At 42.5% G+C, this 144,179-nt stretch overlaps 3 protein-coding genes across 6 annotated transcripts; all 3 read right to left on the bottom strand.

The window, feature by feature from the left end:
* Positions 1–20,756: 20,756 nt before the first annotated feature.
* LOC115106236 (uncharacterized) lies at positions 20,757–23,793 on the bottom strand. Of its 2 annotated transcripts, none has more exons than XM_029628800.2 (3): positions 23,615–23,793; positions 21,840–22,587; positions 20,757–21,620 (listed from the first exon to the last, which is right to left on the bottom strand). In XM_029628800.2, the coding sequence occupies exons 2-3, from the start codon at positions 22,468–22,470 to the stop codon at positions 21,598–21,600; spliced, it is 654 nt and encodes a 217-aa protein (XP_029484660.2). In that variant the 5' UTR covers positions 22,471–22,587; positions 23,615–23,793; the 3' UTR covers positions 20,757–21,597. The 2 variants fall into 2 exon arrangements, with proteins under 2 accessions (XP_029484660.2, XP_029484659.2); XM_029628799.2 differs by having other exon boundaries at positions 20,757–21,616.
* An 11,507-nt stretch (positions 23,794–35,300) lies between these two features.
* Positions 35,301–58,245, bottom strand: LOC115106839 (transmembrane protein 272-like). The gene is made up of 5 exons (XM_029629980.2): positions 58,064–58,245; positions 46,922–47,005; positions 46,440–46,490; positions 46,113–46,322; positions 35,301–36,157 (listed from the first exon to the last, which is right to left on the bottom strand). Exons 2-5 carry the CDS (start codon positions 46,983–46,985, stop codon positions 35,949–35,951), a joined length of 534 nt encoding a protein of 177 aa, XP_029485840.1. The 5' UTR covers positions 46,986–47,005; positions 58,064–58,245; the 3' UTR covers positions 35,301–35,948.
* Positions 58,246–65,632: 7,387 nt separating this feature from the next.
* LOC115106838 (transcription initiation factor TFIID subunit 6-like) lies at positions 65,633–128,190 on the bottom strand. Of its 3 annotated transcripts, XR_010460715.1 has the most exons (17): positions 128,002–128,190; positions 121,936–122,797; positions 105,008–105,168; positions 104,721–104,807; positions 102,780–102,933; positions 102,499–102,555; positions 100,297–100,413; positions 97,735–97,856; positions 88,797–88,874; positions 73,035–73,136; positions 72,600–72,782; positions 72,359–72,433; positions 70,531–70,656; positions 70,057–70,230; positions 69,641–69,832; positions 68,286–68,492; positions 67,805–67,892 (listed from the first exon to the last, which is right to left on the bottom strand). XR_010460715.1 is itself a non-coding variant. In XM_029629976.2 (16 exons), the coding sequence occupies exons 3-16, from the start codon at positions 105,161–105,163 to the stop codon at positions 67,680–67,682; spliced, it is 1,836 nt and encodes a 611-aa protein (XP_029485836.2). In that variant the 5' UTR covers positions 105,164–105,168; positions 121,936–122,797; positions 128,002–128,190; the 3' UTR covers positions 65,633–67,679. The 3 variants fall into 3 exon arrangements, 2 of the variants coding, with proteins under 2 accessions (XP_029485836.2, XP_029485837.2); XM_029629976.2 differs by lacking the exon at positions 68,286–68,492 and having other exon boundaries at positions 65,633–67,892; XM_029629977.2 differs by lacking the exons at positions 68,286–68,492; positions 121,936–122,797 and having other exon boundaries at positions 65,633–67,892.
* Between the last annotated feature and the right edge of the window lie 15,989 nt (positions 128,191–144,179).

The raw sequence follows: 144,179 nt of genomic DNA, 5'->3' as shown, positions 1-144,179 counted from the left end.
GCAGAGTGTCCAGATGTGAAACGGGGCTCCATCCGTAGCAGGGGACTGCCCCTCTGGGACCCAGGGGATGAAGGCAGGGATATGGGGGACAAGGAAGCGGGAACGGGGAATATAGTCCGTGGCTCGAGGGAAACACACGGTGACACAGGGAGGGAGACAGGGGGAGTGGGCTATCTGGAGCCTTATCTGCGGCACCTGGGGGTTGGTGCCTGGAGAATGTCATTGCCAGATAGGGGAATTGTGGGGGACCCTGGGGTTTGGGGAGAAGAGGCTCCTCTGTATGGGCTAACCTGTCCTGGTGCAGTGCCACCTTTCTACCCCTGGGAGGAAGCTGCACCCAGTAAACAACCTCCTCTACCCTCTCCAGGACGCTGCAGGGTCCCACCCAGTGACTGTCCAACTTGGGGCATCTGCCTTTCTTTCTCAGGGGGCTGTAGACCCAGATCAGCTTCCCAGCCACAAAGTGCCTTCCCCGGGTGTGCACGTCATAGTTCCTCTTCTGCCTCACACCTGCATTCACAAGCTGCTCTCTGGCAAAGGTGTGGGCTATCTCCAGGCGGTCCTGGAGTCTCCGGGCATACTCTGGCCCCGGGGGAACATGAGGGCTCTCCAGGGACCGACCAAACGCCATCTCCGCAGGGGTGCGGATCTCTCTCCACAGCATGAGGAGGGCAGGCATGCAGGAGTTGGAGTCTTGGTTAGCGGAGCGGCATGCCATGAGGGCCATAGGCAGGTGTTTGGCAGAGACGATGGCCAGCTGCTTTCCAAGTGTTTTGTTGAAGCACTCCACAAGGCCATCACTTTGAGGATGGAGAGGAGTAGTGCGGGTCTTGTGCATACCCAGCATCTCACATATGGTGGCGAACACACGGGACTCAAAGTTTCTGCCTTGGTCGCTGTGGATGGACTCTGCAGCTCCAAACCTGCTGAACATCCCTGCTGTCAGGGCGTCAACGATGGTCTCTGCCTAATGGTCAGGCAGAGCATAGGCCTCGGGCCATTTTGTAAAATAGTCCATGGCCGTGAGCACCCAGCGGTTTCCACTGTCTGTGGTGGGGAACGGCCCAACTATATCTACTCCCACCCTCTCCATGGGAGCCCCCACTGGGAGCTGTTGGAGCTGAGCATGAGAGCGGCCTGGGGGGCCCTTTCTCGCTGTGCAGTTGTCACAGCGGCAGCAAAAGTCCTCCACATCCCTCTGTGCTGCCCCCAGTAAAAGCCCTGACGGAGGCGGCGGGGTATTTTTTTGACCACCAAAGTGTCCAGTCCCCACCCCCCCCATGAGTACTCTGGAGCACAGCCTCCCGCAATGCTTTTGGGACCACCACCTGCCACCTCTCCTGTCCCGTAGCTGACTCCTTCCATTCCCGCTGTAGCACGCCATCAGCCAGCCGCAGTCTCTCAAGCATTGACCACAACCCTTTGGTCGCGAGTGAGAGCGCTGTCACCTCTTCCCATGGTGGCCTCACCTGCGCCTCCACCCGCTGTAGCACTGGCTGTAGGTCTGTGTCCCGTCCCTGCTGCTGCCCCCATTCAGCCACGTCGACAGTCTGCAGCTCACAGCAGACAGGCCCGCTCTTCCGACACACTGTGGCACAGACCCCCTCCTCTGCACACAGCGCTCTCTCCCGTCCCTCTCTCCGCTCACAGTGGCGGCAGCCGTCTGCGGTACAGGGCCGGGACAGGGACATGGCGTCGGCGTTGGAGTGGCATGCCCCTGCCCTCTGCACCACTGTGAAGTCATACGGCTGAAGCTAAAGTGGAGAACACAGTTTTGTCTCTGGCCTCTGGGGAGAGGGGCACCTAACAGTAGTCACTGCAGAGGTCTAGTGAGGAGAACCAGGAGGACCCCCTAACCAGGTCCAGTGACTCATCCATACGTGGTATGGGGTATGAGTCCTTCCTGGTTACCTCATTCAGCCGCCTGTAGTCCGCACAGAACCTCAGCTTGCCCCCCTTCTTAGGAACCATGACGACTGGCGCCGCCCAGGGGTTGTCTGAGGGCTCTATGAAGTCTGCCGCCTCCTGGCGTGTCAGCGGGACATCACCTGTGTCAATCTCATGCTGCACCAAATGAGTCTGACCCACCTCTTCCTCACTCAGCGCAAAGCTGTCTCTGAATTCAAACAGCAACTGCCACAACCGTTCCTGCTGCTCGGGGTCAAGACCAACACAGTTCCTCCCCCATATCTCCCTCACTGCAGTCAGTGTCCTCTCCTCTCCCATCTGGGGTAACTGGGCTGGGGTGGCGCGGCCAGGGCTCAAGGAGGGATGTGTCGTGGAGGTAGCTGGGGGAATGTAACACACAGCCGTAGGTGACAGGGAGGCTGGGGAAAAGTCACACACAGATGTGGGGGAAGGGGGCAGCCATTAGTCTCTGCTGCTTTAACTGTTGGAGTAAAGAGTTTGTTGGGTTGTGTGAATGTGACATTGGGGGGGGGGGGGGGCATGGTGACTTCCGGCCCTCCCTGGAAGCTCAGTGTGCCCCCATTTAGGGGGCACAGCCGCCACCCACACAGGATGACGCACAGTCCTGCCCCCTACTGTCAGAGTCATTATTCCCTTTCATGGGTTCCAGCTCACCTGTGACTGCAGAGCTGCACAGTTGTGGGTTCACACTGAGTCCAACCTGGGAGTCCAACCTGGCACAATATCCGGCCTCACCAGGGTTACTGTAGACCCAGTGTCCACCAGAGCAGAACAGGGCACCCCCTCCACAGTGACAGGGACATGACAAAAGTCCCCAACACAGGTCCAGCCTACCACAACAACAGGCTCCATCAGCTTGCCCTCGTCTGCTTCTGGGGGAAGCGGAGCCTTGCTTCTCCGTCTGTGCCGGTGGGCTCCTCCTGAAGATGATGGTGGTTGGGAAAGAGAGCCAGGGGTCCAGGTCTATGCGGACCCCAAGCCATTTCCCTGAGCTCTGGGGGACATGGGGCAATCCCGGTGCAGATGGCCTTGCTGGCTACAACCCCAGCAGACTGTGGGACCAGGGCGTGTGTTTCGTGCCGCCTGTAGTGACACAGCACAAATGATTTCTGTCATTTCAGCCACCCATATGCAGGCTTTTCCAGCTCTGGGCTGCTCGGCCCCCGCACAGAGGGTCTGTCTCCCTGCACCACCACTAAAGCCCCAGCTGAAGCCCCAGCCCATACCAGCTCCCTCTCCAAAGCCATTTCCAAGGCTATCTGCAATGACTCAGGATGAACCAGCTGGGTCTGTATGCGCAGCTCTGCTCTGTAGGAGAGAGCGCCTTTATGAACTGGTCCCATGCTAGCTCGCTCTGCACGGAGGGGGGCATGTGAGCATATGCCTGCTGAGAGAGGCTCTCAATTTCATTAGCTAGCAACCGTAGAGGCTCTCCAGGCTGCCTGCATCTATTACTCAGTTCTAAGCGCAGCAACCCGGGCTGTACACACTGTCCATAGCGCCTGCTCAGTGCTCCCACTAAAGCACCATAATCACGTCTGTCCTCGGGGCTAATCAATATCAAACAGGCCAGAGCATCATCTGTGAGGCATAAAGCCAACTGCAGTGCCCTATCTTCATTCGACTACCCCTAAAATAAGCTAACAGTTCAACTGAGCATGAGAATCTTCCCAATCCACCCAAAAATTGTAGTCAACAGGGACTCAATTCTTTTGAAGTCGACTCCCCACCACTACCTGTGAGATTGAGAGTCTGACTAGTAGCAGCTTTGTTTTCTCTTCCCTAGCAGTTGAAACTCAAACATTGAAAAACAACGTCGCTTGTGAACAAAACAATGTAAATAGCCAAGAAACACAAGGACCAAGTCTCCCTCCAGTAGTCTTTAGTTTCAAGTAAATTAGACCAACTTCTATTCCTGTGCGCAGCCCTTCCAAAAATGTATCTTTCACTCAAATCTTCATTGTCAGGTACTGTTACGATATACGGCCTATGGTTATTGTATTTTTCACTATGGTGCTTTAGCACAATATTCCATCTGCTGACACAAAATTTGCCTTCTACTCAGTACAACACAACCCAGGAGAGGCCTATTGCAAGCACTGGATTGGAGCCATCAGAGCCTGTCTGCTGTGGGAGGACAACAGAAAATTCTGAATGGACATTATTAAAACAGAATTAAAATTTTTGTAATGCCCAATCGGGACTTTTGCAAATTGTTCAAATAAATAATTGTGTGGAGAACGCCCTATAGTTAAAAAAATTAATTATGAATATAGGGTTTCGGTGGTTCGACCCCCGTTACATTTTATATCATTGTGATTAACAGCAACCTATTACAGTTCGTAACATAACATTGTTGACACATTGTGGCAGCTCAAATTATGTGGTTGAAGATGGAATAGTGCAGGGCTCTCAACCTTGTTCCTGGAGAGCTACTGTCTTGTAGGTTCACTCCAACCCTAATCTAGTGCACCTGATTTTAATAATTACCTGCTTAATAAGTTAATCAGGTTAGTTACAATTGAGGTTGGATTGAAAACCTACAGGAGGGCAGCTCTCCAGGAACAAGGTTGGAGAGCTTTGGACTAATGGATCTAGTTCTTAGATCAATGCATTTGAAATTCGATAAGTCACTACGAAGGTGCAGTTCCTAGAAGTGGAGCTGTCACTTAATGCAATGGATGGGAAGCCTTATTTCATGTAGTTGTAATTAAATTATGTCTGAAGTTAATTTGTTCTTAATGTAGGACATTAAATGATCCGATTTGGATGAGTTGGCAGCAGTACTTCAGTCAATATCAGCAAAGGATATTGGTTATTAGTTAGTGTCAGTAAAGTGTTGTTTTTATAACACTGGGACAAACAATATGGACTGTGTAATTTAATATTTAAGATCATTAAGTGAACAGTAACAGCCAATATGGAAATACAGTGCATTTGGAAAGTATTCAAACCCCTTGACTTTTTCCACATTTTGTTACATTAGAGCCTTATTCTAAAATGTATTAAATAAATAATGTAGCGTCATACTGTTGATAAAAGGATATTAGAAGGGTGAGCCGGTTAAGGATCGATTCAGACCAGGTGTTAAAATTGTACGACAAGCGACAGTTTATTTCAGAGGGAGAATATCTGGTACACGTAAATACGGCTCTTCCGTTAGTTCGTGTTGGAACAGCAGGCAGAGAGAGCGTAAACAGTCAGCACAGCCCTTATATACGTCACAGAAAGTAGGTTGACCCTAGGAAGATCGGATCTCCGGATTGGTTCAGCTGGTTGTAGTCTGTAGTCTTCCGCCATTGGCTCAGTTGTCTGTCCGTCACTCTAGAATCCCGCCGTCACACAATGTTCAGCTAAAGGGGAATCTGGTGTGTGTGCGAGAGTTATCCTGTAGGGGGCCCCACATCCTTTACTGTGAGTATATGTTGCTATGTGTTGTCTCAGTTATAACAATGCAATAGCAGTATGCTGGTCACTTACATAAGAAATAGCACTTCCTAACAATACCCAAGAAGACTCGATGGTGTAATCGCTGCCAAAGGCGCTTCAGCAAAGTACTGAGTAAAGGGTCATAAATGTAATATTTCCCTCTTTTTACATTTGCAAAAATGGCAACCTGTTTTTGCTTTGTCATTATGGGGTATTGTGTGTAGATTGATGAGGGGGAAATTATTGTATTAATTTTTGAACAAGGCTGTAACGTAATAAAATGTGAAAAAGTCAAGGGGTCTGTATACATTCCAAATGCACTGTACAAACAATACATATGTAAGTAGATAAATTATTAAATGTTGATGTGGCAGTTACATTTTCAAACACTCAATTGCTACTGTAGTTTAGTGCTACTAGATACAATTATGTATCGTAATAATATGTTTTTATGCAACACCGAAATGTGGGGATTTCACAATACCGGAGGTCATGAATTCCCTAAAGGCATTGTAGGTGCTATGAAGAGGGAGCCTTAGTGTCACAACACACGTCTTTGACTCTGGGTACCATTTATTCTGCTGCCCAGTGAGACGCCCTCGCGCTGTATGGAGGAATTCGATGGTCGGGGTGTCCTCAAACCCAAGGGGTGGCACCACCGTTGCCCCAGTAGCAAACTCCAACACCATCGCCACTGTTAGAGGAGGACATTCTCCATCTGAGGAGTATACAGTAAAACATTTCAAATTCACATTTAAATCACAAAATGGAATAATATACAGTTACCGATAAACTGGAACAATTTACTATTTTACCTTTTACCTCAGCCAGCCAGTTGAACCAGTGGCAGATGGTGTCGTTCTCCAAACACCGCCGGTTGCCGCCAGGTATGGAATGGGTTACTTTAAACATGTCCCACAGGTCCCTGGCAGTGGGAGGCTTTATGGAGTCCACAAAAAGTGCTCGGAAGCTGTCCGGGTGGTTCCCCAATGCCTCGAGCAGCCCAAGAGAGTTGAGACCATATTTGAACCTGTCATGGTTTAGAGATATATAAACATATATGTAAAAATATATGTATATTCAAAATAAGTGTTAAGGACAATATAGTGATGTGTATTGATTTAGGGGGGTGGACTGATTAAAAATACTTATGTTAGAGGAGGGAATGACAAGTACTTCTGTCATGAGAATTTCTATCCCAATGTTCTAACTGAATTATTTTATAACTCCATCTGTATCCTAGAGGTTGTAAGGCTCTAAGTTTTAAGAAACAGAGTCCCAGCATGCAAATGATCAGTTCTTTATTCAGATAGCGCTATGTCTTCAAAATGAGAACAGTCTTTTTATAGCACACACACAAATGAACTCACATCAGTAGAAACTCCACCTCGCTTTAGGTGGGCTGTATTTTTCCACAGTTCACATACATTGTTTATCACACTTCTGCAAAATGTTTCATTATCTTCTGCAAGCCGTTTCTAGCAGTTGCTCTCCTTCCTAGGGTGGGGAGGCCTCTTTCCAGTTATTAGTTTCACCGTTGTCACAAGTCGTCTGTCAACAGTTCAGTTGTCCTTTGTTGTCTCATATTGTGAAATAGTAACACAATGGTCTTAAAATGTCTAGTCACACACATTATTGGATTACGACTAACACATTTCATACAATTATATGGTTTCAGGGTGGAATACTTTAGTCTTAAACATAGAAATTATTCTATCAACTTCACAGATTTATGACAGAGTTGACTTACTGCTCCAAGGCCACAAGCATGCTCCCTTGGACAAATTGTTGAGCCACCAAGTCAACCACACCATCTCTGTCCTCCATTTTCTTGACAACAATCCTTTTAGCCCCAGTAGGCTCAGCCAGTCTACCGATTCCTCCAAATGTGTTATTCACCTCTGATAGGTCCTCTGCTTTTTTGATCTAGAATTTTTTTTAAATATATGACAGGTAATTGAAATTTTTAAACACAGCAAAAGAAACCATACATGTAAAAAATGATTATCTATTATTTCCTATTGATGTTAGGGAGGACATCAAACTTTTTCAAATGTGCTCTCAGAGTAGTGTGGCTCACCTCCTCCAAACTGAGTCGAGGTGCAGGCTTCCCACACACTGCTGCGAAGAGTCGCTCAGAGAAGAAGTGTGGCCCAAACCCTCCATGGACCACACACACACTGATCATTTTCCCAATAGTTCCATACAGGCCCTCGTGATGCTAAAAATACAATTTCAATTGTGTTCCAGCTTTGTTACCCCTATGATATATCGCCCTGGACAGAGCACCTGAAAAAGCCTCTTCAGTAATTGTTTGACTGCTTTTACATGAAAATCAGACCTTAATACGGGTAAAAAAGAAGGCTTACCATGAACATCAAGGGACAGCCGTTTCACTCCTTCCGGACCCTCGAAGATGGCCGAGTACCTGATGTCCCCCTTGGTCAACTGCCCCCTCCGCCTTGGACTCAACGTCCACAAAGGCAACGTCCATCTTAGCCCCATTAAAGTTTTTGCATTGAAATGCATACAAGCTACTGTTTAGACGTTGTCCCTGTGGACATTTATTATGTTGGCGATGGGTCAGTGGTTCTGGTCCACTCTGCTCCAGAGCGTACGTAAAATGGCACTTATGTCCATTCTAGAGGGGAGAGGGGGGGTGTCGTGTCTTTGGCTATGCCGGATTAATTGCTATGACATGCTATTCTATGAAATAATTTCTCCGTAATTAATATCACCTGATTGAGCTAAATGTAATTAACTAGAGAGTCAGGCACCATGAAAGAATATTTATAGAGCTGTTATCTTCCGAAAAAACTCTTAAAGATTTAGTAATATTTTACATCAAGAGCAGTCAACATTAATCGTCATCTTACTTCAGTCTCATAATCTGAAAGTTGTAAATTATTGGTTATCTGCAAGAATCCTGGCTAAAAAGTTTAATCAGCAATACAAAATTGGGTTTAATTATTTATTTACTAAATACCTAACTAATCACACAGAATTACATATACAAAGAATGAATTATACCTGGGTAATTCTTTACGTCATAGGAAAACGTCACTAGCGGGCGGAACAGATATGACTGCTTGTTACACAAAGGAAAAGGGGCGGGGTTTGAGTGAAAGATCAGGAGACTGGGGAACAAAGGGAAGAAGCTATGCTATCGTAAATACAAGATCTTATGCATTCTAAATTACCGCCCATTTGGAAAATGAAAATGCAATAAATATTTACTCTGAGCTGCGCTTCAGTAGGTTGGTGGTAGATGGAAGACCGTGTTGCCAAACCGAGTCCTTTGACCTTCGAAGAATGTCTCTGGTGGTTACTTGAATAAGTTGTAGTAACGTTGTTGTGTGGTAGATGGGATACTCTGTCTGTTCCTTCCTAACCTGCGTTTTCAGATGCGGTTACTGACAGGCCTGCTGCTGAGAAGATGTGGGTAGAACTGTTTCCGAAGTTGGATGTTAATGTCTTATGGAAACATTTATACTTACCTGGGAATAAATTGGAAAATAATGATTTTAAAATAAGACAAAATTGTATATTCACAAAAGTAGTGTTGCATCACAATAATAAAGAAATAAAAAGCTAATGCGATATATATGGTAGTGTACCGGAAAATTGATTACACTTATTTGTAGAATGTGAGGAATTAAAATATTTTTTAGGAAAGTAAAGGAAATGACAAGTAAAAATTGGGGGAGTGTTTATTCGGAAAAGTATGTGTGGGAGGAATTGGTTTTATTTGGTGTGTGTGATGAATGAGAGACGGTTAATGTGTATTTGTTGAATGTTGTTTTGAGGTTGTTAGGTATGCTATTCTTTGTGGGAGAAATTATACGTATTTTGAGGGTAAGGGTGTGGAGTATTTTATAGCATCGTTTAAGAAGCACATATATATGTTTTATTGTTATAGAATGGAACATTTTGATTTTGATTAAGCTTTTGTTGATGGGAGTGGGTTAATTGCAAGGGTGGATGGTGGAGAATCACATAATTTTTGAAAGCATTGTTTTGTTATTTTATTTTATAGTTGATAACCTGTTTCTTTTTGTGAGTGGAATTTATGTCTTAGTCTTGACTGTATTTGTCTTCGTTCTTTCTTTTCTTTTTTTCTTTGAGTTCTTTGATTTGATAGGGGGTGAATTGTTCACCTGCCTATGCTAGTCTAGAGTTGTGTATTGTTCATTCTATAGATATTGTAATTGAATAATTTTTATAAAAAAAATATTTTTAAAAAATACGCCTGATTTCCTCTGATCTCGGAGGCTAAGCAGGGTCAGGTCTGGTTAGTACTTGGGTGGGAGACAGCTTGGGAATACCAGGTGCTGTAATCTTTTGCCCAGTCGAGTATACTCTTCTATACACAAAAATGATATAATGGCGATTTTAAAATGGAATGGCTAACCCACTTCCTCAAAAGTTTTTGAGTTACTGTAACAGTTCTCGTCCTCCTCTTCTGAGGAGGAGTAGGAAGGATCGGAGGACCAATGCGCAGCGTGGTAAGTGTTCATGATATTTATTATAACTCAGAACACTAAAATACAAAAACAACAAGAGAACGAAATGAAACCGAAACAGTTATGTCGGGTACAGATACGAAACAGAAAATAATGAGACAACGAACGACACCTGCCTCTGATTGAGAACCATACCAGGCCAAACACATAAACACAACCTAGAAAAACGAACATAGACTGCCCACTCCCTGACCATACTAAAACAAAGACAAAACAAAGGAACTAAGGTCAGAACGTGACAGTTACATAAACTTCAAATAATCAATCCAAGTCTTCTTCCGTGGCTTATGGCCACTTACCTGAATATGCCCGATCTCGACACATTATTCCATTTCTGTTAGTCACATGTCTGTGGAACTTGTTCAAATGTTAAAATTGCTGAAAATAAACGCACTTGACAGTGAGAGGACGTTTATTTATTTGCTGAGTTCATATACATGTACATCCCCACAAGGTGGGTGAGGGATTACATAGTGGTGATACAACATAACACTATCCTTCATCGTCGTGTTTCTATATATATAAGGCTGTGTAAAACTCAAATTAAGGAAAAAGAAAAGTACAAATGAAGAAGCAGCCAAAAAGAGACCCCTCTGACGACTGTGTGGGACTTGCATTCCTTACAGCAACACTACAGATCTAGAGGGGTCCCAGCCACGACGTGTTTCTGCCTTACTCGGCTTCAGCAGGTAGCAGGGAGAAAATATGGAAAAAAATTCAGAAAAGTGTAAAAAGTTGCACAAATTTGGTACTAGGGGTTAACTGTTCTCTACTGTATAATGTGTATATATACAGTCGGAAGTTTACATACACCTTAGCCAAACACATTTAAACTGTTTTTCACAATTCCTGACATGTAATTCACTGTCTTAGATCAGTTAGGATCACCACTTTATTGTAAGAATGTGAAATGTCAGAATAATACTAGAGAATGCTTTTTTTCAGCTTGTATTTCTTTCAACACATTCCCAGTGTGTCAGAAGTGTACATACACTCAATTTGTTTTCGGTAGCATTGCCTTTAAATTGTTTAACTTGGGTCAAACGTTTTGTGTAGCCTTCCACAAGCTTCCCAATAAGTTGGGTGACTTTTTGCACATTCCTACTGACAGAGGTGGTGTAACTGAGTCAGGTTTGAAGGCCTCCTTGCTCGCACACACTTTTTCAGTTCTGCCCACAGAACTATAGGATTGAGGTCAGGGCCTTTTCTCATTTTTGTCTGTCATAGTTGAAGTGTACCTATGATGAAAATTACAGGCCTCTCTCATCTTTTTAAGTGGGAGAACTTGTACAATTGGTGGCTGACTAAATACTTTTTTGCCCCACTGTAATTGTCCTCCTCATAATGCCATCTACTTTGTGAAGTTCACCAGTCCCTCCTGCAGCAAAGCACCCCCACAACATGATGCTGCCACCCCCGTGCTTCACGGTTGGGATGGTGTTCTTCATCTTGCAAGCATCCCCCTTTTTCCTCCAAGCATAAAAATGGTAATTATGGCCAAACAGTTCTATTTTTGTTTCATCAGACTAGAGGACATTTCTCCAAAAGGTACGATCTTTGTCCCCATGTGCAGTTGCATACCGTGTATAGCTTTTTTATGGCGGTTTTGAAGCAGTGGCTTCTTCCTTGCTGAGCGGCCTTTCAGGTTATGTCGATATAGGACTTGTTTTACTGTGGATATAGATACTTTTGTACCTGTATCCTCCAGTATCTTCACAAGGTCCTTTACAAACAACAGTACGCAAGTATAAACACCATGGGAACACGCAGCCGTAATACCTCTCAGGAGGGAGACGCGTTCTGTCTCCTAGAACAACACAGATGAGCATACTTTGGTGCGAAAAGTGCAAATCAACCACAGAACAACAGCACAGATGAACGTGGTACCTTCAGGCATTTGGAAATTTCTCCCAAGGATGAGCCAGACTTGTGGAGGTCTACAAAAAAAATTTCTGAGGTCTTGGCTGATTTCTTTTGATTTTCCCATGATGTCAAGCAAAGAGGCACTGGGTTTGAAAGTAGGCCTTGAAATATATCCACAGGCACACCTCCAATTGAATCAACTAATGTCAATAAGCCTATCAGAAGCTTCTATATCCATGACATTTTCTGGAATTTTCCAAGCTGTTTAAAACGCACAGACAACTTAGTGTATGTAAACTTCTGACCCACTGGAATTGTGATACTGTGAATTATAAGTGGAATAATCTGTCTGTAAACAATTGGTGGAAAAATGACTTGTGTCATGCACAAAGTAGATGTCCTAACAGACTTGCCAAAACTATAGTTTGTTAACAGGAAATGTGTGGAGTGGTTGAAAATGAGTTTTAATGACTCTAACCTAAGTGTATGTAAACTTCCGACTTCCAACTGTATGTGTGTACCCTCACGCCAACCCTAACCCCAACCCTACTGACGGACTGACCCTAACGCCCAGCCATCTCACCCCAGGGCCTTTTTATTACAGGTGGGCAACCAAGGGGTCTACATCTCTGGCCCATGCGTCAATGCCGTGGAGTGCACCTCCCTAATCCCCCCTCCGGTTTCCACATGACAGAGATGGAAGTGGATCAACCGACTCCACAACTAACAAAGAACCTAACCCTAACCCGGGTTCGCCTCCCACCCCTAACCTTAACCCGGGTTCGCATCCCACCCCTAACCTTAACCCGGGTTCGCATCCCACCCCTAACCGTAACCCTTACCCGGGTTCGCATCCTAACCTTAACCCTTAGCCTAACCTGGGTTTTCATCCCACTCCCACCCCTATCCTTAACCCCCTCCCCTAACCTGGGTTCGCATCCCACTCCTAACCCAGGTTCGCATCCCGCTCCCAACCTTAACCCTTCCTCCTCATCATCCCATCAACAGAAAATGTTCATCCCCTTGGTATCAACATTTTCACATAGAGTCAGACCCCTACATCACCAATAAAACACAACTTCTCCATAGCACAACAGGTTTACCCACCCCTTCAACCTTACAGAATCATTTCAGCATTCAGGAAAAGTACTCACTCAGGCAAAGTTCAGTAACATACCACCACAACCCCCCAAACCTCATACCACCCACTACAGACAGAGAAAATGAATCTCCAATCCCAACAGTGACACCTCTGCCCCGATCACAGATAGCCTCTCCCTCAGCACCTCCAATGTTATCTATATTATCACCTGTACACTATGAAATAAACACTATCGGTCAAACAAAACATACAATAGAAACCTGGTTGAAACAACATCTGCACAACATCAAACAAGCATAATTACAGACAGTACTGGTTAATCACTTTCAAGATCACCCCATCACAAACCTCAGTGTATCAGGTCTGCAGGCTGGTCCTGGGTGGACCGGGAGACAGCGAGGGGCAGCAGAATGCAATTGGAGTTTTAAAAACCATTACACCGGAGGGTTTAAATGAGAAACAGGGATAGGGCATTGAGGAGGGGTTGGAGGGATTTAACCTTTTTAGTTATAATACTACAACAACAAAAAATTAAGAAAGAAAGGTGGTTTGATGGATAATGTGTAGGTTTCTCTGTTAAGACTCACTCAGTACCATCTTTGTTTTATTGATGATCCTATGCTCCCATCTAGCAGCTCTTTGAAGATACTGCATTCGAATAACATTTTATTGAGACATTGGAGGGGCACATAGGAAAAGGCCTGTGCACCTATAAAAACAAGTTTATTTTAACCCTGCCAAATATAAAACCTAACCCTCACCCCACCCCTATCCTAACCCTACATGGACTTAAAATGGCATCAGATCTAACTTGTGGATTCCCAAACAAACAAAAACCTAACCCCACCCCTATCCTAACCCCACCCCTATCCTAACCCTAACCTCACCCTTACCCCAACCCTAACCCCCACCCTACATGGACTTAAAATGAACGTATGACCAAGGATGAAGACTCCTAAAACCAACGCACCCCATAACCAACTCTACTAAAGTGGGCAATTGGAGGGTTCTCCAACCTGGGCGGATATGTGCCAGGACCCCTCGACTCCCCCATTCGACAAGCGGAGTGCAACCCTCCCCCCGGTCTCTGCATCAGCTTGAAGGCATCAGATCAACCTTGTGGATTCCCTAACAAACAACCAACCTAACCATGGCCAGACACCTGGGTGTTGGGCGTCGGGGGGCCTGGACACAGTCAGCCCAGGCACCTTATCTATATCTACAACAGAGATCTACACTACAAAAGACCCGACACAGCACTTCTAGAACTCCAACCAATACACAAAACTGGACAGAAAACAACGGCTTCCACAACTAAAGGCAAGATCACACTTCACACCAAAGGACAAAACAAACAAGACCCCCTACACCAATGGAGACCACAACAAAAAGAGACCATCACCAACGGATACCACCAACACGACACCCACCTCACCTACACTCCACCAACACATAGGAAACACAACCACATTAATAAGTACCCCCACATTTGCAACGCGATGGCTTTGGCACCTGGATGGACGACTGGCGATGGACACATTAAAGGGAGAGGAGAGAAAAGAGAGGCTCAACAACAAAGACCTCCTTGAAACAGGACATCTCATCTACAAAACTTCATGAACACCACCTGACCCATACAGGTATGTATTATCCTCACCTCCTATGTGCCAACCCCAGGTAAGTATTCCCTCTAGCATGGGTAGCACCACCAACGGATGGACAACTCAGGATAAAAGAGACCACTGTCCCCAACACCAGAGCAGAGCTACTACCACACAACCAGAGGAGCTGTAGCACAACACAACATGTTTCTAAAACTCACACCTACCTAAGAGGATCCACCTCCTACTTGAACTCAGCACGGCACTTCACTGCTACCGCTAGAATGGAAAGCTATGGAATTGACACTACTACCCAACTCCAATAACAGTGGAAAAATAGAAAAACACCTGGGAGGACCAAAACACCAGACTGGTGACAATCTTAAGGGAGTAATCTTCATCATCCTATAGCCCCGGGATTCGGACCAACACCTCTGAGAAGCTTAGGCCTTCAACACGCTGATATAGCCCACCGCTCTCCACCGGTATAATGAATACCAATGGGAAACCGATAACACAGCACAACTACCTGAACTTCAACCACAGTGGAGAAAGAGTAAAACACCTCCCAGGAAGGAAACAATGGGTGGACTACAACCCCACACGGGTAGCCTTCATCCTATTATAGCCTCAGAATTTTGTCCCACACAGACAAGGAGCAAAGACCAACCTAACAACAGCCCACCGCTCTCCTCCACTACAATGGAAGCCTATGGAGAATCGATAACACAGACACCCAACTTCAAAGGTAAGTATGAACCACTTTAACACCTCTAAACAGGACCCCCTAACAGGAGCACCTACCCAGGAAGGTGGACATCTGCCCTAAACACCCCTTGGACCCTGGGAAGGCCCACACTCAATATGGAACGGAACCTACTACAATCAGTGCTAACCGCTCCCAACACCCCATACCAGGCAATGGGAGAGAGAGAAAAGACAGCTAACTACTCATCTTCATTCGCTTGCTATGACCACAAAACACCTCAGAAAGATCTCTACAGGGGCTGGCTCCAACTCCCCAAGTGTACACCCTTGTGTCTGACTCCTCCTGGACCTGCCACCATCAGAAAATCAATATGGCACTTAAAACCAGAGAGGATGAGCCTAACGCGCCTTGATGCTAACACACAGGTCTATGGCAGAACAAAGGTCAAGACTACCATCTTTGGAGGACCAGTTGAAGGACTTCTACACCACCTAGGAACCTCATCAATGACTCTTTCTAATCCCACAGACTTCGACTCTTAATTCCAATATGTCCTGGACCCCTCACCCACCCACAGCGGAAACGGCTCCCCAAAAGAAAAAGGTCACCGGGCCCAATGCAATTCTCCATTGTAATCAATGGAGCTAACTCTCTATCCCAGACCACTTGACCTCTAGATGACATGGACATCCCATGCAGGCCACTACAGGTACTGCGATCTGATTGGACGAAACAGCCATACCCCTCACATGCACAATGCATGCTCTCATCATGCTCCAATGAGAAGCCTCGACACCTGCTGGATCACACCCCCTTTCTCTATAAAAGAAGGGCATCATCTCAGGCTCAGCACCATTTGGTTGAAGCACTTCAAGGAGACAACTTCATCCAGATACCAGCAAAGAGCAAGAGTCCCACTGTAGAAGATTCGCCACACTACGGCTAGATCTACCAGACCTCCACTCCCAACAATCTGAGCTACTAGACCCTGGCCTTCACCGACTAGATCTTCCAGATCTCCACCCCCACTAACACTACACCTGCACCACACACACCTTTTTCCAGTCCGGAACGGGTAGCTCCTTAGTACCGACTAGGTGCACCTTTTTGCACACTTTTCACTTCCTTTTCCTCCCTGTCACCTGAAGAAGCCCAGCAGGCAGAAATGCGTTGTGGCTGGGACCCTCCTAGATCCGTTGTGCAGCTGTAAGGAAGGCAGGATCCGCAACGGACTTCGGGAGGGCCTCTTTTTGGCTACTTTCTTCTTAATTTGTACTTCATTCTCTCCTTAATTTGAGTTTTACACAGCTCCCACACACACTACACAAAACGCCGATGGACGAGACCCAAAGGACTTCACTCCAGCAACCTCAACACCCAACATGAAGAACACAGACACCCCCACAACTACGGCAGACCTCCAACAATGCTACGAGGGACAACCAGAGGCCCCACGCGGCCCACAACTATCCTTCCTACCCCCCACATCCTACAAGGGACGGCGCACCGAAGGGCCACCCGAAAACATTTTCTGGGGGGCAACCCCGTCACACCACCCGAACGTCATATCTTCGACGAACAGAACAATCTTCAAACACCTCTCCAGACCGATCTACTTATCACAGGAAGATGGAACCAGCACTACAACGCCACCACCACACTCATGGACCACCTGAGACCACTTGACTCCAACAGTCCGATATCACTACCAGATCTTCGGATGGCAGGAGCAAAACTAAGGGACTACAGGACACACTCTCCAACCGACCCTCTGAGACCACCAATAAGAGACCCATCACCCACAGAGGGACCAGGCCTACACAAATCTCCACCTCCGTTCAACACACCACCCAGCAGAGGACACACCCATCCAGCAGAACACCACCGCTCTCCACGAGACTGACCCAGCCCAGACACCTCCCGTCTGAGACACCACGACTACTACACAGGCCATTGGTCCCCCCTTGGTACAGCAAGATATCACCACCACAATACATCCTACAGCAGGCACTCCCACTACACAGGGAGGCAGAGCAGACCAACAGAACAGGACCGAACAGCTCCTGCACCTCCACGTAGCACCTCCAACCCAGAGGACCACCACCACACAGAGAAGATTGAACACCACCACGCCCTGGGACCTCCTCCACGCTACACAACAGCTTCCAGGGAATCAAGAAATCCACCTACCTCCAGAGAAACACCTCCCAAGCGGCAAACTGATCCACCTCTGACTCAACACCACCACAGCGACACCTCTGGAACAGAGGCTACGCCCCACACCGGCAGCAGCTTCAGCCACGACGCCGAGGCCATCACTTCTACTATGGGTACCATGGACTACTCACCAGTGCCCAGACATCTCCTCCTCCTCTTCCCTAACATCATTCCAGTGGCCCATCTCTCCTCTCCACACCCGTAGAACTACCAAACAACAATCCAGAGAGACCCCACCACATGGGACCTCCACCCTCTTCCACCCCAGTATCAAGACAACATCTAAACTCATCACAGCGAGACACCACCTGGAAGCAACCAGCGAACACATCTCCAGAGGCCCTCTACCACCTGGCTACCAGACCAAGACAAGGCAACTGATAGCCCTCTTTACCCCATCTAGAGCATCACATCCTCAACGAACTAACCACCACCACGCAATGGCTCAGAAGGAACCATGATATCCCGGAGAGACACTAGAGGAACGAAACAGAACACACCCACCACATCCTCTCTGACAACACCAACTGGACAGAGGCCTGGTACCTTGGCAGCAGATGGGCAGAAGAACTCCTCCAAAGACCTCCACCACTACCTCTTCTGGAGAGCCTGCGGAACTCCCTCCCTTACCTTCAAGGACCGCTACTAGAGGACGCAAGAGAACCCACAAGACCAACAGGGCCTCTACACCATCTCCAGATCCTAACAGAACCAAACCCTATGACAGAGAGGACCTAAACACTCCTCCAACCTTCGGTCCCTTGGCCCCCCAAGTGCGCTGAGCCTCCCTAGCAAATCAGGCCCATCCAAATCCTAACACCAAAGTGTGAAAACCACGGTAAACCGGTAATCATCTAAATATGCCTGGACACTTGGCTAATCAGCAGGAGAATATGGTTCCACCCTTATCCTAACCCTAACCTCACCCTTACCCCAACCCTACCCCCCACCCACTCTATCCCCGAACTGGACTTAAAATGGAAGAAAGACCAAGGATGAAGACACCTAAACAAACACACCCCAAAAATGCGGAGTGCACCCCGGTCTCTGCATTAGCTTGAAGGCACCAGATCAACCTTGTGGATACCTTATAAACAAAAACCTAACCCTAACGGACGTTATTATTTGGTCCCCAGAGCATTTTGCTTTTCTAGTTAGAGCCTAATGTTGGCAGTGTTGGCACTTTGTTCATTGTTGTTTAGCTAGCTAACATTAGCTGGCTGGCTCGTTAGCTAATGTTACGTGACGTGACGTGTGTACAACACCCGTTGAATACACACGTCTGCAAAAAAGCGTAATGAAATTGTTGCCAACAGAGCTGGTTAGGCTGTTTTCATGTTATCCAGAGGTTAACAAATCATCAGACAGAGCGTCAAGTGTGCGCTCCGAGAGCGAAACGAGATGGGTGGGGCTAAAGCTGAACGATGCTGAATGGGTGTAGACAAAGAAGATTTTCTCAAAAGTGACTTTACAAGTTGATCAAATTTCAAAGCAGAATTACTTTCCCATTGTTCCTCAAATGCAGTGTATGATATACCATGTTGTAGTTCTAAGTATCTACTTTTATCCAATGTAAAAAACACCATTTCACATTTTGCTACATAAGACCGAATCCAGATGGTGCATCACAATTAATGCATGTAATGCTTTTATTATAAAAGTGCATTTTTATGGTGAAAATGATCTCCCCCAAACTTGAATCTCATGCCCTGCTTATGTATGGCAGTTAGGCTCTATACCCCTTTTAAAGTGGATTAATGTTCTTAATAACCTCTAGTGACTCCCCATCCCGCATGAGGGAGCGTAATCATCGACTGACACTAATTAGCATAACGCAACGGACATAAATATTCCTAGAAAATATTCCTATTCATGAAAATCACAAGTGAAATATATTGAGACACAGCTTAGCCTTTTGTTAATAACCCTGCCATCTCAGATTGTCAAAATATGCTTTACAGCCAAAGCTAGACAAGCATTTGTGTAAGTTTATCGATAGCCTAGCATAGCATTTTGTCCAGCTAGCAGCAGGTAACTTGGTCACGGAAATCAGAAAAGCAATCAAATTAAATCGTTTACCTTTGATCAGTTTTGGATGTTTTCACTCACGAGACTCCCAGTTAGATAGCCAATGTTCCTTTTTTCCAAAAATATTATTTTTGTAGGCGAAATAGCTCTGTTTGTTCTTCACGTTTGGCTGAGAAATCGCCCGGAAATTGCAGTCATGAAAACGCCGAAAAATATTCCAAATTAGCTCCATAATATCGACAGAAACATGCCAAACGTTGTCTAAAATCAATCCTCAAGGTGTTTTTCAAATATCTATTCAATAATATATCCACCGGGACAATTGATTTTTCAGTAGGACCGATTGGAATAATGGCTACCTCTGTATTTTACGCGAGAATCACTCTTAGAGCATCAGGTGACCACTTGCGCAGTGTAGCCACTTATGGGTATTCTTCAACATAAATGCGTAAAACTACGTCACAATGCTGTAGACACCTTGGGGATTACGGAGAAAAAGTAATCTGGTTGATAGCCCATTCACTGCTCAATAGGGACGCATTGGAACGCAGCGCTTTCAAAACATGAGGCACTTCCGGATTGGATTTTTCTCAGGCAATATCAGTTCTGTTATACACACATTCAATATTTTTACAGTTTTGGAAACTTTAGAGTGTTTTCTATCCTAATCTGTCAATTATATGCATATTCTAGCATCTTGTCCTGACAAAATATCCCGTTTACTACGGGAACGTTATTTTTACAAAAATTAAAATACTGCCCCCTAGTCACAAAAGGTTTTAATTTTAAGAAGATATTTGGCCTCTTTTAGTAACACTTTTTTGGTTACTACATTATTCCATATATGTTATTTCAATGTCTTCACTATTATTCTACAATGTAGAAAAAATAAAGAAAAACGCTTGAATGATGAGTAGGTGTGTCCAAACTTTTGACTGGTGCAGTATACAAAATAATATATGTGTTGAAATCTGTTTAGAGAAGCGGACTAATAGCTGTAAGAGCAATCCATTTTCTGAACAGGGTGTTGTGCCTAATAAACTGTTCGGTGAGTGTCTATTGTAGTAGTGAAGTAAACCTGCTCACCTTTTAAACTAGTAAAATACTTGACAAAACGGAGCTGTAAATGAGACAAAGAATCAGAAACCGAATCACTTAGTAAATGTATTGTTTTCTCATGCACTTTCAACTCTGTGAAAGAACATTCTGTGAAAGTTATTTTTCTAAGAACCAAAGGAGAACCTTTAGGGAACGTTACAGGAACGTTCTGTGCTAGCTGGGAATGACCTTTATATCAAATCAAATTTGGAGTCACGCAATGACATGTGTGGTCCTCCCACTACGACTCGGGAAAGCATTATTAGGCTGCAGTTTATTAGGCTACAGATGAAATAAATGATGATGAACTGCACAGGATGGTGAAAGTGCAAAGTGATGAGCTTGATGCTCCTTTGCAATAAATATTGAGGGTCTTATGCTGGTGACACGATGATTGATGCTTGGCTGCTGTTTGATAAATAAAAATAATCTCGCTATTTTGTCCATAGTAATCTCATCATGTAGGCTATATGCGTACTGTATTATGCGAGCTGTTGGCTAATGTGAACGTGCCAATACCAGAGTGGGCACACTCACTACATAAGTCCATTTTCTTGGTAACAAAGCCATCAGTAGAGTTGAAAATGCAATGGAAACCCATTTAACTTGGCCGGGGTAGGCCGTCATTGTAAATAAGAATTTGTTCTTAAGTTCTTAACTGACTTGCCTAGTTAAATAACATAAAAAATTCAAACCAAGCCAAAATAGTGCTCAGGCGTAAACACAATGACCCTGTTGGTGGTGATAAAGGGGTGCTCTGTGGCATGTGGGACTTTTGAGTCACACCCTTAGCTTTATTCAAGTCCATAATAAGAATCCTTTTGGCAGCAGTCTCTCATGACAGACACACAGTGCAGCTGGCCAGCACACACACAAAATGTAGTTCTGGGCTCTAAGCTTAGTTTGGCCGTGGTCCATTCTTCAATACTGGTGGGTACTGCAGGAGCTAGTGAGGCTCTGCTAGGCCCAACAGATTATCAGTTGGCAGAGAGAGTCAAAGTCAAATATCAAATGGTTGACTGTGTGCTGTCATTGGTGGTGGTGCTGCCTGTCCTCTCCTTCCTCATCGCTCTGAGAGGACACAGAGTAGCCACACCCCTACTCCTCCTCCAGCGACCTGTCTTCACAAACAGACAAACAGGACCGGTAGCAACACCAAGTCACACACTCGCAAATTGAACAATAAATTGCTTTATTGAAGCCTCTGTAGAACTCAAAGGGACACATTCATTTTCAAATCAATTCAAATATATTTAAAAGGCCTTGACACAAACTTGCCACAAACAACATCAATTTCAATCACCAGGTAGCCTACAGAATAGTAATAACAAAACACTCACCTGTCCTTAGAGATCCTGATAGAGCAGAGGAGGTATTAGTATGAAGGCTTGGGATGACTGACAGTCCATCCACCTCTGATGATCCCTCCCCTTTCTCCATGTGATTGGTCTCGCTACCCTGCCCCTGCCAATCACTAAGAGCCGTTTGAAAGCTCCTTGCCAGACAAGCGGTGATGTCCTTAGCTCTCTCAGCACTGGTGCACCAGAATATCTTGCACTGTAACTGCAGTTGCTGGCCTTGCTGCTTACAGATGTACAGGAACACATTGGGGTGCTTGGAGTCGGCCGCGCAGAACGCAATGTCTCTCAGATAGGTCTTAGCGAGCTGTCTCCCCGTGGCAATCTCCTTCACCTCTATGTAACGCCGCCGCAACACCAGAGCGTGCTCCTTGCACAGTTTCTCAGGGGCCCCCGGGGCCCACTGCTGGAGCAGCAGGCTTATGGCCCCCTGGGCCTGCTCCAGATCCAGGGAGTAGATTTTCTCAGTGCCCAGGTAGAGCACCTTGTAGAGGGGATCCCCGTGGGAGAGGGTAGCGGTGCGGTTGGGCCGGAGGTGGAACCGGCGGCAGAACACAGCGGGAGACTTCCTCAGAGTCTGGATGAGCTGGAAGGAGGGGTTACTCTGAGACATGGCTAGAGGTCAAAGGTCAGTACCAGGGTGCGTTCAGACTTCAGAACCTTTGGTTGTTGTTATTCTCCCAGAAGCCTCTCTTATTAAACCCGGTAGAAAGTTATTCACTCATTGCACCTGGGGGTAAAGAATTTAAGTTAGAAAAAATATGAATTGCTTGAGGGAAAAAGTTGTAGTTACGAGTAGCTTAAAGGGTCGGATTCCCGGATACAGATCAAGGTAAATCCTGGACCAAAAAGCAATTTCAATGGAGAGCGTTTTTAGGCTTTTACTGAACATAATCTGTGTCCAGGAATCTGGCCCAAAATGTTATTTTATTGTTTTAGCGGAATGAAGATACGATATCTTCAGTACATCATGTACTTCCTCCCTTTCTTTTCTTAACTTACATTAATGATGGCTTTCAATGTAAGTTCCTCAGTTCAAACTGACAACTATGGTGCTACACCTCCACACTTTGGGAGGCTTTGGCTGGATGTTGTACATTTGATTATCTCAAACAAACATGAATGTACAGTATATTCATACAGTTGCACTATTTCAGCCATCTTTTAGGTCTATGTATTTACATCAGCAAAACTATGTGGAAATAATTAAAGAATACGATCAATCTTGGAAGTACTGCAATACAATTATCAACTTCTAGGGTTTTAAAAAGAAAACAATAACACTGCAAGAGGCTCAATATTGGACAAGTAAAAATTGCATTTTTAAATATATTGTCTTTATAACTGTGGACCTATATATGGCTATTTGCCTTAACTTCATGCATTTGGTATAATTTATTATCATTTTTCCAAAACAGTAGAGTAGTGGCTATACAGTCCCATTTCACTAGCTCATTCTCTGCTCCTATGAGGTTTCTCTGCATGGTTCAAATTCGAAACCAGCCCCCATGCTGCCGCCGCCACAAAATCCTTATCTGGACTTTCTGGTGGTGTCCAGCAAGAGTGTTTAAGTGTGATTGTAGAAGCGCAAAATGAGCCAAACAAGATCAATATGCCATATGTATAATGGCTAAAGCCATATTGAAGTAAGAGGTACAAATGTTAAACAAACGACTCAAAATGTTTCACAAATTTATACAGATCTATTGGTTTATTTCAGCATTTCCCTTACTTTGTGTCGCACTCCTGTCACTTACCTTACAATGTGTTTTTTTTTAAGTAGCCTACTTTCGTTGTATTCGAAAGAATGTCATAAAGTCCATTAACTTTGCAATAATTCTTCACAGTAAAATATATATTCTTGTCTGCATGTTTTTGTTGAGAAAGGGCTGCATCTGTGTGACCGTGAAGCTCTCCTACAGCGGTAGATAAGTTATGTGAAGGGGCCACTTGATCGTGTGAGAGAGAAGGGGAGAAGGGGGCGGGAGGTAAGACAACCTCTATGTAGTGCAAAAAAATTCTGAAGTATTTACTTTTATATGGGAAATAATACACACTGACCCTTGCTGGTATCAGTTTTATAATTGACCTATAGTATCTGTATGCATGTAATTACTGTTTTCCCCAAATCAGCAAAGGCTATAATAATGTTTATAATGAGTTTCTAAAATAGGTTCCCACTAAATGCACTACAGTCATTCAGAAAGTATTCAGACAACTTGACTTTTTGTCACGGCTGGCTGAAGGACTGGACCAAAGTGCAGCATGGTAAGCGTACATTTTCTCTTTATTAAAAAATGACGCCAACAAAACGAAGAACAAAATCCAAACCGTGATGCTTTGGGCTATGTGCCCTGAACAAAGACGAAGTTCATTTCCCACAAAACAGGAGGGGGAAAAGGGTACCTAAGTATGGTTCTCAATCAGAGACAACGATAGACAGCTGCCTCTGATTGAGAACCACACCTGGCCAAAGACATAGACTGAGCTCCAGAGTTCCTCTGTGGAGATGGCAGAACCTTCCAGAAGGAGAACTATCTCTGCCGCACTCCACCAATCAGGCTTTTATATTAGAGTGGCCAGACCGAAGCCACTCCTCAGTAAAAGGCACATAACAGCCAGCTTTGAGTAAAAAAATAAAAAATTATATGCTAGTGGTTGTATTCATTTGGGATTTACCGCATCCCACAACTGTCCCAGACCATGTTTGGAATATTTATTTCTCGCACAGAATAGAATAGATTGATTGACCTTTGCACTATGGGGGATAATAGATTGACATAGGCTAATGCTTTTGCTGTTCATTAGGCCTACACATATTGTTGGCTGACGAAAAGTAAATGTGGACAGTTCTTCCAATATCTTCAATAGGCACCTCGGAATTGGATAAGGGTGGGCGCAGTTGCGTCCCCGATGTGTCTGTCTTCACTTGTAGCCTGTAAGAAAGACCCGATCACGTGATGGAGAACACAGTGCTCAGGGAGAAACACCTGCATTGCTTGCTGTTTGGGGTTTTAGGCTGCGTTTCTGTACAGCACTTTGCGATATCAGCTGATGTAAGAAGGGCTATATAAATACATTTGATTTGATTTGACAGCGGCCACTGGCCGCAAAAGGCATGGATTTGTTTAGGGTGCATTACGGCGACACAAAGGGGATGCTGCTGTGAAATTCTAGGTATTATCAAGTGCTTGTCAAATTGTGAATGAGTGACTAATGTAGTGTGTACAGCCTGCGCAAAAAAACAAAGTAGAGCTCATGCCTTTCAAGCAACTTTTTTTTAAATAATCATTAGTCGCATCATGCAGCCTTGCAATGTATTAAAAATCTAACATATAGCCCAGCGTTTGTAGAACAACTAAAGTTGCATTAATCATTTTAAATTAAGCATAAAGGAATATCTATTTCTTTGTTAACCGCTCAACACGCACGCCCTCAAATTGTTTGGAGAAAATGTCCTTTTATATTTTATTCAGCTTTGTTCAATTGTATTCTTCATACTATAAAATAATGCCACAGAATGCCAGGAGATGCTAAATGTGTTTATGTTAATTAACGGTCAATGAGACCGACAGTTATTACCGGCTGATGAAATGTCATGAATGCCACAGCTCTAGACACTACCGTTTTGCTGTAGAATTTGTGATTTTTTTATACATTAGTTTATACTGGATTATGTGTCATTTTGTTAGTGATGTTCCAACATTCCCTCCTTCTGCCAATATCAGTAATTTTGAAGTCTTGGAAGACTTAAAAAACATTCCTTTTTATTCTATGAGTTTTATTTGAGAACGTTCACCGCTACCTTCATACAACCAAAAGAGAACATTCAAAGAACATTAATTAAATGTTTGGATGGAAACCTGGTTTGCCATTCAAACTGTTTTATTGTAGCAATATTATGATACATTTCACATGTGGCCTTGAGAGGGATATATTGAGTTGAATACACATTCATTCACACACTTTCATTACATATAAAATGTTTGATTTGGAGTTACAGTGGCTTGCATTAGTATTCACCCCCCTTGGCATTTTTTCCTATTTTGTTGCCTTACAACCCAGAATTAAAATAGATTTTTGGAAGGTTTGTATCATTAGATTTACAAAACATGCCTACCACTTTGACGATGCAAAATATTTGTTTATTGTGAAACTGTAACTTGAGCGTGCATAACAATTCACCTTCCCCAAAGTCAATACTTTGTAGTCACCTTTTGCAGCAATTACAGCTGCACGTCTCTTGGGGTATGTCTCTATAAGCTTGACACATCTAGCCACTGGGATTGTTGCCCATTATTCAAGGCAAAACTGCTCCAACTCCTTCATGTTGGATGAGTTCTGCAGGTTTACAGCAATTGGATACCACAGATTCTCAATTGGATTGAGGTCTGGGCTTTGACTAGGCCATTCCAATAAATTTAAATGTTTACCCTTAAACCACTCGAGTGTTGCTTTAGCAGTATGCTTCGGGTCATTGTCCTGCTGGAAGGTGAACCTCCGTCCCAGTCTCAAATCTCTGGAAGACTGAAACAGGTTTCCCTCAGGAATTTCCCTGTATTTAGAGCCATCCATCATTCCCTCAGTTCTGACCAGTTTCCCAGTCCCTGCCGATGAAAAACATCCCCACAGCATGATGCTGCCACCACCCTGCTTCACTGTGGGGATGGCGTTTTTGGGGTGATGAGAGGTGTTGGATTTGCACCAGAAAAAGCTATTTCCTTGATTACCAAAAAAACTCAATTTTAGTCTCATCAGAGTACCTTCTTCCATGTGTTTGGGGAGTCTCCCACATGCCCTTTGGCAAACACAAAACATGTTTGCTTATTTATTTATTTAAGCAATTACTTTTTTTCTGGCCACTCTTCCATGAAGCCCAGCTTTGTGTAGTGTACAGCTTAAAGTGGTCCTTTGGACAGATACTCTAATCTCCGCTGTGGAGCTTTGCAGCTCCTTCGGGGTTATCTTGGGTTTCTTTGTTGCCTCTCTGTGTCACATCTGCTCCAGCTATGCCCTCTGGTGTTCATCCGGTGTTTTCTTGACCTGCAGTTACTCCCCCTGTACACTCTCTCTCTCCCTCTCTGTGTGGTTATGTGGTTGGAGACAGGTGTGCTGGAGTCAGAGCAGATCCCTACCAGCTGAAACTCGTTCCATAATCAAGACCTCTACAAATACTCAGTCCTGCCGCTTCCACTCTGCCAGATCGTAATCTCTGCTCAGTCAGTTCATGATTCTAGCCATTTATGACTATTCAAGATCCTGTTACTCTGCTGTGCCTGTTTCCCTGCCTGACACCGTTTATCCTCTCATTGCAGTTACCGCTCTGTCTCTGGCTCCACATCTCACCACCCAACTACCTTGCTCTGGATTATACTTACCACCACTACCTTGGATTCCCCCTCAGGACCTGTTACCCTGTTCAACTCAGCTAACTCCAACCTCAGTCTCCACATCTGTTTTTTCTGCAAATCATCCGAGCTTCCCCGGATCTGCACTCCATATCTCCCTGTGTAACAATAAATATTTTGCAGACTCCACTACTCTTCACCAAATTCTTGTTGGTCAAGGTGCCATTCTTGAGCAACATGACCAAGCCCTAAAAGCCCTGCTGGAGAAAATCAACTAGTTTTCATGGAGCCTGTCTGACCTACAGGTCCGAACCTCCCCCAGAGTTCACAACCAGTCTCAAGTCCCTCTTCTCCGTCCTGGGAGCCTTTTGTTTACCGACTCCTGAGCGCTATGATGGTAATCTTGGCACTTGCAGAGCCTTTCTTGTGCAATGTTCACTAGTATTTGAGCAACAGCCCTACTCTTTTGCAAGTGAACGAGCCAAGATTTATTTTTTGATTGGCTGCCTTCGTGGAGCAGCGATTTTCTGGGCCACTGCAGTGTGGGAGAGACACCTATCTGCTTCTCCTACGGTGGATTCACAGATGAGGAAGGTCTTCGACCACCCAGACTGTGGAAAGGATGCCGCTAAACAACTTCGGTCCCTTCGTCAAGGCTCCCAGAGTGTGGCTGAAATGGCATGTGAGTTCCGCACCCTCGCCGCAGAGAGCGGCTGGAATGACGAGGCCCTTCACGGAACATTCCGGAACGCACTCACTGACACCCTCAAAGACGAGTTGGTGTCCAGAGAGGAGCCTGATGGACTTGACAAACTAATTTCTCTCACTATTCGCATTGACAACAGTCTCCGTGAGTGTTGGAGGAAGAGGGGAGGTAGGGTTGCATGTCCCATAACATCTGCTTGAGTGCCTTGCTCTCCTTCTCCGACTGCATCACATCTCCAGGCAGGTTCTAATCCTGAATCCATGCAGCTCGGCCGGACCCGTCTATCTCCAGAGGAGAGGCAGCGGCGTATCAGTACTAGGAGCTGTCTATATTGTGGCCAGGTTGGTCACTTGGTCTCCACTTGTTCCCTGTGTCCAGCAAAAGAAGGGGCTCGGCAGTAGTGGGGATATACTGTTGAGCCAAATCACCTGCCCATCATCTCCCAGACCTGGTTCTGGGTCATCCATGGTTATTAAAGCTATACAATCCACAGATTGACTGGACCACCGGAAGGGTAACTACTTGGAGTACATTTTGAAATTATAATTGTCTACATTCTGCCCTTCCTCCTGCCCTGTCTCCATTCTAGAACCCCCAGACCTGTCTTCTGTTCCTCCAGAATATCAGAGTCTAGCTCCTGTATTCAGTAAGCACCACATCCCATCGCTGCCGCCTCATCGGCCGTATGACTGTGCTATTGAGCTTCAGCCTGGAGCTTCTCTCCCTAGTAGCAGGTTGTATAACCTCTCTCGCCCCGAGAAAGATGCCATGGAAGAATACATCCAGGACTCCCTGGCTGCAGGACATGTCAGGCCTTCTTCCTCTCAGGTAGGGGCTGGTGTTTTCTTTGTAAAGAAAAAGGATGGGTCACTGAGGCCGTGCATAGACTTCCGTGGGCTGAATAATATCACTGTGAAGAACAAGTATCCCTTGCCACTCATCAGTTCTGCTTTTGCCCCCCTCCATGGTGCCACAGTGTTTACTAAACTCGACCTACGGAATGCCTACCACCTTGTCCGCATCAGAGAGGGAGTGGAAAACTACATTCAACACACCACTTGGACACTGAGTATTTGGTCATGCCTTTTGGGCTCACTAACGCTCCTGCTGTTTTCCAGAGCCTGGTTAATGACGTTCTGAGGGATGTGATTGGACGCTTCATTTTTTGTGTATGTAGAAGAAAAACCTGTCCTACATCCAGATTGCCAAACGTCTAAACTCCCGGTAAGCCAGGTGGGCATTGCTCTTTGCGAGATTCAACTATACACCCTCTTCTGCCAGTTCACCGCCGACAACACAAGTTCCGAGCCAGAGACCATTGTGCCATCCATCTGCATCGTTGCCACCTTCTCCTGGGAGATTGAGGCTCAGCAGAACCAACCTGACCTAGGTAATGGTCCTAGAAAGGCTCTGTTTGTTACAGATTCAGTTCGCTCTGAAGTTCTTCAGTGGGCCCATTCTACTCACATCACCTGTCACCCTGATATGAACCGGACTCTCACCTTCCTGCGTCAGCGATTTTGGTGGCCCACTATGGAGAGAGATGTCCGGGAGTTCGTCTCAGCCTGCTCAGTCTGTGTACGGAACAAAACCTCCACTAAACCCACTTCCGGTCTGCTTCACCCTCTTCCCATACCCAGTCGCCCCTGGTCACACGTAGCTCTGGACTTCGTCACTGGCCATCCCCCGTCTAACGGTAACTCAGTCATACTCACCATTATCGACAGATTCTCCAAAGCGGCTCACTTCATTCCCCTCTCCAAGCATCCGTCCTCCAGGGAGACTGCGGACCTGCTGGTATCACATGTGTTTTGGCTGCATGACATTCCCACTGACAATGTTTCTGACAGGGGACCCCAGTTTACATCCCAGGTATGGAGATACTTCTGTTCAGCTCTTGGTATCAATGTCAGTCTTTCTTCTGGATATCACCCCCAGGCCAACAGCCAGACCGAACGGGCCAACCAGGAGATGGAGACTGCCCTATGCTGCATGACTTCGTCTAACCGTTCCTCCTGGAGTGCTCAGCTACCCTGGCTGGAATATGCCCACAAAACCCTCACCAATGCCTCGTCAGAGCACACTCGAAGTTTGATATACCTGTGTTAACAACCCCCCTTTTGTTCCCCATCCAAGAGGTCGAGGTGGCGGTTCTCTCAGTCCATGAGCACATGCGCCGTTGTCATCACACCTGGAGGAGGGCCCGGGCTTCCGTGCCTCCGCCAAGACCCAGTCTCAAGCCAACCGTTGCCGTGCCTCAGCTCTAGTCTACACTGCAGGCCAAAAGGTATGGCTCTCGTCGAAGGACTTGCCTTTGAAGGTGGCTTCCAGGAAACTTTCCCCCCGATTCATTGGTTCCTTTGAGATGTATCATGTCATTAACCCCTCTGCAGTGCACCTGAAACTCCCAGTCTCTCTCAAGATCCACCAAACCTTACATTTATCCCTGATTAACCTCTCTTGGGTAGGGGGCAGTATTTTCACGTCCAGATGAAAAGCATGCCCAAAGTAAACTGCCTGTTACTCAGGCCCAGAAGCTAGGATATGCATATAATTGGTAGATTTGGATAGAAAAGTTTCTAAAACTGTTACATTTATTTCTGTGAGTATAACAGAACTGATATGGCAGGCAAAACCCTAAGGACAAACCATCCCCCAAAAAAACATTCAGTCTACCACTGTTTTCAATGGCTGTCACTTTTATTATAAGGCAAAATCCTCCCAGATTGCAGTTCCTAGGGTTTCCACTAGATGTCAACAGTCTTTAGAAAGAGTTTCAGGCTGGTTTTTGGAAAAATGAGCCAGAAATTGTAGTTTTTCTAGGTGGCTCCCATTTTGGCTGTAGTGTTTCCAAGCGTGTGGAAGAGAGCGCGTTCTTTGGTATTTTTCTCCGGTAAAGACCATAACGATTCTCCGTCTTAAATTGTATAGTTTATTTACGTATTAGGGTACCTGAGGTTTGATTATAAACGTTGTTTGACCTGTTTGGAAAAGTTCATTAGTAACGTTTGGGATTCATTTTGTATGCATTTTGATGGAGGGAAACTGGGTGGATTATTGACTGAAGCATGCCAGCTAAACTGAGTTTTTATGGATATAAAGGACATTATCGAACAAAATGACCATTTGTGATGTATCTTGGACCTTTTGGAGTGCCAACAGAAGAAGATCATCAAAGGAAAGGCATTTATTATATCGCTATTTCTGACTTTTGTGGCGCACCTGCCTGGTTGAAATATGTTTTCATGCTTTTGTATGTGGGGCGCTGTCCTCAGATAATCGCATGGTGTGCTTTCGCCCTAAAGCCTTTTTGAAATCTGACACAGCGGCTGGATTAACAAGAAGTTAAGCTTTATTTTGATGTATTACACTTGTGATTTTATGAAAGGTAAATATTTATCATTCTGTCTGTAGTCTGAATTTCGTGCTCTGCAATTTCACAGGATGTTGGCCAGGTAGGACGCTACCGTAAGAAGTTAAATCTGTCAGGTCCAGTCCCCTGTCTCCTCCTGCAGCAGCTCCTCCACCCCCTTGGATCATCGATGACCATCCTGCCTATAATGTTCGGCGGCTTCTGGACATGCGCCGTTGGGGTCGCGGCTGGACTGGGAACCCAGCCCAGCAGCGCTTGATGGCGCCCTTACAGGGGGGGTGCCACACCCCCCCTGGCCCGTGCTGGGTGCCACACCCTCTACTGCTCATCCTGTGGCTCCTTGACCTGCCACCACTCCCCCAGTGTGTGTGTGTGTGTAGATCCCCACTAGCTGCAACCTGTTCCATAATCAATACCAACAAATACTCAGCCCGGCCCAGCCCTGTCTCCAGTCCAACGTCTCGTCAGTCCTGCTACTCTGTCCTGGATCCCCCACTCTACTGCTCCCTTGGATTCCCCTCTGGACCTGCTTACCCTGTCCCAACACGTCTCGCTCGTGCCTCAGCACCTGTTTTCCTGCAACCCGCCTGAGCTTCCATTGGCCTGCACTACATCTTTCCCCTGTGTTTCAATAAATACCTTGGTTACCTCATCCGAGTCTCCTCGTCTGCGTCTGCTCTTGGGTTCACCTGTTCCGCTCCGTGTAACACCGTGTAACACCGTAAGGCAATCAAACAGGCAAAACGTCAGTATAGAGAAAAAGTGGAGTCGCAATTCAACGGCTCAGACACGATACGTATGTGGCAGGGTCTACAGACAATCACGGACTGCAAAAGGAAAACCAGCCACATCACGGACATCGACGTCTTGCTTCCGGACAAGCTCAACACCTTCTTCGCCCGCTTTGAGGATAACACAGTGCCACCGACGAGGCCCGCTACCAAGGACTGTGGGCTCTCTGACGTCAGCTACAAAGAAGAAGACATATAAGTGTGATTTTAAGCAGCCCAGACGGCATCCCTAGCCGCGTCTTCAGAGCATCTGCAGACCAGCTGGCTGGTGTGTTTATGGACATATTCAATCTCTCCCTATCCCAGTCTCCTGTCACAACATGCTTCAAGATGGTCACCATTGTTCCTGTACCCAAGAAAGCAAAGGTAGCACTCACTTCTGTCATCATGAAGTGTTTTGAGAGACTAGTCAACGATCATATCACCTCTACCTTAACTGACACCATAGACCCATTTCAATTGGCTTACCGCCACAATAGATCCACAGACGATGCCATCACACTGCACACTGCCCTATCCCATCTGGACAAGAGGAATACTTATGTAAGAATGCTGTTCATTGAATATAGCTCAGCATTCAACACCATAGTACCCTCCAAGCTCATCATTAAGCTTGAGGCCCTGGGTCTTCACCCCGTCCTGTGCAACTGGGTCCTGGACTTCCTGACGGGCCGCCCCTAGGTGGTGAAGGTAGGAAACAACACCTCCACTTCGCTGATCCTCAACACTGGGGCCCCACAAGGGTGAATGCTCAGCCCCCTCCTGTACTCCTTGCTCACCCATGACTGGTTGGCCATGCACGCCTCCAACTCAATCATCAAGTTTGCAGACGACACAACAGTAGTAGGCCTGATTACCAACAATGACGAGACAGCCTACAGGGTGAGGGCTCTGGGAGTGTGGTGCCAGGGAAATAACATCTCACTCAACATCAACAAAGCAGATGATTGTGGACTTCAGGAAACCGCAGAGGGAGCATCCCCCTATACACATCAACGAGACCACAGTGGAGAAGGTGGAAAGCTTCAAGTTCCTCGACATACACCGCCTGGTATGGCAACTGCACCGCCCACATAAGCAGGGTTCTCCAACGCATCACTGGGGGCAAACTACCTGCCCTCCAGGACATCTATAGCACCCGATGTCACAGGAAGGCTAAAAGATGATTTAAGGACAACAACCATCCGAGCCACTACCTGTTCATCCCGCTATCATCCAGAAGGCAAGGTCAGTACAGGTGCATCAAAGCTGGGACAGAGACTGAAAAGCAGTTTCATCTGACTGTTAAATAGCCATCACAACCTCTCACATTAGAGGCTGCTGCCTATATACATAGACTTGAAATCACTGGCCACTTTAACCTGTTGCTCCTACCCTCTACTTTTTTGAACATTTTGTTAAAAATCGCGCAACATTTCAGCGCCCTGCTACTCATGCCAGGAATATAGTACGTTCATATGGTTAGAATGTGTGGATAGGAAACCCTCGGACGTTTTTAAAACTGGTTAAATCACGACTGTGGCTATAACATAACGTGCGTTACATCGGAAAGCGCAGGAAAACCTGATCACAGAAAATGGAAATAAATATCCTTGCGCCACTTCCAGCAATTGTTAACAGTGAGCCGAATTATATAAGACCGAGCATTCAACTCCCACAGCATCCCCATGTTGTCTATAGTCTTGTGAATTGAATCATCTTTGATTCTTGGTTGAACCGAAACAGGGGCACCACTTACCTCCGGTCTCCGCCCAGATCATTCCGGAAGAGCTCTCTCGTGAAATTTTTTCCAAGACGACAGCTAATGATTTTTACATCGCCTAAGGATGGTTTTTATCGCTTATTAACGTTTACTAATACCTAAAGTAGCATTACAAACGTATTTCGAAGTGTTTTGTGAAAGTTTATCGTCTACTTTTTGAATTTTAAAAAATGACGTTACGTTGTGAAATCGCTGTTTTTTTTGTTTATCACAGTCTACATATAACGATATCTTGGCTTTATATGGCCCGATTTAATCGAAATAAAGACCCAATAGTGTTTATGGGACATCTAGGAGTGCCAACAAAGAAGATGGTGAAAGGTAATGACTGTTTTCTATTTTATTGTGCGGTTTGTGTAACGCCGAAATGCTAATTATTTTGTTTACGTCCCCTGCTGTGCTTTTCTGTTGTAGTGTATTGGTGCATGCTATCAGATAATAGCTTCTCATGCTGTCGCCGAAAAGCATTTTAAAAATCTGACTTGTTGCCTGGATTCACAACGAGTGTAGCTTTAATTTGATACCCTGCATGTGTATTTTAATGAACTTTTGAGTTTTAACTAATACTATTAGCATTTAGCGTAGCGCATTTGCATTTCCAGAGCTCTAGTTGGGACGCAAGCGTCCCAAGTAGAAGCAAGAGGTTAATAATGTTTACATATTTTGCTCTACTCATCTCATATGTATATACTGTATTCTATCTTAGTCTATGCCGCTCTGACACTGCTAGACCCAAATATTTATATATTCTTAATTACATTACTTTACTTAGATTTGTGTGTATTGTTGTGAAATGGTTAGATATTATAGTTGGAGCTAGAAACACAAGCATTTCGCTACATCTGCTAAACACGTGCGGGTGACCAATAAAATGTGATTTGAAGAGTGTGCAAAGCTGTCAAGGCAAAGGGTGGTTACTTTGAAGAATCTCAAATCTAAAATATATTTTTATTTGTTTAACACTTTTTTGGTTACTACATGATTCCATATGTGTTATTTCATAGTTTTGATATCTTCCCTATTATTCTACAATGTAGAAAATAGTAAAAAACCCTTGAATGAGTAGGTGTGTCCAATCTTTTGACTGGTACTATACATCTAATATTCTAACGTAAGCTGTGTATGACCTGCAATTACTAGAGCGGTTGAATATGTTTATTTGCTAAAAGTGTGATTTTATATTGTTGAACAAATGACATGCATGATATATTAAATCTACTACTCAGTCAACAAATGTTTCTGTTAATCAACACACAAAATCATTACGTTACACAGGAAAACAACTTGCGTCGCAAACATTTCTTTCAAATAGACTATTTTTCCTCAGAATGAAAAGGCAGAGGCACATCCAGACACATCTTATTTTAGCACACTGAGAAAGACAACTGTCACTTTATTCTCAGTACATTACGCCCACGGGGTGAAATTCTCCTCTCGACAGTCATATTCATGTGGAGGCGCCATTACATTATGGATTACATTTATTTATGCTGGAATATACAGAGTAAAGAATAGACCAGAAAGAGATTACAGAAAGATTAGCGTTTAACAATGTACATTTGGTAATATGAAGCAGATTATTTGACACACATACAGACAGGTTGTGAGTACAAAAGGTTAGAAGGCATGGTAGTATGGATAATAATTTTTCACAATGCTAGTGCAGTGTGTGTTGAACCCTCCTTGAGCACCAGGACCTGAATAGGACCACTCCCCACCCAACAGAGGTGTATTCAATGACATTTAATGTTCAAAACAGTGCATATAGAAATTCAAGGAATTAAACAAATGCTTCCGTGTCAAACATGACACACAATCCAACTGTCTGTTCTACAAAATATATCTGAATGTTCCGAAACACAACTCCCTCCTGAACAGAGCCCTGATCCCCATGCCCTCCCCACCCAATAGACCTGGGTTCAAATAGGAATGTTTTCTTGAAATACTTTTCAGTGTTTGATTTAGCAGACTGGAGTGCCAGATGGGTAGGGGTTGTACTTCTGGGACCATTCCATTGGTTCCAATGTGTCAGGCAAGCTCAATTAAGCACAACTAAAGCATTTGCAAGAAAACAAATATTTGAACCCAGATATGCACCCTTCGCCTCCCCCTCAGACGTCGGCATTGTTCGAGCCGAGCCCCCTTCCACCACACAGACACATGCAGACAAGCACACAGCAGCCCCCAACCATGAGCATGCCCAGAAAGATATATACCAGGGTGGTGGTCCAGAAGGCAAACAGATACAGGGTTTTGTTGCAGTGGAGAGCGTCTTCTTCATTATAGTTTGCAGGGAATATAGAGTAGATCCACACGTTGCCTGGAGATAGAGATAGAAGGGTGGGTGAAGAAATAGAAGGGAAGGCTGATAACCCTTTTGAATACATTATGGGCTGGTTTTGTGGGTTCCTGGGCACAAGTCCTTGACTAGAAAAACATGCTTAAAAAGAGAGTCTTCATTGAGAGTGCTTCTTAGTCCAGGGAGGAGACTGGCCCTATATGTTCAGATTTTGTCAAACAACAACATACTCTGATCTCTGCTAGTTTAATCCTCCAAAATCTTTATGTAGCTGTCACAGGTGTACCAAATGCCCTTAATTACTCTGCATGCTTCTACCGATGTGCTATTGCTTGAATCATTGAGTAATGCGATTAACTCCCTATTTGTCCCTGCCCCTTTATAACATTTGCGTTAAGGATCTGATTAAAGTTCATGTGCTTTCCTTGCACTGAAACCTGTTTTTGTTTGATTTAATTATGTTACTTGTTATATCCTCCCTCCATTTTGTTTGCTAAGCAAAAGATAACTTTGTTAATGGAAGCCGAAATTGGAAGAGAAATAAATTAACTTGTGAACCGATACCGGCTTCTGATTTTCCTGTCTTGTATTTCCACTCAAATCCATTCTCAAAGAACCTGTGTTGCCTGTGATAGAACTGTTATTCACAGTTGGTGGTCTATGGTCTTGGGCCCGATTCCGACCTGAATTAAGCATGCAAAAATGGAATGGAATTCTGTTTTTTAATACAATTCTCTCTGTTTTCTGACCTGGTGCTTAAGCATAAGAATAGCGTACTATTCAGACACTATTCATTTGGGGTTGAGGTTGAATAAATGAAGGTGTGGAGGTGTCTACAGCTACACAATATTCTGACCTTGACCTAATTCCCGCCACAATTTTATTTATTTAACTTTTAACTAGGGAAGTCAGTTAAGAACAAATTCTTATTTACAATGATGGCCTAGGAACAGTGGGTTAACTGCCTTGTTCAGGGGCGGAATTACAGATTTTTACCTTGTCAGCTCGGGGATTCGATCCAGCAACCTTTCGGTTACTGGGCCAATGCTCTAGCCACTAGGCTACCTGCCACCCCAAAAGCTTTAAGCTTAAGGAAACCATGGAAAAAGCATCTAATGTATTTTTCCAGATATAAATAACACCATTCTCCATCCACTGTATTGATAAGAGCTAGGTAAATTAGTAATCCACTTGGAAGGGAATTGTATACAAGACACCTTTTAAAGATATATTTTACATTATAATCGCTGGAGACAAATGTGAAACCAGACATATGGAGCAAACAGAAGCTTATCATTTTGAAGAATTTTAATTGTATGGTTCTCTTCAGTTGGTATAGCCTACATTACCATTCCATTTAATTACATTGTTTCGTTTACCTTCATTTGATTCCTCTGTAAACGCCTCCACGGCCTTCACGAGGATCATTAGTAACAGTTGATAATACACATGACCAAAAGTATGTGGACACCTTCTCGTTAAACATCTCATTCCAAAATCATGGGCATTAATATGGATTTGGTCCCCCTTTGCTGCTATAGCAGCCTCCACTCTTTTGGGAAGACTTGATGTTGGAACATTGCTGCGGGGACTTGCTTCCATTCATTTGGTTACTACATGATTCCATATGTGTTGTTTTATAGTTTTGATGTTTTCACTATTATTCTACAACGTAGATAATAGTAAAAAAAAGAAAAACCTTTGAATGAGTAGGTGTTCTAAAACTTTGGACCGGTAGTGTATGTCCGAGTGAATGGACTGCTTATCCTTCAACATCACGCTGTGTGTGACTGCTGTCTTTCCATCGGCCCTATGCAGTTGTGTAGTGGTGCATACTAAAGGTTTGCACACAAAAAAAATCCCAAACGGCCTGCCCAGCGAAGGAAAGGCCCCATGGGTGAAAATTATATGTTTTACCATGGTTTTTATTAGTTTTCCACACTTTCTTAATAGAAAAACAAACATGTGATCTTCTAAGTCCACAACAATGCTTAAAACACTTAGGATTTAGGAGGTCTGAGAAAAATATAAATTAATATATATATTCTTTTTTGGGGGGGTATTGTGGAGTATTTTTGTAATATTAATAATGTATTATTTTTCTGTTTTTGCTCAATCTGATTGGGTGGGTCTGGCTCCCTAGTGGGTAGGCTTGTGTCCACCCAGGCCTACCCATGCCTACACCCCGAATGCAAACAGGGCATAATGACTGAATTGTTGCTTTGTGCTTTACAAACAAATGCACTCTCCTACATAAGTGCGCCTGGTATTACCATTGCTGTCCTTTTCAGCATCACAAACCTGTAACACACTGAAGCCCTAGTTCCAATAGGTTCACCAGTTTGCAAACATGTCTATAATAGATATAAAGACTGCAGGTATTAATGTTTTAAGAAAGGAGTGTGTATATTTGGCCTGGCAAAGCGGTTTTATGAGCTTACAGAATGGAAGCAAATAATTATGAGTTTTTTACTCCGCTGCTCTAATTATGAGTCCTCACTGTCCGAGACAGTCAACACTGAGTACAAATGTATCCGACACCGAGACCACATTGACACCGGTATCAAGTACTACAACACTGCCAAAAGGAAAGGTGTGCATAGGAAAGGCATACATTCCTAAATCGGGATCGGGCTCTTAAAGCATATCAACAATGGGCAATTCCACAAAATATTCTAACAAGCCTTTCATGACACAAGCACACAGTACCGTAACCAAGTTACAGCCAAGCAATCAAAATAAAACAGCTACTCTAGTAGTGTATATGTTCAGCCCTCTGACTGTTTGAGGTTGTGGACAGGTGTCTTTTATACTGATAACAAGTTCAAACAGGTGCCATTAACACAGGTAACGAGTGGAGGACAGAGGAACCTCTTAAAGATCTGGTCTGTGAGAGCCAGAAATCTTGCTTGTTTGTAGGTGACCAAATACTTATTTTCCACCATAATTTGCAAATAAATTCATTAAAAATCCTACAATGTGATTTTCTGGATTTTCTTTTCTAATTTTGTCTGGCATAGTTGAAGTGTACCTATGATGAAAATTACAGGCCTCTCTCATCTTTTTAAGTGGGAGAACTTGCACAATTGGTGGCTGACTAAATACTTTTTTACCCCACTGTAATTGTCCTCCTCATAATGCCATCTACTTTGTGAAGTGCACCAGTGTCCCACTGTATGTGCTGCATGATGTGACTTTAGGCTACTGATGATTTGAGAAAGTAAAAGAAAAATCTTACACTCTGTTCCTAGCCTCAGTCTGCACAGGCTGTTATGTCATCAAGTGATCATATTTTTACCAATCACTATTCTCAATTTAATCTTGTCTTTACTAATATGTCAAATGAGTGTAGATTTAGAATGGCCCATTATCAAATGGGCAGGGACATGGACAGGGCCAGGGGGTAAAAATACATGTCATCCGTATGCACTTGAATAGTGAAGTCCACTTTCCCTCCAGTTGGTTTTCCACTCATGTGGGGTAGGCTACTCCAGTTATTTCAGTCCACACATCAACCACTGTTTGAGGAGCATGCAGTCTCTCTCTGCGCGACAGGCAATATTCAGCCCAAACTCTGTATGCCATGGGCTCTCTGACAATGTTCCTGCAGCTACCCAGTATTTCATTTAGGAAACCATACCAGCTCTACTGGCAGTACTGCTACTACCAGCAGTACTACACCTGCACCTGTCAACGACACAAGTTGTTCTGCTTCCACGAGCACATCCAATGCTAGCATCAGTAATTCTACATTTGTTGTTAGCCCAGCTAGCATGGACACTGACAGTTGTGAATCTGATGCAGCCGAAGAGCAACTGCCCCCTGACCCGGGAAAGCACCGAACAACAGACGTTGGACCATCGAAGAGGCGCCAATATGATGAGAACTACATTGATTTGGGCTTCACTTATATTGGGAGTAGTGCCTTTCCTCAGCCACAGTGAGTTATATGAAACCTTCATTCTTGCACAGACTTTGAGAAATAAGCTACGGGAGTATTTTGTGGAAGAACCAAGACGCTTTCGAGTAGTAAGAATTGTATAAAAGCAACAGATACCATTAATAAGAAGTGGCTAGAAGCGTCTTATATGGTCAGCTACCGAGTGCCTAGGACAGGCAAGCCCCATACTATTGTGGAGGACTTCATTCTTCCTGCTGCTGCGGATATGGCTGGTACAATGCAGGGGGAAAAGGCAAAAAAATATATACAGACAATGCCTTCATCAAACAACACTGTTTCATGATAAATGGCAGGAGATGTTTGGAAATAATTACTGCTTTGCATACAAGCCAGTGAATTCTATGCATTACTGCTGGATGAGTCAACAGACATGGCGGGCCTGGCACAGCTCCTGGTATATGTCGATTAACATTTATGGGGGGTCAATTAAGGAAGACATCCTCTTCTGGAAACCAGGACAACAGGAGAGGATATTTTTTAAGTACTGGACAGCTTTGTGACATCAAATGAACTTTGGTGGTCAAGATGTGTTGGTATCTGTACTGATGGCGCAAAAGCCATGACAGGGAGACATAGTGGAGTGGTAGCGCGCGTGCAAGCAGTTGCTCCCAACTCCACTTGGGTACACTGCAGCATCCACCGAGAGGCTCTTGCTGCCAAGGTAACGCCTGACAGCTTGAAAATCGTTAACACTATGAAAATGGTTAACTATGCAAGGCCCCTGAATTCTTATGTATTTTCTGCGCTATGCAATTATATGGGCAGCGAACATGTAACGCTTTTGCTGGTTATCAAGGGGCAAAGTATTGACGAGCCTAAAGTTTTCTTTACTGACCATAATTTTCACTTATCTGACCGCTTTCATGATGACGAGTTTCGCACACAACTGGCCTATCTGGGTGATGTTTTTTCTCGCCTAATAATCTGAATCTAGGATTATAGGGACTCTTCAGCTATATTCAATGTGCGGGACTAAATTGAGGCTATGATTAAGAAGTTGGAGCTCTTCTCTGTCTGCATTAACAAGGACAACACAGGTCTTTCCATCATTGTATGATTTTTTGTATCCTAATGAAATCAAGCTTACGGACAAATGTCAAATGTGATATAGTGAAGCACCTGAGTGAGTTGGGTGCGCAATTAAGCAGGTCATTTTCCAAAACGGATGACACAAACAACTGAATTCATTATCCCTTTCATGCCCTGCCTCCAGTCCATTTATCGATATCTGAACAAGAGTGCTTCATATTATTATTTGTGCCCTGGTCTTATAAGAGCTCTTTATCACTTCCCATGAGCCGGGTTGTGAGACAAACTCACACTCATTCTTATGTTTAATAAATGTATCGTATAGTATGTGTGTGGCAGGCTTACAATGATGGCAAAAAAAAGTAGAGTACGCTGAACCTGGTGCTATAGAGGGGGTACGCAGCTGGAGGTTGAATGTTTGAAGGGGTACGGGACTATAAAAACTTTGGGAACCACTGGGCTAGAACAATTATGTACCAAAGATATCATAAATTATGTTTTGAAATGCATGCGTAATATGCAGTAGGCTTTTTTGCATAACAGCACACTCATTATTTTAATTCCGTTTTTTTGTATAGCTTGGGCTCATATAAAGGCCTATGCGCATGCATAAGCTCTAATATACATATGGGTGTTTTGAATTAATCATCACCTGAGAAAGTGCTGTCCATTTTGTTGTGTTTGGCTTTGAAACAATATCCACAATATCCACGTTTTCCACTCAGTTTAAACCTGTTGATCTTCTCTCTTCAAATTCATTACACAGGACCTGATGGAGGGACAATAGAGCTCCGAGTACCAGGCCATTAGTGACCTGATGGAGGGACAATAGAGCCCTGAGTACCAGCCCATTAGGACCTGATGGAGGGACAATAGAGCCCTGAGTATCAGGCCTTTAGGACCTGATGATCGTTACCAAGTTTGGTAGTACCAACTCATGTCCAGAGTGCATAAGAGGAGATTACCGTGACTCAATGGTCACGTGGAATTTTACTGCAGTCAAGACTGCCGATGTGTCGGTAATATGGCAAGGGAGAGGGTCAGAGTCCAGGATTGGAGCCTCCCAGTTACCTCATTGATCCTCAGAGGCTTGTGACTTGGAATACTTGGTCCTTGTCACGTTCTGACCATAGTTCTGTTATTTTATTCTTTGTTTTAGTATGGTCAGGGTGTGAGTTGGTGTGGGCAGTCTGTTTGTTTTTCTATGTTGGTTTTTGTGTTCGGCCTAGTATGGTTCTCAATCAGAGGCAGGTGTCGTTAGTTGTCTCTGATTGAGAATCATACTTAGGTAGCCTGGGTTTTACTTTTAGTTTGTGGGTGTTTGTTTCCGTGTGTGTTGGGCCACACGGTACTGTTTCGGTTTTCGTTTTGTTCACATCATTTATTGTTTTGAATTTCAGTGTTCAGTTCGTTTCAATTAAAAATCCATCATGAATACTTACCACGCTGCGCTTTGGTCCGATCCTTACTCCTCCTCAGATGAAGAGGAGGAAAACCCTTACAGTCCTTCCTTGGAAAGTATTTATTTATTTTTGCACGTTCTGTTGTGTTACAGCCTTATTCTAAAATGGATTTTTTCAAATCAAATCAACACATAATACCCCATATTGACAAAGTGAAAACGGGTTTTTAGAAATTTTTGCAAAGTTATTCAAAATAAAAAACAAATACTTTATCTACATAAAGTACCAGTCAAAAGTTTGGACACACCTACTTTTACTATTTTCTACATTGTAGAATAATAGTGAAGACATAAAAACTATGCATTCCAGGTGACTACCTCATGAAATTCTGCAGCATTGAAGGTCCCAAGGACACAGTGGCCTCCATCATTCTTCTTTTTTTTACCCCCTTTTCTCCCCAATTTCGTGGTATCCAATTGTTTTGGTAGCTACTATCTTGTCTCATCGCAACAACTCCGTACTGGCTCGGGAGAGACGAAGGTTGAAAGGCATGCGGAAGCCAGGAAACACCTGGCAACCTTGGTTAGTGCGCACAGAGCCCGGACTTGAACACGATCGAACATCGTTGGAGAGACCTGAAAATAACTGTGCAGTGACGGTCCCCAGCCCAGACAGAACTTGAGAGGATCTGTCGAGAAGAATGGGAGAAACTCCCCAAATACAGGTGTGCCAAGCTTGTAGCTTTATACGCAAGAAATCTCAAGGCTGTAATCACTGCCAAACAAAGTCCTGAGTAAAGGGTCTGAATATTTACGTAAATGTGATATTTCAGATTTTCTTCATCTGTTTTTGCTTTGGAAAGGAAAAGGCTTATCTCAAATGGACAGATTTTTAATCCCATCTCAAACCACACCTCGAAACCAACTCCCGTTTGAATTCAGTCAGAGAGGAAGAGGCAAGCGAGAGGATTTACTCCACCTAAAAATCTGTCTGTGTGAGATGAGACCTTTTCTGTATGGAGATCTATGAGAGAGTCAGGCTTATTTGATCAGATAGAAGTTTAATAATGTTTAGGCTGTTACCAATGTTACCACATCGTGATATAAGTGGATGCACCAGGTATTCCGGCAACTATCTGCCCCCTCACTGCCCCCCTGCCTTCAATCATTGAGGACATGTATTTTCATTGTTAGAGTGGTCACGCGACTTTCTTGTCAATATAATAGATACTTTTTTACTCAGTCATGGCCGCTAGCATTTCTTAACTTATTGGTGACAGGGGGGCAGTATTGAGTAGCTTGGATGAATAAGGTGCCCAGAGTAAACTGTCTGCTACTCTGTCCCAGATGCTAATATATGCATATTATTAGTAGTATTGGATAGAAAACAATCTGAAGTTTCTAAAACTGTTTGAATGATGTCTGTGAGTATAACAGAACTCATATGGCAGGCGAAAACCTGAGACAAATCCAACCAGGAAGTGGGAAATATAATGCTTGTCGTTTTTTAACCCAGCCCCTATTGTAGATACAGTGGGATATTGGTTATGTTGCACTTCCTACGGCTTCCACTAGATGTCAACAGTCTTTAGAACGTTGTTTGAGGCTTCTACTGTGAAGTGGGACCGAATGAGAAAGGAATGAGTCAGAGGTCTGCCAGCAGTCACATGCATTTTACATGAGAGGTATCTCCCGTTCCTTTGCTTTTCTGAAGACAAAGGAATTCTCCGGTTGGAAAATTACTGAAGATGTATGTTAAAAACATCCTAAAGATTGATTCCATACATTGTTTGACAAGTTTCTACGGGCTGTAACGGAACTTTTTGAACTTTTCGTCCGAAGTTCGGCTGGACCTGAACGCGCTTTTGAATTTGTTTACCAAACGCCCTAACAAAAGAAGCTATTTGGACATAATCGAACAAAACAAACATTTATTGTGGAACTGCGATTCCTGGGAGTGCATTCTGATGAAGATCAAAGGTAAGTGTTGAATACCCAATATGGAGGATATCTTTTTGACTGCTTTGTTGTCTGAACCGCTGTTCTCAGGTTATTGCATGGTTTGCTTTTTCCGTAAAGTTATTTTGAAATCTGACACAGCGGTTGCATTAACCTTTTTGGAATAGGGGGCAGCATTTTCACTTTTGGATGAATAACGTGCCCAGAGTGAACTGCCTACTACTCTGTCCCAGATGCTAATATATGCATATTATTATTAGTATTGGATAGAAAACACTCGGAAGTTTCTAAAACTGTTTGAATGATTTGAATGACGTCTGTGGGTATAACAGAACTCATATGGCAGGTGAAAACCTGAGAAAAATCCAACCAGGAAGTGGGAAATCTGAGGTTTGTAGTTTTTCAAAGCTTGGCCTACCGAATACACCGTGTCTATGGAGTCAAGTTGCACTTCCTACGGCTTCCACTAGATGTCAACCGTCTTTGGAAACTGGTTTGAGGATTCTACTATAAAGGAGGGGCTCATGAGACCTGTTTGAGTCAGTGGTCTGGCAGAGTGTCTCAGGCTCGGGATGCGCGCTCCCGACAGAGTTAGCTCTCGTTCCAGTGCTTTTCTTCAGACATAGGAATTCTCCGGTTGGAACATTATTGATGTTTTATGTTAAAAACATCCTAAAGATTGATTCCATACATCGTTTAATTTGTTTCTACAACCTGTAACGGAACTTTTAGAGTTTTTGTCTGGACGAAGTGCTTGCGCCTCATGAAGATGGATTACTGGGCTGAACACGCTAACAACAAGTGGCTATTTGGATATAAATTATGGAACTAATCAGTGAAGGTAAGTGAATATTTATAGTGTTATTTCTAACTTCTGTTGACTCCAAAATGGCGGATATTTCTTTGGCTGGATTGGGCTTTGAGCGCCGTTCTCAGATTATGCTTTTTCCGTAAAGTTTTTTTGAAATCTGACACAGCGGTTGCATTAAGGAGAAGTCTATCTTTAATTATGTGAATAACACTTGTATATTTTATCAGTGTTTATTATGAGTATTTCTGCAAAATCACCGGATGTTTTGGAATCAAAACATTACTGCACGTAACGCGCCAATGTAAACTGAGATTTTGGGATATAAATATGCACATTATTGAACAAAACATACATGTATTGTATGACATGAAGTCCTATGAGTGTCATCTGATGAAGATCATCAAAGGTTAGTGATTAATTTTATCTCTATTTGTGCTTTTTGTGACTCCTCTCTTTGACTGGAAAAATGGCTGTGGTGACCTAACATAATAGTTTGTGGTGCCTTCGCTGTAAAGCATTTTTTAAATCAGACACTGTGGCTGTGTTAACGAGAATTCTATCTTTAAAATGGTGTAAAATACTTTAATTTTAATTATGAGATTTTTGTTGTTTTGAATTTGGCGCCCTGCACTTTCACTGGCTGTTGGCGAGGTGGGACACTTACCGTCCCACATATCCCAGAGAGGTTAATGAACCAAATCTAAAACAACGCCAAATCAGTAAGTGCAATAGCCCTTTAAGTACCTACAACTTCCCTTTTTACATCTCACTGTTGTTCACAACATTTACAACCACTCTCATGATCTTTTCTCACCTGCTATGAACCAGCAGAAGAGGAATAGTGACACTAGAGAGTTCCAGGCGGTACAAAGGCTGCTGAGAGGGCTCTGCTGCTCCCCCTCATCCTGCTCCCTGGTGCAGGGTAGGCAGGACAGGACAGCCAGGGCCAGGGCAAAAACCCCCGTCACCACCAGGTAGATGGGGATATAGCGCTGCTGGGGGCAGTTCTCCAGGAACATACCACCTGGTAGGGAGAAGAAGGTGTATGTGTGTCAGAAAGTAGGCTAAACAAATGTGTAACTAACATTACATCTGCGTGTGATAATAAAAATAATTGTAATTAATAGTATATGATACATACCTATTGCGATCTGGGCGACTGGCAAGGCAGTCATGATGAGTTTGGATATGACTGAAGGCACAGAGGATCACGGCAGACAATCACAAGTTATCTTTCAATGTTTCTGCATCCATGATGATGTGGCAAGTTACAATTAGCTTTTTGAAAGGCCTATATCTTGAAAACTTGAATCCTGACATGCAAAACATTTTGGAACTGTACTTACTGTGGATTAATGAAAAAATACCAAAAATATAGTTTTTTTGTGTATTATTCCTTTCAGTGGTGTACAGTGGCTAGCCACTTATCAACAAGCTACCTCAAAACACCAGGCAGAGAAAATAAGACTACAGTTGCATCAGATAAAACATGTGGTCACATATAATGGCACAGAGGAACTATGAAAAAAACTGCTAACACCCACACACATACATTCACACATAAGACAACAGAAAAACACAGTTTAAAAACACGGCTTGAAAACTGTATGTAGGGTAGCATACCAAGCACAGGAGTACTTGGTTTGGGCGCTTGGCGCATGTTCTGCAGTAGAGTCCCGTCTTCCATTTCTGCTGATACTCACTGATCTGCAGAGTGAGGCAGACAGTGAGCTGTTAGAGTCTAGAGTTCATCATAATCATCATCATTTAACTGTGCGACTGTGGATGGATACATGTCAACCGGGTCGTGTTCATTTGGCACCAAACAGAAGAAAACAAGGAGGAACTACCAGGGGTGTATTCATTAGTTGGATAGTGTTGAAAAACGTTTTGCAACATAAATAATTTACTCCAGACGCTCTTCAACATGATGTAAAAGCTGCTGGGTTCATAAACGGAAGTTGTAGTGTATTTTAATTTTATGGTTTCCACGCGTTGCCATTTGACATGAGCTGCACATCTATGAATGACAAATTCTTCCATGCTCTAAAGTGGAGTGAAGTCCACATGGTTCCTTCCAACTTCTTGCAGACACTTTTTTTAAGAGAGACATGACTGAACTACAACTTCCATTTAAGAACAAAATGTAACTCAAAGTTTGGAGCAGTGGAGGCTGCTGAGGGGAAGACGGCTCATAATAATGGCTGGAACGGAGCAAATGGAATGGCATCAAACACATGGAGACCATGTGTTTAATGTATTTGATACCATTCCACCTATTCAGCTCCAGCCATTACCTCAAACCCGTCCACCTAAATTAAGGTGCCACCAACCTGCTTTGGTTTGGAGTAAAAGGTTTCCGTTGCAAAATGTTTTGCAACAGAACCCGACTAATAAATACACCCCTGGACTCATTCAAAAAGAAACACTTGTTTTCGTTTCCATTGCAAAACATTTTGTTACGGTGTGCCCTAACGAACAAGACCTAGGTCACCAAACAAGTAAACCTCAGATGCAGTTCAGAAATTACAGAAAGTAGCATACAAAAGCTAAATTTAATTGAATGAACTTGAAATATATAGGTCTATGAAGCCTACACTGTATTTATATTTAAATAGGCTTAAAGTGTGACCAATTTGGTCGCATATGCTGACCAAATATTTTGCCATGTGACTTGCAGTTTATTTTGGGAGCACGATATGACTCCCCCCCTCCCAAAAAAATCCTCTAAAAATGTCAATGTGTTACAATATTTCGCCGCAACACTCTTCTCTACACTGCTCAAACAAGACAGGCTGCTGCACCCAAGTGTTTTGATCTATGTCCAATTGCAATATTTGGTTGAAGAATTGCAATTAAGAGTTTTTGCCCGGGTTTCCCAAAAGCATTTTATGGCTAGGTTCATCATTAGAACCTTTGTAGGAGCATCATTAAATCTCTGCGTTGTTCCCCAAAACGATTTATATTAATGTTGCACTTGAAAACGCTCGTAATCTAACACCTGCCTTAGACCACTCATAGAACAGCTAAGTGTGTCGTTAGATGATTTTTGTGCCCTTACTCGTCACTTTATACACCCTGCTAAACTTAGAATCACATGGTTTATCTGTCTCTCCAGCGGCAGATTGGTCATCTGGCAATTCTGGAAAATGCCAGATGGGCTGGACCATTTTTTAGTTCGGTGGGCTGGTTGAAATTGACACACAAAAATATTTATTTATATACAAATGGGTCTGTTAAGTTTCTCATTTTAGATTTTTATGCAATTTCTCTGTTATACTAATCGATGATGATTATTTGGCTGATCAAATAATTAGCAGCCCTACCCCCTGTTTTCTGATAGGCTGAGGTGAGGTCACGCAAACTCACATTCAAATTCAAATGCGGCATCCGCAAAGATTCCTGCTCCGACTCATCAATTACAGCCAAGTTCATGGATCGTAAAAAAATTGAAAATGTGCCTATAAACTTAGAAAGAGCACATTCTACATTGTCACCTCACTTAAAACGTGCCATTTTTTTGGCAGCTAAAACCACGATTTGGTCAAACAGTAAAGTGCATTAACTTCAACTTCATGCCCTGCCCCGTGACTGTTTCACTGGGGCCGGATGCTTTAATGAGCAAGCCCCCCCCCTAATTCTTGTAAGACAAGTGGAGATAAAATGTAAGATTAATCTCTTGTGAAGTTTACTGACTTTACTTACAAAAGTTTTTTTATAAGACAGACAAATATTGGATAACATATGTGAAAAGTCCAGACTGCACTTAATAGGTACTAAATTAGCCTACCTCTTAAAAATATTTATTTGTATTAATTTTCAAATGTTCAAAACTTACAAATTGACATTTCTTCTGTAAAATTGGAACAACAGTGATTTATGGTGAAAAAGACAGAATAGCAGTCTTCTCATACAATATTTGGAAACAAATGATCTGAAGTATACATATACTGTACACTATAAACTATAATTTTATGAAAAGTTAGTATTGATAATTTAAAAATATTTATTTATTGCCATTTGCATTCTGTATAGATATGGCATAGGGTTTCACACAAGTCTGTTAAAATCCATTTAGACAGTTTTATTTAGAAATTCTTTAGTAAGTAATACTTAGTCTACTTGTCTATTTTTAATAATGATTTAAATCAAATATGGGGGGGGAATGGTTTTGCACATGTCAGCATTAATATCCACACTATGAAGAGATTTGATACAAAGTCCCTCTTTTTAACTCACCTGCATATCCATTTTTTTCTTTATTTGTTGTTCCTTTCCCATACATACAAGTTGTTTTTAATTCTTTAAAAAATATATATAATATTGGAGTGGAATATAAATAATAACATTGGAATATAACATTTAATAACAATAAATGAACTAGCTCAGTGTAAAATTGATGTGGGAACTCTCTGCTATTGTACAATTCTAATTTGTACCTCTAATTCACAAATAAAGCTATCCCCAGTCAAATTGGAGCACAACTAATGAGCCCACCTCCTGCACTGCTTACACCTAATCCAGTCCCCACCTGTGACTGAAAACAGGGGTGGAGATGCCAATTGAAAAGCTCTCTCTTAAAAACATAGATATCTAGCTATATAACATAACATGCTCTGTAAAATAGCTAAAAGGCTATAAAGTTACATTAACTGTAAAGATATCAGTCACCAGTAGGAACATTTACAGCATTTATGTATTTTACCTCAGACGATCCTGTAGTAAGGTTGCTAGCTAGTACACCTAGCAACTTAATCTTGCTAACTAGCATTTACTGCTAGTGAAGTTGCTAGCTAGCAAGTTAGCATGAAGTAGCACTAACTGGGCTAGTCGTTGTCTAAATGACAGGTAGAAATAAAATCATTAGCATAAAGGGGTAACTAGCCCCCAGGGGGGAGGGGCGAGTTGCCCCCAACACACTCATCCAACTTAATACTACTTCATTAAAAAATGAACCAAATGTTTCTCTTTAAACGAGTTAATTATTTATTGTAAGGCTTTCCTACTTGTATATTTAAAATATATATATAGATCTAACTTAATTGGAATATATCTACAACTTTTTCTAAATGTTTTAAAAATAGATCAAGTTACCACAAAATGATTTTGTTGAAATATCTCAAAAAGTGTGATGACACGGAGGACATTTTTTGTTACCCCGGGGGGCTAATTACCCCCTACTACCCTAATTAACACTTGGGGTAGTTGTTGATTCAAAAGAACAAATGTGAAAGGCACTAATTTGCAATATAGCATAAATTGTTAGCTTGGCTTTTATAATCTATAAGGCTTAAGCAGACAGACAGAACAAGAAGAAGCACAGAGTAACAGCAGAGAAGATGCAGAGACAGACAGCATAACAGGGAGGCAAACACAATGGCTAGAGTAGAGGCAAAGTTATAGTGGTGAGTTTAATCTGCAGTGGTATTTTTACATCATGTATTTGTTTTAAGCATGAGCTGGTAAAAAAGAGGAGGACCATGTCTCACCAGTACTGGTACAAAAATAGTTGAGAAATGCTGTACTGTACTGCAAATGGTGTGTCAGCAGTATTGCCTGTGTCTTAGTAGCGTGTGTGTGGAAATGGTGTGTGTATAGTTGGGGGATGCCGATAACTTCAGAACAAAGTTGACTACAACTACAAAGTTGCCAATGTCTTTGCAGTTGATACAAACAAACAGAGATGACTGCATTAAAATATAAACAGTAGGCTATAGGCCAATTTCAATCAAGTTAGTTATATTTTGCTACTTGTAGGCTACTGTCTGTAATTTGTCTCAATGTACACTGAACAAAAATATAAACGCAACATGCAAAAATGTCAAAGATTTCACTGAGTTACAGTTCATATAAGATAATCAGTCAATTTAAATAAATTCATTAGGCTATAATCTATGGATTTCACAAGACTGGGAATACAGATATGCATCTGATGGTCACAGATACCTTAAAAATAAAGGTAGGAGCGTGGATCAGAAAACCAGTCAGTATCTGGTGTGACCACCATTTGACTCAAGCAGGACGACACATCTCCTTCGCATAGAGTTGATCAGGCTATTGATTGTGGCCTGTGGAATGTTGTCCCACTCCTCTTCAATGGCTGTGCGAAGTTCCTGGATATTGGTGGGAACTGGTACACGCTGTTGTACCCGTCGATCCAGAGCATCCCTAACATGCTCAATGGGTGACATGTCGGGTGAGTTTGCTGGCCTTGGAAGAACTGGGACATTTTCAGTTTGCGACATGGGGCCGTGCATTATCATGCTGAAACATGAGGTAATGGCGGCGGATGAATGGCATGACAATGGGCCTCAGGATCTCATCACGGTATCTCTGTGCATTCAAATTGCAATCGATAAAATGCAATTGTGTTTGTTGTCTGTAGCCTATGCCTGCCCATACCATAACCCCACCATGGGGCACTCTGTTTTACAATATTGACATCAGCAAACTGCTCGCCCACATGACACCATACACACTACGCATTCTGCCATCTGCTCGGTACAGTTGAAACTGGGATTCATCTGTGAAGAACACACTTTTCCAGCATGCCAGTGGCCATTGAAGGTGAGCATTTTCCCACTGAAGTCGGCTACGATGGCGAACTGCAGTCAGGTCAAGACGCTGGTGAGGATGACGAGCATGCAGATGAGCTTCCCTGAGACGGTTTCTGACAGTTTGTGCAGACAATCTTTGATTGTGCAAACCCATAGTTTCATCAGATGTCCGGTGGCTAGTCTCAGACGATCCCGCAGGTGAAGAAGCCGGATGTGGAGGTCCTGGGCTGGCGTTGTTACACATGGTATGTGGTTGTGTGGTTGGACGTACTGTCAAATTCTCTAAAACGACGTTGGAGGTGGCTTATGGTAGAGAAAATAACATTAAATTATCTGCCAAAAGCTCTGGTGGACATTCCTGCAGTCAGCATGCCAATTGCACGCTCCCTCAACTTGAGGGGAATTGTGTTGTTTGACAAAACTGCACATTTCAGAGTGGCCATTTATTGTCCCCAGCACAAGGTGCACCCGTGTAATGATCATGAGGTTAACCTGCATGGCTACCACAGCATTCTGCAGCGATACGCCAGTATATCAAACTTCTTGATATACTACACCTGTCAGGTGGATGTATTATCTTAGCAAAGGAGAAATGCTCACTAACAGGAATGTAAGCAAATTTGTGCACAACATTATAGAGAAATAAGCTTTTTGTGCATATGGAACATTTTTGGGATCTTTTATTTGAGCTCATGAAATATGGGAACCACACTTTACATTTTGGGTTTATATTTTTGTTCAGTATATAGTACCAGTCAAAAGTTCGGACACACCTACTCATTGAAGGGTTTTTCTTTATTTTTACTATTTTCTACATTTTCGAATAATAGTGAAGACATCAAAAATATGAAATAACACATATGCAATCATGTAGTAACCAACAAAGTGTGAAACAAATATTTGAGATTCTTCAAAGTAGCCAGCCTATGCCTTGATGACAGCTTTGCACACTCTTGGCATTCTCTCAACCAGCTTCATCACCTAGGATGCATTTTAATTAACCTCTTGGGGCTAGGGGGCAGAATTTTCACTTTTGGATAAATAGCGTGCCCAATTTCAACTTCCTGCTACTCATGCCAAGAATATAAGATATGCATATTATTCATAGATTTGGATAGAAAACACTCTGAAGTTTCTAAAACTGTTTTAATCATGTCTGTGAGTATAACACAACTTATGTAGCAGGCAAAACCCCGAGGACTAACTGTTCAGAAAAAAAATGTTTTCCCTCTCTCTGTTCCCTGATTTGTCATTGCCCAGGGATATTTCTTAGGAACCTGTTTTCAGTTCCTACCGCTTACACTGGATGTCACCAGTCTTTGGAATTTGGTTGAGGTTATTCCTCTGTGCAATGAAGAAGTAGGCCTAAACTAGGAACTGGGTACACTGTTGAGAGTTGCGCAAGACGTAAAAAGTATCGCTGGTTTGTTTTCATTCCTGTATTGAACACAGAAAGACCAGTCTACAATTTGATCGATTATTTAAAAATACCTAAAGTTGTATTACAAAAGTAGTTCGAAATATTTTGGCAAAGTTTATAGGCAACTTTTGAAATATTTTGTAGTGGCATTGCGTTTTTTGTAAGCTGTTTTTTCTGGATCAAACTTGACATTTTGGATATATATGGACGAAATTAATCGAACAAAAGGACCAATTGTGATGTTTATGGGACATATTGGAGTGCCAACAAAGAAGATTGTCAAAGGTAATGCATGTTTTATATTTTATTTCAGCGTTTTGTGTAGCGCCTGCAGGGTTGAAATATGCTAACCCCTTTGTTTACTGCTGGTGCATATGGTGCAGGCTATCAGATAATAGCTTATTATGCTTTCGCCGAAAAGCATTTTAAAAATCTGACATGTTGGCTGGATGCACAACGAGTGTAGCTTTAATTGAGTATCTTACATGTGTGATTTAATGAAAGTTTGAATTTTATAGTATTTTATTTGAATCTGGCGCTCTGCATTCTCCCTGGCAATTGGCCAGTTGAGGCATTTGCGTCCCGCCTATCCCTAACAGGTGTGCCTTATTAAAAGTTAATTTGTGGAATTTCTTTCCATCTCAAAGCGTTTGAGCCAATCAGTTGTGTTGTGACAAGGTAGGGGCGGTCAGCCCTATTTGGTAAAAGACCAATTCCATATTATGGCAAGAACAGCTCAAATAAGCACAGAGAAACGATAGTCCATCATTATTTTAAGACATGAAGGTGAGCCAATCTTGAAAGTTTCTTCAAGTACAGTCGCAAAAACCATCAAGCGCTATGATGAAACTGGCTCTTATGAGGACCACCACAGGAAAGGAAGACCCAGAGTTATCTCTGCTGCAGAGGATAAGTTCATTAGAGTAACCAGCCTTAGGAAATGCAGCCCAAATAAATGCTTCACAGTGTTCAAGTAACAAACATATCTCAACATCAACTGTTCAGAGGAGACTGTGTGAAGCAGGCCTTCGTGGTCGAATTGCTGCAAAGAAACCACTACTAAAGGACACCAATAAGAAAAACAGACTGGGCCAAGAAACACAAGCAATGGACATTAGACCTGTGGAAATCTGTCCTTTGGTCTGATAAGTCCAAATTTTAGATTTTTGGTTCCAACTGCCGTCTTTGTGAGACACAGAGTAGGTGAACGGATGTTCTCCGCATGTGTGGTTCCCACCGTGAAGCATGGAGGAGGAGGTGTGATGGTGTAGGGTGCTTTGCTGGTGACACTGACTGTGATTTATTTAGAATTCAAGGCACACTTAACCTGCATGGCTACCACAGCATTCTGCAGCAATACGCCATCCCATCTGGTTTGCGCTTAGTTCCACTATCATTTGTTTTTCAACAGGACAATGACCCAACACACGTCCAGGCTGTGTAAGGGCCATTTGACCAAGAAGGAGAGTGATGGAGTGCTGCATCAGATGACCTGGCCTCCACAATTACCCGACCTCAACCCAATTGAGATGGTTTGGGATGAGTTGGTCCGCAGAGTGAAGGAAAAGCAGCCAACAAGTGCTCAGCATATGTGGAAACTCCTTCAAGACTTTTGGAAAAGCATTCCAGGTGAAGCTGGTTGAGAGAATGCCAAGAGTGTGCACAGCTGTCATCAAGGCAAAGAATCTCTAATATAAAATATATCTTATATCTTTTTTTAATTTTTTTAATTACACTGTTTTCTCCCCAATTTCGTGGTATCCAATTGGTAGTTACAGTCTTGTCTCATCGCTGCAACTCCCGTACGGACTCGGGAGAGGTGAAGGTCGAGAGCTGTGCGTCCCCCGAAACACAGCCCAACCAAGCCGCACTGCTTCTTGACACAATGCCCACTTAACCCAGAAGCCAGCTGCACCAATGTGTCGGAGGAAACACCGTGCACCTGGCTACCGTGTCAGCATTCACGGCGCCTGACCCGCCACAGGTGTCACTAGTGCACAATGGGACAAGAACATCCCTGCCGGCCAAACCCTTCCCTAACCCGGACGACACTGGGCCAATTGTGCGCCGCCCCATGGGTCTCCCGGTCGCAGCCGGCTGCGACAGAGCCTGGATTTGAACCCAGAATCTCTAGTGGCACACTGCGCCACACGGGAGGCCATATAAAATACATTTTGATTTGTTTAACACTTTTTTGCTTAATACATGATTCCATATGTGTTATTTCATAGTTTTGTCATCCTACAATGTAGAAAATAGTAAAAATAAAGAAAACCCCTTGAATGAGTAGGTGTGTCCAATCCTTTGACTGGTACTGCATTTCATGATGTGTAGCCTGATCCGAAAGCAGCTCTCCCTTACTTTCGAGCCTATCAGAATCAACACATGCTCCAACGACGCAATTAGCAACCGTTCTCTCTGCTTGGTGTAATTGTTACATATTCGACTGTTGTCGGAAAGATGCATCGTTAAAACACTTGTCAGCATGAATTCCATCACTATCAGGAAACAGGTGTGGTGATACTGATGATTTGTCGGCACAGATGGTTTGTTTAGGATACATAGCAGGTTAGGATAATTAACTTGACAGGTTAGGATAACGTGGTGGGTTAGATTTAATTAACGTGGCAGGTTAGTAGAACTAACGCAGCAAGTTAGGTGAATTAATGTAGCAGGTGAGGAGAATGAGTTTAAGGTTAGGGGTTAAGGTTTGGCTAAAAGACATTTGATTCAAAAATGTTGTCGGAGGCGCCATATGGATGGTGCAATGCAATTGCGTAGTCAAATTGAGCTCTGTACTACAACGCCGTGCACCTCTCAAATGCTGAAACAATGCAGAGGGCTCCGTAAAGCTTATTTTATTTTATTTAACTAGGCAAGTCGGTTATTAAGAACAAATTCTTATTTATGATTGGTTGACATGATTGGTTGACGGTAGGTGAGGGTGGGAGGTCCTGTATAACACAAACACACTTCCTTGACAGCTTCCTTCGCAACAGCTCTCTGATGCACCGCGAAGTATGAATGTCCTTACTTCTGCAGTGGCCATATCACCATTAATGCTGCACGGCCAATGCAGACATTGGATTCACCATGCAGAGCCTTTTAGCTTCAATGCTAGTTGCCAACAACTGTTGTTCCTGAAGCAACCACTAGATGTAGCTGTCGACCTACTCCATCGAGCCACAGCGGCAGAAACTTAAACAAAGCATCTGTGGTGACAAATCATCGGTATCATAACACCGGGCCCTGTTCTGTTTGACCACAAGGGAAAACTCTGGGAACAAATGGCCTAACACATGCTGCATGGACAGAACCCCTGTTAACCCAATTAGCTAGTAAATCTGAAAAGGCATGACTCCACATCTGAGGCTAACAATGCAGCAGTCAGCCTCATAGTAAAAGCCAAGGATATCTGGTTTAAGCCTGCACGAGTTCAGTGGCTGAGCCTTGTGCTGCTCTAAGAGGGTAAGAATGTCTCTGAGTAAAGAGTAGTAGAATAAGTACTAGAACAGGGTCGTATAACATAATTTATTGAACCTTTATTTAACTGGGCCAGTCGGTTAAGAACAAATTCTTATTTTCAATTATGGCCTAGGAACAGTGGGTTAACTGCCTTGTTCAGGGGCAGAATGAAAGATTTTTACCTTGTCAGCTCAGGGATTCGATCTACCAACCTTTCAGGTTACTGGCCCAGGTTACTGGCCCAACGCTCTAAACACTAGGCTACCTGCCGCCCCAAAGAGGAGAATGTATGGAGAAACTTCTTCGAATGGCCCTGAAATTAGAATTTTCTGACGAGGGCTTCAGTTTAAGATTTCAACCACATTCCATAATCCAACATTATGTGGCCTCCAAGGCCATAATCCATTTTTTGTATATATAGGTGTGTGTGTGTTAATATCATAGCTGTGGTTGGTTGATTCCCACATTCTCCAAACGAAGCTACAAGTAGTTTTAACTTTAGATCAAGCTCTGGATCAAGTTTTACACAGAATCCAGATCTTGCTGTGAAATTGGCACTCCTCCAGCAGAGGATTACAATCTCACATCACCAATCACATGCTTTTTGCATTTCCTTTAGTCTTGTGAAATAGAGCAGCCACTCACTCACCATTTGACTAATATTTTGTAGTTAAGGCTACAAAATTATGGATATGGTGATGGCCTTAAATTGGCCTAACACAATGTATTTGTTAAGGATTGATATTATTTACAATATTGATCAAATCAAACATAAAATCAAATTAACAGTCAGTAAACTATCTGTGAACAATATTACAAATGTATCACTTGCTGTTACAACATTATCCCCCTACAAACCATCCTGATATCGCAAACTTACATTCTGTTTCGCTTCAGGAACGTGTAGCGTAACAGAATGCAAACTCGCGAGAACAGGGTGGTTCGTACGACGCTAACAACAGGTGAGGCACACCTGGAAAAACCTGTACTTATCGGGTGTTATGAATGGGGACTTTCGATTTATTTTACAAACGCTACATTGTTGCTTGACATTCCAGGCAAATAAAGGTGCGCTTTTCTGCCGCAATTATTAAACAGAGTAGGCCTACCAGTTGCTGACCATAATCTGGGGTCTATTCATTCTGCGAAACAGTTGCAAAACGTTTTGCAACTAAAACCAATACGTTTATATTGGACGGTAGGTACTCCCCGTTCCGTTCGCTTCCATTTAAGAACAGTTTTGCAACAGAATTGGCGGAATGAATACACCCATAGTATTTTCTTAGTTCGCAGAGTTTACAGTATCCGAAAATAATATTTTACCTGTCGGTCGTAGTTGTGACAGTGTACAAATCACCAGTTAATGCGATGGTGTCATAAAAGTAGAGACCGATGAATGTAGATTAGAGGCTAAATGAAAGTTAAGACAAAAAGTAGACTGAGAAGATTCAGCAAATTCAATTCCGTAAACTTCCTCCCTCTTTCTCCGTTGCTCTGCTGGGGTGGGGTGGAGTGGAGTGACAGAGGGAGGGAGGGACCATCCCAGCAGCTGAACATACCGAAACCCCGCACAGTGATATGAACGAGCTAGAGGATCAAAACAGCAATGTATCATGGGAAAATTGTGACCAACCGATCTATAAATATTAATGAGTAATAATGTATTATGAAAGATGATTTGTCGATCAGTCAGTCGGCTATTCCCTGCAGTCGTTTTGATGTTCTCGAACACGGCCAATGGGCGTAAACCGAAAGTAGCTGACTGTAGACGGAAGTCGAAGGGAGAGGTAGGTCTACACATGCACGGACAGCAAGTCTGACAACTTCTGCTGTTTCGAGGGAACGTGACAGTAGCTAGGTTTTTCATCCAACTGACGACTGATTTTCATGCAAATATTCAAAAATATGCATAAAGAAAATATGCGCATTTTACCACCAGTGGTGTGTTTTTACCAGACGGACCAAAACGGAGTTTTCATGTTGGCCTAACGAATACAAATCTAAAGTTCAATGTGTTTCCATCGCATTTTCATAGTAGTAGTTTTTTCACAAAAACTGTTGCATTAAATAGCAAATGTGTCTACTCTAGCCAACAGCTCACAGATACAATGCCAGTTAAAGGTCAGATAAATAGTTTTAAATAAAGGTTAAATAAAAAATAAAATAGTATACATTATGAGATTATTATGGATAAATGCAATAACACTTTTATTTGTCAAATGGTAGTCAAGCATCAATCATCATGTCACCAGAATAAGACCCTCAATATGTATTAAAAGGAGCATCAAGCTCATCAACTTGCAATTGCTCCTTTCCAATAAATATCGAGGCTCTTATTCTTTTGACATGATGATTGATGCCATTTGACAAATAAAAGTGTTATTGCTCTTATCCATAATAATCTCATAATGTAGACTATTTTTTACAACCCTGTGAGAATTATGTATTTCTTGCAGTGAAAGTATACAACAAATGTTCATTTTGTCTCAGGAACAGACTATAAATACAGTGCCTTGCGAAAGTATTCGGCCCCCTTGAACCTTGCGACCTTTTGCCACATTTCAGGCTTCAAACATAAAGATATAAAACTGTATTTTTTTGTGAAGAATCAACAACAAGTGGGACACAATCATGAAGTGGAACGACATTTATTGGATATTTCCAACTTTTTTAACAAATCAAAAACTGAAAAATTGGGTGTGCAAAATTATTCAGCCCCTTTACTTTCAGTGCAGCAAACTCTCTCCAGAAGTTCAGTGAGGATCTCTGAATGATCCAATGTTGACCTAAATGACTAATGATGATAAATACAATCCACCTGTGTGTAATCAAGTCTCCGTATTAATGCACCTGCACTGTGATAGTCTCAGAGGTCCGTTAAAAGCGCAGAGAGCATCATGAAGAACAAGGTACACACCAGGCAGGTCCGAGATACTGTTGTGAAGAAGTTTAAAGCCGGATTTGGATACAAAAAGATTTCCCAAGCTTTAAACATCCCAAAGAGCACTGTGCAAGCGATAATATTGAAATGGAAGGAGTATCAGACCACTGCAAATCTACCAAGACCTGGCCGTCCCTCTAAACTTTCAGCTCATACAAGGAGAAGACTGATCAGAGATGCAGCCAAGAGGCCCATGATCACTCTGGATGAACTGCAGAGATCTACAGCTGAGGTGGGAGACTCTGTCCATAGGACAACAATCAGTCGTATATTGCACAAATCTGGCCTTTATGGAAGAGTGGCAAGAAGAATGCCATTTCTTAAAGATATCCATAAAAAGTGTTGTTTAAAGTTTGCCACAAGCCACCTGGGAGACACACCAAACATGTGGAAGAAGGTGCTCTGGTCAGATGAAACCAAAATTGAACTTTTTGGCAACAATGCAAAACGTTATGTTTGGCGTAAAAGCAACACAGCTCATCAACCTGAACACACCATCCCCACTGTCAAACATGGTGGTGGCAGCATCATGGTTTGGGCCTGCTTTTCTTCAGCAGGGACAGGGAAGATGGTTAAAATTGATGGGAAGATGGATGGAGCCAAATACAGGACCATTCTGGAAGAAAACCTGATGGAGTCTGCAAAAGACCTGAGACTGGGACGGAGATTTGTCTTCCAACAAGACAATGATCCAAAACATAAAGCAAAATCTACAATGGAATGGTTCAAAAATAAACATATCCAGGTGTTAGAATGGCCAAGTCAAAGTCCAGACCTGAATCCAATCGAGAATCTGTGGAAAGAACTGAAAACTGCTGTTCACAAATGCTCTCCATCCAACCTCACTGAGCTCGAGCTGTTTTGCAAGGAGGAATGGGAAAAAAATTCAGTCTCTCGATGTGCAAAACTGATAGAGACATACCCCAAGCGACTTACAGCTGTAATCGCAGCAAAAGGTGGCGCTACAAAGTATTAACTTAAGGGGGCTGAATAATTTTGCACGCCCAATTTTTCAGTTTTTGATTTGTTAAAAAAGTTTGAAATATCCAATAAATGTCGTTCCACTTCATGATTGTGTCCCACTTGTTGTTGATTCTTCACAAAAAAATACAGTTTTATATCTTTATGTTTGAAGCCTGAAATGTGGCAAAAGGTCGCAAAGTTCAAGGGGGCCGAATACTTTCGCAAGGCACTGTATATAATATTTATACACACATATATATATATATATATATATTTTTTTTTTGTCAGCATCTCTTGAGAAAATGTGAATGAGTATCATTGACACTGTTATGTAAGCAGACAGTATTTCAACCACATAAAATATGCATCCAAGACCAACTGAAATCTTATCAGAATCATGTTTCTTCATTTTCTCAGCTTTTCATTTCCTTAAAACAGGTCAAACTGATGACATTTGGACATTTTGCACAGGACCAATCTTTTCACTGTTTTGGAGTTATTGCATTTTCTCCCCGGTTCCTAAACGAAACCAACAACTGTACCTGTGTTAGATTACTCAGGCATTAATTATATCAATGTATTTAGTCTTCTGGTGCAACAAGTTATGACAGAAGAGAAGCTGCATGTATCAAGCTATAGTTGACAAACAAATGGCCTACCAAATGTTGGAAATCAGGTGAGAAAGTAGCCAGTAGTAAATTATAGTAAATTATTTATAGTGGGCAAAATTATGGTGGATCGAACAGGTTGTCTACTTTATGAAGTGATTTGTTTGACAATCAGATGAAAACATCATCACACAACACCCATGATATGTGAAACTGAGCCTGAACAGACTGCAAAAACATCAGCAAAAACAACATTAAATGGGATAAGATGTTTACATGCCATTAGATCAGCATATCCCAGGCCTCTTATCCGGGTTTCTCATAACCAAGATACAAGATTTTTTATCTGGTTATTGTAAACGGGATATGATGTTTATATGCATTAACTCAAAAACAGAATACTTGAGTAGCCTATCCCCAATCATAAGGGGATAATGGTGTGCATGTGCACGTGGTCAGTGTGGAAGTACCACACAACAAATCATCGCGTGACTCCAAGTTTACTTCTATGTGGTGGTTAATATATCAATATTTGCACATCAAGGTGTTTCCACAACCATTTCTCGCAGAATTAAATTTACCTACACAAAAAGATCCCACCATTGTCCAACGAACAAATGATCTTTCAGCCTTTATACAATTGTACCGAAACTACGTTTCCATTACAGCTGTAATAACTTACTTTTATATGATATGACTTTACTTGCATAAAAATTGTGGATGGAAATGTGGTTTCTAACCAGCTTTCCATCCAACATTTTTATGCGAGTAAAGTAAAACAATTAGGCAATTAGGCTAGACAAGGTGAGATCTTTTTTTGTTGGTATAAACACTTTTATGCACAAATATTGATTTTGACAAATATCAATATACACTGCTCAAAAAAATAAAGGGAACGCTAAAATAACACATCCTAGATCTGAATGAATGAAATATTCTCATTAAATAATTTTTTCTTTACATAGTTGAATGTGCTGACAACAAAATCACACAAAAATGATCAATGGAAATCAAAAGTATCAACCCATGGAGGTCTGGATTTGGAGTCACACTCAAAATTAAAGTGGAAAACCACACTACAGGTTGATCCAACTTTGATGTAATGTCCTTAAAACAAGTCAAAATGAGGCTCAGTAGTGTGTGTGGCCTCCACGTGCCTGTATGACCTCCCTTCAACGCCTGGGCATGCTCCTGATGAGGTGGCGGATGGTCTCCTGAGGGATCTCCTCCCAGACCTGGACTAAAGCATCCGCCAACTCCTGGACAGTCTGTGGTGCAACGTGGCGTTGGTGGATAGAGCGAGACATAATGTCCCAGATGTGCTCAATTGGAGGTCTGGGGAACGGGCGGGTCTGGGGAACGGGCGGGCCAGTCTATAGCATCAATGCCTTCCTCTTGCAGGAACTGCTGACACACTCCAGCCACATGAGGTCTAGCATTGTCTTGCATTAGGAGGAACCCAGGGCCAACCGCACCAGCATATGGTCTCACAAGGGGTCTGAGGATCTCATCTCGGTACCTAATGGCAGTCAGGCTACCTCTGGCAAGCACATGGAGGAAAGAAGAAAAGAAATGCCACCCCAAGAAGAAAAGAAATGCCACCCCAATCTAGACGATTCTGTGCTTCCAACTTTGTGGCAACAGTTTGGGGAAGGCCCTTTCCTGTTTCAACATGACAATGCCCCCATGCAAAAAGCGAGGTCCATACAGAAATGGTTTGTCAAGATCGGTGTGGAAGAACTCAACCCCATCGAACACCTTGGGGACCCAGGTCTAATCGCCCAACATCAGTGCCCGACCTCACTAATTCTCGTGGTTGAATGGAAGCAAGTCCCCGCAGCAATATTCTAGTGGAAAGCTTTCCCAGAAGAGTGGAGGCTGTTATAGTAGCAAAGTGGGACCAACTCTATATTAATGCCCACTTTTGTGTATACAGTGGGGCAAAAAAGTATTTAGTCAGCCACCAATTGTGCAAGTTCTCCCACTTAAAAAGATGAGAGAGGCCTGTAATTTTCATCATAGGTACACTTCAACTATGACAGAAAATGAGAAAAAAAAATCAGAAAATCACATTGGAGGATGTTTAATGAATTTATTTGCAAATGATGGTGGAAAATAAGTATTTGGTCAATAACAAAAGTTTATCTCAATACTTTGTTATATACCCTTTTTTGGCAATGACAGAGATCAAACGTTTTCTGTAAGTCTTCACAAGGTTTTCACACACTGTTTCTGGTATTTTGGCCCATTCGTCCATGTAGATCTCCTCTAGAGCAGTGATGTTTTGGAGCTGTTGCTGGGCAACACAGACTTTCAACTCCCTCCAAAGATTTTCTATGGGATTGAGATCTGGAGACTGGCTAGGCCACTCCAGGACCTTGAAATGCTTCTTAAGCAGCCACTCCTTCGTTGCCCGGGTGGTGTGTTTGGGATCATTGTCATGCTGAAAGACCCAGCCACGTTTCATCTTCAATGCCCTTGCTGATGGAAGGAGTTTTTCACAAAAAAATCTCACTATACATGGCCCCATTCATTCTTTCCTTTACACGGATCAGTCGTGCTGGTCCCTTTGCAGAAAAACAGCCCAAAAGCGTGATGTTTCCACCCCCATGCTTCACAGTAGGTATGGTGTTCTTTGGATGCAACTCAGCATTATTTGTCCTCCAAACACGACCAGTTGAGTTTTTACCAAAAGGTTCTATTTTGGTTTCATCTGACCATATGACATTCTCCCAATCTTCTTCTGGATCATCCAAATGCTCTCTAGCAAACTTCAGATGGGCCTTGACATGTACTGGCTTAAGCAGGGGGACACGTCTGGCACTGCAGGATTTGAGTCCCTGGCGGCGTAGTGTGTTACTGATGGTAGGCTTTGTTACTTTGGTCCCAGCTCTCTGCAGGTCATTCACTAGGTCCCCCTGTGTGGTTCTGGGATTTTTGCTCACCGTTCTTGTGATCATTTTGACTCCACGGGGTGAGATATTGCGTGGAGCCCCAGATCGAGGGAGATTATCAGTGGTCTTGTATGTCTTCCATTTGCTAATAATTGCTCCCACAGTTGAGTTCTTCAAACCAAGCTGGTTACCTTTTGCAGATTCAGTCTTCCCAGCCTGGTGCAGGTCTACAATTTTGTTTCTGGTGTCCTTTGACAGCTCTTGGCTTGGCCATAGTGGAGTTTGGAGTGTGACTGTTTGAGGTTGTGGACAGGTGTCTTTTATACTGATAACAAGTTCAAACAGGTGCCATTAATACAGGTAACGAGTGGAAGACAGAGGAGCCTATTAAAGAATAAGATACAGGTCTGTGAGAGCCAGAAATCTTGCTTGTTTGTAGGTGACCAAATACTTATTTTCCACCATAATTTGCAAATAAATGCATTCAAAATCCTACAATGTGATTTTCTGGATTTTTTTTTCTCATTTTGTCTGTCATAATTGAAGTGTACCTATGATAAAAAGATGAGAGGCCTGTAATTTTCAAGTGGGAGAACTTGCACAATTGTTGGCTGACTAAATACTTGTTTGCCCCACTGTAACTAGTTAGAAACTTGAAGAAATGTGCACTAGTCTAGTATTGACATAGTGTAACAAGCTGTCAATGGTGATTTTGAATAGGCAAACAGTAAATGTGTCAGGGTTTATGTAGGAAATGAAAAGGGATTAGGAGCAATTCAGCAGTGACAACACTACCCACACAAATTCAATAGAGATTGAGTAGGCATAAACAGTAAGGTGTAGGCATTACGTAGTAATTCAATAGTGAACATGTAGGAATTTTTTTGGTATGTGAAGGTTTTAAGACAGGCCTGGGCAACTCCAGTCCTCAGGGGCTTGATTGGTGTCTTTATTGGTGACTTTTTCCCCAGCCCCAATAATCAACTACTCATAATCTTCAGTTAACAGTGCAATTAGTTTAAATCACCAGTAGGTTTGTATAAATCTTGTGTAGTAGTGATTAAGTAGTACTCTTTCATGAGGGCGGGCGTTAGGACTAAATAATATTAGTGGAGGAACCCGCACTAACGCCCTGGATCAGAGCTAGGGCAGGCACACCTCTGCATGCTACTCATCAATAGAAGTGATGCTGCAGGACTGACATGTTACGTCTTCCAACATCAACTCAGACAACGGCTCCTTGTCAAGAATGACATCATAACTGAAGTAGTTCAACAGAACTTATGTACGGCAAATGTTTTTGGCACCATTCCTTTCCCAACTCTTCCATTTGAGGGTCAGCAAAATAGCCTGCTACTGAATTATTTCCCATGAATGCAAGAATCTAGGCTTTTAGGCTACCAGTGTTTGTGCTACTGCGATCATCAGCTGTTAACCATATCATTGCCCTCTTATAAATGGAAAAAAACAAAGCAGTCGCCATAGAATCATTACAACATCAGTTTTATTATAGGGTGTAAAAAAGGAACATGAAATCAATTAGAATGTTGGTTGAACCATTATAAATGCCCACACAACTTTTAGGCGAGTGTGACTATATGTACAATAAGAAAAAGAGATGCTATTCGTGCACTTTACTGCATGCACCCATCCATTCCTCACTACCCATCATATTTTCACATACAGTGGCAAGAAAAAGTATGTGAACCCTTTGGAATTACCTGGATTTCTGCAAAATTGGTCATCAAATTTGATCTGATCTTCATCTAAGTCACAACTGACAAATACAGTGTGCTTAAACTAATAACACACACATTATTGTATTTTTCTTGTCTATATTGAATACATAATTTAAACATTCACAGTGTAGGTTGGAAAAAGTATGTGACTAATGACTTCTCCAAAAGCTAATTGGAGTCAGGTAACCTGTAGTCCAATCAATGAGACAAGATTGGAGATGTTGGTTAGAGCTGCCTTGCCCTATAAAAAACAATCACAAAATTTGAGTTTGCTATTAATAAGCACTGCCTGTTGTGAACCATACATCGAACAAAAGAGATTTCAGAAGACCTACGATTAAGAATTGTTCACTTGCATAAAGCTGGAAAGGGTTACAAAAGTATCTCTAAAAGACTCGATGTTCATCAGTCCATGGTAAGACGTTGTTGAAAAAAGTTCTGCACTGTTGCTACTCTCCCTAGGATTTGCCGTCCTGCAAAGATGACTGCAAGAGCACAGCGCAGAATGCTCAATGAGGTTAAGAAGAATCCTAGTGTCAGCTAAAGACTTACAGAAATCTCTGGAACATGCTAACATCTCTGTTGACGAGTCTACGAAACGTAAAACACTAAACAAGAATAGTGTTCAGGGGAAGACACCACAGAAAAACCCATTGCTGCACATCTGAAGTTTGCAAAAGTGCACCTGGATGTTCCACAGCGCTACTGGCAAAATATTCTGTGGACAGATTAAACTACAGTTTAGTTGTTTGGAAGGAACACAACACTATGTATGGAGAAATAAAGGCAAAGCACACTAACATAAAAACCTCATATCCCAACTGTAAAGTATGGTGGAGGGAGCATCATGGTTTGGAGCTGCTTTGCTGCCTCAGGGCCTGGACAGCTTGCTATCATCGACGGAAAAATGGATTCCCAAGTTTAGCCTAACATTCTTCTGCAAAATGTCTTTATCTATCCGCCAACTGAAGCTCTGCAGAAGTTGGGTGATGTAACAGGACAACGACCCAAAACACAGAAGTAAATCAACAACAGAATGGCTTCAAGAGTGGCCCAGTCATTGTCCTGACCTTAACCTGATTTAGATAGTGTGGCATGACCTCAAGAGAGCAGTTCACACCAGACATCCCAAGAATATTGCTGAACTGAAACAGTTTTGTAAAGAGGAATGGTCCAAAATTCCTCCTGACCGTTGTGCTGGTCTGATCAGCAACTATAGAAAATCTTTAGTTGAGGTTATTGTTGCCAAAGGAGGTTCAACCAGTTATTAAATCCAAGAGTTACTTTTTACACGCTGGTCTGTGAATGTTTACACGGTGTGTTCAATAAATACATGAAAACGCATAATTGTTTGTGTGTTAGTTTAAGCAGAACATGTTTGTCTATTGTTGTGACCTAGATGAAGATCAGATAAAATTTTATGACCAATTTATGCAGAAATCCAGGTATTTCCAAAGGGTTCACATACTTTTACTTGCCACATCCCCCGTTTTCTGACAATTCCTTTGCTACTCCAGAAGCTAGTTTCCACACCTGCACCAAAAGTCCTCGCTCCCAGGCACCTAGTCTCTGTTATCAGCCAATCAGATGGCTGTCTCACCCCACTCAGCCAATTACAAGCCAGTGTCAAATGGCACCATATTCCTTATATAGCACACTACTTTTGACCAGAGCCCTATGGGCCCTGGTCAACAGTAGTGCACTATAAAGGGAATTGTTTGCCATTTGGGACACACCCAGAGTCTTAGTGCGGGGACTGTGTGCTGGCGCCGGGGGAGTCTGAGCAATCCACCTTTATCCTGGCTTCCAGCAAGATGGGGGAGGCAGAACCCCACTCTTACTTTCCAGAGAGGAGGACGAGGGGAGGGACACCACAATGTACTTCTGGAGGGGTCGCGACCCCCCCAGGCCGCCGGACCCGCCGGACTCCAGCTTGACCAGAGGCTGCAGCGTGGAGGTAGCGCTGGCGACCGTGCTGGTCACTGAGGAGGAAGTCCGAGTGATCACCTAAAGTAAAGGAGAGGGGAATATTACATTTCACATCACCACTACTAGGGCATCTAGATAATGATTTTTTTTAGAGAAACTTAAATGTTGATTAAAAAGTGAATGTATGGGATATTAATGACTGTATATTAAATGTTTATTTACGACCACAACTTATACAGCACCAGTCAAATGTTTTGGGCACAACTTCTCATCCCAGGATTTTTTTATTAAAAAAAAAAACGATTTTCTACTATGAAATATGAAACTATGAAATAGCATGGAATCATGTAGTAACCAAAAAAGTGTTAAACAAATCAAAATAGATTTTAGATTCTTCAAAGTAGCCACCCTTCCCTTGATGACAGCTTTGTATTCTCCCTTCCCTTGATGACAGCTTCATGAGGTAGTCACCTGGAATGCTTTTCCAACAGTCTTGAAGGACTTCCCACATATGCTGAGCACTTGTTGGCTGCTTTTCCTTCACTCTGCAGTCCAAATCATCTCAATTCGGTTGAGGTTGAGTGATGTGGAGGCCAGGTCATCTAATGCAGCACTCCATCACTCTCATTCTTGGTCAAATAGCCCTTACACAGCCTGTAGGTGTGTTGGGTCATTGTCCTGTTGAAAAACAAATGATAGTGGGACTAAGCGCAAACCAGGTGGGATGGCATATCGCTGCAGAATGTTGTGGTAGCCATGCTGGTTAAGTGTGCCTTGAAGTCTAAATAAATCACTGACAGTGTCACCAGCAAAGCACCATCACACCTCCTCCTGACATGCTTCACGGTGGGAACAACACATGCTGAGATAAGACCGTTCCCCTGCTCCGCATCTCACAAAGACACGGCAGTTGGAACCAAAAACCTCAAATTTGGACTCATCAGACCAAAGGACAGATTTCCACCGGTCTAATGTCCATAGCTTGTGTTTCTTGGCCCAAGCAAGTCTCTTCTTATCATTGGTGTCCTTTAGTTGTGGTTTCTTTGCAGCAAATCGACCATAATGGCCTGATTCACTCAGTCTCCTCTGAACAGTTGATGTTGAGATGTGTCTGTTACTTGAACTCTGTTAAGCATTTATTTGGGCTGCAATTTCTGATGCTGGTAACTCTAATGAACTTATCCTCTGCAGCAGAGGTAACTCTGGGTCTCCCTTTCCTGTGGCGGTCCTCATGAGAGCCAGTTTCATCATATCGACTGCACTATTTGCGACTGCACTTGAAGAAAGTTTAAAAGTTCTTGAAATTTTACGGATTGACTTGTTTATTTGAGTTGTTCTTGCCATAATATGGACTTGGTCTTTTACCAAATAGGGCTATCTTCTGTATACCACCCCTACCTTGTCATAACACAATTGATTGGCTCAAACTCAATAAGAAGGAAGTAAATTAACTTAACAAAGCACACCTGTTAATTGAAATGCATTCCAAGTGACTACCTCATGAAGCTGGTTGAGAGAATGGCATTAGTGTGCAAAACTGGCAAAGGGTGGCTACTTTGAAGAATCTCAAATATAAAATATGTTGATTTGTTTAACACTTTTTTGGTTACTACATGATTCCATATGTGTTAGGTTTGATGTCTTCACTATTATTCTACAATGTAGAAAATAGTAAAAATAAAAGGCCTTGAATGAGTAGGTGTCCAAACTTTTGACTGGTACTATATCTGGTGAATGTAGAAGAACAGAGTGAATACTATTTATGCTCTTAAATACAAGAGTCTTTGTTACTATTTCAAAGAAAACAAAACTGCCGTCCACAGTACCTGCTGGGTGGAGGATGATCCTGAGCTGGTTGCCATGACGATGTACTTGGTTGCCGGGGGCGATGGCTGTGTTGGGGTGCCTGGTCGGGTGGACATGAGGGTGAGGGAGCTGGGTACCTTGATGATGCTGGGGGTACGGGACCCCCCTGACCCTCCTATTCCGCTCTGAGACACCGTTAGGGTGGGCCGAGGCTGCAACACAGAACCAGTAGAACTTCAGATTGGGTTTTGTTACGTTACTTTACACTAACAGGATGAAGTTGCTGATATTGTCAGTCACTTTGTTTTTCAATGAAGATAATTGGAATTTAAGTTTACTTCTTGAACTGACTGAATTTACATATTTTTTTACACAAAATGTCATGTTTACCTAACACTAAGCCGGGTCAATAGATGTTGACATCCATGTGCCCTACCTGTGTGATGGTGAGTGTGGTTCTGTTGACCTGCTGGGCCTGTAGTGCTGCCTGGGCCCTGGCCTTGACCACATGAGAACACAGCATGGGCCCCAGGTAACCGTAGTTTGCCCGGTACTGCTCCACGTTGTCAGGCAGGGGACGAGCTTTAGCAATGACGCTGGCACAGTGTTTCTGAGAGAGAAGAGGATATTAGTCAAGTATCTCTCACAGATGGGTATGTGACTTTAAAGGCCAGTTTCCTGGACACAGATTAAAAAGCATGTCCAGAACTAGGTTTCCTCTGTGTCTGGGAAACTGGCCTAAATGTACTGTATGAAGAGGTGTCTATAATACTGTGTGTTGTCTATGGTCTTATTTGTGTTAACAATCAGGTACATGAGAATAAAACAAACATGTTCTATTATAAAGAGGCATTGAGTATTACAATTTGAGTTAACAATAATTAGCAGAACAATAAGTTTGGCTCCTCACCAGTAGAAGGCTTTGGACGTGGTCTGCTCCTATCTTATCAATGTTGGAGACAACAGGTCCATCAGACACAGCTTTGATACGAGCTCCTTCTACAGTGAGCCTGGGCAGGATCAACGTCTTGATCACCTGGAGAGAGTGAGAAGAGGGAGTTAGATAAACAGAGAGGGGAACATAAAATTCAACATACCATTTTGTGAACTCTTGGTTGGTGAGCGGATCCCAGACCTTACAACCATAAAGGGCAATGGGTTCTATAACTGATTAGGATCTGGATAAAAATATTTGAATCAGTTGTAGAACCCATTGCCTTTTATGGTTGTGAGGTCTGGGATCCGCTCACCAACCAGAATTCACAAAATGGGACAAACACAAAATTGCGACTTTACATGCAGAATTCTGTAAAAATATCCTCTGTGTACAATGTAAAACACCAAATAATGCATGCAGAGCAGAAATAGGCAGATACCCGCTAATTATCAAAATCCAGAAAAGAGCCGTTAAATTCTATAACCACCTAAAAGGAAGCGATTCCCAAACCTTACATAACAAAGCCATCACCTACAGAGATGAACCCAGAGAAGAGTCCCCTAAGCAAGCTTGTCCTGGGGCTCTGTTCACAAACTCAAACAGACCCCACAGAGCCCCAGGACAGCAACACAATTAGACCCAACCAAATCATGAGAAAACAAAAAGAGAATTAATTGACCAAAAAACAGAGCAAACTGGAATGCTATTTGGTTCTAAATAGAGAGTACACATTGGCAAGACACCTGACCACTGTGACTGACCCAAACTTAAGGAAAGCTTTGACTATGTACAGACTCAGTGAGCATAGCCTTGCTATTGAGAAAGGCCGCCGTAGGCAGACCGAAAGGTTGTCAGCTCCGAAAGTAACCGAAAGGTTGTCAGCTCGGGATTCGATCTAGCAAGGTAAAAATCTGTTGTTCTGCCCCTGAAGAAAACAGTTAACAGCAGTTCCTTGGCCGTCATTGTAAATAAGAATTTGTTCTTAACTGACTTGCCTAGTTAAATAAAGGTTAAATAAAAAAATACCACAGCAGCAAGATTTGTGACCTGTTGCCACAAGAAAAGGGTAACCAGTGAAGAACATGTTTATTTATTTACTTGAACTATTTGCACATCGTTACAACAGTGTATGTAGCCACAATATGACATTTGTAATGTTTACTGTCCAATGGCGGCAAGCTTTACACCACTCCAGCCGACGCTTGGCATTGCGCAAGGTGATCTTAGGCTTGTGTGTGGCTGCTTGGCCATGGAAACCCATTTCAGGAAGCTCCTGACTAACAGTTCTTGTGCTGACGTTGCTTCCAGGGGTAGTTTGGAACTCGGAAGTGAGTGTTGCAACCGAGGACAGACGATTTTATCGTGTTACACGCTTCAGCACTCGGCGGGCCCGTTCTGTGAGGTTGTGTGGCCTACCACTTTGCGACTGAGCCATTGCTTCTCCTAGATGTTTCCACTTCACAATAACAGCACTTACAGTTGGCCCGGGACAATTTTGACGAACTGACTTGTTGGAAAGGTGGCATCCTATGACGGTGCCACATTGAAAGTCACTGAGCTCTTTAGTAATGCCATTCAACTGCCAATGTCTGTCTTTGGAGATTGCATGGCTGTGTGCTCGATTTTATACACCTGTCAGCAACGGGTTCGGCTGAAATAGACAAATCCAGTCATTTGAAAGGGTGTCCACATACTTTTGTATGTTTCCCATGCCAATAAGGCACTTTGAATTAAAGAGAGAGAAAACACTATAGGGAGAGAACATTTCTTCAAGTGTGCAAGAGACAAATGCACAACTCACGTCAGGTCCTAGTTCAGACAGTCCAGCGATACAGCCGTAGCGTGTCGTCCACTGAGTCTTGTCATCCAACCAGCTCTGAAAGAAATAGATGGAAGGTGATGTTCATGGCTAATAATAATACCACCACTTATTGTCTCAATCCCAGTATTATATGTTTAATGAAATGGTGTTCATTATTTTTTTTTACAAAAGTCCCCCACACACACACACCCCCTGATAAATCAGATGCATCTCCACATACCTTGGTGAAGGTCTTAGTGATGCGCGACTGGATGTTGTTGGTGGTGGTGCTGAAGGTCTTACAGCTCTGGGCCATCAGACGGGCAGCAAAGTCCCTCAGAGCCCAGTGGTTGTCCACGTCAGGCCGCAAACACAGCTGCTTACTCACTATACACGTCACCACCGCTGGGATCAACTCATGCAGCTAGACCATCACCAGGGAACCAAGAGAGGGACACATTCATGTGTTATGATCAGCACTGAGTTGAGGACTGTCTGTATTGAAATACTCTATAAAGTTTGTTATGATTATATTAAGATTTGGTTTTCAGTTTGTGTGTAATATTGATCTGCGTCATAGTTCGGTTTAATGCGTTTCGATTTCATTTTCAGTTGACTTTGTATGATTTTTAGCTGTGTTAGAATTTGACAGAATCGGAATCATGGCGGCTCTTACATATTTCTCTAGGTAGAGAGTGGGGTTGTCCATGAGGGCCTTGACCATCCTCATCAGGTAGATGAGCAGGGCCAGGTTGTTCTGCACCACGTTCACACGGACCTACAGGAGGACGTAAGAGAGAAGGCCATTCCAGAAAGATTTTTTATGACATAAGGGACTGAAACATCATATTTAAATAATTGTTGTTAAAAACAGTAGGAGAGAAACATATCTTGTCAGCTGGATCAGAGATGGTAAAGAAGCGGGCATAGATTTGGCCACATCCTTAAAAAGTACAGTAAGTCCAGAGGGGATTGCATCAATAATGATCATAGCAATGAATGACAGATCTCTTGCATTTCATCATCACAAAACTGACATTTTTAAAGAGACAGTGTACAATTTTCATGTAATGCATCCCAATAGGAAAATTGTGCTTTTACACAATGTAGAGAACAATGTAGAGAACCGTTTAGAAATTACAGCACTGTTGCACATAGTCCCCCAATTTTAGGGGACCAAAAGTATTGTGACAAATTAACTTACAAACCTTTCACTACACCCGCAATAACATCTGCTAAACACGTGTATGTGATCAATAAAATGTGATTTGATGTAGTCAAAAGTTTAGTATTTGGTCCAATATTCCTAGCACGCAATGACTATATCAAGCTTGTGACTACAAACTTGTTGGCTGCATTTGCTGTTTGTTTTGGTTGCGGTTCAGATTACTTTGTGCCCAATAGAAATTAATGGCGCATAAGTGTCATTTTGAAGTCACCTTTATCGTGAATATAATATGTTTCTAAACACTTCTGCATTAATGTGGATGCTACCATTATTACGGATACCGCTGAATGAATCCTTAATAATGACGAGTGAGAAAGTTAAACGCACAAATATCATACCCCCAAGACATGCTAACCTCTCACCATTACAATAACAGGGGAGGTTAGCATTATATATCCCCATTACAATAACAGGGGAGATTAGCATACCCCCAAGACATGCTGCCCTCTCACCATTACAATAACAGGGGAGGTTAGCATTTTATATCATACCCCCAAGACATCTCACCATCACAATAACAGGGGAGGTTAGCATTTTATATCATACCCCCAAGACATGCTAACATCTCACCATCACAATAACAGGGGAGGTTAGCATTTTATATCATACCCCCAAGACATGCTGACCTCTCACCATTACAATAACAGGGGAGGTTAGCATTTTATATCATACCCCCAAGACATGCTAACCTCTCACCATTACAATAACAGGGGAGGTTAGCATACCCCCAAGACATGCTGACCTCTCACCATTACAATAACAGGGGAGGTTAGCATTTTATATCATACCCGCAAGACATGCTAACCTCTCACTATTACAATAACAGGGGAGGTTAGCATTTTTTTCTGGGGGGTATGATAGATTCAAACATATATTTTACCCTCTAGTTAACTGTTGAGCTATTATTAGCATGTAGGCTATTACTGTTTGTCATCTCATGTCCCAAAAAATACATCACTGACATTCGCAAACAAGGCCATAAAGTTGATTGACTTTTTTCAAACGATTCATATAATTAAACTATTATTTTCAATGAAACAAACGATTAACTTTGCCATTGCATTAGTTGGTATTCGGTTCAATTGTGTTGAATCGAATCATGTGAATCAAAATAATAGTGAATCGTGAACATTCATTTTAGTCAAAAAGATTAGAGGTAGCCTTTCTTTTGGATTATGTGGCTTCAAAACTTGTTTTTGGGCATCCAATGTAGGGGATATTTCAACTCAATAGATGCTTATCAGCCTGAAAAGTAAACACCTATAAAAGGTAGCTAAGATAAATATGACTAAACTAGAAAAGGTCCATTTTCATGAACAACATTTGTGGGCATGCTTCAGCTGAATAGAATGACTTGTAGCCTACCATAGCCATTTGATATATTGAATGAGGGAATTATTTCAAAAGGCATAAAACGTATTTGTTTGTAATGTTGCAGTGTTTTACATCAAAGGTTGCCAACCATCCCTCATGAGATCTAATGGGTGTGCGGGCTTTCATTTCTGTCCCCCTCTAACAAACCACATTTGTGACTCAGTGAATTCAGTCTTCTGTAGCAAAATGTTTTTTTATTTTTTTTTTTTTTTTTTACATTGGTAAAAAGTAGAGACTCAGAGCTACAAAATGGTATATCATACACTGCATTTTTGAGGAACAATGGGAAAGTATTTCTGCTTTGGAAGTTGATAACTTGTAAACTCACTTTTGAGAAAAGGGCCCTTGAATGTTTTGGTACCTACGGGAGAGCTCTCCTTTGTCTACACCCATTCAGCATTGTTCACACCCTCTTAAGCCAGCTCAACCCATCTCTTTAAGGATTCACATGTGAGGTCATGTGCTAAACAGTGAGTAGTGTAGTAAAAATTAAGACTAAATGAGTAAAAGTAGTAGCCTACAATAAGGAACAATTCCAGGTAAACAGAAACAGCCCCACCCATCTCTTTAAGGATTCACATGAGGTCATGTGCTAAACAGTGAGCCTACAATAAGGAAAAATGTCAGGTAAACAGCAAGTGTCCAGACAGAAATATTTGATAAATATTAGATGACGCTTTCCCAGACACACTAAATTGATGGGTCATGTGAAATAAATGCTATGACCCCCAGCCACATCCAGTGGTGGAAAAAATACTAAATTGTCATACTTGAGTAAAAGTAAAGATACCTTACTAGAAAAAAAAAGTAAAATTCACCCAGTAAAATACTAGAGTAAAAGTATTTGGTAAAAAATACTTAAGTAAATGGAATTGCTAAAATCTACCTAAGTATCAAAAGTAAAAATATAAATAATTTCAAATTCCTTATATTAAACCAGATGGCCCGATCATTTTTTTCCATTGACGGATAGCCAGGGGCACACTCCAACACTCAGACATAATTTACAAACAAAGTATTTGTGCTTAGTGAGTCTGCCAGATCAAATGCAGTAGGGATGACCAGGGATGTTCTCTTGATAAGTGTGTGAATTGGACAACAAGTACTTTTGGGTGTCAGGGAAAATGTATGGAGTAAAAAGTACATCATTTTAATTCAGAATGTAGTGAAGTAAAAGTTGCCAAAACTAGAAATAGTAATGTACAGATACCCCCCCCAAATACTTAACTAGTACTATAAAGTATTTTTACTGAAGTATTTTTGACCACTGCCCAAATGCCTTCCCCCCCTGTACATTACCATACTTTATATACTGTTACACACACACTTATCACATAGTATTCCATACATAAGGCCATGCAACCAGAGTTGAAACCTCAGTGAGGTGCACATGTACAGTACATAAACCGCCATATATTTATGTGGTGGACACTTGATATTGTGGTATGTCACAAAATTATGTTACGACCACACATATCAATATTAATTGTATATATCAATGTCTTGCTAAGTGGATGGGTCTCTGGAGAAGCTGTAAACAGTACAGCCAAATGGTTACTTGCATAGTAGCAATATCAGAAATAGAAAGTGTCAATATAAATAACATTATACAGTATGTACAAGAACAATATCAATAACAATATCAGTGAAAGATGAGGTAGTTATATCCATACAATCAGGGGAAAAGTGGCTGAACAGCAGGATAAAAAAGAAAAATAGTAGCAGCAACGTATGGTGTGCATGTTATGAGAGAGTCATTTGAATAGAGGCACTGCAGATAGTGCTGATGACTGGTCCGTCAGAACCACGCATGAACAAGGGAAAGTTTTAGGCCTTTTCGGAGAGCCTGTTTCTGTCCTGCCCTTGACTTTGGTGCAGGGCATGTGATGTCCATAGCCTCTTCATCACAAAACTCCCTGATCTTCTCAAAAAGTACAGAGTCAGGTGTTGTTGCCAGTCATAGGTTTCCACCAGCACCGTATCATCCTCCAGTCCAACATCACTAACATTACACCCAGTTCATACACGCATGTTAATGTTAGCTAGCAAGCCAGCTATCTAACCTCAGCTAACATTAGCTAGCTAACAGCATGCTTTAACTTGGGGTCTTTTCTTTAACAGTAGACATGTAATGTTAATGTTAGCTAGATAAACATTGAACTATCATCCCAAACCATAGAGTAATAGCAATACAAACCGATTTTCATAGCTAGCCAAATAGGTTCACTGTTAGCTAGGTAACAGCAAGCTTTAACTTGCAATGAAAACAACTTTGACAAAATTAGAAATGTATAATATCCAACTGTAACTAGACTCTTACCCGTCCGTATACATGGATGAAAGCTTCACGGCAAACTGCAACCCCTTTCATTAAATAAGACGCCCTGTGTCATTTCTGTTTTGTATGTACAGCTTGCTTGGCCCACTGTTTTTGTGTCAAGTCACTCTGGTTCACACTGACCGTGTGCAATGCGTGTGCAAAGAAGCATCTTAAGCTTTAGCCCCCACCCAAACTCTGACCATTTTACTCGAGCCCTAACAGAGCTGGTTAGGCTGTTTTCATGTTATCCAGAGCGTTGGTGACTGTGCTCCTGGCAACAATTTAATTACGCTATTTTGCCGACTTTACTGACAGCGGCCATATTCAACCGGTATTGAGCATTCGTGTATTCATCACTGCACTCTGGTACACTTAGAGGAGAATGATCTGAAACTGTTTTTGCAGTGATGTTCTATTGAAATAGATACTTGCATACTGGAGATTTTTGTTAAGGTTTAATACGCAAAACATTTAAAAAATGTTGTGACTTGCGACATACGCCTAGTTTCCTGAAACGGGTCACATTTTACAAATGAGCTGCTCACCAGATCTTGATAAAGTGTCTCTGATGTGTTGAGCATTACTTGAGCAAAAGCTTGCGCACCAAGTAGGTCTCCAAACTGAGGGTTGATCACGTTTCATACAGTTGCCTAAGAGGTATTCTACTTTGGGTGGGTGCCTTACTCTACGACAGGACATGTGATCCGAGAGCAGCATCCCAGTGTCGATATTATGCTTGCTTTAAAAAAAAGTACAGTACCAGTCAAAAGTTGACACCTACAGTCGTGGCCAAAAGAATGCTATGATTAGTGATCAGATGAATTGCAAAGTCCCTCTTTGCCATGCAAATGAACTGAATCCCCCAAAAACATTTTGACTGCATTTCATCCCTGCCACAAAAGGACCAGCTGACATGTCAGGGATTCTCTTGTAAACACAGGTGTGAGTGTTGACGAGGACAAGGCTGGAGATCACTCTGTCATGCTGATTGAGTTCGAATAATAGACTGGAAGCTTCAAAGGAGGGTGGTGCTTGGAATCATTGTTCTTCCTCTGTCAAACATGGTTATCTGCAAGGAAACAGTGTCGTCATCATTGCTTTGCACAAAAAGGGCTTCACAGGCAAGGATATTGCTGCCAGTAAGATTGCACCTAAATCAAACATTTATCGCATCATCAAGAACTTCAAAGTGAGCGGTTAAATTGTTGTGAAGAAGGCTTCAGGGCTCCCAAGAAAGTCCAGCAAGCGCCAGGACCATCTCCTAAAGTTGATTCAGCTGCGGGATCGGGGCACCACCATAGCTTGCTCAGGAATGGCAGCAGGCAGGTGTGACTGCATCTGCACGCACAGTGAGGCGAAGACCTTTAGAGGATGGCCTGGTGTCAAGAAGGGCAGCAAAGAAGCAACTTCTCTCCAGGAAAAACGTCAGGGACAGACTGATATTCTGCAAAAGGTACTTGGATTGGACTGCTGAGGACTGGGGTAAAGTCATTTTCTCTGATGAATCCCCTTTCCGATTGTTTGGGGCATCCGGAAAAAAGCCTGTCTGGAGAAGACAAGGTGAGCGCTACCATCAGTCCTGTGTCATGCCAACAGTAAAGCATCCTGAGACCATTCGTGTGTGGAGTTGCTTCTCAGCCAAGGGAGTGGGGGCTCACTCACAATTTTGCCTAAGAACACAGCCATGAATGAAGAATGGTACCAACACATCCTCCGAGAGCAACTTCTCCCAACCATTCAGGAACAGTTTGGTGACGAACAATGCCTTTTCCAGCATGATGGAGCACCTTACCATAAGGCAAAAGTGATAACTAAGTGGCTCGGGGAACAAAACATCGATATTTTGGGTCCATGGCCAGGAATCTCGCCAGACCTTAATCCCATTGAGAACTTGTGGTCAATCCTCAAGAGGTGGGTGGACAAACAAAACCCTACAAATTCTGACAAACTCCAAGCATTGATTATGCAAGAATGGGCTGCCATCAGTCAGAATGTGGCCCAGAAGTTAATTGACAGCATGCCAGGGCAGATTGCAGAGGTCTTGAAAAAGATGGGTCAACACTGCAAATACTGACTCTTTGCATCAACTTCATGTAATTGTCAATAAAAGCCTTTGACACTTCTGAAATGCTTATAATTATACTTCAGTATTCCATATTAACATCTGACAAAAATATCTAAAGACACTGAAGCAGCAAACTTGGAAATTAATATGTGTCACTCAAAACTCACGACACATTCCAGGGTTTTTCTATATATATATATTTTTTTAACTAATTTCTACGTTGTAGAAAAATAGTGAAGACATCAAAACTATGAAATAACTAATATGGAATCATGTAGTAACCAAAAAAAGTGTTAAACAAATCAAAATATATTTTTCTTCAAAGTAGCCACATTTTTCCTTGACAGCTTTGCACACTCTTGGCATTCTCTCAACCAGCTTCATGAGGTAATCATCTGGGATGAATTTCAATTTCAATTAATAGCCTAAGTTATTTTGTGGAATTTCTTTCCTTCTTAATGCCTTTGAGCCGATCAGTTGTGTTGTGACAAGGTAGGGGTGGTATACAGAAGATAGCCCTATTTGGTAAAAGACCAAGTCCATATTATGGCAAGAACAGCTCAAATAAGCAAAAAGAAATGACAGTCCATTACTTCAAGACATGAAGGTCAGTCAATCCGGAACATTTCAGGTGCAGTCGCAAAAACCATCAAGCTCTATGATGAAACTCTCTCATGAAAACCACCACAGGAAAGGAAAACCAAGAGTTACCTCTGCTGAGGATACGCTCATTAGAGTTACCAGCCTCAGACATTGCAGCCCAAATAAATACTTCACAGAATTCAAGTAACAGACACACCTCAACATCAACTGTTTAAAAGAATCCGGCCTTCATGATCGATTTGCTGCAAAGAAACCATTACTAAAGGACACCAACAGAAAGAAGATAATTGCTTGGGACAAGAAACACGAGCAATGAACATTAGAACGGTGGAAATCTGTCCTTTTATCTGATGAGTCCAAATTTGAGATTTTTGGTTCCAACCGCCGTGTCTATGTGGTTCCCACCGTGAAGCATGCAGGAGGTGGTGTGATGGTGCTTTGCTGGTGACACTGTCTGTGATTTATTTAGAATTCAAGGCACACAACCAGCATGGTTACCACAGCATTCTGCAGCGATACACCATTCCATCTGGTTTGGGCTTAGTGGGACTATCATTTGTTTTTAACAGGACAATGACACAAAACACACCTCCAGGTTGTGTAAGGGCTATTTGACCAAGGAGAGTGATGGAGTGCTGCATCAGATGACCTGGCCTCCACAATCACCCGACCTCAACCAAATTAAGATGGTTTGGGATGAGTTGGACTGCAGAGTGAAGAAAAAGCAGCCAACAAGTGCTCAGCATATGTGGGTACTCCTTCAAGAACGCTGGGAAAGCATTCCAGGTGAAGCTGGTTGAGAGAATGCCAAGAGTGTGTCATCAACGCAAAGGGTGGCTACTTTGAAGAATCTCAAATATATTTTGATTTGTTTAACGCTTTTTTGGTTACTACATGATTCCATGTGTTATTTCATAGCTTTCATGTCTTCACTATTATTCTACATGACTCATTCAGGACTATCTGTAATTAAGGTAGCATCCACATTAATGTACAGTGGTTGCTCAACAAAAAATGTAGAGATTATGCAGCAGGATTTAGTGTGTAATTTGTGGTTTAGTACGGTACCCTGTGTCACTGCTTCATTGCTCCAGACCACCACAAGGGGAGTTAGATCACTAATTATGCTTTTGGGTTCCAAAGCCTAATGTGTCTCTACCTGACAATGAATGGGCGATAAAAACCAAATAGAAACTGATAATTGTGCACAACTTCAAATTGGAATTTCGATGAACTGAATGATGAGGATGAAGAAGGTGATTGAATTTAGTACAATAGTGTAAGAATTGCTATTCCTCTGTTCTGCACACACATGATTTTATGAATTCATGAATTAAATCACTTTAGCTGACATGTTGCGGTTCATCTGATGAAGATGCACATGGTCCTATTTATATGAATTCGGAGGGCAGAAATGATTAAATATCAAAGCATTAGACCTTCTCACTAAAGGCGTTAGTCACACAAAAGATTCCAGATTGCCTTTTCCGAGCGCTCATCATCTTCAACCATCAGGGAGTCGATGCCTTGAATAGTCTCGCTGGAAATGGAATACCACTGTAGATGCTGTGTTTTTGGTTAATTGCCAGGCGGCATTGGTGGAGAGTCAGGTGGAGAGCGACCTGTTTAAATGATATGAGGAAAAACCATTCCATTTTATTTGGAATGGCTAGCCAGTCAAAATTAAAAAGGTCCTATTGTCTCACCCCATGTTCAAGAATGGCCTTTATCCCTTTATTCAGATTACAACCGCTCACTTTTGGTTATTTGAAAACAAAATAATCTCAAAAATAGTTATTTTTTAAACAAGGACTTGAAAATGAGATCATGAACTCTGCAAACTACGTTTCCAGTCAGAGAATGAGAACGGTAAATTACTAATGAATCCATCCACCCATTATGGGCTATAAGCAGGACAAAATACTCTTGCCAAGGAGGGTAGAGGGAGAATTGTATCATTACGGAGTTATGTTTTCAGTTGATGCCAAACAAGTTCGATTGGGTTTAAATCAGGAGACCTACATGAAGAGATGAAAAATATAGTTTTAAATATACTGTAGTTCTACCGTAGGTGTTGTAGGTCTTTTATTAATTTATTTTATTTAACCTTTATTTTACAACATAAAGGTCTACTTACTCTGCTGGCATCTTGACCATATTTTATGTCCTCATTTGCAATGCAAACCCGGGCGGCAGTGTGTTAGGACTGTAACCACCAGAGGACTTGAAACTGAACCGGGATGGATCCCGAGGCAAATGTTGCTTCTTCATCAACATCTTTATGCTTTCGTTAATAAAATAATGATAAAAATACTCTCGCCAGCTTTGATCTGGGCCTGCAGGACGCAAAGTTCTTTGTTTGTCAGATGAATCATTGGATCGAAACTACACAACAGTAGAAAACAAGAGAACACACATGCATAATGTTCTGAAAAAAGAAATATATTGGTCATGGTTCCCGTGTGCCGCAGCGGTCTAAGGCACTGCATCTCGGTGCAAGAGGCATCACTACAGTCCCTGGTTCGAATGCAGGCTGTATCACATCCGGACGCGATTAGGAGTCCCACAGGGCAGCGCACAATTGGCCCAGTGTCATTTGGGTTTTGCCGGGGTAGGCCGTCATTGTAAATAAGAATTTGTTCTGAACTGACCTGCCTGGTTAAATAATAAATAAATATATATATAAACTCAGCAAAAAAAGAAGTCCCCTTTTCAGGATCCTCTCTTTCAAAAATAATTTGTAAAAATCCAAATAACTTCACAGATCTTCATTGTAAAGGGTTTAAACACGGGTTCCCATCCTTGTTCAATGAACCATAAACAATTAATGACCATGCACCTGTGGAACGGTTGTTAAGACACTAACAGCTTACAGACAGTAGGCAATTAAGGTCACAGTTATGAAAACTTAGGACACTAAAGAGGCCTTTCTACTGACTCTGAAAAACACCAAAAGAAAGATGCCCAGGGTCCCTGCTCATCTGTGTGAACGTGCCTTAGGCATGCTGCAAGGAGGCATGAGGACTGCAGATGTGGCCAGGGCAATAAATTGCAATGTCCGTACTGTGAGACACCTAAGATAGCGCTACAGGGAAACAGGACAGACAGCTGATCGTCCTCGCAGTGGCAGACCACGTGTAACAACACATGCACAGGATCGGTACATCCGAACATCACACCTGCGGGACAGGTACAGGATGGCAACAACAACTGCCCAAGTTACACCAGGAACCCACAATCCCTCCATCAGTGCTCGGACTATCCGCAATAGGTTGAGAGAGGCTGGACTAAGGGCTTGCAGGTCCTCACCAGACATCACCAGCAACAACGTCGCCTATGGGCACAAACCCACCGTCGCTGGACCAGACAGGACTGGCAAAAAGTGCTCTTCACTGACGAGTTGCGGTTTTGTTTCACCAGGGGTGATGGTCGGATTAGCGTTTATCGTCGAAGGAATGAGCGTTACATCGAGGCCTGTGCTCTGGAGCGGGGTCTATTTGTAGGAGGAGGGTCCGTCACGGTCTGGGGTGGTTTGTCACAGCATCATCGGACTGAGCTTGTTGTCATTGCAGGCAATCTCAATGCTGTGCGTTACATGGAAGACATCCTCCTCCCTCATGTGGTATCCTTCCTGCAGGCTCATCCTGAAATGAGCCTCCAGCATGACAATGCCAACAGCCATACTGCTCGTTCTGTGAGTGATTTCCTGCAAGGCAGGAATGTCAGTGTTCTGCCATGGCCAGCAAAGAGCCCGGATCTAAATCCCATTGAGCACGTCTGGGACCTGTTGTATCGGAGTGTAAAGGCTAGGGACATTCCCCCCAGAAATGTCCGGGAACTTGCAGGTGCCTTGGTGGAAGAGTGGGGTAACATCTCACAGCAAGAGCTGGCAAATCTAGTGCAGTCCATGAGGAGGAGCTACATTGCAGTACTTAATGCAGCTCTTGGCCACACCAGATACGGACTGTTACTTTTGATTTTGACCCCCCCTTTGTTCAGGGACACAGTATTCAATTTCTGTTAGTCACATGTCTGTGGACCTTGTTCAGTTTATGTTTCAGTTGTGGAATCTTGTTGTGTTCATACAAATATTTACACATGTTAAATTTGCTAAAAATGAACTCAGTTGACAGTGAGAGGACGTTTCTTTTTTTGCTGAGTTTATATATAACATGTCTTACAGAGCCTTTCCATAAGTCCACTCAAGTTCCTTCAACTGTCTTCTCACTGTGATTAGAGCGATGTTGATGTTGTTCCGTGATGCCAGCAGATTCCAGATGGCCTTTGCCGATCGCCCATCATCTTCAACCATCAGTGAGTCGATAGCTTGAATAGTCTTGCTGGAAATTGTAATGAAAAGCACTATACAAAGTAAATGTTTTATTTATTATGGTCTGACATCTCTGCAGAAATGGTGCAATTTTGTAATGTGTTTTGTTTGGTAAATTGTTTGGTAAATATTCATTCACATTTGTAGTGCCACTAAATAAACAATTAATTATTTAAATCAATAATTGTCAATATTGTTATTATTATTTAGGGAGGGTGGACAGGGAGTTAAAAAAATGAACCCCAAAAGGTTCTTCAAGGAACTATTATAAGGGGTTCTTTGAATAACCCTTTTCAAGGGTTCATCGAAGAACTTATAAGAGTTCAACCACAGTTTCAATTTGAAGATCCCCTATAGGATACTCCAGGAACCTTTTCTTTTTAGAGTGTAGGGAGTGTACAGTGTAAATGTCAGTTGGCTTTTCATAGCCGAGCATTCAGAGGTCAAGACAGCGAGAGTGAGAGAATATAGAAACACACACAGTAACGCGTGTTAAGGAGTTCTGATCTGTTATCCAACTAGTTTAATAGCTTGGCTACCGTGTGAAAATCCCCCCCAACAAGCAATAGGCCACCCGCTTGTGGTCAACTATTTCAGCACCGTTTCGCGCTGCTGAGACAAGCAAGAATACTTAATAAACATAAACCTTTTAAAACAGTTTTTTAAAACCCTGCATTATAATTGTATAAAAGCACCTTAGATATTAATTTAGAATCCTCTAAATGTAATTAGATCTACTACTGTCAAAGGAAATTTTATGGATCTGCCAGTATTTCCATTTAGAGATTCCGGTAAAGAAATGTGTATGTAGAGGGGTAACTTTCTTCACCAGTTGTCTTACCATTTTGTACAATTGTGTGATTAGCCTACTAGTTGGTGTAACTGTAATGTTATTTCTCTTGAGAGGAATTTTGCTCTTCACTATCACAATATTAATAACGTTCAAAATCACTTTAGCCGACATATTGCGGTTCAACTAATGAAGGATTTACTATCTATAAGCCCAAATAAGATACACTACAAGAAAGGGAATACATATCTGTAGAAAATGGTTGCAGGTCAGAGGGACATCTATCAAGTGCAGATTGGAGGGCCATCAAGCAAAACAGACCAATGAAGCACGGGTAAACGGCGGGAGTATCTCTGACTCTCTGAGGACTGGGTAGAGTAGGGGGCCCACGCCCTCCGCTTCTCCCTTCCCTCGGCAAGGGGTTCTGGGCCAGGAGGGTGGCTTTGGCTCTCGCCCGAGCTCGGATTCCCACATCTCCATGTCGCCTGGGTTGTGCCCGACCGGCTCCATCGCCCCCCTTTCCCCGTTAGGCACGGCCGCATGGCGTACCCCCTTTCCCCATAAGGCACAGCCGCATGGCGCACCCCCTTTCCCCATAAGGCACAGCCGCATGGCGCACCTTCAATATCAGGGTTCACATGGGCCTATTTATATACAGTGGGGAGAACAAGTATTTGATACACTGCCGATTTTGCAGGTTGTCCCACTTACAAAGCATGTTGAGGTCTGTAATTTTTATCATAGGTACACTTCAACTGTGTGAGACGGAATCTAAAACAAAAATCCAGAAAATCACATTGTATAATTTTTAAGTAATCAATTTGCATTTTATTGCATGACATAAGTATTTGATCACCTACCAATCAGTAAGAATTCCAGCTCTCACAGACCTGTTAGTTTTTCTTTAAGAAGCCCTCCTGTTCTCCACTCATTACCTGTATTAACTGTACCCGTTTGAACTCGTTACCTGTATAAAAGACACCTGTCCACACGCTCAATCAAACAGACTCCAACCTCTCCACAATGACCAAGACCAGAGAGCTGTGTAAGGACATCAGGGATAGAATTGTAGACCTACACAAGGCTGGGATGGGCTACAGGACAATAGGCAAGCAGTTTGGTGAGAAGGCAACAACTGTTGGCGCAATTATTAGAAAATGGAAGAAGTTCAAGATGACGGTCAATCTACCTTGGTCTGGGGCTCCATGCAAGATCTCACCTCGTGGGGCATCAATGATCATTAGGAAGGTGAGTGATCAGCCCAGAACTACACGGCAGGACCTGGTCAATGACCTGAAGAGAGCTGGGACCACAGTCTCAAATAAAACCATTAGTAACACAGTACGCCGCCATGGATTAAAATCCCGAAGCGCACGCAAGGTCCCCCTGCTCAAGCCAGCACATGTCCAGGCCCGTCTGAAGTTTGCCAATGACCATCTGGATGATCCAGAGCAGGAATGGGAGAAGGTCATGTGGTCTGATGAGACAAAAATTTAGCTTTTTGGTCTAAACTCCACTCTCCGTGTTTGGAGGAAGAAGAAGGATGATTACCATCCCAACCATGAAGCATGGAGGTGGAAACATCATTCTTTGGGGATTATTTTCTGCAAAGGGAACAGGACGACTGCACCGTATTGAGGGGAGGATGGATGGAGCCATGTATCGCGAGATCTTGGCCAAAACCTCCTTCCCTCAGTAAGAGCATTGGAGATGGGTCGTGGCTGGGTCTTCCAGCATGTCAACGTCCCGAAACACACAGCCAGGTTAACTAAGGAGTGGCTCCGTAAGAAGCAACTCAAGGTCCTGGAGTGGACTAGCCAGTCTCGAGACCTGAACCCAATAGAAAATCTTTGGAGGGAGCTGAAAGTCCGTATTGCCCAGCGACAGCCCCGAAACCTGAAGGATCTGGAGAAGGTCTGTATGGCGGAGTGGGCCAAAATCCCTGCTGCAGTGTGTGCAAACCTGGTTAAGAACTACAGGAAACGTATGATCTCTGTAATTGCCAAATATTAAGTTCTGCTTTTCTGATGTATCAAAAACTTATGTCATGCAATAAAATGCAAATGAATTACTTAAAAATCATACAATGTGATTTTCTGGATTTTTGTTTTAGATTCCGTCTCTCACAGTTGAAGTGTACCTATGATAAAAATGACAGACCTCTACATGCTTTGTAAGTAGGAAAACCTGCAAAATCAGCAGTGTATCAAATACTTGTTCTCCCGACTGTAGGTTATGGAGGATTCATGGTGTAGGTGTAGGCTGAGTTCGTGCAGATTCTACGCCATTTGGAATGAGACTGATGTGAGGTAAAGAATAATTCATTAATAGAAGACTAATTGATCAGATATTAAAATATCTGAAGAGTTATATTCGGAAAATTATAACTTTGTAATATGAAGATTTTCCGTGGTGCCCCGACATCCTAGTTAATTACATTTACATGATTAGTTTAACCTTTTGCGTGTAGGGGGCAGTATTTTCATTTTGGCTAAAAAACATACCCATTTGAAACTGCCTATTTCTCAGCCCCATAAACTAGAATATGCATATTATTGTCAGATTAGGATAGAGAACACTAAAGTTTCCAAAACTGTAAAAATATTGTCTGTGAGTATAACAGAACTGATATTGCAGGCGAAAACCTGAGGAAAATCCAATCAGGAAGTGCCTCTAATTTTGAAACCTCTCTGTTCCTATGCATGCCTATCCTCCACTTAAAGGGATATCAACCAGATTCATTTTTCTATGGCTTCCCTAAGGTGTCAACAGTCTTTAGATATAGTTTCAGGCTTTTATTTTGAAAAATGAGCGTGAAAGATCACATTGCGTAAGTGGATAGGTGGGGGCTCTCAGAGTGAGTGTTGCGCTACAGAGTAAAGCGGCCATTGTTCCTCCCGGTGTTATTGAAAAACCTACACACCCGGTTGATATATTATCGAATATATATTTTAAAAACAGCCTGAGGGTTGATTATAAAAAATGTTTGACATGTTTCTGTGGACATTATGGATATTATTTGGAACTTTCGTCTGCGTTGTCGTGACCGCTCTTTCCTGTGGATTTCTGAACATAACGCGACAAACAAACGGAGGTATTTTGGGTATAAAAATAATCTTTATGGAACGAAAGGAACATTTGTTGTGTAACTGGGAGTCTCGTGAGTGAAAACATCCGAAGATCAAAGGTAAACGATTATTTTGATTGCTTTTCGTGACTTAGCTGCTTAGTGTACATAATGTTATGTTATGCTGTAGATAAACTTACAAACGCTTGGATTGCTTTCACTCTAAAGCAACATTTCTAAATCTGAGACGACAGGTGGATAAACAAAAGGCTAAGCTGTGTTTTGCAATATTGCACTTGTGATTTCATGAATATGAATATTTTTTTGTAATATTATTTGACTGTGGCGCTATGCTATTCAGCGGTTGCTGACGAAAATGATCCCGCTAACGGGATGGGTGCGCCAAGAAGTTAATCACGTAATAATAATTACAAAGAATTGATTTGATAAAATAACAGTCTTCACCTTTAATGATGACAAAGACACGACAGTGGCCTTATCATTAAAACCATTTTTATCTGGGATATTTTTCTCCTAGTCGCAAAAGTGTTCCCAAAATAAAACTCCTGGTTGCACAGCTAAATACTTTGTTTCATATGCGACGAAATTGGTTGCACTTTAGAGCCCTGGGTGAGAGTAATTGACAGGAAAAACAGCTCACCCCTTCAGAAATAAAAGTGCTGAATCTGGGAAGCATCTGGTAGAGCCCGGGGTCTGTGGCGATACTCTGTAGGGCCTCCTGAAGGAGAGAAGAGACACATACTGGGTCAGAGACATGACATGATTCGAATATAAGAAAACCACACACGCACACACACTGCCGTTCAAAAGTTTGGGTTAGAGTGTCTAGTTTGAGAAACAGACGCCCTTACAAGTCCTCAACTGGCAGCTTGATTAAATAGTACCCGCAAAACACCAGTCTCAACGTCAACAGTGAAGAGGCGACTCCGGGATGCTGGCCATCTAGGCAGAGTTCCTCTGTCGGAGTTCTTTTGCCCATCTTAATCTTTTATTTTTATTGGCCAGTCTGAGATAAGACTTTCTCTTTGCAACTCTCCCTAGAAGAGGAGTAGTACGCAGCGTTGTACGAGAACTACAGTTTCTTGGCAATTTCTCGCATGGAATTAGCCTTCATTTCTCAGAACAAGAATAGACTGACGAGTTTCAGAAGAAAGTTCTTTGTTTATGGCCATTTTGAGCACGTAATCGAACCCACAAATGCTGATGCTCCAGATACTCAACTAGTCTAAAACCGGACAGTTTTATTGCTTCTTTAATCAGCAAAACTAATTTAGAATTATAAACTTGGATTAGCTAACACAACGTGCCATTGGAACACAGGAGTGATGGTTGCTGATAAGGGGCCTCTGTACGCCTATGTAGATATTCCATAAAAAATCTGCCATTTCCAGCTACAATAGTCATTTACAACATTAACAATGTCTACACTGTATTTATGATCAATTTGATGTTATTTCAAAAACAAGGACATTTCTAAGTGACCCCAAACATTTGAACGGTAGTTTACATAACAGGTAACTGCTCAAATAAACAAAACACTAGTGCAAATGAGGGACACAGAGTACAAAACATTAGGAACACCTTCCTAATACTGAGATGCACCCCCTTTTGCCCTCAGAACAGCCTCAATTCATCGGATGCTGGCCTATTTTGACTCCTATGCTTCCCACAGTTGTGTTAAATTGGCTGGATGTCATTTGGGTGGTGGACTATTCCTGATACACACAGGAAACTGTTGACCATAAAAAACCCAGCAGCATTGCAGTTTGACACTCAAACCGGTGTACCTGGCACCTACTGCCATACCCCGTTCAAAGGCACGTGACTCTTTTGTCTTGTCCATTCACCCTCTGAATGGCACACATATACAATCCATGTCTCAATTCTCTTAAGGCTTAAAAATAATTATTTAACCTCTCTCCTCCCCTTCATCCACACTGATTGAAATGGATTTAACAGGTGACATCAATAACGTATCATAGCCTTCACCTGGTCAGTCTGTCATGGAATGTCCCTAATGTTTTGTACACTCAGTGTATATTAAAAGTAGGTGATTCCACACAGGTGTGGTTAAGAAATTAACATCCTATCATGCTTAGGGACATACAAATGCCCAGTTGGCCATTATTTAGGCTACCATGGTTAGAAGAGAACGCAGTGACTTTGAAAGAGTGGTCTCAAAGGAGCATAAAGAGTGTGTGTGTGTGTCTCAATCACATATGAGAGATTCTGGAATGGGGCCTGAGGCAGCGTTTTTCACCACCATCAACAAAACCTTTAACCTTTATTTAACTAGGCAGGTCAGGTAAGAACAAATTCTTATTTACAAGGCCTCCCGGGGAACAGTGGGTTAACTGCCTTGTTCAGGGGCAGAACGACAGATTTTTACCTTGTTTGCTCAGGGATTCGGTTACTGGCCCAACGCTCTAATCACTAGGTTACCTGCCGTCTCGGTAGAAGTGGCACAAATAATAGCGCACCCTGCTCAAAAATCCACTTATTCCTCTGTTATAATCAGAAATGTTTTTTTTCTTCATTTAAATACAACCTATTATCATTATGAGTTCAGTTTTATATAAGCTACCCAGGAAACGGTTAAAGTTAGCTCATATATGTAGCCTCAGAAACAAAGTTCATGAGATTAGTAATTTGCTAAATCGTAGGATATATTAGCAATTTCTGAGACTCTCTTAGAAAGCACCTTTGATGATACAGCAGTAGGAATACAAGGATTTTAAAAAGTGAGCGGGTCTGTATACCTTCCAAAAGCCCTGTGCATTTTTTACATCTTAAAAATAAGAGCTCTGTCAGAGTGACCATTGGGTTCTTGGTCACCGCCGGGCGGCCAGTTCTAGGAAGAGTCTTGGTGGTTCCAAATCTCTTCCATTTAAGAATGATGGAGGCCAGGAGTCTTCCGTTGAAGATTTAAAAAATGTACAGTAAATTTGGAAAGTATTCAGACCTCTTCACTTTTCCCACATTTTGATACGTTACATCCTTAATCTAAAATGGATTCAATTGCTTGTTTTTTCCCCTCAACAACCTATACACAATACCCCATAATTACAAGGAAAAACTTGGTTTTTAGAACATTTAGCAAATGTATTTAAAAAGAAAAAGAAGGATATAACACATTTACATAAGTATTCAGACTCAGTACTTTGTTGAAGCACCTTTGACAGCGATTACAGCCTCAAGTCTTCTTGGGTATGACGCTACAAGCTTGGCACACCCTTTACTCCTGCATTGTTATGGCTGTGTGCTTAGGGTCATTGTCCTGTTGGAAGGTGAACCTTCGCCCCAGTCTGAGTTCCTGAGTACTCTGGAGCCGGTTTTCATTAAGGATCTCTCTGCACTTTGCTCCGTTCATCTCTGCCTCGATCCTGACTAGTCTCCCAGTCCCTGCCGCTGAAAAACATATCCACCTTAGGGATGGTGCCAGATTTCCCCCATGCCAAAGAGTTCAATAATCCTTTCATCAGACCAGATAATCTACTTTCTCATGTCTGAGTCTTTAGGTGCCTTTTGGCAAACTCCAAGCAGGCTGTCATGTGCCTTTTGCAGAGGAGTGGCTTCCGTCTGGCTACTCTACTATAAAAGGCCTGATTGGTGGAGTGCTGCAAAGATGGTTGTCCTTCTGAAATGTTCTCCCATCTCCACAGAGGAACTCTAGAGCTCTGTCAGAGTGACCATCAGATTCTTGATCACATCCCAGACCAAGGACCTTCTCCCCTGATTACTCAGTTTGGCCTGCGGCCAGCTCTAGGAGGACACTTTGCTCTTGGGGACCTTCAATGCTGCAGAATTTTGGGGGGGAGCCTTCCCTAGATCTGTGCTGAAACACAATCCTGTCTCTGAGCTCTACAGACAATTCCTTCCATCTCATGGCTTGGTTTTTGCTCCGACATGCACTGTTAACTGTGGGACCTTATATAGTGTTGGGTTCTGAGAATATGAAATATACTTACTCATGTCACTGATGGAGTGCTGAGGTTTAGAGGGTCCACACCAGAAGTTAAGGGTTAAAAGAGGAAGGTATATAGTGTGTGCAACTAACCTTGGGATGTGTTGAGTTTAGGGAAGCGATTACATGTGGCAGGCATTGATAAGGGGAGAGCGCCATGAATTAGTGATGGAGGTGGGTTGATGTCAGGTCAGGTCACCATAACCTCTTCCTCCTACCCTCTACTTTTTTGAACATTCTGTTAAAAATCGCGCAACATTTCAGCGCCCTGCTACTCATGCCAGGAATATAGTATATGCATTTGCTTAGTCTGTGTGGATAGAAAACACTCAAACGTTTATAAAACTGGTTAAATCACTGCTGTGGCTTTACCAGAACGGCATTTACATCGAAAAGCACAGGAAAAACTGATCACTGAAAATGGGAAAATATATCCATGCGCTACTTGAACCCATTGATAAAGGTGAATGTAAAGAATTGCTATTATGCAGGAGACCAACCTACTGCTAAATACATGGCTATTGCATTGTTATAACTGAGACAACACATAGCAACGTATTTTCACAGTAAAGCCTGTGGGGTCCCCTACAGGATAGCTCCCACATTACACACATAATCTCCCTTTTTTAACCGAACACTGTGTGCCCGAAGAAGATCCTACGATGACGGACAGACAACTGAGCCAATGGCGGAAGACTACAGACTACAACCAGCTGAACCAATCCGGAGATCCGATCTTCCTAGGGTCAACCTACTTTCTGTGACGTATATAAGGGCTGTGCTGACTGTTTACGCTCTCTCTGCCTGCTGTTCCAACACGAACTAACGGAAGAGCCGTATTTACGTGTACCAGATATTCTCACTCTGAAATAAACTGTCGCTTGTCGCACAATTTTAACACCTGGTCTGAATCGATCCTTAACCGGCTCACCCTTCTAATATCCTTTTATCAACATGAACCACAATTAATTGACTGAGGTTGCAGTACCTACAGCTTCCACACGGTGTCTAGAGTCTTGTCATTTCCCTTTGAGTTTTTTCTTGGTCAAACACATGCAGGGCACCGTATTTCCTCAGGTCTAGGACCGGATATTTTCGCTGAGTTTCTAGCCGGACATTTTTCCAGACGGACAGCTAATGATCTTTACATCGCCTCCTGATGAATTTTATCGCTTATTAACGTTTACTAATACCTAAAGTTGCACTACAAACGTATTTCGAAGTGTTTTGTGAAAGTTTATCGTCGACTTTTTGAATTTTAAAAAATGACGTTACGTTTTGAAACAATGTTTTTTTCGTTTATCACACAGTCTACATATAACGATATCTAGGCTTTATATGGACCGATTTAATCGAAATAAAGACCCAATAGTGTTTATGGGACATCTAGGAGTGCCAACAAAGAAGATGGTGAAAGGTAATGAATGTTTTCTATTTTATTGTGCGGTTTGTGTAACGCCGAAATGCTAATTATTTTGTTTACGTCCCCTGCGGGTCTTTTGGGGTGTTACATGCTATCAGATAATAGCTTCTCATGCTTTCGCCGAAAAGCATTTTAAAAATCTGACTTGTTGCCTGGATTCACAACGAGTGTAGCTTTAATTCGATACCCTGCATGTGTATTTTAATGAACGTTTGAGTTTTAACTAATACTATTAGCATTTAGCGTAGCGCATTTGCATTTCCAGAGCTCTAGTTGGGACGCAAGCGTCCCGAGTAGAAGCAAGAGGTTAAGGGAGAAATAAAAGTGTATGGCCCATATCACTAGTGTCCTGTCTAGCAGTAAAGATTCAATGTTTGTACAGATGTGTAGGAGGAGACTCAGCCTATGAGGAAGGGTTAAATATCAGTTATTGTGTGAAAATGTTTTTGTCTAATGCAGCTGTATTGATCCTCTGGGAAGAATAAACTTGGTTATGCTTTCATAATGTCCGCAGAGTTTTTACTCTGGGAATTAGAACATAACAATAGATAGGTGTGTGCCTTTCCAAATCGTATCCAATCAATTACATTTTGCCAAGGTGGTCTCCAACCAAGTTGTAGAAACATCTCAAGGACGATCAACGGAAACAGGACACACCGGAGCTCAACTTCCGGTCTCATAGCAAAGGGTCTGAATACTTATGTAAATAAAGTATTTCTGTTTTGAATTTTTTTATAAAATTTGCAAATATTTCTAAAAACCTGTTGTCATTATGGGGTATTGTCTGTAGATTGATGACATGTTTTAATTCAATCCAGTTTAGAATAAGGCTGTAACGTAACAAAATGTGGAAAAGGTAAAGGAGTCCGAATACTTTCCGAATGTTGGTCTGATGTGTATAAGGAGGACAATCCAGATGCAGCACTTGAAAAATTTGTAAAATTATTCTTGACAATTGTTAAAAAACACACACCTGTTAAGGAACTAACTGAGAACTGTTAGAGCCACCTGGTTCGATGATGAATTTATACAACAAACAAAAAAAGTCAGGCTGCTCAGCTGATTGGTTGAAATCCTGTACATTTTGAAACTGAGACTAAAGTAATTATATGACCAAAACAAAACAAATTATAAAAACAATGGGAAAATACTTTGGAGCACCTTAAATGATATTATGGGCAGAAAACCAAATTAATCTCCATTGAAGTTAATGGGTCATTTATAACAAAACCTTTGGATTTAGCCAATAATTTCAATGCATATTTCACCATTAAAGTGGACAAACTGACAACAACACTGTAACGTTCTTTGTTTCACGGAAACATGGCTCACTCGGGATGCATTATCAGAGTCGGTACAGCCACCTGGTTTCTTCACGCATCGCGCCGACAAACAAAACAAATCTCTTGTAAGAAGAAGGGCGGGGGTGTATGCCTTATGATTAACGAGACATGGTGTGATCAATACAACTTACAGGAACTCAAGTCCTTTTATTCACCTGACCTAGAATTCCTTACAATCAAATGCCGATCGCATTATCTACAAAGAGAATTCTCTTTGATTATTATCACAGTTGTGTATATCCCCCCCAAGCAGACACATCGACAGCCCTGAAAGTACTTCATGTAAACTGGAAACCACATATCATGAGGCTGCATTTATTGTAGCTGGGGATTTTAACAAGGCTAATCTGAAAACAAGGCTCCCTAAATTTTATCAGCATATAGAATGCGCGACACGGGCTGGCAAAACCCTGGATCATTGTTATTCTAACTTCTGCGACGCATACAAAGCCCTCCCCCGTACTCCTTTTGGAAAATCTTATGTCTCCATTTTGTTGCTCCCAGCCTATAGACAGAAACTAAAACAGGAAACGCCCGTACTCAGGTCTGTTCAACACTGGTCCGACCAATCGGATTCCACGCTTCAAGATTGCTTCGATCACGTGAACTGGGATATGTTCCGCATAGCGTCGGACAATAACATTGATGAATACGCTGATTCGGTGAGCGAGTTTATTAGCAAGTGCATCGATGATGTTGGACCCACAGTGACTATTAAAACCATCCCCAACCAGAAACCGTGGATTGATGGCAGCATTTGTGCAAAACTGAAAGCGCGAACCACTGCTTTTAATCAGGGCAAGGCGACAGGAAACATGACCGAATACAAACAGTGTAACTATTTCCTCCGCAAGGCAATCAAACAAGCTAAGCGTCAGTATAGGGACAAAGTGGAAGTTGTAATTCAACGGCTCAGACACGAGAGGTATGTGGCAGGGTCTACAGTCAATCACGGACCACAAAAAGAAAACCAGCACTGTCACGGACCACAATGTCGTTCTCCCAGACAAACTAAACAACTTCTTTGCTCGCTTCACATTTACATTTAAGTCATTTAGCAGACGCTCTTATCCAGAGCGACTTACAAATTGGGACGATACAGTGCCACCGACATGGCCCGCTACCAAAACCTGCGAGCTCTCCTTCACTGCAGCGAACGTGAGTAAAACATTTAAACGTGATTAACCCTCACCTGCTTGGCCCAGAGGCATCCCTAGCCGCGTCCTCAGAGCATGTGCAGACCAGCTGGCTGGTGTGTTTACGGACATATTCAATCAATCCTTATCCCAGTCTGCCATTCCCACATGCTTCAAGAGGGCCACCATTGTTCCTGTTCCCAAGAAAGCTAAGGTAACTGAGCTAAACGACTTCCTTCATCATGAAGTGCTTTGAGAGACAAGTCAATGACCATATCACCTCCACCCTACCGGACACCCTAGACCCACTCCAATTAGCTTACCGCCCCAATAGGTTCACAGACGCACGCAATCACACTGCCCTAACCCATCTGGACAAGAGGAATACCTATGTGAGAATGCTGTTCATCGACTACAGCTCAGTATTTAACACCATAGTACCCTCCAAGCTCGTCATCAAGCTCGAGACCCTGGGTCTCGACCCCGCTCTGTGCAACTGGGTCCTGGACTTCCTGACGGGCCGCCCCCAGATGGTGAGGGTAGGTAACAACATCTCCACCCCGCTGATCCTCAACACTTGGGGCCCCACAAGGGTGTGTTCTCAGCCCTCTCCTGTACTCCCTGTTCACCCATGACTGGTTGGCCATGCACGCCTCCAACTCAATCATCAAGTTTGCAGACGACACAGCAGTGGTAGGAATTAGAGGTCGACCAATTATGATTTTTTTAACGCCAATACCAATTATTGGAGGACCAAAAAAGCTGATAACGATTAATCGTCCGATTTAACGTATGATCTCTGTAATTGCAAACAAAGGTTTCTATACCAAATATTAAGGTCTGTTTTTCTGATGTATCAAATACTTATGTCATGCAATAAAATGGAAATTAATTGGTTAAAAATCATACAATGTGATTTTCTGGATTTTTGTTTTAGATTCCGTCTCTCACAGTTGAAGTGTACCTATGCTTTGGGGCTGTTCTTCTGCAAAGGGACCAGGACGACTGATCCGTGTAAAGGAAAGAATGAATGGGGCCATGTATCGTGAGATTTTGAGTAAAAACCTTCCATCAGCAAGGGCATTGAAGATGAAACATGGCTGGGTCTTTCAGCATGACAATGATCCCAAACACACCGCCCGGGCAACGAAGGAGTGGCTTCGTAAGAAGCATTTCAAGGTCCTGGAGTGGCCTAGCCAGTCTCCAGATCTCAACCCCATAGAAAATCTTTGGAGGGAGTTGAAAGTCTGTGTTGCCCAGCAACAGCCCCAAAACATCACTGCTCTAGAGGAGATCTGCATGGAGGAATGGGCCAAAATACCAGCAACAGTGTGTGAAAACCTTGTGAAGACTTACAGAAAACGTTTGACCTCTGTCAAGTATTGAGATAAACTTTTGTTATTGACCAAATACTTAATTTGCAAATAAATTCATTAAAAATTCTACAATGTGATTTTCTGGATTTTATTTTCTAATTTTGTCTGTCATAGTTGAAGTGTACCTATGATAAAATTACAGGCCTCTCTCATCTTTTTTTAAGTGGGAGAACTTGCACAATTGGTGGCTGACTAAATACTTTTTTGCCCCACTGTATTTGTATTGTTTTTCACAGTCTTTTGCTCATCTTTTCAAGTGTGCCAATCATTCTGGAGGAGACACAACCACACAACTCTTTCTTACATGCATGCACACTTGATAAACAGTTGACTCACAGCTCTCTTGGCCTCACAGGACCCGACGCAGGCCTCCGTGATCTCCTTGTAGTAGAGCTGCTGTTCCACTGAGAGCTCGTGAGTACTGCGGGGCTTCATCCTCATCAGACCATCCTTCTTTCCTGGGAATGGGGGGCAGAAAAACACACAGGGAAAGAGAGAGAGATGGAAACAAATGTTTATTAAATAGGAATTGCTTTTCCTTAATGGGGCTATCTGCAGCTGCTACATCAATTGTTGGACTTATAAATTAATGATATGTACCTATTTATTCTTGAAGAATATAACTAATAAATGCATGGCAGTGTTGTCGTGGAAATATTCGGTCAATCATATTTCACAAATACCGGAGCCTGTGAGTTCAAACAGACGTTTTATTACTTCATAATAAAAGCCGAGCTGGTTCATGAATACAAGTGCCTTCCAGTCTTGGCACAGACTAATTATACATTTGTCCTCCTTACGTCACACTCATAGTAACTCCTCTTAACGGCTCATCCCCTCTGGCATTTAGCCACCGTTTTCATATTGCCTTCATATTAGGGCATGGAACCCGTAGAGCCACAGAAATAGACACAAATAGACCTGCACTCGCCTTAAGCCAGGTTCATGCATGTAGGACCATAGACCTTGGCACTCTACGGGAATAACCATACATGTCATCCTGCTAACTCCTCTGAAAGGGACACCATTGTTCTGGAAAAGACCCGAGATGTGTAACCACAGCAACAGTACATAGTAGGCCGTAAGACAGTTACAGGAATAACCAGTCGTGTCTACACCCCAGACAGGTGCATGTCTAATGGTGTCCAACGACCTAGAGCACATATAGAGTGCACTAGTTTTTCTGGCTCCTTCTGAAATAAATAATTGCCACATATGTACTGAAGAATTCACAATAGTGTCCACTGAAAGTTGACTAGCAACAGCAACTTAAAAGACACCCACCATGAGCGCACACTAAATTTGCCCAGGAAGAGGCAAACAAAAGAAAAACCTACACCAGGAAGCAAAACAAAAAGGTGGAACAAAATGAAATCAGGGAAATCAGTTAATGGATTGTTGGTCTAGAAATCAAAATAGGGAGAGCCAACTAAAGGTGTTAACCCTCTGCATTTATTTAAACCGATGGTCATGTGCGCCAAATTTTTCTTAACTGCATTGTTGGTTAAGTAAATAATAACAGTAACAAATAATTAAAGAAAAGCAGTAAAATAACAATAGCGAGGCGAAATACAAGGGGTACCGGTACAGAGTCAATGTGTGGGGGCACCGGTTAGTAGAGGTAATATGTACATGTAGGTAGAGTTAGTGACTATGCATAGATAATAAACAGAGAGTAGCAGCAGCATAAAAGAAGGGGGGAGGGGGGGAGCAATGCAAATAGTCTGGGTAGCCATTTGATTAGATGTTCAGGAGTCTTACGGCTTGGGGGTAGAAGCTGTTAAGAAGTCTTTTGGACCTAGACTTGGCGCTCCAGTACCGCTTGCTGTGCAGTCTATGACTAGGGTGGCTGGAGTCCATCTCAAAAAGTTGTTTGAATAGCCTAAAAACGTACGGTAGCCAGGGGACTAATAATGAGGGAGAACAAACAATATCAATGGCGTACAGAACAATCTGGTTTAAGCTTATAAAAAAATGAATGATCCGTGAGAGGTGGACAAATCGCTCCATTTGAGGTTGAAAACCAAATGGCCAATAACCTATCCTCCTACTAGGTCTATCATACAAGCTTTAAGACAAATTCAAGTTGTGAATAGTAGCCTATTTCCCAAATATTCTAATACGTTTGCCCTAAAGTTGCCGCTTTCAAAAAGAACGAGAATGAAAGTCGAGAGTCTTTAGGCTATTCTCATGAACACAGCTTTATGAGAGACTGAAGAAACAGCCTATTAAGAGAGTAGGATGAGTCAAAGCAATTATTATCCAGTTCTTAAGACGGTAGAATTTGCTTCTATCCAGTCCATGATTTATAATTCACTTACGGTAAGACAGCCCGTTCCTCATCAGTTGCGCAACACACATTCTATAATGAAGCCCCACCAGAAAGGAATATTAGAAAAGATTTGTCTGTACTTAGCCTCTGGCAAGCTTTCAACAACATCTTCTTTCATCATGATTATTCCAGATGTAGCATACAATTTCGTACTGTAGCCTAACGGTGGTTTCAGCCCAACTGTGTTTTTGTCTTATTATTTTTATGTTTGCGGTTGGCCAATAGGGTGCGATACCATCGTATATATCACAATGCTTTATGAGTACATAATGACGATAGGAAAAAGGTTCACATCACCTAAGGGGAGCACACTTTGTTATTGTTTAAAATGCTGATTGCCACTTGAAGAATGGGTTTAATACTGAAGAATATCTTGAATGTCATTGATGTGGTTTGTTTTGTCCCACACATAAAATTAAATAAATATCTATTTAACATTTTAGAGCAAATAATCCAACTCTACTTGTGCACGTACAATTTTAAGATGGCATATAGTACCGACACACAGACAATACAGACAGACGGATAGAGAGACAATAGACATTACAAACAGAGAATACACTGACCTTTAGGCTCTGCAGATGTAGCTCCCTGGCCCTTCTGGATGGAGCCCTCCTCCTCCTGACCAGGCTTGACGGCTTTGAGAGGCTCTGTAGATTCAGTCTTCTGCTGCTCTTTGGGGGCTGAGGGAAAGAGATTTATTTTTTAATGTTTATTATTTATTTATCCGTTATTTTACCAGGTAATTGACTGAGAACATGTTCTCATTTACAGCAACAACGACCTGGGGAATAGGGGGAGAGGAGGGGGATGAATGAGCCAATTGTAAACTGGGGATTATGAGGTGACCGTGATAGTTTGAGGGCCAGATTGGGAATTTAGCCAGGACACCGGGGTTAACACCCCTACTCTAACGATAAGTGCCATGGGATCTTTAATGACCTCAGAGAGTCAGGACACCCGTTTAACGTCCCATCCGAAAGACGGCAACCTACACAGAGCAGTGTCCCCAATCACTGCCCCGGGGAATTGGGATATATATATATTTATTTATTTATTTTTAGACCAGAGGAAAGAGTGCCTCCTACTGGCCCTCCAACACCACCAGCAGCATCTGGTCTCCCATCCAGGGACAGACCAGGAACAACCCAGCAGTGGTATGCAGGGTGGTATACTGCTGGTGCATTCAGTGCATTCGGAAAGTATTCAGACCCCTTCACTTTTTCCATATTTTGTTACATTACAGCCTTATTCTAAAATGGATGAAATGGTCCCTCAATCTAAACACAATACCCCATAATGACAAACTATTCAGACTCTTTACTCAGGCCTTTGTTCAAGCACCTTTGGCAGTGATTACAGCCTTGAGTCTTCTTGGGTATGACGCTACAAGCTTGGCACACCAGTATTTGGGGATTTTTTCCCCCATTATTCTCTGCAGATCCTCTCAAGCTCTGTCAGGTTGGATGGGGAGCGTCGCTGCACAGCTATTTTCAGGTCTCTCCAGAGATGTTCGATCTAGTTCAAGTCCGAGCTCTGGCTGGGCCACTCAAGAACATTCAGCCATTCCTGTGTGTTGTCTTGGCTGTGTGCTTAGGGTCGTTGTCCTGTTGGAAAGTGAACATTCACCCCAGGCTGAGGTCCTGAGTGCTCTGGAGCAGGTTTTCATCAAGGATCTCTCTGTACTTTTCCCCCGTTCATCTTTCCCTCGATCCTGACTAATCTCCTTGTCCCTGCTGCTGAAAAACATCCCCACAGCATGATGCTGCCACCACCATGCTTCCCCGTAGGGATGGTGCAAGGTTTCCTCCAGACGTGACACTTAGCATTCAGGCCAAAAAGTTCAATCTCGGTTTCATCAGACCAGAGAATCTTGTTTCGCATGGTCTGAGAATTCTTTATGTGTCTTTTGGCAAACTCCAAGCGGGCTGTCATGTGTCTTTTACTGAGGAGTGGCTTCCGTCTTGCCAAACTACCATAAATACCTGATTGGTGGAGTGCTGCAGAGATGGTTGTTCTTCTGGAAGGTTCCCCTATCTCCACAGAGGAACTCTAGAGCTCTGTCAGAGTGACCATTGGGTTCTTGGTCACCTCCCTGACCAAGGCCCTTTTCCCCGATTGCTCGGTTTGGCCAGGTGTCCAGCTTAGGAAGAGTCTTGGTGGTTCCAAACTTTTTCCATTTAAGAATGATGGAGACCACTGTGTTCTTGGGGACCTGTGCTTCGACATAATCCGGTCTCTGAGCTCTACGGACAATTCCTTCGACCTCATGGCTTGGTTTTTGCTCTGACATGCACTGCCAACTGTGGGACCTTATATAGAAAGGTGTGTCCCTTCCAAATCATGTCCAATCAATTGAATGTACCACAGGAGGACTCCAAGTTGTAGAAACATCTCAAGGATGATCAATGAAAACAGGATGCACCTGAGCTCAATTTCAAATGGGTCTGAATACTTATGTAAATAGGGTATTTCTGTTTTTTATTGGTAATACATTTAAAATAAAATAAAATGTTTTCACTTTTCATGGAGTATTGTGTGTAGATTGCCGAGGAATTTTTTATTTATTATTTAATCCATTTTAGAATAAGGCTGTAACTTAACAAAATGTGGAAAAAGTCAAGGGGTCTGAATACTTTCCAAAGGCACTGTATACATAGTGTAAACATACACATACTGCAAATGTGGTTGTTTTAAGAATTATGCTGCTTTTCTCAAGTAGATGATAGAGAAAGACGGACATAGACAAACACAGACAGACGTCTCACCTGGGGGTGGGTTCTCTGGTATCGAAGGCTGGACACCTTCAATACTTAACCAGTGAGCTGAGGAACAGAAAACAAGAGAGGAGGTACAAGAGCTTGTATAATCAACTAAATCAAAAACTGTCATAGGACGTGTAGATAACACAGTACATGTGAATCTACTTACTCAATGCAATCAACACCTTTACCTTTGAAATAGTTTAAGAGAGAGAGATATATCTATTCGTTTTTGTAAAACACCCCCCCCCCCCAAAAAAAAACAAAAAAACAAACTATAATAATACCTTTGAGCGAAACGTCAAGGGGGACTCTAGGGAGGGGTGTGTTGATGATGTCACTGAGGTCTACCTCCTTCTCCTCGTAGAAGTGAAGCTCTCTCCCTCCTCCACTGGCGAAGCGGAACGGAATGAATTCCTGCGACTGGAAGCCATAGAGAGGCTGTGGAGGAGAGAGGACAGAGAGGAGGCCGCTATGAACCCAAGCACTGGGATGACTAATATTGTGATGGCTGGATAGATACAGACAAACTGAAATGGTGCATGTACCAGTGTAGTGACTTCCATCAATATCTACAGTGCCTTCGGAAAGTATTCAGACCCCTTGACTTTTTCCACATTTTGTTAGGTTAAAAATGTATTCTAAAATTTATTAAATTGTTTTTACCCCCTCAATCTACACACAATACCCCATAAAAACAAATCAAAAACAGGTTTTTAGAAATGTAAGCAAATGAATACAAAAAATATATATATATGAAATATCACATTTACGTAAGTATTCAAACTCTTTACTCAGTACTTTGTTCAAGCACCGTTGGCAGCAATTACAGCCTTGAGTCTTCTTGGGTATGATACTACAAGCTTGGCAAACATGTATTTTAAGATTTTCATCCATTCTTCTCTGCAGATCCTATCAAGCTCTGTCAGGTTGGATGGGGAGCGTCGCTGCACAGCTTTTTTCAGGTCTCTCCAGAGATGTTCGATCGGGTTCAAGTCCGGGCTCTGGCTGGGCCACTCAAGGACATTCAGAGACTTGTCCCGAAGCCACTCCTGCGTTGTCTTGGCTGTGTGCTTAAGGTCGTTGTCCTGTTGGAAGGTGAACCTTCGCCCCAGTTCAGAGTTCCTGAGCCCTCTGGAGCAGGTTTTCATCAAGGATCTCTCTGTACTTTGCTCCGTTCATCTTTGCCTTGATCCTGACTAGTCTCCCAGTCCCTGAAAAACATATCCACAGCATGATGCTGCCACCACCATGCTTCACCGTAGGGATGGTGCCGGGTTTCCCCCAGACGTAACACTTGGAATTCAGGCCAAAAAGTTCAATCTTGGTTTCATCAGACTAAAGAATCTTTCTCATGGTCTTTAGGTGCCTTTTGGCAAACTCCAAGCGGGCTGTCATATGCCTTTTACTCAGGAGTGGCTTCCGTCTGGCCACTCTACCGTAAAGGCCTGATTGGTGGAGTTCTGCAGAGATGATTGTCCCATCTCCACAGAGGAACTCTTGAGCTCTGTCAGAGTGACAATCCCTGACCAAGGCCCTTCTCCTCCCGATTGCTCAGTTCGGCCGGGCAGCCGGCTCTAGGAAGAGTCTTGGTGGTTCCAAACTTTTTCCATTTAAGATTGATGGAGGCCACTGTGTTCTTGGGGACCTTCAATGCTGAAGACCTTTTTTGGTACCCTTCCCCAGATCTGTGCTTCGACACAATCCTCTCTCGGAGCTCTACAGACAATTCCTTCGACCTCATGGCCTGGTTTTTGCTTTGACAGGCACTGTCAACTGTTGTACCTTATATAGACAGATGTGTGCCTTTCCAAATCAATTTAATTTACCACAGGTGGACTCCAATCAAGTTGTAGAAAGATCTCAAGGATGATCAATGGAAACAAGATGCACCTGACCTCAATTACGTGTCTGAATACTTATGTAAATACGTGATCTGTTATTGTTTTTTGCAAAAACGTTTTAAAAAATGTTTCACATTATGGGGTATTGTGTGTAGATTGCTGAGAATTTTTAAAATCCATTTTAGAATAAGGGTGTAACGTAACAAAATTTTGAAAAAGTCAAGCCAATTGATTGATATCATTAAATTCACAAGTCTGCTTAAGCAAATGAAACCTGAAATGTTCCTTTCAATAGCCTATATACTATATTTCATTGAGGTCCTGTGAAAAGTTCTCCAAAGAAAGAACCATTTCTCCATGATGGCGTAGTATAGTCCCCCTCACCTCTACATTCTTCAGTTTAAGAGCATGATCTATGTCGCTGGTCGTCAGTTTACATCTCTTTCCATGGTGCATAAACTTCAACGCGTCCTGGAAGACAAAGGGGGTAAACAGAAAATATGAGCGAAGGATGACATTTCATAACACAATTACCCGGTGTTCATTGGTATTGATATGAACTGAGGTGCGACATGTCAGAGTGAGTCGTCCAATAAGATCACACTTTACACATTCTCTGCTGCAAATCATTTTGCTACGGTGTGCAATACGGAAAAGGGCCCGGTTCTTACCTGGGCGATCTCCTTTATTCTGTAGCTGACCTCCTCGCTCAGGGCGGCACAGCTCTCCTCCTGTAGCTGCCCCACTCCTATGGACTCTGCCATGGCCTTCATTGACTCCGTGGGCAGAACCACAGTGCACTGCTTCGGCCTCCGCTCCTCAGCCATGGTGGCTGTTGGATAAGAGAGATAGCGCAGAGGTCAATAAGGAGGGATGTCAAGCTGAAAGAAAACGTACAGTTACTTATGACTATAACTACTGTTTCCTGAAGAAAGGAAACGAGGTCAAACACAGTTATGGGGAGTTTGCATGATTGCGCCCTCTACTGAAGAACATTAGAATCATGCCTGATAAGGCCCCCTTCCACAGGTGATAACCCGAAGCCCGGATTAATTCCTTCTATTCTGTACTGAGCTTCACCGAGTCCAGAACTGGGCGGTGCACGTTGTTTCCCTCCTTCAGTAAACAGTAGTTATAGTCATCTGTACGTTCCCTTTTAGTCGATCAACTCGGTTCAAAACAGCTATGGGGATACAAAATCACACCCAAGACGACCCCAGTGGACAGCAAATGAATTGGTCCACGGCAGTCTACCCAGAGTTACAACCCAACAGAAAAATGTGCGGTGCCCAGGTATTGCACAAATCTACACACTGCCTAATGACCCTCTCCCTCTCCAGCCGTAAGTACAGTGTACGCGTTGTGTACACCGTTAGGTCATTCCTGCCTTCTGCTGTCATATGCCAGAGAAATAGCCTCCACAATCCAGTGGGAGAGACGCTGCTTAGAAGTGCTCAATGTACATGTGTAACGCTCGTACCGGACATGTAACAGCCGCTGCTCCTCAGAAGCAAACAGAGGCGGCAAAAATGGAAAAAGCTCAAAAGCTAGAGACCTGTAGGACATTCATGACCTTAAGGGCGAAGGATGCATGATGTTAGCTGTAGGACATTCATGACCTTAAGGGCGAAGGATGCATGATGTCACCTGTAGGACATTCAGGATGCACTAGAACGCAACGTCACCTTAGAGTTTACTTATTCTTTTTAACAATGAGAACGTGTGTGTGCCTAAGTTGAAAAATGTAGATGCACACAAAGACATTTAGGAGCCCAATGAAACATTTTGAGGTACTAAAGCTTTTTTTATATAGGTTCACTGGTGCTCCTAAATTAAAATTCCAGGTCATGTCACACAGAAAAATATTTAGGCGCATATGCTAGTAACAGGGTTCATACACATTTTGACAGATGGAATTTCATGATTTTCCCATAACTTTTAACCAAATTTCTATGACCAATAATTGGTTGTGTTTCTATATACAAAAGTAAGCGTAATGTGGTTTGAACACTGGGAGGCTGCTCTCTGATCCCATCTCCTGTCGTTGAGTAAGGCACTTCATTCCACAAAGTAGAATGAATACCTGTTAGGCAACTGTATAAAACACATGTTTTTTATTGTTTTTATTTAACTAGGCAAGTCAGTTAAGAACAAATTCTTATTTTCAATGACGGCCTAGGAACAGTGGGTTAACTGCCTGTTCAGGGGCAGAACGACAGACCTTGTCAGCTCGGGGGTTTGAACTTGCAACCTTCCGGTTACTAGTCCAATGCTCTAACCACTAGGCTACCCTGTCGCGGCAAACCCTCAGTCTGGAGAGCTACTAGGCATGCAGGCTTTTCATCAAGCCCTGCTCAAACACATCAGAGACAGTTTTAATCAAGGTCCGGTTGAGCAGCTCATTTCTAAAATGTGGTTTGTTAAGGCATCTGCATGCTTCCCAGCCGAAACAGTTTGGCAGAGTTTGTGCATATACTAGCATGACATTATGTTACGCTTTTGTTCGTTTTGGACTTCGTTGAGTGCACACAATATTTTTTCTTGAGGCAAGCTGAATTCGGAGTCGAAGTCTATGTTCTTTCGTCGGTGATTGGTCAACAGTAGGGATTCTTCAATAAAGTCTTTGTTGTCATTCAACAAGAGACGACTCACTTTCATGCACATTTTTTCATTGAGAAATACAGCATCAAATATCTTAGTTAGATGTAAAATTCCACGACTAAGATCTCCTTGGCAAAATTAATGACAGATTTTGTCTTTGATACATTCAGACTATTTTGAGGTAATGTATACTGGCTATGCATTTCAAAATGGACAAACAGTACTATTGACGCTTTTTTCTTGTTTTTCAAGCTAAGGTCGTTTAAGGGAGTATGCAAGTAAACATGTTCTGTTCGGCTAGCCGAGTTCAGCTAGGCACGAGCTGAACTGAAGCATGCTGATACCTTTAGAGATGGACAGGAATAAAAGGCTGCACACCTATTAGCTCCCCTAAAAGACATGTTCCGGGTAGCATCCGACAATAACGTCGACGAATACACTGATAAGGTGACTGAGTTCATCAGGAAGTGTATAGGAGATGATGTACCCACTGCGACTATCAAAACCTACCTTAACCAGAAACAGTGGATTGTTGAAAAACAGAACGCGCAAACTACAGTATTTAACCATGGCAAGGTGACTGGTAATGTCACGTATTGTCATGTTATGTCTTGTCCCTGTGCTTTCTCTTCTCTTCGTTTCCCCCTGCTGGTCGTATTAGGTTACTATCTCTCTCTCTCTCTATCGTTCCGTTCCTGCTCCCAGCTGTTCCCCATTCTCCTAACGACCTCGTTTACTCTCTCACACCTGTCTCCTCTTTTGCCCTCTGATTAAGTCTCTATTTCTCTCTCTGTTTCTGCTTCTGTCCTTGTCGGATTCTTGTTTGCTTTGCCCTTGTCCCGTCCTGTCGTAATCTGCCTCTTCATCAGATGCTGCGTGTGAGCAGGTGTCTCTGTCCTCTACGGCCGCGCCTACCCAGAGGGACCTGCAGTCTGTTGCCGCTAGCCCTGCAATTCTCCTCTACTACTAGAAGGAGGACTCTCCTGCAAAGATAGAGGATTTATGTTTTCCCTGTTTGGACATCTCCTGTAAAGATTGAGGATTTATGTTTTCTCTGTTTCTGTTGAATCGCTGTTGGGTCCTCACTCACCTGCATAACAGGTAATATGGCCGAATACAAACAGTGTAGTTATTCCCTCCGTAAGGCAATCAAACAGGCAAAATGTCAGTATAGAGACAAAGTGGAGTATGTGGGCATGGTCTACAGACAATCACGGATTACAAAGGAAAACCAGCCACGTATGCAAGTACAAGAGTTCGGTTTGGCTATTCGAGTTCAGCTAAACACCTTCTTCCACAATCACCCGACCTCAATCAAATTGAGATGGTTTGGGATAACTCGGACCGCAGAGTGAAGGAAAAGCTGCCAACAAGTGCTCAGCATATGTGGGAACTCCTTCAAAACTGTTGGAAAAGCATTCCAGCTGAAGCTGGTTGAAAGAATGCCAAGATTGTGCAAAGCTGTAATCAAGGCAAAGGGTGGCTACTTTGAAGAATCTCAAATATAAAAGATATTTTGATTTGTTTAACACTTTGTTGGTTACTACATGATTCCATATGTGTTATTTCCTAGTTGTGATGTCTTCACTATTATTCTACAATGTCGAAAGTAGTCCAAATAAATTAAAACTCTTGAACAAGTAGGTGTTCTAAAGCTTTGGAAATAAAATAAAAGAGAGCCGCACACTCTAGGAGCTCAGATGCAAAAATGTAATTACCAACGTTTCGACAGCCAAGCTGTCTGATTTATACCCTGTTGAAGACAGCTTGGCTGTCGAAACGTTGGTAATTACATTTTTGCATCTGAGCTCCTAGAGTGTGCAGCTCTCTTTATTTTCAAGTTTTCTACTCCGCTAGCCAGCACCTCGCCTAAATAGGTGTGCGTTTCTTTTTCTTCAAGATCGTTCTAAAGCTTTGGACCAGAAGTGTACATAGACTTGAAATCACTGGCCACTTTAATAATATTTAAATATTTTTGCTTTACTCATCTCATATGTATATACTGTATTCTATCCTATTCTACTGTATCTTAGTCTATGCCGCTCTGACATTACTCATCTATATATTTATATATTCTTAATTCAATTCCTTTACTTAGATTTGTGTGTATTGTTGGGAAAATTGTTGAAACTACTGCACTGTTGGAGCTAGAAACTCAAGCATTTCGCAACACCCGCAATAATAATTAATAATAATCTGCTAAACACGTGTATGTGACCAATAAAATTTGAAGTTTTGTGCCTTTTGAAATAATTTGCTCATTCAATATATCAAAGATCAAATGGCTATGATAGGCTACAAATCTTTTTATTCAGCTGAAGCAAGCCCACACACTTTCTTCATGAAATTTATATTTTTTGGTTTAGTCATATTTATCTTAGCTATCTTAAAAAGTGTTTACTTTGCAGGCTGAATAGCATTTATTGAGTTGCAATATCCCCTACATTGGATGGCCAAATAAAGTGGAAGCATCTACAAAACAAGTTTACATTTAATATTTATCCTAAAAATGAACGTGATTGAACGAATACCAACTAATACAATTGCAAAGTGAATAGTTCGTTTCTGCGAAAAGAATCGTTTAAATGAATCATATGAATGGTTCAAAAAAAGTAAATCAACTTTGTACGGCCTTATTCACAAGTGTCAGTGATAGGTTTTTTGGGACATGACGAAAACATGAATACATGCTAATAATAGCTGAAGTTAACTAGAGGGTACAAGATATGATTTTAATTGTCTACCTATTTCATCTGTTCTCCATCATATTTTATAGGCCATGCCTACCTGCTGCTGTGATGTCTCTCTCCTTGAGCAATGGTCCACTCACCTTGCAAACATGCAGCTGATGCACACAAACACAGACAATCCTGGCTGATATGTTGACTTATTTGATTGATAAAATATTTTAAAACTTTGCCTAAATAAATTACATTAACATTAATTATGAAATTAAATTCCATGACTTTTCCAAAACTTTTCACGTTTTATAATATTCCAAAACTTTTCCAGGCCTGGAATGACATTTGAAAAAATTTGACCATATAAACCGTGTAGTAAAATGGTGGCACTGTACGGCCCAGTTATGCTGTGTTTTGGATGGTACGAGGTGGACGTCATTGTGTTCAATGTGAATGCAGTCACCAGAGGTCAAATATTTAAACTTTTGCGTTCTGCTGTAGCATAGTTTTCTACCGGATGTCGATTTGGACTGTTTGTTTACTGAAATCACCATTTTATTTTATTTATTTATTTCACCTTTATTTAACCAGGTAGGCAAGTTGAGAACAAGTTCTCATTTACAATTGCGACCTGGCCAAGATAAAGCAAAGCAGTTCGACACATACAACGACACAGAGTTACACATGGAGTAAAACAAACATACAGTCAATAATACAGTATAAACAAGTCTATATACAATGTGAGCAAATTAGGTGAGAAGGGAGGTAAAGGCAAAAAAGGCCATGGTGGCAAAGTAAATACAATATAGCAAGTAAAAGCAATGCATAGCAAAGCAAAAGCAAAACCATAGCAATGCATACCGTTGTGCTGGCGTGCTTTTGCCATCACCATCTTTCTTGCATGTTTTTTTGCATCCCTCATCGAAATGCAGCATAATACCCTGACTACACCGCTCGCATCGCGTGCGTTGCAAAATACATTTTGAAATCCATGTTATTCATTTATTGCGCGTGTCAACGAGCATCTGCGTTGCCAAGGGCTAAAATATAAGTTCTTTCTATTTCTGAAGCAGATCGCATTGCAAGTCCTGCCTCTCCCATCTCCTTATATGGTGATTGGCATCTAAACTTTCATAGTATTACCATGACGCAGTAGCGTGCCGTGGTTCTGGGGCCTGGGCCTTCAGTGAAGTCCTACACAGTCCCACCCGAATTAATCCACCTCTTATTACCATCATTATGATGCCATGGCTCTAGACACTATACATTTAGACAGAAACGCAGTATAACCAGGCGTTGCGTCACCTTGAAATTGACATTTTTATTCAGAGAATTGCAGGGGAAGAGTACAATACCTTTTCATTGTGCAGCTTCGTTGCCCTGCGCGCTTGTTCGTTGAGCTGTAGATCCACTCGGGTGTCCCCAAAAGTTTTCAAAAGCACCATTGCTTGTAAGTGCCCAGCCGTACTTTGGTGTCTCGTTGCTGCCTTGGTTAGACAACTCAGGTTTGCAAAGCCAGTGTGGCTCCAAACACCAAATCGATCACTTGCAAATAATAGGCATTCCCAGCAGTACAGTTTGCAGTGCTTCTCGGAGCCTGTGAGTCATTGATAGCGCCCATAGTTGAAAGTGGCGAACGAACCCCTTTCCCGCCTGTGACAGGCTTTGTAGCGTCGGCGTCTACCTCTCCTGACAATGTCTAACTTTTCTTGAAAAGTTTGTCTTGAGAATGGCGTTATAATTATATCCTCGACCAAATCGATATCTTCTCCTTCCGCCATTGTGGGTTGAAAAAACAGCTTAGTAGTACGCAAATTAATTAGTTGATCAATTTCAGTTTCTTAGTTCTGAGACCTGCCCATATAGGACCTGCCTCTCAATATTGGTAATCCAATCAATAGGCGTGCACGCACTACGCCTGCTAGCTGGCTCCTGTGTAACACTGGATTTTAGACCCCTGGCAACACATGATGGCTGAATATGATTGGATAAAAGATCTAACATAAAGACCAGCCCTCCAAATCTCAACCTGGGGCTGGAAGCAGTGCAACCAAGAGGAACGCTCTGAAATGAAGAGTGTAACTCTTACTCTGGGGAATAATTGAATACATATTTGTGGGAAAATATATTTAAAAAATATATATATTCTGATGATGTTTAGGCCAGCAGAGAAGGCCTTGCTGGCCCTGACGGCCCACCACTGCCATGACGACCGGCAACACGGTTCGTCTTTCAATCACCCACGTGGGTATAACCAAGGAAGAGATGGCACGAGGGTACCTGCTTCTATAAAACAATGAGGAGATAGCCCTTGGCAACGCACACGCTCGTTGACACGCGCAAGCAGTGTGGGTTCAATAATTGAATAACATAGATTACTAAATGTATTTTGCAACGCTCGCAAATGCGACGCGAGCGGTGTAGTCAAGGTATAAGGCAGATCTCCAACGCGTTTAGCCGAGGCCAAAGCCACAAGCAGGGTGGTCTTGTAGGAGAGGATCTTCAGATCCACAAAATCCATCAGTTTAAAAGGGTCTTCACACAGCACAGCCGAAGCCCAAGTGAGTGCAATAGGTTTACAAACTGGCCTGAGATGGGGCACAGCTTTTAAAAGACAGGTGTTACACTTTTTCTCAATGCCAGAAACTCATAAAATAGTAACTTACAGCACCTCAAGAAAACATTCTCATATTACAAACTCTTAAATCAATTGTTATAATAGTATGCTCTCAATTCGGTGGGGCACATTTAATCCAAGAACTTCCACAGCTATCAAGAAGTTGCTTCTCAAAGTGGATGCTGTCACTACCATTAATGTGGCTTCTAAAGCATCTAAAAACCCACAGCAGCACCAGCAGAGACCGCAAGCATTATCAATGGCATGGAAATGAATTGGGTAAGTGAAAGAACTGGCTTGCTTGCTAGCTATAGAGCAACCACATTTAGCTCACTTCTTCCATCTCAAAGCACTTATAAACCTAACCAAATGTAAACATGTCTGCCAGCTGTTTGTAGCTAACTGCCAATGCTGTCATAGATAGTACAAGCCCTTGGGAAAGAGATGTTTTCAAGGCATTTGTGTGGGCTGTGCGATGCGTTAATTCTGGGGGAGTTTTTTATACGGCTTGCCGAGTGCGGGCTAAACTGAACTGCAACACTTTGGACATGGATTTCGCAGAAGCCCATAACAGGCTTACTACACCACTCGCGTCGCGTTCGTGAGCGTTGCAAAATAAATGTTGAAATCTATGTTATTCAATTATTGTGCGCGCCAACGAGCGTCTGCGTTGCCACGGGCTAAAATAGAAATCAGTTATATTTCTTACACAGATTGCGCTGCAAATCTTGCCTCTCTCATCTCCTAATTGGTTTATAGAAGCAGGTACCCACATGCCATCACCTCATTGGTTATACCCACGTGGGTGACTTATATTACGAACAAGGTCAGTGGCGGTAATGCACCTAATTTATGAAAGTTGCCAATCGCAATATAAAGTCAAGAGAAGAAAAGGCCTGGAAGGAAGAGAGATGACTAGAAACGATTCGATTGACCATTTTATGTGTGGATTGATTGGCGGAGTAGAGGACCTTGTGCATTTCAGGTAAAATAACAACTCAATGTTTATATCCCAGGACAAATTAGCAACAGCAAGCTAGCTAAATAGGACAAATTAGCTAGCAAGTGCAAGCTAACTAGCTAAATGTTTAATGCTTTCCACCTGTCCCCGAATTAATATAATTAATATAATTGGTTCAGTTTGCTTTGATATTTTAACCTGCGTGTCATGATTGCATTTGGTGTGGGGGAACAAAATAAATGTATGCACGATGGGGCACACGCGCAGCCGGTTTGGGTTCCGTGTTCCATGCTTTTTTTGGAGTGTTGGAATGTGGACATTGGTCCATAGAAAACTTTATTTTTGGATCTTAGGATCAATGTGGTCGCAGTAGGGCTGTCCCCGGCTAAAAAAAATGTTGGTCAACCGAAAGTCATCTGTTCTTTTGAACAGTCAACTGTAAAAAGAAATGTATATGCATTGAGCTTGTTTGATGCTTTAAGCCAGTGGTTCTTAACCTGGGTTCGATCGAACCCCAGGGGTTCGGTGAGTCAGTCTCAGGGGTTCGGCAGAGGTCAAGACACACATCCGACTCATATGATTCGTGATGACACGCCCCGCTTGGCCATCATTGGCTGCAGGTGGCCTATCTGTGCTGCAGGGAATTTGGTGCGCTCAGTAGTCGACTTGTGACTGTCGTGATGGTACGTCTTGTGATTTCTTTCTTAATATTTTAATCCCTTCATACTTACTATGTCGAGCAAAAAAAGAAAGTGGTCGGACGAATATGTACAATATGGATTCACATGTATAACGGAACATGATGGGAGTCAGCGTCCTAACTGCATGATTTACAATGCTAAGTTGAGCAATTCTAGTCTAGCACCGGCAAAACTAAGAGAACACTTCCTTAAGCTGCGTGGAGATGGAAAATACAAGAACACAACGCTCGCTGAATTCAAGGTGAAGAGAGCCAGATTCGATGAAAAGGCTACTCTGCCTGTTCTCGGCTTTGTACCCATCAACAAACCGATCCTCACAGCATCGCACAAAGTTGCTTACCTGATCGCAAACAGGGCAAACCACACACCATTGGTGAAACACTCGTAAAACCAGCTGTGTTGAAGATGGCGAATATCATGCTGGGAAAAGAGGCTGAAGTTAAGTTATCCCAAATTCCTCTTTCAAATGACACCATCAGCGACAGAATAGAGGACATGAGCAAATACATCTTGGCTCAAGTAGTTGCAGATCTGATTTCAAGCCCGGCAAAATTCAGCCTTCAACTCGATGAGACCACAGACGTTTCCAATCTAAGCCAGCTTGCTGTATTCGTGCGCTATTTGAAAGACGACGTGATAAAGGAAGATTTTTTATTTTGTAAGCCTCTTACAACAACAACTAAGGCAGCCAATGTGAAGAAACTTGTGGATGACTTCTTCAAAGACAACAATCTTTCGTGGGATATGGTTTCTGCAGTTTGTTCGGACGGAGCTCCAGTCATGCTGGGAAGAAAGTCTGGTTTTGGTGCGCTAGTCAAAGCCGATGCACCACACATCATTGTTACTCATTGTATTCTGCACAGGCATGCGTTGGCAACAAAAACCTTGCCTCCAAAACTGGCAGAAGTATTAAAAATTGTAGTGGAATGCGTGAACTATGTGCGAACTAGTGCTCTGAGGCACCGCATTTTCAGTGCGCTGTGTAAAGAAATGGGCTCTGAATTCGATGTACTTCTGTACCATTCTAACGTTTGGTGATTATCCCGGGGACAGGTGCTGAATCGTGATTTTGCCGTGCGTGTGGATTTAGCCCTGTTTTTGCAAGAGCACCAACATTGTCATGCAGATTGCTTCAAAAATTCTGAGTTCATTCTCATTTTAGCATACATGGCTGATATCTTCGGAGCTCTCAATCATCTCAATCAAAAGATGCAGGGCGGTGGAGTCAACATCATCGAAGCGGAGGAAAAACTGAAGGCTTTTGTAAAAAAAAGCTACCGTTATGGAAACGACGAACAGAGAACGAAAACTTCGCAAACTTTCCCCTGCTGGACGACTGTGTAAGTAAGATCGAAGATGTATCTGGAATCGGAGACATTTCTGTACCTTCGGAACTGAAGCTTGCAAAGTCTCTCGACGGATACTTCCCTACAAGAGAGTCATATCCAGCATGGGTGAGACAGCCGTTCACATTTAGTGTTGAGATGTCAATGATGAATACCTCGATGAAATTATTGAAATTCAGCAGAGCCAGGTTCAACAGCAACTCTTCAGAACAACAATGCTTTCAACGTTTTGGTGTCAACAAATGGTAACGTACCCTGTTATTGCGAAGAAAGCTCTGGAGATTTTCATACCGTTTGTTACTACATATCTTTGCGAGCAATCCTTTTCGAGGATGCTGGACTTAAAAATGAAGAAAAGGAACATACTTTGTTGCGAAAATGACATGAGATTGGCACTTGCCAAGGTGAAGCCGCGCATTTCTGAACTGGTCTCTGAAAGGCAACAGCAGAAGTTACATTGATTTGCAGCAAATATTCATTATTATGTTTTTGTTTTTGTGTGAAAATCATGTTTTGATGATTTTGTTCTTTGAACACAGTGACGTTGATGCACGGTTCATTTTGTGCACCAGTAAACTATGTTTTGAATTTGAAAACATATTTTATTTTTCCAATTAAGAAGGGTTCTGTGAATGAGCATATGAAACTGGTGGGGTTCAGTACCTCCAACAAGGTTAAGAACCACTCACTGAATGATGAAATAAGACAAATTACTCAAGAAGGAGCCAGAGATCAAGATAACCAGAAGAAAAAACCCTTAACCTGACCATGCTCCTGCTGGCTTTCTCTGCCAGTACTCTTCTGATGTTGCCGGTAATAGGCTACACTGAGGAGTCGGCAAACTTTCTCATGTGGAATTCCAATGTATCTAGCCATTTCTACCGATCTGCATGCCAGTTATGGTTTTCATATGCATATTTCCGTGGAACAGTTTAATTTAACTTATAATAATGTCATTTGTATCTCAATCATTGTCATGTGGTTAATAAAAAATATATCAAAATGTAAAAATGAACTTATGTTGACATTGCCAACTCCGTAAAAATAGCTTACATAAAGCCAACAAATAAAAACATTGAAGCCTGCAGGTAGAAAATATGGCCTGCCTGCAACGAACTTGAAACATTGTATCAACTACTAACTTGGGTCAGGCCTGAAGCTTGTACTAGCAAACTTATTTTTAAAAAGTCCCACCCCGGTGAGCTCGGGACAGACACAGCTGTAGGCTATATTAACAAGGGATAAGAAGTAATCAGGTAGGCCTATTTTATGACGTTTCCACTGGATCAGAGCATGACATTTTTACCTTTCACACAGTGGTTATTGAAAGGGAGAGAGCTGGAAAGATTTTTTAAATACATTGGAGAAACTATTGTCATTCTCAATGGATGTAAAAAATAGTTTTTGTTCGCTTGCTGTTTGAGCTGAAAACATTACTTTAAGAAGCTCCACAGTGGTGGTGCGTCAAGCCAATCAAAATACCATCAGCTCCCCAAATGGGCACATTTATATGTCTACATTTACACGCAGGCCATGAAGCCGATAGTCCTACTTCTATGCATAATCAGGTGTGCGCCCATACTCAACATTGACAGGAGCACTCAAGACAATGACACAGATTGTCAGGAGAGCGGGCATTCTTGAGAGAGATGTGCATTGAGCATCTTAGCCACACACCCCTTCTTCTTGGACTGTGCCATCCCCGAGGCCTCCGCAGTGGATTATTCTCAGCCTCTGCAATGGATTAGTTCACAGACGGGTGCAAAAAAGAACGGTGTCTTGTAATATAAAAAATATATTTAAAAAATAGATATAATATTAGCTACTGCTCGACTAAAAAAAAATATTGGTCGACCAACAGCCTATCGACCAAACAATCGAACAGTCGACTAATTGGTGTCAGCTCTAGGTAGGTCAGTTGCAGCAGGTAATGTTACCTTGCTCTAGCCTCTTCCCCCATGACTGAATTAATCTGTGGCTATTTCTTTCTAGGCGGCAAAATAAGTGAGCTAGATTTATTTTTGGTGTACTGCCATATGTCGATAACACACGTTTGTCACTGGTATGGGCTACTAAATATCCTAAACCTAGACAGTGGTAGCTGCAAACTAAAACCGGGGAGAGGGAGGAGAGAATTCACTTTCTGTTTCATCCAGGGGTTGTAACTGGTTCAGGGAACAGGACCGAAAACTGGTTTGAGGAACAGAGCCAGAACCGAGAACGAAAGTGATCAATAATGTTCCAGGGCAGAACCGTTCTTTTAAAACCATGGGAACCAGTTAATACCGTTATTTTACGTTCTAGGCATTTTTTTCCAGTCCTACAAAAAAATGCAACAAAGTGCCTATGCAAAGCCCTCTCTGTTACTCAGAAACGTATTCCAGTGTCTGCCTGCCAAATTAAAATCTTTGCCAGTTTGTGTGTGATTAATTAGAGAACAATGGACTAACTTTTTCAATGCTAGTTAGTTATCATGTTTCACAATGGACTTATTAACTACACACAAGTGTGTTAGCTAGCTCTAGTCTAGCTCTCGGCGGAATTATGTGTAATGTAATGGAACTGAGTCATGATCAAGGGCTAGCTCTGGTCCAACGTCAGTTAAGCCAATTCTCTGAAGTTCAAAGACATTCAAAGTTCCTTCATAAAAGCCGCTCCTCCTTCGGTATAATTCTGTGGGCCTAATTCAGATGATGCCCAGCGTGCTCTTCATCTGCAAAATTTCAATTGCATGTCACCACCTACACTACACTTGTCTGTCCAATGCATGTACATAGCTTGCCCACTCCATAACAAGCTGCTCTATCCATTGATGAAGTCATTTAATGTCGAGCTAAACTGATTTCAGACATTTAAAAATGAATAGAAAGGAACAATATAAACAGTTACTTTTGAACTGGTTTAGAACTTTATTTTGCTGGGTCGGAACAGTGGAACGGAATGGGGAAAAATTATTGTTCTGTTCAAAACTAAAATGACTTCCCTTCCAAACCCTGGTTTAATCTGCTGCTGGCTAGCTAATGTTCACTCATATGTTTTCCACATTTAATTCCTGAAATTACATTTTAACTAAAAAGTTAGGTCCCACTTGGTACGCACCAGATTACCATTATAGTGGTTCATCCTTTAAAAATTGCAGCGTACCGCGGCGCAGCTTGCATGGTGCCCCAGAATTTTATGGCACGTTATTTAAATGTGAACCACTGGTACCATTAACGTTAGTTAGTGCTAGTTTGATCACCAGAGGGCATCTCTGAAAAGCATTTGATAGCCTTATATAGTGGCTGTACTAGAGAATTTAAAACCTTTTTTTGTAATAACATAGTATATGGGACCGATTTTAAGAAATGTTTCTTAATAATGAATTTGATTAATATTATGGTGTTTCTATTCCAAGAAAAATTCAAACCCTCTGGGTTTCCGTTAGGATGGAACGGAAAATATGGCGCTGTACAACGTGACGATCGGGAGTAGGCTACAGTACTGGGCTATTTAACTAAAGTATCCCTGTGTCGTGCGGGAGACCGGGGCTCAATTCCCTGATGGGGAGGAAGGAGTAGGCTGTCCTTGTAAATAATAATAATTTTTTAACTGACTTGCCTAGTTAAATAAAGGTTACACTAAGAGCATAACATTTCTACCCCTAATTTTCTAATTCTAGTCTAACCAATACCCAAACAGAGATTCAGTGAAAATAAAAATGTCTTGATAAATCAATGACCAGTCCCTGCTTGTCTCAGAGCAGTGCAAAACGGTGCTAAAATAGTTGTAGGCTATTGCTTCAAATCCTATTGTTTCTAACTTCAATATGCTCTTTAAATAAATAAGGCCTACACCACTTTTAACAGCACATTACTCAACACTAGTGAGACTCATGTTGCCTACGGTAGGCCTACAGTATATCGAAAAATATGACGTGACTCTCTGCCAATAATTACATATGGAGGATATTTCTGTAATTCAGTGATATTTATTCCCATAGTAATTCGTTATGGATCCATAATTAAATAAACATCAGCATTTTGAAAGAGTATTTTTATCATTATTTTATTAACGAATGCATAAAGATGCCATTATTAATTACATTGTTTTCGTTTGAACGTGCAGACTGGCACTAAGAACAGAACAGCGGGAACATTTCCCTAGTCAGCTCCATTATTAGTGCAATGCCCCTTAAAGTGTTGCCAGTGTAGGGGTGCCACCCTGCTCGCAAAGCGCCTGTAGGAACATTTAAAATTTCAACCAGAGGGCTCTGAAAAAGGAATAATTCCTTTATTTTGGCACCAAAGCTCAAACGTCTGCCACTTATATCCATACAAGCCTCTCGTGGAGGGTTCCCTTGCGGACTGTATAGTAGCAATAACGTTCAAAGGTAAACCGCTTGCCATCAGATTGGACCTTTCAGGGGCCAAGTCCACAGGTTCCAAATCTCTGGTCGCGGGTGCCAGACCTGCCTGTGAGCCTGGGACAACAGGTCCCTGCGCAACGGGAATTGCCATGGGTCCCTGCCTAAAAGGCAAATAATCACCGCGAACCAAGGTGGTTTTGGCCAACGGGGAGCCACAAGGATCAACGACAAGCTCTCACGACACACCCTCCAGCGTGGGCTGAATCAGGTCCACAGAGGGAAACTCGTAAAGGAGGGTTCGAGGCCACTGGTGCACGAGAGCATCCATTCCCAATGGAGCACTCAGGTCTCTTATCAAGAAAAATTGCAGACACAGGGGCCCCTCAGGGGTGCGTGCTTAGCCCCCTTCTGTACTCCCTGTTCACCCACAACTGCGTGGCCACAGATGACACTAACACCATCATTAAGTTTGCTGACGACATGATGGTGGTAGGCCTGATCATGATGAGACTGCCAAGTCTCTGACCTCCTCCCTATAGGCTGTGTGGTGCAAGGATAACAAACGCTACCTCAACGTCAGCAAGACAAAGGATCTGATCGTGTACTACAGGAAAAGCAGGGCGAGCACACCTCCATTCACATCAGCTGTAGTGGAGACAGTCAAGAGCTTCACAGTAGTGAAGAGGGCACGAGAATGTCTCTTCCCCCTCAGGAGGCTGAAAAGATTTGGCATGGGCCCTCAGATCCTCAAAAAGTTATACAGCTGCAACATTGAGAGCATCTTGACTGGCAGCATTACCGTATTGGCATGGCAACTGCTCAGCATCCGACTGCAAGGCACCCAAGTCAAAGTGTCTTCTCTCTGCTACGGCAAGCGGTACCGGAGCGCCAAGTCTGGGACCAAAATGCTCCTGAACAGCTTCTACCCCCATTGTGTTTTTTTACATTGAAAAAAATGGTATACCATACACTACAGTTGAGGAACAATGGGAAAGTAATTCTGCTTTGAAAGTTGATAAACTTGTAACCTCACTTTTGAGAAAATGGCCTTTGAATGTTTTGGTACACATACTGGAGTGCTCTTCTTTGTCTACACCCATTCAGCATCCTTCACACCCTCTTAAGCTTTAGCCCCACCCATCTCTTTAAGGAGCGCTCCGAGCACACACTGTACACTCTGGAAGAGGAGTAGGGTTGATCCGATCGTTCTGTCCCAACAACAGCAGTCAAGCACTAAATTGCGAATGCGAGAACAGCTCAAATGCGAGAACAGCTCACTCTGACCATTTTATTCACCCTAGCAGAGCTGGTTAAGCTGTTTTTATGTTATCCAGAGCGTTGGTGACTGCAACTGTGCTGCTGGCAACAATTGAATTACGCTTTTTGACCAAAGTTTACTGACAAGGGACATATTCAATGTTTGTTGAGCGTTCGTATATTCGTCAGTTATTCTGTGCTCTGGCACACTCAGATGAGAGTGCTCTGAAGTCGGAGTAGATAGCCAGAGCGAATTTACCAGCTACATCATGAACATATTATTGAAATGGTTGCTCGCATTGTGGAGTCTTTTGTTAAGATATGTAGCTAGCTAGCTAAACAATGAACCATAATCCCAACTCATGACATTACTACCCTGCATGAATCTGCAGGTAGCTAACCAAATGGCTCTGATACGAGTAATATTACTACACAGATCATACACGGAACGTTAGCTAGCTAACAGCACACTAACTTGAAATGAAAGTGACAAAATTATAAACGTGCAATATCTGAAAATATAGCTAGCTGGTAGGGGTGGGCGATATGAACAAAAATTCATATCACGATATTTTCCACTGTCCAGAAGACAACGATACAATATACTGTTATTTATTTGACATTTTATGAGCCCTTCAAAGTAAATAAATGACAAAATATTGCTTTTAACCTTAGAGAAACAGAAAGGGGGCATTGCACTTTTTCTTTTTTTTACTTCTGTGGTAAACCTGTGCCAACATGAAACATAAACAAAGCTATATAACAGTAAAATTAAACTTTTTTTTAAAAGTAAAACCTATTTTTTACTTTTTCCAGCATAACACTGGTCATTATGAATTCAAGTTGTAAACCTTTTCAAACTAACTTCTTCAAAAAATAACCAGTCTGTATGTTTCTCAGTTCAACATGTAACAATTCACTGCCTCCCTCTTCACAAGTTCCATGCCAGGAACACCAGCCTATTGACAGTTTCTGGCTTCAAAGTTGCCCTGTGGCATGTGACCACATTGCCCCCACTGCTAAATGCCATCTCAAAGGGCAAACTTGTGGCAGGGATGTATAAGTATTTCTTTGCCAGACAACTCACTTGTGGGAAGCGTGAACTCGCCAGCACTCCAAAGGATCAGCCTGACTGTCTGCTGCCATCATCAGAGTGTAGCTGTCCAGCTATCGCTCCGTGACCTGTCTCTGGGTTCTTAAGGCATGTGCACTACTGATTTTCTTAAAGAATCTCCCAAGGCTCTTCTTGGACTTCTTTGCGGATTGTGGAGCAGTGGCAGCTTCCTTCTCTCTCTCACTCTAGTCCTCTTCAAGAGAGAAGTCTCCCACGGCTGTGTTCCCATACGAGGGGGGTTTCTGTCTCGGAGGCAGCTCTCACCTTCACCAGCTTCTCAGTGGTCATGTAGGTGGTCTTGAACCTTGAGTCCAGAAAGGTAGATATTGGTGAGCAGCTCATCTGTTTCAGGGTTGGTGTATTTGTCATTCAGGTAATTGAGTACCCTCATCTTAATCTCTCGGGTCAGGTTGGCTTCGCCATCATTTAATTTCAGAACCACCATATTGAACAGGCTTCAGATAGGACACACTCACGTATGTCTCTCCTGGAGGGGCTTAAGTGCTGCTGTGATAGATTCAAAGACCTCAATGTCTTGTCAGGAGGGTGCAAGGTGCCGTGTTTTTTTGTCTGCTGCCAGGAATTGTAGTTTGGCCTTTTCCTGCTCCAGGACTTTTTCCATCATCTGCAGGTGAGAACCTCACCTTGTCGGGGATTCCGTGATGAGCTTGTGGAGGGGCAGACTCAGTTTATCCTGTGCACTTATCAGGGCCTTCTGCTGCTTCCAACTATAGGAAAATGTGCTGACCACTTTCTTGCACACTGGGAAACCAGAGGTTCGTTTTGGACACTCCTCTAGTCCGGGAAACCCGAGGTTCGTTTTGGACACTGTTCTCTGAAAAATAAAAAGGTGAAAAATAATTACATATGAATCACAATTATTCAATAGAAATAACATTTCATCTGCTGTAATTACATCAATTTACAGCATGGATGCTGAACATGATTACAAATTGAATCCATCTATAGATGTACATTCAACTGTTGTGATTAAGAGAGCTATATTGCTTTAGAAAACGGGATAATTTATTGAGTAGGCTATTTATTATGAAAAGAGAGAAGATGGATTCATATATTGAAACCACAGGCAAATGTATCAATTAGAAATAAAAACAATGTAATGTTTGGATATTGCACACATTTACAAATATGATATATTTGGATAGCTGTATATATTCGGCTTAAAGTATAAGAATGATCAGGCAGTGTAGTCAGCTATAACTTCAAACAGAGGAGATAAGGAACACAATAGCTTTCTGCATTTTAAGTTACGTTATTTTTCTACCTAGCTCTGTGTGTTTTGGACGTTGAAACTTACCAATAGCAATGTGTAGCCTGTGTCCGAAAAAACCTAGTCTTGTGCATTTGTTCAGCTTCAATGCTGTGACCATGTTCGATTCGCTGTAGGTAGTCATACATACTTGACGCGACTCTTTCAAGCCCCAGGATGAAAGTGCCTCCCTCAGCCCAGCTGCAATTATTTCTCTGATGTGTTGGTCTGAGAAATAAGAGGCATTTGCTTTGCAGCTTCCAGTTGTCGTCATTGTAATGAATTGTGAGGCTAATGTATGGCTCTGTGATCCGGCATGACCATAATTCGGCAGTGGTAGAGAAGAATGCAGCGTTACGGATTTAATTGGCAACTCTGTCCCGACATTCTGTATTGCGTTCTGGCAGACATGTTTTGCTGAAGTATTTACGGCTAGGGATCTCGTATCTTGGGTCTGGAGTTCGAATCAACTTTGTGAAACCGTCTTTCTCCACAGTTTGAATTGGTTCCATGTCTTTTGCTATGTGATACATAATTGCACTCGTTATCTCATTCCACTTCTTGCTCTTCTTGTCATAGGGAATACCACTAACAAATGATGCCTTGAGAGATAGCGGAGTGTGGGTCTGGCTTGAAGATGTCTTGGGACTTGCTCCGGGGGTTTGTTGCACGCATTCTGGTAGATTCCTCATATTCGTGCACATGTGAAAAAGAAAAGGTTGCTGGTGTTTCCACCTTTGCCTAGCACAATGCACTGACAACTTGCACAGTACTGTTTGTTGGTCGAGGTCGGATATCTTAAAGCCAAACCAGTTCCAAACAACAGAAGTCCCCTTTCTTCGAACCAATTCTTTGTTGTCCTGCAAATTATAGCGTTTTTTCCTTGTCTTCAGTCATCCTCAATGCTTGCTTACACTTTTGCGCTTGATTGATTGGACACTTTTGCTAACAAAAGGAGTTTACTTCACTAAATGTTTGCTTACTCTGCAGTTGCGCATGCTTGTTTGTTGACTTTGATTGGCAGGCCGATTGTGTGTAACGTCCATGCTTCTAATTGTTTTTATTTGCTAAAAAAGGCTATGTTCTTATTGAAAGAAACAATTTGAACTAGCCCACTACGCTGTATGACTCAACTGAAAATGTGTGAAAAAAACAAAAACGTCTTATTTCATACATTTATTAGTTTATTATGATATGCACGATACGGCAAAATCCATACCATGGCACAACGTCATACCAGTATTCACATTCATACCGGTATACCACCCACCCCTACTAGTTAGACTATCGTACATGAATGGATGCTTCTGCCCCAGATGCCATGTTGCCTTTCGTTTGAATACGTAACCTGGAGACAGGTTTTCTCTATTTCCACTGATTTCAAAACTCGGTCCTCCAGAAAGTGGAGAGCAACACTTATGCAGTTTTAATACGTGATAACTATTTTTTTTAAAGCCACGATAGAGAGGATTACCTACTACACATACTGACCAGCTCAAATAGACAGAAGCATGCTACACGGCAGACAAATCCGAACTCATCTCTCGGCATGTCCAGCCTACTCACTATCTCAGCCAATCATGGCTAGCGGGAAGGTTCCTGGCTTTTTCTGTGGCTAAACCAACTAGGCTCGTAATTTAACAATTGTATTTGTATTTACAGATGGCATACAAGTTTGATAGTAAGGCACATGAAAGTTCACATGTTCCGGAAGGCATTTCTGCCAAAAAACACATTTAGATTTTTAGTGAGTACTCGACATACGCCTATATACCTCAATCACACAAACTACCTCGTACCCGAGTACACTGACTTGGTACCGGCATTCCTTGTATATAGCCTCATTGTTATTTTCTTGTGTTACTATTTTTTTATTTGTTCATTTTCTTACTTTTGAATTGTATTGTTGGGAAATTGACTCATAAGTAAGCATTTCGTGGTAAAGTCTACACCTGTACTCCGCGCATGTGACAAATAAGTTGTAGTTGCCCTTTAATTCAATTGTGCACCAGCAAGAGAGCGTTGTGTTTGGTGGCACTGTTTCTGTAGCGGTGCTTCATAGGATGGGGGAGTTTACAAAACAAATGCACACATGACTGATACAAATCATCATGATTTCATTCTGCCAGGTAGGTCTACTTTGCAATCAACTTTTTTTTGGTAAGGTTTTTGGGAAAAGCCTTTAGAAATGACTGTTTAGGCATGCTAACTGGCTACACAACCACACACAGGCGTGCGCACAAGAAGAGGCATTACTTCTTCTGATAGTTGCAGGAATATGATTTATTGATGCATTCTTTTCAGGACTTGAGAAACGAGTGCAAAGGACTACTTTTCTAATAAGTTAGTTCAATACATTTAACTTTCTGTGCTCCACCAATGATTTTCTTTCCTTCAGATCTACATGGTTCACGTGGCTGGTCGAGATCAAAACGGCATATTTGCATCCCTGGTAAAGAGCTACATCAGCCCTGCCGAACATTTTGCATATCTGGGAGCATTCTTACATTTATTTTTCATTGTTCTTTTTTTTTTGAGTACTTGAATGGGGAAAAAAAAAATTTTAGAACACAAGGCCAGCACTGGAAAAGAATGCAAGCATTTATCTATATGCCAACAAATTTCAACAATGACATTAGGCATTTATAGGCAAGATAAATCGTAATTGCTACATTTCCCCAATATAGAGTGCATATATTCAGTCAATGAAAAAGCAAGTGCCATTTAAGATTAATTTATTGAAACCGGAATATCAATTTGTTCTATTATATCGTGGAACACAGTATTAAATTTAGTTTATTCTACCTGTTCTTTAGAATTGTATAAACGGATGAACAATTCCACATTGAACACTGCATGGTGATGCACGGACACAACATCTGTTTGGTAAGAAGGCATGTGCTTAATGATTCTGATGTTTAGGGTTATAGCCAAGGCTAACCAATTCTAAAATGGCACTAGCAGATAGAAAACTAGTGCAAAATGGGTTGTGGTTAGCCATCCTTTTGTTTGCCAAAGGGGCTAAGTAGCCAGCTAGCTTCCCATCCACGAAGACAAGCCCCACCCCCTCCATATTCATAACGTGGGACTACCCATTCAACATCAGCTTGGCTGAATGCGGCTGGGCCCAGGTCATCTTAAACTCATCGACGAAGTCTGGAAAAAGATAGCAGATAGCAGATATTCCCCACCAAACCTGAATGCCTTCCGCCATGCAGGGAGGACGGCCACTCCACTGACAAGCGTGCAGCCGCTTGGTGACATAGCTCAATGAGAGACGCGCTAGAAGCCCGGGATTCCCCTGCTACATCCGTATCAAGGATGTGTGGCTGCCCCAAAGCCAAACCCTCCATCACAGTCTCAGAAGAAAAAGTTCACCAGCCAGAGAAACCACGTCGTCATCCGAACACGAGTCCTATGTAACAGTGAAGGACACCGACATATCAGCCAGCACTATATTGCCATGCTGGGAGTACAGATCCATGTGATTCGATTACGAACCCAGATCCACCCTCGTATCCTGCAACTCAGACTCCACCAAGGTACAGGCACCCACGGGAGGAAAGTGAACTTCTGTCTCACCAAACCTTCTAAGGAAAGTTACACGCCTCTCGAGAGAGCTTAGGCGCAGCCAGCGACAGTCATCGCATTAGCTGGTTTGGTCCAGAGCATGCAAGTTTCAATTAATCAATCAAATGTATTTATAAAGCCCTTTTTACATCAGCCGATGTCAAAGTGCTATACAGAAGTTACACTTACCAAAATATATAATTGAATCACATCAGGTGTCATTCTAATGTTTACTCAGTAGAGGGCGCTAGCTGCAATCTCCCTATAGCTATGTTGTACAGAGTTGGGAACTGTCTGTTTTCCTATTTGAGTTCTAATACCTATGTTATTTATAACTGCAAGATTACATGCAGGGGGAAACATGACGTCGCACGATAGGAGAGAGTTTAGGAGATCTTATACGGTTTGTTCTATGGTCATTTTCATGAGCTAGTCACTTTTTGTAAATTTAAGCATTTATATAATCAGAAAAAAACACACGCTTCAAAATGTCATAAAGCTCATGTTAACGGATTGCTATTATCTCAGAACATAACGTGTACGATCTCCTAAACCTGTGTAAACCTATTTTCGGCGTTTATCCCAAAACCCGATTATTTCCCCCCCATGAATTTCTGAAAGAACCAGCAGTAAGGGCGTATTCATTATGCCGATTGTTGCCAAAGTTTTGCAACAGAACCCGTTTACTTCAAACGGAAACCATTTTGCATTGGACAAATTCCGGTAGGTCCCTCCGTTTCGTTCTTGAACGGTGAACTGTTTCCGTTGCAAGAGGTAATGAATGCACCCTGATGTTCCCTCATTCTGTCTGAATTGACAAAAGCTTTCAACGTATGTGTTTTCCACTTTCCATAGCATAGGATCAACAGCCTTGTAATAACATGCGCGTTTCTTATTTCAAACTCTGAGAGCAAACGGTAGTCATCGAAATGTAAACTTGCTGGCTAGTTAGTAGTTACCAGCTAACGAGACCATTCCAGTAGTTTATCCGGTCTGAGATCATTAGCTAGCAAACTACTTACTAATCAGAACCAAAAGCAACACATACAGCAAACTCTCCAAAGTGTGTAATTTTAACCATTTCTATACAGCGTGCAAGCCAGACAACTTGGTGCATTTTGTTGATTTACTAGCTGGCTAACAGTTAGCTGACGTTCGCTAATGCTAGAAAGCCAAGTTGATTAGCATAGCGCTCTTACCTTTGTAAAGCTACAAATACGGCCGTTAAACACCAACAGGAGAAAGTTAAACGAATTAAAAATAAACAAATACTATTAAAATGTGCGATAATGGCTTCTTTGCAAATATAGATCATTACAGTATATATTCATTTGCAGGTTTATTTTAACTGCTTTATGGTCTGCAGCTCTGACCCCGTTTTCTGAAAATCCGCCATTTTGTTTTACCTTTCAAGGTCCTCAGACATGTTTACGTGAATGAAGTGACATCCTCTATTTTGAAGCGTGTTACATTTGTATCTATAGTGGTATACAGTTTTATGAAGCTGGTCTTATTGTAAAAATATAGTATACATAAGGACTTCGTAACACTTTAATGCAACTTTTTTTGTGTTGAATATTTCACACTACACATCTGTAAGGATTAGTTGGATGTTTTTATCAATCGGCTAGTTCTGACTGGCTTCCATATTTACCAGCCGTTTGCCCTATCCTTGTTCCTACAATGCAAACTTAACTTAAACCACAGGTCTGTTACAGGTTGTCTTTATTGCAGTCGCGCTGCACAGCTCAGAAGATCCCTATATCATATGGATGTGGTCCATGAGAACACTTATCCAAGCGCAAACACGATTACAAAAAAGACTACATGGAACGTCACCGATAACATGTCTAACGATGAAAGATATTGACCAATCAGATGCAAGGTCCAGAAAACATAACTGCGATTTCGGCGGGCAGTAACAAGCTCTATCTTTGTTTATTTGGCACAACTGTACTGTGACTAGGGTTGGCATGGCAGATAGGTCAGATGGTAGCATTAGGGCAATTGATAATGATGATAAAACTATTTACACCTGTTGAGAATAGACCTATAAAGCACAAGACCACTCTAGACGAAGAGTTGGAGTAGAAAGTTCCACAGTTAAGGTAGTGTTATGTTCCCCAGTTTCTGTGTTGTAGTTTGTATTTTCATGTGTGTATTTCAGGAAATAGCTTCCTGAAATCCCTCAAGCAGCTGATTGGTCGACTCCATGGCTAATTGGAGAGCTGACCCCGCCCCTCGTCAAGACTCAGCTGTCTCCAATTACCCATTCCTTCTGAAGCTATATAAAAGCCAGTGTTCTGTTCATAAGAGAGATTGCAGAAAGATTGATTGTGATTTAGAGAGATCATGGCTGAGAGAGAGGAGGCTGATGGCTGAAGGTCATTATGTTTGTTGATTCTGAGAGTGATACAGGCAGTTGGTCTGTACCGTGTTAGTTTGTTGCATTATCAGATAGAGCTTATTTGATGTCCTTTGTTTCTTAGTTTGTTTGTGAAATTGTTTCATTTGTTCCCAGGGGTTAAGGGGAAGGCACCTAGGGAGTGCTTAGGCAAGATGCCCGCGGGCATACATATACCCGTAGTACATTCACTGTCTAGGCACACTAGGTAAGACCTGGTTGGATTACCCCCTGTATTTTGGTTAGGGCACCAGGTGGTGCTAAATTAGGTAAGTAGTGGTTAGGCAGGTAAGATAGGAGAGGGGGCTTTGATATTTACTTTCTTTGCTTTGGTTCCATCCAGCCCCTTTTCCCTATATTACCGTGTGAAGGAATCAATTCCTAGTAAGCGGTAAATTCTCTGCCTTTTGTCATCCTTACTCACACCTACAGTCCATACCTCTTTTGCTTCACGGAGAGTTGAGTTGTAGCAGGGTGTTGTGTTCCCTCTTCATAGAGGCGTAACAGGTAGTTCCCAGAAACAGCAGGTAAGTACTTTCAGCCATTGCATTTTAAAAAAGCAATTAGGGAAGAGATTGGGGTGATTAAGGATGCCAAATCAATGGGTTATGGGAAGGAACTGATCATTTCAAACAGTGAAATTCAGCAGGAGAATGTTTTGAGATTGAACTCACAAAATGGGAGTTAGCACTGGGAATGTGACATTTCATCTATGTCTAAAATGAGATTAATTGTTGGGATGTCATTGGAAATGATCATGGAAGAAGTTGAGGCTTCCCAGAAAGGAGGACAAGTTATTGATGTGAAAAGGATCAAAAGCAAAAAAGAGTGGCAGTCGATTAGACACTGCAACTGTACTATTACAATTTGAAGGGAACCTGCAGAATAGGGTGCAGCTAGAATCACTCTGTGTGCAAAGGTAAAATGAGATGTGCAAAATGTGGTAGGGATCACAAGCAGTGGCGATTTTAGCATTTAAATCTTGGTGGCATAAAAAAAAATGGGATTCATGCCAGCAAAGCCACAACACAACACTATACAATACATTCATTGCACTATACGGTGGCCACAAACTGTTAGGGCCTACATAAAGCTGAATCCTTACCACCGCTACACCTGGCTATCAGCGGAGCCTTGTCTGGCAGCGAAACAGCTCAGTCAGCCTCATAATTTGCCATTTTAGAAAACATAGCTGATATGGATGACTTGCCAATATATTCAAACTTTTCTGGTCTGTGGCCTTATCCCCTATTTCGTGATAGACAGTTGGTAGTTACCATCTTGTCTCATTGCTGCAACTCCCCTACGGACTCGGCGAAGGTCGAGAGCCAAGCTGCAATGCTTCTTGACACTGCTCGCTTAACCCGGGAACCCAGCTGCACCAATGTGTCGGAGGAAACACTTTCGAACTGATGACCGAATTCAGCTTGCAGGCATCTGGCCGCCACAAGGAGTTGCTATAACACAATGAGACAAGGACATCCCGGCCGGCCAAACTCTCCCCTAATCCGACGACCCTGGGCCAATTCTGCGCCGCCTCATGGGTCTCTCGGTCACAGCCGGCTGTGACACAGTCAGGGATCGAACCCAGGGCTGTAGTGGAGCCTTAGCACTCATTGTTGGATTTGAGATTTCCAACTTGTAATGTTTATGTCCAATGGCCGATGAACACCAATATGTTTTAATCTATCCAGTAGACTGCTGACTTGATGCATGATGATGACTGCTTGCTAGCTAAGGTTTTGAAAGTATGATGTTGACATGATCAAGCCAATCAAATCTACAGTAGATAAAATTGTCAAATCACATTGTATCTGTGGCCAATGACCTTGAGCCTTCTTGGATGGGCACTTCTAATGCAAGTCTATGGCAGTCCCCAAGGGGCTTGAATTTTCTAGCTCTACCTGTAGATTTTGCAGTGACGTAGTGTCCTCATCAGTGACAGAACACTGAGCCAATCGCGACGCAACTAGAGAAAATGACCAACCCCTATGCACCGTATTTTCCGCTGGCTGCCCCACCACCACAGAAAGCACTGAGCTAGGCTGAAACACCTGCATTTTGGAGCTGCCTTATTCAAGAAAGCTAAAAAGAGACCATGTCTGTATGCAGCTTTATTAACTCAATTATATATTTTTTACATTGTTTGCAAAGTGATATGTGACTTGTTGTAATGCCAAAATAATATGCCAGATAAACAGGTGGAGCTCTGCATGAATGACGCATTGCCACTGATCACAAGTATGGGAAATGTGAGCCTGATGCTAAAGTTAAATGTTGTGATGGAGAACAGTGCACTATATGGAGGATGTGAAGTACAACAGAAAGCCATGGAAGCGCACAGGTACAACATTACAATGTATCCTATGCTGAGGCTTTTCGGAAAGTGAATAACAAACCAAGTGTTCAAAATACTCCAGATACAACATGGATAGTGGTCTCTCCGAGGACGCCAGTGGAATCTCAGCTGATTGTTAATGTGATATGCAAGCATAAATGATCGATAACAGAGAACCATGGTAGTAGATCGTGTCGACTTCTTGGCCTTTATGTGTAGGGCAATCAATATGACTGCAACACATAAGAGCAGGACTGCACAAATAAGTAGTGAAGGCAGCCAAAGACATTCTGGGGATTTCTGAAGTTATGGTAGAGGTGATACATCGGATGCTGAACCGAATGGCAAATGATCAGGATAATACATGGTGTTCCTTGTTGTCCAATGGAACGCTAGGAGTTTGAAAGCCAATGGAAAGGAATTTAAGTTTATACATGATTAAGATGTTTTACCGGACATGGTGTGTGTATACAAGAAACATTTCTTAAACCTCAAATGGATTATATTATACCTGGGTTTATCTCGATGAGAAGTGATAAAATAGAAGGTTCAGGTGGTGGGTGTGCTACATTTATCAAATAAGTTGTAGCACATAAAGCAATTAATGGTTTAAAAGAACATAAATGTGTGGCAGTGGAGATTTGTGGAGAAGGGGGTAATATCACGTTGTTTAATTACAATAATCCTTTTATGATCATTTCTGTATGTATGTATATATATTTTTAACCTTTATTTAAATAGGCAGTCAGTTAAGAACAAATTCTTATTTTCAATGCCGGCCTAGGAACAGTGTGTTAACGGCCTTGTTCAGGGGCAGAACGACAAATTTTCACCTTGTCAGCTCGGGGGTTTGATCTTGCAACCTTTCAGTTACTAGCCCAACGCTCTAACCACTAGGATACCTGCCGCCTCAATGAATTAAACATACTTGTGAAATCCAGTTCAGGTGATAAGGAGATAAAGAGAGGAGATGTAAATGTGCGTAACCGCTTGTGAGGCAGCACTATCACAGATGACAATAGTTTAGTGGTTAAAGATTTTATGGAGCGCAGGGGACCAGTTTGTATAAATGATGGTCTGGGTACACGGGTAAATGTGAGTTAATAAAGCTGCATACAAACATGGTCTTTTTTTTGCTTTCGTAAGGCAGCTCCAAAATGCAGGTCTTTCAGGCTAGCTCAGCGCTTTCTGTGGTGGTGGGACAGCCAGCGGAAAATATGCCACATAGGGGTTTGGTAATGTTCTCTAGTTGCACCTTGATTGGCTCACGGGGACAATACGTCACCGCAAAGTCTACAGTGAGACCTCGAAAATTCAAGCCCCTTGGGTGCTGCCATAGATTTACATAAGAATTACCCATCCAAGAAGGCTCAAGGTCATTGGCCACAGATAAAATTAGGTAAAATCACGTTATAGCTTTGATTGTATTGATCATGTCAACATCATACTTTCAAAATCGTAGCTAGACAAGCAGTCATCATGCATCAAGTCGGCAATCTACTTGCAAATCCTTGTCATATGAAGATAAATTATATATAAAACATATCGGTGCTCATCGGCCATTGGACATCAACATTAAGCAACAAGTTTAAAATTGCAGATTCAACATTGAGTGGTTTGGAACAAATCAGTAGCTAACTCCAAACATTGCGAAGCAATCACAAACCTGCTATTCAGTGGAGAGGGTGTTTGGTCCAAGTCTGCTATTTTAAGGGTCTCTTTTCCAAGCTTAAAAGGATAAACATTCCCATGCTACACCATGGGCCAGAAAAGGTTGAATATATTGGCCATGCTGTCAATCCAGCATGACTTCTACCACGTTCAAAACAACTGGAAACTCGGAACTGGGAAATCTCAGATTTCAGCAAGTTCAAGAGAACTGGGAACTCTGGGGGGGGGGGGAAACTAACTCAAACTGGAAAAATATGTTTTGAACGGTCCTCCAACTCTGAATTCCAAGTAGAGAACTCGGACCTCTTTCTAGAGCTCCGACCTGAAGATCACTAACGTCATGATTCAACATTGTTTTTTTCAGAGTTCCCAGTTGTCTTTGAAAGCATCATAAATCCAGAGAATGCCAGACTTTGGTGACGAAGTTTGATGACAAAACTTGCCCACAAGAAGGACCGCCGGCCCACTTTCCTGTTCAAGCGAACACAGCACAACAAGGTGAGTCCAATAATATATTGTGTGCTGCTGCATAAATTATGTCATATGCAAGGGAGATATGTATACTGTAGCTAAGAAAGTAATGCGAAGCGCATGTTGTGTACTAAGCTGTTAGTAGCCTATGTGCCTCACCCTATTGTTTTAGAGAAATGTCATCATCGAATATTGTAAGAACTTTCATTGTCTGTTTATGTGCCCCCTTTATTTATCCTACGGTTCTGACTTGGTGTACAGGGAGAATACTGTAAGAAAAGCCCATGTTCTGAATTCTGTCGCTGTACATTTCAACAGTGCTGAACAAATAGTTATATTGACTACGTTTTTCTTAGCTCGCTCATTAATGTCTTTATCTAAATTACGGATTCCCTCTTATACGTTTGTCTTCCCCATGTGCCACAGCTTGTACATCTCAATTGTCAGTAGAAACCACATTTATTTAAGCAAGTCAGCTATGTTTTTTTAAAGGAAGTAAATGAGGCTTAATTAACTGTTTTGTTGCCAGACAAGGCTCTGCTGATAGCCCGGTGTAGCTGTGGTAAGGATTCACTCCATGGTGCTGAAGAGAAAGCTATGCTGTTGGGACAGCTTTATATAGGCCTAACTGTTTGTCACTGTTATCGTGCATTTCATGTATTGTTTAGTGGCTTTGCTGGCATGCAAATATAAACTTTTTATATATATTTTTTTTACTTTGCCCCACCAAGATTTACATGCTAAAATCGCCATTGGGCAGTGATCATTTCCCAGTCATGTGCATCATAGATCTTCACATACTGTAGCAGTCAAAAGTTTGGACACACCTACTCAATCAAGGGTTTTTCTTTATTTGTATTATTTTCTACATTGTAGAATAATAGTGAAGACATCAAAACTATGAAATAACACATACGGAATCATGTAGTAACCAAAGAAGTGTAAGGGAGACATGTCCTTGAGTGGCCCTACTCAACCGTAGCATTGAGGTTTCTTTGTCTTCTTCAACCTCGTGTTGCGTTTTGGGGCGGTGACTAATCGTAGACCTCGGTAGCAGCGCGTGGTCATCCTCGTCTGGTATGTTAATTCTTAACTCAAATGCTTGTTCTAGAGTTTTCCCTATTAACGTTTCACTTTACTGTGGCAATTGTGATTGAATCAATGCAATATTAGCCACTTTTAATGCAACATACAGAAACAAAACGAACTGCAATAATTGTATTTTTTGTTTATCATTTATTTTGGTACTTTTTTACCCCTTTTCCCCCCCAATATCGTGATATCCGATTGGTATTTACAGTCTTGTCCCATCGCTGCAACTCCCTTATGGACTCGAGAGAGGCATGCATCCTCTGAAACACGGCCCGGCTTCTTGACACACTGCTCGCTTAACCCAGACAATGCTGGGCCAATTGTGCGCTGCCTCATGGGTCTCCCGGTTGCAGCCGGCTTTAACACAGCCTGGGATCGTCCCTGGTTCTGTAGTGACGCTTCTAGCACGGCAATGCTGTGACTTAGACAGCTGTGCCACTCTGGAGGTGACTATGCAGGAGATTTTGTTGTAAGCTGATCTCTTCGGAGTAGGACTCTATTGCATTGACACGCACTACTCAGCCCATACTCTACACAGACCGGTGTGGCATCAGAGCTGCAGTAGGCCTATATGCAAATAGACCATTGCCATGGATCTGTGCCATTTTACTTTTAACTGGATTGTGTTTACAACATAAGCAGTCGTGAGTGCATGTGGCCACGTGTGCACATTTTGTTCATATCCTTTACTAGTTAGTGAGTTCACTGTGCACTGTGATTACTATTATTTGACCATGCGGGTCATTTATGAACATTTGAACATCTTGGCCATGTTCTGTTATGATCTCCACCCGGCACAGCCAGAAGAGGACTTGCTACCCCTCATAGCCTGGTTCCTCTCTAGGTTTCTTCCTAGGTTTTGGCCTTTCTAGGGAGTTTTTCCTAGCCACCGTGCTTCTACACCTGCATTGCTTGCTGTTTGGGGTTTTAGGCTGGGTTTCTGTACAGCACTTTGATATATCAGCGGATGTAAGAAGGGCTATATACATTTATTTGAGTTATTAGCCCATTCATAGGTCATTTGTAGTCAGCAATAGGGGAGTGATTGCTTCCTACAAGAGCACAAAACATGTACATTTCTATACATATTTGAAAAGTGAGTCAGGTAAAGAGCATTTTTTTGTCTTAAGGGGGTAGTGTTATATTTTGAGACTGGCTTGAAAAAACTAAGTAGCCAATAGGCAGAGGGTGGCGTGATTTGTCTGATTCGCTGTAATAATGGTATGAGAATAATGCATTTCATTTTGTAAAGTGGCTTCTTGCATCAAACACAACATGTTCAGCCATCTTGTCTGAAGGACAAGTGTATAACCAGGTTAATGTCAAGCCCTGCATGTTTGAATGTAGGCCTACATTAAACACCACACATTGGCTGCTACTGTAGGCTGAATGATAGAACAGCTATTTACATGTAAAAATGTTAATAGGATGCATTTTCTCCATTGTTTTTGATGGTAGCCCAATCTGGTAGACCTACATTATGATCAAATAGCCACAGTAGCCTACATAGCCACTGTTAACTGTAACTTCCTATGTGGGTACAGTACAGCCTCGGAATTCACAGTAAACATTCACTGTTCAAGTTTGCACTCAGCAGTCCTTTAAATTTGCTCAGTGCTGTAAAAGAAATTAGAGGGAACATTGGTCTGGAGTCTACTTCCTGGGAGATCCAAATCAACATGGAGGCGTTGGTCAGGGTTGCTCACCACACCAGGCTTAGGGTCTTTGTGAGCAGCTGCGTGGCCACACTGGACCCTGACAGGAACTCTGTGCCCAGATACATCTTCATTGGGAAAATCTCCTACTAACTTAAAGCGGCTTGTGTAAGAATATTTTAAGATAAATACACAACACAGAGGACTAAAGGTCAAGAGGGAATTAATGAATAATGGAAATAGTTATTTTTCTGTAATAGGGAAATAATGATTTAAATGGACAGAGACACGGGAGGAATTTCAGTCCAGGACTCAGTTACATGTGGCAAGTTCTCATTGGTCTGAATTGTCTATACATTGAGCCTGAAACAGGATACTTGTTATTTGGCCATTGGCCCAGTTTTATTGCAAGGAATTCCAATTGGTCAACATCCTGTCACTTTGTTCTGTGGAGAATCACTGAGAACAGGGAAGAATTACCATCTACTTCCCCGCATAACAACTATGATTTGTTCTCTTTGAATAAACCTATTTTTCTCCCCCTGATTTGCTTTGGGGTCTGTGTTATTGAAGAATACCATAAACTGCTAACACTACCTAAAATGATTGTTCTCCGGCTGTCCCTGTATAAAAACTTTTTTCAGGTAGAACCTTTCCACCAAAGGGTTCTTTGTTGGGTAGCAAGGAAGAGGAAACAATACGTTGAATGTATTCTGACCCCGATCTTTCCCCTCCAGGTGCTTGATGGACTCCCAGCTGCCTGCCGACCAGTCGGGGTTCATGCGTAGAACCCAGGATGACAAGGCCTACAATGGTTATTCAGATTTGTAAGTACACTGTGTTGAGTAGTCATACACTGTGTGGCCCGATTTCAATTGGCCTCTTTAGTGTCACCATGTAAGTCTGAGCGAATGTGCCTAAATATACAATTGTGTGTTGTCTTTGTGAGCAGATTAGTGTTTAATCTGTGATCATTTTTGTTTGTGTGATTTTGTAATGTCCCAAGAAAAATAAAATAAAAAGTTATTTATTTAGTTTTTCGTCCTGTTTTTTCCAGTTGTACATCATTTCCCACCTTATGGCAGACCTTGTCATAGACCATGCAGAGCCTAGCAACAAGGCATGTTCTGACTTACTTCCAATCTACCCATTGTCAAGCTGAGCCCTCCTTAGATACTGTTGCTGGGCTGTGACTTCTCCACTGGGATAACCATAGCATTTGTTACAAGATGGAGTGTTCTTGGTCCATGAGTACATCTTCTTTCATACATTTCAGGTGGCCAATATGGTTGAGAAGGAGGCAAGGAGATGGGTTTTAGGAATGGAAGAAAAACTCATTGAAAGAGCCATGGTGTCTTGACTGAAAATGCATTAGTGAACGTTGACCCTGCATGCATTTAATGAAAACGTTGTCCTTTTAGTATGGGACAGGATACCACTTTGGGACCCATGATGGTCTTCCCAACCAAACAGAAGAGTGCACCTTTAACTCCACGGGGAGGGATGGTGTCCATATCCCTGGCGTCCCCTCCAGTACATGGGACAGGAGGCCCAGTCGACTGGAATGGACTTGAGGTGGTACTTTGGCTGTCTGAAATGACATTATGTTGTTATACCTTATGTAAGCGGTGGTCAAAAGTACTGCACTCTAAAGGGGGCCGTTAGGCACACTTTTCATATTCATATATGCTACCAATTCTTGCAACACTAGCTATTACATTAATTTCCTGGACCTTATTATGCCCAATCCCAAAATGCTGGTAGTCCCTTGGGCCCGATGGTCAGACCTGACAGACAACAAGCAAGGTTTCGTTAGCTCTACATGATGGCCTCTTCAGGCAGAAAGGACTAATCGGTCCCAAGGAGGTAATGACTTTCCTGGTTTGGATGTGTTAATTGAATGTAGGCTCTGTGCTAACTATAGTCTGTTCTCAGAGCTGGAGCCCATCCCAGACCCAGAGTTCATTCCTGAGCCTATTGGAGACTTTGGAGCAGAGTTTACCACAGAGAAAGAGGGTCTGATTGAAGATCTAGGTAAAGAGAAGGATGAAGCCAAGCCGTTGGTTGACAAGGATCATTCTAAGATTGGAACTCATGGTAAGGGCATGGTGGGTATGTGAATTTCAAGAATGACTCCCCCTAAAAAGCAACTAATCCCTTTGATAACTGCATATGTGTCAAACATTTATTCTAGTGTCAAAATTGACTACAAAGTGTAAATAGGATAATTTTGGTCAAAATTAGTCTAAAATGGAGTTTAGAACCTCAGTGCTTCACAATGAGTAAATTAAGTTTGGATAACCATTGTCAACAAATCATGCCCCCTTTTTTGAAAAGCTCCATGTGCAAATCTAGGTAGCTAGCTAAAATAAATAATGGATGCAGATATGGTGGTAGCTAACTCAATGTCTGAGTCTGACTAATACAGTGAACTAGGCGCAACAAACCGCAATGGTGTCACTTGCCTGAATCAATCCAATCTGGAGCTAGTCCGTCTAGATCTTGTAAAGCATAGAATTAGGGTTACCACAGCCACAAAGTCAAAAGAAATTCATGAAAACAAAAATATTTTGGTCTTAAAGGTTAGGCATGAGGTTAGCAGTCTGGTTAAGAATTTTTGGAAATGGGTGGTGTTTATGACTTTGTGGCTGTGGTAACTAGTGATGACCTAGAATTGGCTTGACCAGATTTACTGCAATGTGTGTTATGTGAAAAGTTGTATTAAAAAATAACGGGTTCCATAAACTAGTAGGTTAATAACCCAGCCAAGCAGATACAAGTAGTGGTCATTTTGGTCACTTCGTTTACCATTCTATTTCTCTACACATCATGATATCTGAAGTGAAATAGAAAGGTAAATGCAGCGATCAGGTTGGTTCCACCATGCTAATCATAACCACTATTGATAATACAGATATGCATCTGATGGTCACAGAGAATCGGAAAACCAGTCAGTATCTGGTGTGACCACCATTTGCCTTATGCGGCATAACACATCTCCTTCGCATAGAGTTGATCAGGCTGTTGATTGTAGCCTGTGGAATGTTGTCCCACTCCTCTTCAATGGCTGTGCAAAGTTGCTGGAATATTGGCGGAAACTGGAACACGCTGTCATACACGTCGATCCAGATTATCCCACACATGCTCAATGGGTAACATGTCTGGTGAGTATGCAGGCCATGGAAGAACTGGGACTATTTTAGCATACAGGAATTGAATACAGATCCTTGCGACATGGGGCCATGCATTATGATGTTGAAACATGAGGTGATGGCATTGGATGAATGTCACGACAATGGGCCTCAGGATCTCGTCAGGGTATCTCAGTGCATTCAAATTGCAATCGATAAAATGCAATTGTGTTCGTTGTCTGTAGTTTATGCCTGCCCATACCATAACCCCACCACCACCATGGGGCACTCTGTTCACAACATTGACATCAGCTAACCGCTCGCCCACAAGACGTCATACCATCTGCCCAGTACAGTTGAAACCGTGATTCATCCATGAAGAGCACACTTCTCCAGCGTGCCAGTGGCCATCGAAGGTGAGGATTTGCAAACTGAAGTTGGTTACGACACCAGACTACAGTCAGATCAAGACCTTGGTGAGGACGACGATCACACAGATTAGCTTCCCTGAGGCGGTTTCTGACCGTTTGTGTAGAAATGTTTTGGTTGTGCAAATCCCGGGCCGGCATGGTCCTGGGCCAGCATGGTTAAATGTGGTCTGCGGTTGTGAGGCTGGTTGGACGTACTACCAAATTCTCTAAAATGACATTGGAGGTAGCTTATGGTAGAGAAAAATACATAATTCTCTGGCAACAGCTCTGGTGGAAATTCCTGCAGTCAACATGCCAATTGCACCCTCCCTCAAAACTAGAGACAGCTGTGGAATTGTGTTGTCAGAGTGGCCCTTCATTGTCCCCAGCACAATGTGCACCTGTGTAATGATCATGCTGTTTATTCAGCTTCTTGATATGCCACACCTGTCAGGCGGATGGATTATCTTGGCAAAGAAGAAATGCTCACTAACAGGGATGTAAACAAATGGGTGCACAACATTTGAGAGAAATAAGCTCTTTGTGCGTATGGAAAATGTTTGGTATCTGTTATTTCAGATTATGATACATGGGACCAACACTTTACATGTTGTGTTTATATTTTTGTTCAGTTTAGTTTGACAATGCGTTTTTGTCTTTATCATTATGCACTGCATACTAGCTAGAGCAGGGGTGGGAAAACTTTTTGGCTCAAGGGCCACATCGGGATTTTGACATTCAACAGAGGGTCACATTTTTTGGGGGACCTCCCAAGTGGCGCAGCGGTCTAAAGTGTCACTACAGACCCGGGTTCGATCCCAGGCTGTCTCACAGCTGGCCGTGTCACGCACGGCTCTTGACCTTCACCTCTCCTGAGTCCATAAGGGAGTTGCAGCCATGGGACAAGTCTGTAACTACCAATTGTATACCACAGAATTGGGGGGGGGGGAAAGGGTTAATTGAAGTGGCCAGCGGGACATACAGCCCCCTCCCCTTGAACTAGAGTAATCAGAAATACTGCCTTATTTGTTAAGAACGCCGACTTAAGAGCTTTAGGATAATATCCTTTGCAGTGTTTTACGGGGTATCTAATGAGTTCAAGATGGTCAGGGAAGTTATGTCATTCTTTTTCATTATAATTGAGGGCAGGTTCAGTCCAATTCTAGCCCAACTCAGATGTACAAATTATCAGAGGGCATATTCCGTAGACTCGACAAACAAGAATGTTGCACATGGAAAGTATGGAAACTCTTTTCACATGTTTCTGCAAATCCTAACATTCCTAGATTTCTTTGGCCTGCATTGGTTTCCTGAGTTTGCAAAGCCAGACCTATCGCTAGTCTTGGCTTAATGTGAATCAGGTTATCACAAGTCCCAAGGTTCCTGATTAATCAAATTACAGGGCATTCCTAGGAAAATTGGGCTTGCAATGTTGGGCTTGTTATAAAGGATCTTATGAGGAACAGGGTCTTCGGTCTGGTTAATATATCAGCCAAACACATATGATATGTTTGTCTGATGACGTGGCACGCAACCATTGGTTGATGCAATGCCTACGCATCTAGTCGGGCAGGAACTCTACCTTTACTACTGTCAGAAATGCACTCGAGACTGCCACAGTAACTGTTCTTCCGATTTGAACAAGCCAGATATGCGAAATTATCAGGTGACGATTCACACTGTGGCTGCATTTTAGACAAGCGGCCCAATTGTTTATTTTTTTCCACTAATTGGTATTTTGACCAGTTACATCAGCCTTAAAAAAAGATCTGATGTGAAAAGATCTGTGATTGGTCAAAATAAAAATATGAAGGCCAATCGGCAACATACCTGATTCTTCTAATCATAGTCTTAATTATTTTTTTTATTTTTTTAAGGCATCATGGCGATGAAAATGGGCAGGAAACCTTGGGGAGTAATGGCGGCAGGTGTAGGGTTAGGATGAATTATCTGCGGTGGCAGGTGCGTTGACGACTTCGGGCCTCGTCCCGATGCTTACAAGGATGATTCTTACCCAGTGGCTAGCAAGATTTTTGGGGAGAATGGATCTTTGCCTTCTGGCTGATCCATATGTGGTGTCAGGATTGTTGGAGAAGTGGTTGGCCTGTTGAATCGGTGAAAGTAACTCTAAGTGGATATATGATGATTTTCATCCAGAAGGAGCTGACACTCCGCGCCTTGGTACAAGAACTGTGACTTTCTTTGCTCTCCGCAGCAGGGCGCCATTGAAAGGAGCGATAACTGGAGTGACGCTAAGTGTTGAGGAGGACCAACAGAAATGGAGGATTCCTGGTGTTTGTGACTCATGTCGCTTGGTGCGACACAGACCCGGTGGAGAGCGTGGTGAAACAGATACGGTCTGTCCTGAGGAGTTTTGACGCAGAGTCTTTACCCAACAAAGTCAAGTTAGGATGGGTCAGTTATCCCGTGAGAGTTTTTGTCCCGAATCCATTATGGTGTCTTATGTGCCAAGCTTATGACTATGTGTAGGAGGGAGATTCCTAGATGTGAGAAGTATGCATTAGGGCATGAGACAAAGGAACGTGTAGTATCTGTGGAAAAAGTTGTATGTGTTAACTGTAGTGGTACTGATGGTGCTGGAGATCAGAAGTGTCTGGTGAGAGAAAGGCTGGTTGAGGTTGACAGGATCAGTGTAGTTCAAAAGGTATCGTATGAGGAGGCAGTGAAGAGAGTCGTAGAGGAAGATGGGTTCAGGGCGAGGGATCCTAAGAGGCTCTCTATGAGTAGGCCTAGGCCAATAGTGATTGGAAATAACATGTTTCAGTAAGGTTGGCTTCTTAGCATTCATAGCCATGGTTATTAACTGTACTGCAGAAATGGAACATAAACCACAGAAAATATATGTTGTGGTGGCAGCTGCAGAGAAGTACATAGGTGTACAAGATTTTCCTACTGAGTAGTTACAAGGTGTGTTGAACGGTCTACACTACAGGCTGCGGGCCTGGTGTACGATCAGATGTAGAATGGTGTTACGAGAATTATGTTCTGAATGTTCATAAACCAAACTTCAATTAAACAACTCGTTACCAAGAATTTGTAAGGTTCTTGTTGAAATTAAACAGGCAGAGGCCAGTCTACAATAGTCAGCAACGTTTATTTACGAGAGCTCTACCAATCATATCATGTACATTGGTTTATATATCTCCCATTTCATCATAAATGTCCCTCTCAGACAATGACAATATAGTTTTCAAGTCTTCTCCTACATTGCATACATTGCTTATCACATCCTGCCACATGTAACACAATCTACTGCAAGCCCAATCTTTCTCCCTAGGTGGAGAGACTTCCTTCCCTGTTATCAGTTTCACAGTGGTCACAAGTTGTCTGCCACAGTTTCTTGCCTGCTAACAGCCCCTCTTTCTTATGGACAAACATTCTTCATCATTATACAGAGACAGGGTAGAATTGTGTTAGATATAGTCCTATCATTACTTTAAATGTATACATCATTTAATCATTATACACTGCTCAAAAAAATAAAGGGAACACTAAAATAACACATCCTAGATCTGAATGAAATATTCTTATTAAATACTTTTTTCTTTACATAGTTGAATGTGCTGACAACAAAATCACACAAAAATGATCAATGGAAATCAAATTTATCAACCCGTGGAGGTCTGGATTTGGAGTCACACTGAAAATTAAAGTGGAAAACCACACTACAGACTGATCAAGCTTTGATGTAATGTCCTTAAAACAAGTCAAAATGAGGCTCAGTAGTGTGTGTGGCCTCCACGTGCCTGTATGACCTCCCTACAACACCTGGTCATGCTCCTGATGAGGTGGTGGATGGTCTCCTGAGGGATCTCCTCCCAGAACGGGCGGGCCAGTCCATAGCATCAATGCCTTCCTCTTGCAGGAACTGCTGACACACTCCAGCCACATGAGGTCTAGCATTGTCTTGCATTAGGAGGAACCCAGGGTCTGAGGATCTCATCTCGGTACCTAATGGCAGTCAGGCTACCTCTGGCGAGCACATGGAGGGCTGTGCGGCCCCCCAAAGAAATGTCACCCCACACCATGACTGACCCAACCGCCAAACCGGTCATGCTGGAGGATGTTGCAGGCAGCAGAACGTTCTCCACAGCGTCTCCAGACTCTGTCACGTCTGTCACATGTGCTCAGTGTGAACCTGCTTTCATCTGTGAAGAGCACAGGGTGCCAGTGGCGAATTTGCC

Source organism: Oncorhynchus nerka, linkage group LG23 (genome assembly GCF_034236695.1).
Source record: "Oncorhynchus nerka isolate Pitt River linkage group LG23, Oner_Uvic_2.0, whole genome shotgun sequence".
Classification (NCBI taxonomy): domain Eukaryota; kingdom Metazoa; phylum Chordata; class Actinopteri; order Salmoniformes; family Salmonidae; genus Oncorhynchus; species Oncorhynchus nerka.
Note: the sequence above shows the minus strand (reverse complement) of the source record. Positions and strands in the feature narration are given on the sequence as shown.

Coding starts and splice junctions, on each gene's coding strand:
- LOC115106236 (XM_029628799.2), bottom strand. CDS start 22,470: ATGTCTCAGAGTAACCCCTCCTTCCAGCTCATCCAGACTCTGAGGAAG. Junction 21,617..21,839: donor ATCAGGATCTCTAAGGACAG/GTGAGTGTTTTG, acceptor TTGTGAAGACAG/GTCGCTGGAGGAGGAGTAGG.
- LOC115106839 (XM_029629980.2), bottom strand. CDS start 46,985: ATGGAAGACGGGACTCTACTGCAGAACATGCGCCAAGCGCCCAAACCA. Junction 46,491..46,921: donor ACCAAGTACTCCTGTGCTTG/GTATGCTACCCT, acceptor CTGTGCCTTCAG/TCATATCCAAACTCATCATG. Junction 46,323..46,439: donor AGTCGCCCAGATCGCAATAG/GTATGTATCATA, acceptor TCTCCCTACCAG/GTGGTATGTTCCTGGAGAAC.
- LOC115106838 (XM_029629976.2), bottom strand. CDS start 105,163: ATGGCTGAGGAGCGGAGGCCGAAGCAGTGCACTGTGGTTCTGCCCACG. Junction 104,808..105,007: donor GAATAAAGGAGATCGCCCAG/GTAAGAACCGGG, acceptor TTTGTCTTCCAG/GACGCGTTGAAGTTTATGCA. Junction 88,875..97,734: donor CCTGTGAGGCCAAGAGAGCT/GTGAGTCAACTG, acceptor TCTCTCCTTCAG/GAGGCCCTACAGAGTATCGC.